At 41.3% G+C, this 144,179-nt stretch overlaps 2 protein-coding genes and 1 pseudogene across 3 annotated transcripts; 2 read left to right on the forward strand and 1 right to left on the reverse strand.

Annotated features, from left to right (window-relative positions):
* The first annotated feature begins 8,317 nt into the window (after positions 1–8,317).
* Positions 8,318–62,504, forward strand: LOC147886641 (uncharacterized; annotated as a pseudogene). The gene is made up of 6 exons (XR_015543335.1): positions 8,318–8,637; positions 8,728–8,797; positions 8,896–8,995; positions 26,089–26,141; positions 26,320–26,361; positions 61,863–62,504. The product of XR_015543335.1 is annotated as an uncharacterized LOC147886641 (transcript).
* A 35,074-nt stretch (positions 62,505–97,578) lies between these two features.
* On the reverse strand, positions 97,579–98,583 carry LOC147886642 (protein PHOSPHATE-INDUCED 1 homolog). Its single transcript, XM_087395977.1, has one exon. It carries the CDS (start codon positions 98,581–98,583, stop codon positions 97,579–97,581), a length of 1,005 nt encoding a protein of 334 aa, XP_087252103.1.
* Positions 98,584–116,832: 18,249 nt separating this feature from the next.
* On the forward strand, positions 116,833–118,316 carry LOC147886643 (BURP domain-containing protein 6-like). The gene is made up of 2 exons (XM_087395900.1): positions 116,833–117,041; positions 117,278–118,316. The coding sequence occupies exons 1-2, from the start codon at positions 116,976–116,978 to the stop codon at positions 118,268–118,270; spliced, it is 1,059 nt and encodes a 352-aa protein (XP_087252026.1). The 5' UTR covers positions 116,833–116,975; the 3' UTR covers positions 118,271–118,316.
* The last annotated feature ends 25,863 nt before the right edge of the window (positions 118,317–144,179 follow it).

The raw sequence follows: 144,179 nt of genomic DNA on the forward strand, positions 1-144,179 counted from the left end.
GATTTTTGTGAAGTTATGAAGATGTTTATGTAGACCACCTTTGTAAGAGATTTGGTTATGCATTGATGTTCTTAGTACTTAATCATCAAATCTTTTGTTTTGAGTTGGCAAATCTAGTTCAAAAAACAACATTACTAGTGTATTCAAAATTTTTGGACTATTTTTTAGTCCATTTCTCAAATTGGACTTTACACAAGTCCAAAAATTTTGAATAGTGTGTTATAAGAAAAGACCGCATTCACATATGTGCAAGGAAATGCAGAACAGATAAGGATTTATATTTGAAGCTTGAAGGGTTAGCAACTTAGCTGGGGGGATGGAGCTTGGAGGAAGGGTTAAACGAGTAAATTGAAAGAGGCGGCTTGACATGAACATTGATCAAGGACCGCAAGGAAGGAAGGTGAGGGTAATAATGCTCAATGGGAGAGATGGAAGCAACCGAAAGGAGACCATGAAAAGGAAGGGGTAACGGAATGCATTTTGGAATTGTTTTCTTTGGGGGCCCATTGAAGAAGCATAATAATGCTGCACAGCTTGGTTGCAAGAATTGAAGCAATTAGATTCTTTGGTAATTTATGATAGGAGTAGCATGACCCATCTACGACGTGCTAGAGACCCACTCCGCTGGGTCTCAAGTGGGATCAGAATTTTAAGCAAACAAAATTTCAAATTTCAAGACCTTGTTTTCAAGAAGAGTTCTGTGTGAATGCACGCATCCTCAAGTGTGTACACACACACACACACACATAAAATAAAAATACAATATAATATAATATTATAATATATAATATATAACATATAATTTATTCTCTCTTATACCTAATCTACCTACCCAATGCAAAAAAGAAGAAAGAAAAACAACATTTGGTTGCAAAATGAGAGATTTCTTGAAGATATGACTTTCAATACTCAAAACCACTTCGATTTTCAGCTTGATTCATCATTCTTGGTTGTTTTTTGTGAGTTTTGATACCATACACTCCTTAGCAATATTTCAAACTATCTTCCTACTAATTCAAAACACTAAAAAACATAAAAAACAAGCTTCAAATTATCAAAAAGACTTCACAACAGAAAATGACAGTTTTCCTCACTTTTTTGTCTAAACTCACTCTTCTTCACTCTTTCCTCTCTTACAATTCCACTATCAAAGCTCCAAGTTAAGCTTGAAACAATGAGCAATGGGTAGATGACGAGAGAAGGCAAATACAATGCAAAAGCATACCTTGAACTCCCCGGTAGCGGTGCTAAAAGTATTGTCTTGATGGTGACTCATGTGTCACGGGGATCTTGAAGGAATGCCGATGGAGCCTCCACTCCAAGCTACTCCTTGTGAGAGCAATGCAAGGCACAAGCCATTTGCATGTGTCACTCAAGCAACTCCTAGATTATTGTTGCAATGTGTTTCCACGAGAGAAAGAGGGAAGGGGGAGAAGGAAGAGGAGAGGAGAGAAGGGAGGGAGAAGGAGAAGGAAGGGGAGAGGGGAATAGAGTGGCAAACACTAAGGCACTACAAAGGAAACAAGAGACCATACCCTGAATTTTGGACGAGGGTAGTAACATATTACATATTGAGTTGGCACTCCGCAAGTGTAACCTAGAAGCATGTGCTAGGAATAGCACACTACTATAGGACATGAGCCATAGATAGCTAGGAGCCTTGGCCTATAAGTATAGGCTAAGTGACTCAGGGATAGCCGTCCTGAGAAATGTGTTCCTATAGACCAAGGGCCTGCTGGCTTGGGAGTAGCAACTAGAGTGAAGGGCTTGTGGTATGGGACGCAAGTCTAGATCTTGAGGTTGGTTGGATCTCTTTGATGGTTTAGACCTCTAGCTCAGGGGTGACTTGACATACTGAGCTTATGGGTGAGCTGTTAGCTTCAACACTTATGCTTGCGGGCTTGGCCCTTGGTTTCTTTATATGTTAACAATTTTGGAGGACAGTCTAGGATACCTCACTCAGGTCTAGGGTTAACTAGACCTAATTTTTCATTTGATATCATAGCCTCTCTAAACCTCAATGATCTCTAGCCTTGTGTCGAGAGAACATGGCTGAGCATTAGATCTGGGAAGACTCCCTGTTGGGTTGAGTTTCCTGATGTGTAAGCATAGGATTGGGGAGCACAATGGTGAGTTATGTCAATACCTCAATGGAATCCGAGACTGCTATTGAGACTTGCCTTGTGAAGGATGGATTTCCCAATAGGCAAGTGGTGCATGTCTTGACATGGAGCTCCCTGTGAGGAAGGGATTCCTAGTAGGCGAATTGATGGTGCCCTCACCTACTATCTCGTGCAAGGCTAACCAGTGAGAACTGTGGACTTCTACCTGAATACAAAGACTTTCAGTGTAGATTGTGTTAAACCTTCTTGCAAACATGTCTGCAAGAGGCCTCAGATCAATGGTGTTGCCCAATAGTAGAGCAACAAATACAACATCAAGGTTGAGACTTTGGCGTCCAATGACTAGCAAGCAAGAAGGTCTCCCACCCGTAACGCTTCCATGACTCGACCAACAAACGACACAAACTCCATGCACACCATTAGCATTCTTTTTGGTGGTGCTAGAAGGTAGCTCGACACAATTGAAAGCCCATGGCAACCTCTCCATCATCATCATCGCTGCATCGTCTCCATCATTTTTGCATTTCTCTGCATGCTCTTCTCTCACGAGTCAATCTCCACCTCTCTAGCACTACCTTCAACTCTCTTTGCATGGTAGATAAGGGCTAACTAAGGCTACATGCAATTCACCCTTGGTTAGTTTAATCACACATAGCCCTACAAGTAAGGTCTAGCTGACCCTGGGCTTAGTGTGTGGTTAGATTCTAGCCATGTGGCCATCTTATCCTCAGAGCACATCATCTAGACACGTGGTAGTGCCACATCATTTGTGCTTGTGGAGACAGGCACATTAACCACTTCACAAGCTCACAAGCACACTACATGATGTGACCACCCACCATTGCCACATCATCAGTGCCATCCATATCATCATTTTGGGACCTCTTATGCTCAAAAATTTGCCATCCTTCTGGAGGTCATATCTTTTTATCGAGGTGGAATTTGGAGATGCTCCAAAAAGGAAAATTTCTTGCCAACTCCGCTCTATGTAGTTGTCACATCATATTTGACATTTGGGATTCCCACTGTGTAGTATTTGCAAAAACCTCTTCATTGGCACCCCTTCTGATTAGATCACATCCTCTCTGAACCCAGCACAAACCAAATCAAGATAAAATCTATTTTGTTTCTTTTTTATCTTGATCGATGTGTAGACTAGCTATAGGACTAGCTACCATAGAGGAGAGAACTCCAAAACAAGCCAATTGAAGCCTTGTCTAAAAATTTTCGATTAGTCAACTGGTGGAAGCCCCTGTGGAACCTATCATTGGTGTTCATCTCACACATATCGATACCTATTCCATTCTTTGACAAGTGGTAGATTCACTCTTGTTGAGTCACTTGCTAGTCTGGTTTACTGATTTAGGACTGTTGCACCTTTGCACTCACATGCCACCTTGTAAACTCACTAGTTAACTATTTGGCATCCTGCACTACTTCCTCAAGCCTCGTTAAGCCTCTGGCTATCACTGGCACTTGGTTGCTATTTGCATAAAGGTTTTGATTCTTGGTGCACCATGGAGGAAAAATCACATGATGATGTCATATTTCTTGATCAGAGTAGCAAGCTCGATGATAACAACTATGGCAATTGGAATTTCAAAATGCTTAACATTTTTCAGCTGAAGAACTTGTGAGGAATTTAAGGAAGATGAAAAGAGACCCGAGCCTACTTTGACAACACCTCTTATTGCACATCAGCAACAACAACTAGAGCTCACAAAGCAACAAAAAGAGAATGATACCAAGGTATAGCTTGCGTTTTAACATCAATGTGAAGGATAAGATGATCCCTCTTCTTTGTGGGTAGACCTCAGCTGTACTTTCTTGAAAGACTTTGGTACAATGCTAACAACATGTCACGTATTCTCTTATTGGATGATCAACTAAACAACAATCCAAATGTTCCGAATGAATCAGGTTTTGACTTATTACTTAGATTGGAGGATCTTGGCGACCAGCCACATCACTTGGGAAAGAGGTTAAAGGAGAGAGACTAGTCCATCTTGCCATCAATGGACTTGGACCAAATTATGGGTAGTTTATGACTGCATTTGTCACTCGAGATGCCCCACTAACATTTCAACTCATGTCAGACATGTTCATGTAGGAGCAATTGAGATGTGATCTCAAAATAGATTCAAAGAATCACGACACCGCCTTCACAACAAGAGGAAGCGAAATAGGGTCATACAGAGAAAGAGGAAAATTTTCAAACGCCCTAGGGCTGACAATGTCCATCTTCATCGACTTAGAGTCATAGTCCTCCTGCACAGAGGGGGACATGGAATCCCATAGGTAGAGGTAACTCTGGAAGAGGAGAAAATCAAGGAAGTACTCCTACATGTGAGGGAAATTGTAACTTTTGTGGCATCCTAGACCATTGGGGCCCAGAATGCAGAAAGAAACAAAGGGATTTAGGCAATACGGGCTAGTCAAATAGGTCTTACATCCCTCACCAAGGCAATCATCATCAACAGCAATCCGTCCACTATGCCTATGACAAAGACAACTCTCAGGGCTATCAACGCAAAGTTTTCATATTGCAGTATGCTCAATCTAAGAATCCACAACTCAGATATAGAAGGATGAGGACACATGGTGGTTTGACTCTGGTGCAAGCAACCACATGATACCTAAGAAAGAATGGTTCTTTGATCTTCGTCCCAATTGGAACCCAATAGATCCCTTCATGATGGGGGATGACACACCCCAAAAAATCAAAGGGGTCAGTAGCACACCCTTGTACAATAATGCAGGCACCACACGCAGCATTGGAGATGCATTCTGTGTCCCCACAATGGTATGTAACCTTCTCTCTATTGGACAAATGAGACTTAGAGTGATATGGGAGTCATCTTCAACAAGTATGGATGCACTGTGAGAGAAATCAAGAGTCGAGTCCCATATCCATCATTGCTTAGGGTGTCAAGATTGGAGAAATGTCTAAGACTTCTTCTACCATTTTGATCTAGCTCATCATCAGAATCAGGATGCATTGTGGCACAAGAGGTATGGTCACCCCAACTTCATAAGCCTCATATCCCTAAAAAAGACAAACATGGTACATGGGCTTCCACAGTTGTACTTTTAAAAAGATGTATGTGGCACTTGTTGCATGGGTAAGCAACACAAACAGTCATTTCCAACATCTTTGACTCAAAGTACCAACATCTTTCAAATCATGCATTCAAAGCTATGGGGTCTGATTGCTTTACCATCTCTTGGCAAGGCTTTGAACTTCATGACCCTCATCCATGATTACTCATGGAAGACTTGGATCTACTTCTTGAAAAAGAATTTCGACGCATTTAACACTTTTAAAGACTTCAAAGCCTTGGCAAAAAAGTAGACTGGCAAGTACCTAAAGATCCTCCATTGTGATAGTGGAGGTGAATACAAGTCCACAAAGTTCAATGCCTTTTGCAAACATCATGGCATCACACATCAGGTCACATGTAGATACCACCCTCAATGAAATGGTGTTGGTGAACAAAAGAACACGGTGATTGAGAGTCATCTAGATGCATTCTTGATGAAAAGAATGTTCGAAGACAGTATTGGGATGAGGCATGTGACAGCTGTGTACTTGATGAAGAGGAGTCCCACTACATCATTGTTATTGCATAACCATGCGTGTTAGTAGCAGTGACTGCAAGGGGTGTGCACGAGTGGATTAGGCACAACGGTTGGTCATTCAAGCCTTCAAGGTGTTCGGGTCTTCAATAGTCTCTAACCGATAGTTGGTTCTTGTATGCATGCTATTACTAGCATTCTGTCTCTGTTATTTCCATGATATATGAGCTCTTGCTCTAAAATATACAGAGTTACGTAGTATTGTGTGATCATCTTATTGTGTTCTCTCTATTTTTTAGTAGATGCTGTGCTGTTTATTCATGTGTATTTCCCTGTAGCGTCTGCATTGTATTATGACACTACACATTGGCAATCACGGTGCACATTCTTACTATGCACGAAAGGAATTCGTGATCTGGCGAGTAACCTACTTCCAGTGGGGTGTTTTCAAGCTCATGTCATCCTCTCCCTACTGCAATTGCGGAGGCACGTCGCATGGAAGGTTGCGGGCATTGGCACACACTCATGCAAAGGTGCAGGAGGAGATTGTAGTGGTGAGATGTCACATTCGCAAATTTCAAAATGAGCTCCATCGGATGCAGATAGACCCACAAAACCCTACTTACAATACAACAAGTGCAAAAATTCCTATGAAGAACCTCATCCGGTGGTCTTGGGAGTGCATTTTGCACTTGCTATCTTCATAGTAGGCATGCATGCGAACACGTTTGCAGGGTCCTCCTGATCCTTTGACACCAACGACATGGTTATGATAAGGAGGAGTGACCTCGAGCATGGAGAAGATATATCTCAAGGTTCCCTAGGCAGATCTAACTGTCGTTCAAGAACACCTTCACATTCACACTCACCACCTAGGCTACACTTAGGAGTGGGTACGGGTTTCATTGGATGGACGCATGGTGCTGAGTGCATCCTAGTCTTCGACAGCGGTTTCGGCTGCTTCACAAAACCTCTTCGGTCAAGGAGGGCCATCAGGAGGAGGAGCACCGAACGTTCCACCCACTGGAGGAGGCAAAGCGATGGCGGGTCAAGTACGCCAAGTTTTCAGGGAAGCAAGCAAGCCTCACAAATCATTCTTGTTCTGTTTTCTTAAGAAATATCATTCTTGTTCTCAGGATACACGCTGAGAAAAGTATTTCATAGGTCATATGGTACAACCTGAAAATCTAGTATAGATGGTATTGCTCGTAAACTTCGAGAAGGAATTTGTGGCAAAGATTGAAAACAAACATGACATCGGACATAAATACATTGGACTTTGAAACACGAACTCGAAATACTATCCTCATATCAACTTTGATAACAAGATCTTTCCCCAGATATGAATCTTAGAAATCAAAAGCACCACTAGCTTGATGAATTCATATATTATTTGCTTACAAGAAACTAGTATTGTTCAATTGCACCTTTATGCTCCTCTTGGATTCAAGTCTTGGGCCTTGCACTTTCATAAGAGATACAATTTGCATACATGCCTCAATGGCTTAGATACATCAAATCTAGGATCACAAAAGTCTCAAATAATGCCCAAGGTTATAACATAGTCAACATACATTGTCTTCCAACATCAAATTGTAGAAGCTTTATTGATCATACCTGGGATTAAAAAAGATACTCAATTGATGACTACATCTTATTTCTTGGAGATATGAGGGCCAACTCATCTTTCCATAAGGAGAAATAGAGAATTTATCTATGACACCCCTTGGCAGCTCACCAGATGGAGAGCTTTATATTTTGCTTCTATGGATGATAGAGAAATAATTAGTTGCTTGTTTAATGCCCACAAAATTTCTCCTTGACCAAGAGGCACAAATGTTGACAGCTTGATCTCTCTTGTTCACCTTGAGGACCTAATGTAAGATGAAAACTCCAAAAGCGACTTATGGATTGTTTTCAAGGGTGTCGTTTCGATGATTGGGATTAAAATTTCCAAAGACCTAGGTAGTACAAAAATCGGTAAAGTGGGCGGTTGCACCAAAAGGTGGTACAATGAGGACGGCTATATACCACCACGTGCCTGCTCATGCAAGAGAGGGGGCATGCATTGTGTGGACAAAAAGACAAACATAATAAGCAACCATACATGGCACTCTTTCTATTGGATGGCAGGGGTTCAAATCCCTTCATTAGTGCATTTTTCGTATGGGCGGGGTTGAGGTTGCCTAGCTATATGGGTGCTCCCATTTTGTGTACCAAATCTACGAATGGCGAACACATCGACCCATGCCCTTGTTGCCCATGGATGGGTGCAAGGGCCCGAGATGAATAAGATAGGATCCACAAATGTGTGCCCATGGACTCGAAACAAGGGCATACTTTCACAAGCCATTCAAAAGGTTTTTCTTGTCTTGGCCTCCCATGCCCAACAAGGTGTGGACAATAGGATTCACAAACGTTCGCCCATGGACTCAGAAGAGGGGAACCATACTTCACACATGGAAGTCTTCCACATGCCATTTCCTTGTCTAGGAGAGAATTTGATGGGTGGTCTCCCCCCCAAGCTGTGCAAGGTGTAGGAAACTGCGAAAGTGGGCTCAGCTGCGTGACGTGGGTGGTGCTGGCAACTGGTTTTTTTTCGGTCCGCACAGGATTTTGTAGTGCATTGTGCCCCTAGAGACGTTTGTGAATGGTGATTAGAGTGAATTCAATCTAATAAATATGGCCACATTTTGATCCTTGGCTATGAAGTATGATAACCATGGAGGCAAAGTGTTTGGCAATGTCTTCGACTAGGCCTCCTCTTACTGTCCGATCCCTCTCTCTTGTACCCCAGAAAACCCCTGGCTCTTTGAAATGCCTTCAAATCCCAACCACCTTGCCTGATTGCGGGAAATTCTGTCTCGCTGCTTCGGCCGCAATCGCCTTTGGTTCAGCTTTGTTCTCCTCCCCACCGCCAGCTCTAGCTGACTTTCTCGTAAGTGTGGGTTCTTCGAAGAAGCATCTTTTTCCATTCGGCCCAGCAATGGCGTCTTTTTTCTTTTTGTGTAATGCCCATCGCTTGCAGAGTTATGATCACGCTGATATGCGGGCTGCGGATTTGTCTGGAAAAGATTTGAAAGGGGCAGTTTTTGCAGGTATGTTACCAGCCACTATTATTGGGAATGGTAGCAAGCACATAGAATTTCATAGAATGACAGTAATTTTAATACTTCGTGATGCAATTATGTGACAGCCTGTGACTGCAGGCGAATCAATCTGGAGGGTGCTAACTTGGATAGCAGCACGGTAACTTTCGCTGGTTTCCAGGGTGCAAATTTGCAAAATACGAGCTGGTAACCTCGACCTCTTCTACGTGTGGGAGCTTGGATATTTGGAAAATGTATTTAGTGATATTTTCTACAAATTCTTAAGTTAAATGTCGATGCCTTACACAAAATTGAAAAGATGAACGTCGCTATGCATTTTGAGGTATACAAGGTCACTTGAATCCACATGCGTTTGGAGATGTTTCCACAGCGCGCTTGCGCACACTCTATCAAGCATATATGTGTCTACCTACTTACAACATGAGAACATGCTTGACTTTTGGAACCGTTTCTTAAGACACGGAGGGGTGAAACTGGTAGGGCGTCGACATTTGTCTTAAAACCACCTCTTGGCACACAATGCATCATGTCTCTTTGCATGTTGGAATACTGTTACTTACAGCTTCAGAATATATAGTTTTGTAATTTTGATAGGAGTTTCACTTAGAAATTCTATCTATTCATGTGAAACACATAATATATCAAGTATGTGAAATATTGTATAAACAATTTCAATATATAAAGTCTATCAATTATAAAAAGACTTTTAGTCTGTCTGGCATGACCAGCTCCCATGACCTAGAGGTGGAAAGGGGTAGGTGGGCAAGACCCAGGATTCCAATAGACGCAAGAATCTGCAAAATATGACCTACAATGAGATAGAAAATGAGCAGCACGTGCTCCTAGAGTACTCTCTTCCTTTGGCCTTTGCTTAATCGAGATCTATACTTCTCAAGGAGACATAGATTGGCATTCCTATATGCCATCCTATTGAGCTGCTCCATGCTCAGCTTGACAGTAAGTGTGAAAAATCACTTGTCAAGACTATATGCTATATTTAATATTTGTAAAGGTTGGACTTTGAGGACACAACAAAACTTTTTTGTTTGTTTTGGTGTGTATGTTTGCGCAAATGCTCCATATCCTTTCAGTTGGACTTAAGGTGCAATCTTGTGAGAGGATGTGGAGAGCTAATTTCTGCAATGAGGGGTGGACCCATGTCATTATTTTAGACTTTGATAACTATGTGCAGGCTCCATCTTAGTCACTAGCAGGTGCTTAGCCACAAAAAGATTGTAATTTTCAGCCAGAATTCCCCCACAATTATCAGTCTACTACAGATCAAGCAGTGACCGAAGAGAGGGCTGTTATAAGGCAACACAAAATAGCCTCTAGATGGCTGTTAGATACATTAAAGGGCAGCAAACAAGCTGAGCCTTTGTCTGGCCTCACAAGAGCAGCTTCTCGTCACATGCAAGGACACTTAGTGGAGGTTGCTTTTATTGCTATAGCTTGCAATGAAGAGCCATTGTGTACGAGGATGCCTTTGATAGCAAGGATTGGATGGAAGCTATGAAATCTGAGTTAGACTCAATTCATCACAATGACATTTGGGAGTTGTGTGAATTTGCCTAAAGGCAACTTTGCTAGGGTATGTAAACTCAAGAGGAAGGCTGATGGCAGTGGTGACCACTACAAGTCTTGTTGTAAAAGGTTATGCTCAGCAGCAAGACATTGATTTTGAGGAGTTATTTGCACCTACTTCATGCATTACTACCATCAGGTGTGTCATTGCTATTGCAGCCCATCATCAGTGGCAAGTGCATTAACTAGATATGAAAACTGCTTTTTGTCACGATTTGTGATGTATTCCTTTCTCTATATCTTAGACTTATGGATGGTTTGATGAATGGACACTTGTGGAAGAGTATGCCCTTTCGACGGGACACTTCCTATGAGGCACAACCCTTCACAAGAAACATTCTATGGAAGACACACTCCTATTGTAATGTACCCTCTCATCAAGGGTCACATCCTTCACAAGGGGTACACACCTCTTCATGCACGTACACTTTGGAGTACACACCTTTTTACGTGTGACTCTTCACTCTCTATATAAGAGAGGCCCAACTGTATGGATGACACACTAGAGATAACTTGATTGCTATCATGTAGATGCAAGGAATCAATCCATATATTTGCAAAGAACTTAATTCCATGCACTAACACTCCACATAGATGTGTCTTTAGAAAGTGCTTTCCTTGTAAGCAATACAAATATTCGTTGTTCTCTGCTATTTCAGTCTCCTTTCTGTTCCTTAGCACATTTCTAAATATAGTAAATCTAGGATTTCTTACAGTGGTATACTCTGTTTCGGGAATTCACTGAAAAACTGCTGTGCTTTTCAATAATTCGGACATAGGAGCTGTGATTTCGGAAAACTTTGTATGGTAGAAGTTTGCCAATCCGAGAAAAGAGCGGACATCATGAACATTCTTAGGAGTAGGTCAGTTTCGGATTACCTCGACTACATTCTAGGACTACACAATGTAGTTGCAAATGCTCTGAGCAGGTTAACTCTAGCATCATGTTAGAAAATACCCAACAGAGGGTACACACAGCGGAAGACTTATAGTAATGCCCAGGAGCTCACACATTGTGTGGTGTGGGTGTGGAATCATAAACTTCTTTACGTAAGTGCATTCAATAGATGTGCAGACTCATCAATAGACAATGAACCAGCCGGATAGAGAAACCACCAAAATATATATTTCCGTCCAAAAACTATGGACACAATACAAGAGAGATAGATCCAGAGTCCCACCAATGGTGTGGTCCTCTGATCTTACCACAAGGTCCTTCTCCTATTTGCTGGATATTTCTAGACTCGAGCCCGCGTGCTCCACCTCGAGCGTAAGTAGACTTTCCGTCCAAAGATCTCAGCACCTTGCTGCCCTAGTTAGACAGCCTAGGCTCAGCCCCAAGTGAGCTCAGTCTGCAGTAACTCTGGCCCTGCTTTGCCTCCTGGATGTAAGCCCAAAGATCAGGCTTCTGCTGCTCCTTGTGCTCCTCTGTGTGCTGACTTGCTGGATGAGAAATGAGGCCACAAGCCTCTCCTTTTATAGGCCCCAAGGTCCCCTTGAACTAACCGACCAGCCAGCCCTAAATGGGCCGACTGGCTGGTCTGTTTGGGCCGACCAGTCTGCCCCAAAACAGCCCTTTAAGGGCTCACAAAACTAGGGCCCTTTGGCCCACACTTCTAGGGCTTTCGGCCCTCCAATCTAGGCAGGAGCCCAGCCTATATAAGGCATGCCACTGCCCACTAGCAGTCCAATTTGCTGCTCCACCAGGCCTGCTGGTTCTGCCCTCTGCCAGGCTCTTTCCAGCCACGTGTCCTGCGCCGTACTGCCCCATACATCCTGCTGAGTCATCGCACCTTTCATGGGGATCTGTTGCAGTCCGTACGCCTGCCATGAAGCTTTGTCTTGCCAGGCCAGATCCAGGGCTACATGCCCCTGCCATCTTTCCTGCACAAGGTTTTCTTTTCTTGTGAGGTGCTGCCCATGTGGCAGCCCCATCTCTCTCTCTTCTCTGGGCATCTTCTGCCCTAGGTTTCCCTCCCCCACGCTCTCCTCATTTGGGGGCTTACAGATGGGGAGGTGACCCTTCCAACACCCCCTCTCACCGACACATCTCGGCCCAATGCCAACACGTCGATGAAGATGCTCCAGTAACTACCTGGTCGTAGTCCTCTGGAACTCTTCGATGTCGAAATCTTTTCCTGGCTTTTCATCCAGTGGCATCTGCTCCACCAGGTCTGGTTCCGCTTCCGCACACCATCTTGATACACAAGTCCATCTCTGGTAGCACCACCTGGCACCACCTCCTTCAGTCACGTTCCCGCCTTCGAACTTGAGCAATCCAGCCATCACGATCTTCCAGTTGTCCCCCTCATAATGAGTGAACAACCTAGAGTCTTCCAGGCACCATGCTCTGAGGGTTTGTTTCAACCCATCCTTCCTTTGGCAAGGTCTGCAACGAATGAATATTTCCAGATAACCTGGACCATGAACTCTCGCTGAGTTCTCAAGCAGGTACTCTTTTGGCTTCAGTACTCTTTGTCCATCACCTTCAAGCAATCTGCGTCCGAGATTTGAAGAAGCACCAATATTTCCCCTTTTGCCTTCGAAGAAGGCCAATTCCTTCCAATCTCGTATGACCTGAGACAAATGAAGAGCAGAGTCTCTCCACAGCATGCTATAAAGGCTCAAATGCAAAATATCAAATACATACCAGACTGTTGTACTGCTTGAATGTTCGCCCTGAAAGCAAACTCTCATTGAGGCACCCACTAAGCGCCTGTGTAATCCTGTACTGTCCCCTTCTGAACTCCAGCATCCATCTGACCATGAGACCCCAGGGCCCTCCATGGAATCCACCCTCGTGTTAGTGTCCACAGCCACACACCTGGAAGGTACCAAGCGCTTCATGCTGTCCTTCACCTTCACAAAGGCATCTGACTCCTCGTCGACCCACATCTCTATGTCAGACATCCTCACTGTGATTTCTGGATCAACATATTTGACCTCGGTAATACTTGGTGATGTCACCAGGAACAACTCTTTGATTACCACATTTGCTTTGGCCTCTCCCTCTGAATCTGTGTCAGACTCCTTTTTGTTTTTCTGATCCGCCTTTTTCTTTCTGCAGTCCTTTGCAAAATCTCTTGGCGTATCACAGTAGAAGCACTTCTTCTTCTGCTTCCTCTTAGAAGTCCCCTCGTCGTCTTTCTTGGACTTGCCACCGTTAGGCTTGCCCTTTCCTTCGCCAGCGGAATCCTTCGCCAGCATCGCCTTGTCGTCTTTGTCCTTGTTGTAGAGCTTCTCCCGAGCTTCCTCCTGTAGCAGTAATGGACCCAACTCCTCAAACGTCAGCGGTGAAATCCCTCACGCTCTTTGAAAGACAGCAATTTCTCTTTGATTCACTACGAACCTCCTTCGTAAAAGACAGCAAGCACACTTCCCCTTTTGCTCTCCCTCTCTCTCTCTCTCAACAGAGACACTAGGGCCCAGGACAACATGTCGGGCTGGACCCCCCCGAAGGTATTTTATTACTTGAAGAGAATCTGTTACAAAAGTTCAGCGTAGAGCTGTCTGATACCCTCTAATTCAAAACGTGAAAATCCCTTCATTACAAGAGCTTCAAGCTCATTTCAAATTGGCAACATGCCACTTGTCTAAAATCTAGACTAAGTCTATTACATGCCACTAAGAGCCATTCTGGAGTCTTCAAAGCACTTGGTCACACGAACCGCCTCCTAGATGCTTGTTAGGCTCCCGTAGCGCTTAGGAAAAATAACTCTTCCTAGTACCTACAACAATTAATTAAAGCGCACCACCATGGCACCCATTAATTGTTAGCGCTTTGCATGCAAATAACACATTGTGGACTAATTCTAGTCTCGGTGGGCGTCCCCACTGAATACATGTGCACACCTAAACAAATATAAAAATATATATTTATTCTCTTGTTGACAGGAGTCAACACTCTTGATTATAATTAAGGAGCTTTGACCAAGGGTCGAGGCGCCTTAATTATAGCTAAGTCTCTCCAACCGAAGTTGGCACATCTTGGTTAACCGGGGTTAACCCTCTTGGCGCATGCCAAGTCTTGTTGACCGAAGTCAACACTCTCTGACCGTAGTCAGCTCTGTAGTTCTCTGGTTAACCGCAGTTAACCCTCTTGGTAATAAACCAAGTCTCCTTGACCGAAGTCAGGTTTACTTGACTAGAGTCAAGTATCTTTGACTGTAGTCAATCCTTTGACCATTAAAAGAACTCTTTGACCATAATTAACACATATAAAACTATTTAATTATGATCAAATAAATGGTCAATTGTACTTTGACTTAGGATATTTACATTGTGGTGACATCCCCTCGGCTTCTATTCAGTTGACCTCAACTGAAAAGCTTCCTTGTAAACATCCAAAAGCTGTGGATGGTCGGATAACATGTCTTCGTCCATCCACTTGACATCTAATGCCGTATAATTCTTGAATTTTACAAGATATCTGTAAAACTCCTTACCCTGAGGGCCTTTACGTACAGTATGGTACACAATTTGCTCTGGCTGAAGGACCTCCTCCAGCTCATCCACTTCTGGTGGATCCTCTGATACTGGTTCTGTAGGCTCTGGTCCCTGGAATTTCTTTAGAAGACTCACATGGAATGCATTGTGAATCCTCCAATGCTTTGGCAATGCTAACCTGTATGCAACCTCATTTATTCTTTCCGTAACCCTGAAAGGGCCATAGTATCTAGGAGATAACTTTGCATACACTTTCTGTTTGCCTTTAAACTTGCGGAGCCTAGCTTTTTCAAACTTCAAAAGTACCCAGTCCCCTTCCTTGAGATCGTCTCCTATGCTTATCTTCAGCTCTTTTATGTTTCTCTTGAGACCTTTCGATTGCTGTCCGGACTTTACTGTAAGCTGTCTGGAGGTCTCTCACAAACTGATCAGCTGCAAATATCTCATCTTTGGTCCTCAATATAGGTGGCAAAATCACCTTCCCATATATGACCTCAAAAGGGGCTTTCCCTGTAGAGCTATGTACTGTATTATTGTAAGCAAACTCTACCAACGGTAGGTACTTTTCCCAGTCTGAACTTTGGTCACCCACGTAGCATTTCAGCATATCCAAAACTGTAGAATTTGCTACTTCACTTTGAACATCTGTCTGGGGATGGAAAGAAGAAGAAAAATTCAGATTCGTCCCCATGTTATCAAATAAAGCTCTCCAGAATAGACTGGTCATTCTGGGATCTCGATCATTAACAATGGACTTAGGCATACCATGATGCTTAAAAATCTGTACCATGAAAAGCTTAGCCATATGATCTGCCTTTATGGTTTTGTGAACCGGAATGAAATGAGCTTGCTTGCTGAATCTATCAATGATAGTCCAAATCCCATCATTCCCTGACTTTGATCTTGGCAAATCAAAAATAAAGTCCATTGTAATACTTTCCCATGGTGCCTGAGGGACGGGAAGAGGCATAAGTAGGCCGGGTGCCTTCCGTCTATCATACTTCACTTTCTGACAGGTAAGGCATTCAGTAACAAACTGATGTATATCTTTCCGCATCCCTGGCCAAAAGAAATACCTCTCTAGTGCTAGAGTTGTTGCTGTAATTCCTCTATGTCCAGCATAGGGAGGTGCATGGCATTCCTCCAAAATCTTTTTCCTCATCTCCTAGGTGATGCATAGGCAATCATCTTTCATCAGATACCCATCTTTCAGGGAATAGTGACTGGTGGATTGCCCCTCTTGCGTTTGCTGTAAAATTTCACCAAAATCTGCATCACGAGCATATTGCTCCCTCATGCCTTCTAGGTCCTGATGATAAGCAATAGTCACATTATTGACCTGGGGTCTTTGGGACAAGGCATCTGCCACTCTGTTCCGAATTCCTGGGGTATGGACAATCTGAAAATGATACATTGACAGCATGTTTGCCCATTTCATATGCTTCTCGGAAAGCTTCGTCTGAGTCAAAAAGTACCTCAGACTTTGGTGATCTGTCTTAACAGTAAAATCTGCACCCAAAAGATAGTGCTTCCATGTATGGATGGCATGAATTACAGCCAATAACTCTTTCTCATAGATTCCTAGATATCTTTCTGCATCCCGAAGTCTCTTGCTACTGCATGACCATTCTGATGCAATGCAGCCCCAACACATTCTCCACAAGCATCGCAATCAACATCAAAAGATTGATAAAGATCCGGGACTACAAGAATAGGCTCTGTAGTCAACTTCTCCTTGAGTATATTGAATGCTTTCTTCTGTGATATTCCCCATGTGAAGGCTGCATTTTTCTTAGTAAGTTCATGTAATGGAGTTGCGATATCAGCAAAATGCCTGATGAACCTTCTGTAGTAAGAACACAGGCCTAGGAAACTTCGAACTGCATGCACAGTTTTCAGCTCTGGCCATTCCTGAATGGCACGGATCTTTGCTGGATCCATCTGTATCCCATTCTTGGATATTATATGCCCCAGATAATGGATTTCTTCCAAGAAGAATTCACTTTTCTTGCTGTTTGCATAGAGCTGATGATTTCTCAGTTCTTGAAACACTATAGCAAGATGTTCCCTGTGCTCTTCTTCTGTCTTTGAAAAGACTAAGATATCATCAAAGAAAGTACTAGTGAAATGCCTGTACTTTCGGAAGATGCTATCCATCATTCTATTGAATGTGGCTAGAGCATTTGTCAACCCAAAAGGCATCACTAAGTATTCATACAACCCGAATGTAGTGCGGAATGCTGTCTTGTGCACATCCTGAGGTTGTATCCTCACTTGGTGATAGCCACTCTTTAAGTCTATCCTGCTGAAAACTGAAGCTCCATTTAACTAATCCAGCACATCATCAATGTGCGGAATAGGGAATCTATTCTTGATGGTCATTTTGTTCAGTGCGCGATAATCGACGCACATACGGAATGAACCATCTTTCTTCTGTACTAGCAATACAGGGGAACAAAAAGGAGACGAGCTGGGCTGAATCAATCCTTTGGACAGCAAGTCCTGTACCTGAGCCATAATCTCCTCTCTCTGAGTCGCACTGACTCTATAAGGTGGTCTGTTTGGTGGCTCACTACCAGGCATTAACTCTATCTGATGATCTTCTGGTCTCTCTGGGGGTAACTCCCCTGGCAAAACATTGGAAAAGCAATTTTTAAAGTTTACAAGAAACTGAAACTTATCTTTGTCTGCATCATTCATTTCAGCATGCATATCATTCTCTTTTTCTTTTACAAAAACCATGTACGCAGAAATTGTAGACTTTATTGCTTTACCACATGTAACATCAGATACAATGGGGATAGTGTCCCCTTTATTCCTGGCAACTAAACGCTGATTTTTCCCCCTATGCACAAACTCCAACACTCTTTCAGGATTAGTCAACTTCACTGCCTTGCGATGAAACCAAGGCATTCCCAAGACTACATCATGATGTTTCAGTGGAGAAATGAAGAAGTCTTCCTGATCCACATAACTTTGTACATGAAGACGGAGCTTCCCTATCAAGGGAGTGACTGGCACAGGATTCCCATAGAACATCTGATCAGCATCCAAAGCCCTACCCAACTCCTCCGTCTTTATTCCCAGCCTCAGGGCTAGGTCCTCTGATATGAAATTATCAGTAGCCCCTGGATCAAATAAAATCAGCGCTTGCTGATCTCTGACTTTTCCCCAAGATAGCAACAATTCTCGTTCCTGTGGGTTTGAAACATGACCCAGTATGTCAGGAATTCCTCCTGCCATTGGCTTTTGCGGTCCTCGTGGCTTCTCTGCCTCTTTTCCCTTCGAAGTTGAAGGCTTTTCTGGGCACTGGGCAGCCACATGCCCCTCTTTGCCGCACTTGAAGCATTTCCCATCTCTATGGAATTCAGCTATCTGTTCAGGGGTGAATAGAGATTTGCTTTATAAACCTTTGAAAACTGAGTACCCCTCGGCTTCTGAGGCTGAAACCCTTTCTTTTCAACCTTGGGGTACTCTTTCTTTTCTGATTTTGAAAAATCAGTTTTCTTTCTATCAGCACGTCCTGCATGCAAGGATAGCACTGTAGATGGATCTTGTAACGGCACAAGACTAGCTACTGAAGATGAATGCATAAGGTCTTGAATGTTCTTTGCCCCCAAAGCATTCACTACTGCCTGAATTCTTGGAGTGAGACCTGCTCTGTACTTTCTCATTTGGGTCCCTTTGGAGATCTTTTTGAAAGGTGCAACCTGCAAATAAGCATCCCAAAACTTTTGGTTGTACACATCCACTGTATCTCCTGCATCCATATGCAAACTGTCCCAATCTTGAAGAACATGGTCTCTAAACTGTTTAGGCATAAACTGCTGGTAGAAGGCTTTCTTGAAGTCCTTCCACTTCCTTGGGGCTGACCCATCTGTGGTCTGTGCACTCCACCATGCACTAGCTGTCGCTGTCAAGTGCAAACTGACCATTCTTAACTTGGAGGATTCTGAAAACTTTTCTGTGCCGAATGCAGCATCAAACTGCCTGATGAATTGCAATGCTTTGTCTGTATGACCATATTGTCCATTGTAGGTCATAAACTTGACAGATTTACCTCCCTCTTTAAATTCCTTGGTTTCTCTGGAAGACTTTCTCTTCCTAGACTTCTTGTGTGTCCTTCTTTTCCTGGATGGTTTATCTGATAAGGAAGAAGAAGATACAGAAGTCGAACTCGAGGTAGACGGTGATGGACTAGGAGATCGGTGATGATGCCTTGATCTCTTCCTGCTCTATGAGATCTCTCTCTTTTTGGTTGTATGCGAGAGTGTGCCTCTGGCATTGGCACGTCATATGCTATATTAGGCATAGCTTCTGCTTGAAACAAATGCTGAGCCCTTGGATCTTTTCTGAGATTTTCCATCTCTTGCATACGAGCACGTACCATCTGTTCAAATTCTTGTTGAGTTTGCTGCACACTTCTCTGTCTTGGATGTACATCCCTATCTTGTGAATCCCATTGGATAGGTGATTGATCCATATTCTGAGATCTGCAAATTTTTCACACACCGGGTAGGTAACTGATGCACAACTACCTTTGCTTTTCCGACAGAAAAATACCTCAACAAGAGGTGTCTTGCATTCACAACTTGTGCTAGTAATTGGGCTATCAATTCAAAGCATAAACCCACAAAATTGCTAAAGCATCAACAATTGTATTGCCCTTTTTCTGGCTACTGCAAAAAGCACTCAGAAGCATCTGATTTATCTTCCCAGTGTACAAAGGCATGCATTTTATTTTTCTGCAAATCTCTGATTTCTCTGCTTTTCTCTGCTTTTCTGCTGCTTTTCTGACAGTAGAAGTCTGCTTTCTCTGTTTTCTCTGCTTTTCTGCTGCTTTTCTGACAGTAAAAGTCTGACAGGCAGGTGAAAGCTGCTAGCAGAAACAGTGTCTGCAACTGTCCCTTTTTTTTTTTTGGTGGGAAAGAACAGTAACCAGATGGAGTAACTGGCTAGTTACTCTAACCAGACTGACTGGTTCTGGTCTGGTTAGTCTGCAACTAGACTAACTGGACTGGTCACAGTCTAGTTACAGTGACCAGACTGGTCTGGTTGGGTCAACTTACTGGACCTCTAACCAGTCCACTAACCAAGGTTAGGCTAGATAAAACCCAGGGCCTGCCACATCAGCCACCTGTCTGCCATGTGTCAGTGCCACATCAGCATCTGATCTGGCTGCCACATGTACTGCCACGTCAGCACCCTTCAGGCCTGCATGCCACATCAGCAACTTGCCATGTCAATTTGTCTGATTGCCTGTGTGACACGTGTCAGATCTGCTGAGCTGTCTGCCACGTCGTTTGCTGCTTGGCTGCCACACCAGTGCCTGTGCAAGCCACGTGTACTCCTACCCTGGCCACGTCAGCAACAACCAAAGGTTTTAGACCTTGGCAGCGTCGCGCCGGCACCCTGCGCAACGAAATGGTTGACGGAGCCTACGAACCTCGTCGCTACTCGTCACGCGAACGCCATGCTACACTACGTCCTACGTGGGGACCATGTGTGCCCGTGTGACAGCATCAGTAATCCCCCCTAGCCCTCCGCCCTGAGCGTCAAGCAATCGTCTGCTCCTCGTCTGCATACGATGCCTATCGTATCAGTTATCGCCGGCGTATTCTCCTTCCTCACAATTAACAGCAGTGCTCTGTTTCTCTGTGGAAGAGATCAGCAACGAGACCCTTGTAGACTCGTCCTCTTCAAACAACGAAAACACCAGCTGTACCGTCGTAAAACTACAGCAGCGCCTCTTTCTTTTCCGTTAATTTTTCAGCAGAGTCACACATCAACTCCTTGGATCGTCACTGTCTAAGAAGACAGTATAGCTGTGCTCTGATACCAATGAAATCCCTCACGCTCTTTGAAAGACATCAATTTCTCTTTGATTCACTACGAACCTCCTTCGTAAAAGACAGCAAGCACACTTCCCCTTTTGCTCTCCCTCTCTCTCTCTCTCTCAACAGAGACACTAGGGCCCAGGACAACATGTCGCGCTGGACCCCCCCGAAGGTATTTTATTACTTGAAGAGAATCTGTTACAAAAGTTCAGCGTAGAGCTGTCTGATACCCTCAAATCCCTTCATTACAAGAGTTTCAAGCTCATTTCAAATTGGCAACATGCCACTTGTCTAAAATCTAGACTAAGTCTATTACATGCCACTAAGGGCCATTTTGGAGTCTTCAAAGCACTTGGTCACACGAACCGCCTCCTAGATGCTTGTTAGGCTCCCGTAGCGCTTAAGAGAAATAACTCTTCCTAGTACTTGCAACAATTAATTAAAGTGCACCACCATGGCACCCATTAATTGTTAGCGCTTTGCATGCAAATAACACACTGTGGACTAATTCTAGTCACGGTGGGCGTCCCCACTGAATACATGTGCACACCTAAACAAATATAAAAATATATATTTATTCTCTTGTTGACCGGAGTCAACACTCTTGATTATAATTAAGGAGCTTTGACCAAGGGTCGAGGCGCCCTAATTATAGCCAAGTCTCTCCAACCGAAGTTGGCACATCTTGGTTAACCGGGGTTAACCCTCTTGGCACATGCCAAGTCTTGTTGAAAAGTGTAGGGAAATGTTGAAGAAAGCATAGGTACCATGGGATCGTTAGCACTGTGTCTTCGAAACTTAGAAAGCATGAGTATGGTGATCTTATACATGGTGCCTTAAATACTTCATGACAGTTTCTCAGTTGTGATATAACATTGGGCATTGTGTTTATGTAAGAAGAATGCAACCGAGCCTCCAGGTGGAAGTATGCAAATTGTTGGGAGAAGTTCCTATGCATTGGGCATAGGAAGCAAGCTGACTCAAGAGTATGAGTTGGGCATTGACAGGAGGGAAGAAGCCCAAGAAGGCCAAAGTTCTGTTAGGATAATCGGGCTTTATCCTCATGATGTTAGAGAGTAGTTAGGGCTTGAGTGTCCATGTGGACCTCTTGCATGCAATCACCTACGTAGAAGGTGATTGCCTTGCTCTAGTACTCTCCAGGGCGGTCGCCTCCACTTCTATGATTTCCAGGGGGGCGATGAGAGTCGTTCGCTCTCCATGTTTTTTGCAGGGACGTCTGCCTCTTGGCTTCTTGACATAGCCAGGGTCAGCAAGGTTACATATTGAAGAGGCGGAACCAATAGTCGATGTGTAGAGGTCTATTAGTATTGATCAGGTCAAGTTTTCGTGGTTGTTGTAGAGGGAAGCCTTTGTGGCAGAGCCTTTGTGACAAGAGCCTTTGTGGCTAGCAATATTGTAGTGAGCAAGAAGCCCAGTAGGGATGCGCTCTTGCTGTTGATGAATAGAAGTATCTTGTGGTGTGATTTGTCGAAGTTGTGTGAATAATCAAAGTAATTGCACTACATGCATCACTGATTTGAGTCAATATCCATCAGTGGTATCAGAGCCATCGATTTGAGAGACCGGTGAGGTTGTTGAAGATCTAGATGTCAAAATATCCGAGCTTGAAAGTACTAACAGCTCCGAAGAACGTGAAGAGACCAAGTGGATGTGCACGGATTGGTATCTGACGTGTACAGGGTACACAAGACTAGCTTAGGTAGCTTGGTGAGGCTTAGAGCTAGGCAGGCTTGATTCTCGGGTTGAGTGGTGAGGGTACGTATCAGTTAGAGGTCTTTGCTATTTTTGGCGCTTGGGGTCCGAGTCTATATAAGGGGCCCAGAGGTCCAGTTCTAAGAGAGCCGATGGGAGCAAGTCTCGCTCCCAGGTGCTAGGTCTGATCCTGGATTGAGTCGCGTACGCACGCGTGCATCATAGGGTAGCCCAAGGCCTAGCAACAGATCCCAGGCTTCACAGCGCCACTTGGTGGTATGGGACACCAGGCTGGTTAGGATCTAGTTGGGAGTTCATGCCAGTAGCTCGGCTCGTGGCTCGGAGGGGACATCTCCTGATTCGGGATCGCATCCCGTAGATGTCATGGTTGGGTGGTGAGCAGCCTACTCAGTTTCCTCACGTTTGGTGTGTTCTTGTGTTTGCTTGTAGATCAGAGGTTTCAGGAGTGCTGGGGTCGTGTCACCAAGAACTAGAAGGGCTTTGAGGGTTCGGTCTTCACTAGATTTATTTGCAGAGGCATGTTTCCTGGCACATCTAAATCCATACCGGTTTTAGAGAGTTTGTGAACATGGAGTCATCCAAGAAAGATAAAGAAGGAGCTATCCTCGTCACCTTCAACGGCAGGAATTTTTGGTCCTGGCAGTTGGCCACTTGATTGTTGCTTATGCAAAAAGGATTGTGGAGTGTTGTCTTAGGCACAGAGAAGAAGCCGAAGGAGAGAGCTCATGATGCAAAGAATATACCAGTATGGGAGGCCAAAGATGAGAAGACTTTGGGCTATCTAGGCCGAGCTCTTGGTCCTAAATACTTCCATCATCTCAATGTGAAGACTACTGCTGCTAACAATTGGAAGATGCTAGAGACTCTTCGGTGTGCAGATGAAGCATTCAAAGTTCAATTTGAAACAGGATCTGTTCGATCTCCAGATGGATGAGTTAGAGACACTTGGGGTATTTTTAAATTGCATGCAAGCTCTTCTGAGGCAGTTGAGTGATGTTGAAGCGCGAGTTGAGGATGAAGAAAAGAAGGCTATCTTGCTTAGAAGCTTGCCTACGGAACAGTTTGGTGATATAGTTTGAATTTTGCGCCTTGATAATGATCTAGAGTTCCTCGACTGTGTGGGGATCCTCTTAAGTGAGGAAAAACGTCATTGTTCAACCATCTATGATTCTAGAGCTTATTTGGTCAATGACAAGAAGAAGCGAGCTACTTGTGACACTCGCAAATGCTCCTACTCTGGCAAAGATGATCATATAGAAAAGTTCTGCTATGCAAAGAAACGAGATGAGGTTCTAGAGACAGAGAATAGTAAAGACAAAGCACTGGTGGTCGATAGCAAGTAGGAAGCAACTATGTTGGTTGAAGATAATCTTTTCAAGGATCAAGATTGGGGGCCTTCTGATGAACACATGCTTTTCGTGAGCAGTCGGATTTTATGTTCTTTGTGAACAAGTCCTACATTTTTAGCTCTTTCTAAGCTACTAAGTTCTCTGTGAACGCTATTTTGAGGCACATTTGTTGTGAGTGTATGCTTTTTTATGAGCATGTTGTGAGTGTTCTCGTCATTGTTGTTGTAGCTCTTTGTGAGCAGTCAATATTTGATGCGGGTCTATTTGCAAGCGTTTGAAGGAAGAATGTTTGGTTGATGTTGTTCTCAGTATCAACTCTTCCCTCATTTCGGTTGAGGGGGGGATTGTTAGGATAATCGAGCTTCATCCTCATGGGGTTAGAGAATAGTTAGGGCTTGAGAGTCCACGTGGACCTCTTGCATGCAATCACCTACGTAGAAGGTGATTGCCTTGCTTTAGTACTCTCCAGGGCGGTCGCCTCCACTTCGGTGATCTTCAGGGGGGCGATGAGAGTCGTTCGCTCTCCACGTTTTCTGCAGGGACGTTTGCCTCTTGGCTTCTTGACATAGCCAAGGTCAGCAAGGTTACGTACTGAAGAGGCGGAATCAACAGTTGGTGTGTAGAGGTCTATTAGTATTGATCAGGCCAGTTTTTCGTGGTTGTTGTAGAGGGAAGCCTTTGTGGCAGAGTCTTCGTGACAAGAGCCTTTGTGGCTAGCAATATTGTAGTGAGCAACAAGCCCAGTAGGGATGCGCTCTTGTTGTTGATGAATAGAAGTATCTTGTGGTGTGATTTGTCGAATATCTCGGCTGTCTTTCTTCTTCAAGTTTGAATTTTGTTGTGTGAATAATCAAAGTAATGGCACTACATGCATCATTGATTTGAGTCAATATCCATCAAGTTCCACCTAATGTGCGTGAGAAAGCAGAAGAAAGCCTATGGGACGATGTAGTAGTCGTCAACAGTGTGGATTATACTATAATGACCTCAATGTGGTGTTGTGTTTGTTTTTGCCAAGAAGTTAAGCATATTGCCTTTCTTTTTCTAATGAGCTGGTGGCATTCCCAAATGAGACAAGATGTGGTATTTGGAAGTTGTGTTCTGATGAATGACAAAGGTATTGAATGGTCTTGAAATGGAATTGTCGGTGTTAAAAGTACAATAATATTTGTAGGATCATAATATTGCAACATTTGACATATAGCTCATTTTCAAAATTAACAAAACATTTGACACATTCTTTCATTAATATAGAAGTAATGAAATAAATAAGATAATATGCATCATTCCCAAAATTAACAAATCAATAGATCATTCTCTAAATTAACAAACCAAAGAGCCACTATCAAGGAAACGAGATTTCCCAAAATTTACGAAATTGATGTGCTTGAACAAAGATGAAGATGGGCAGCAAGGATGAGAAGAAAATGAGAAAGGGCGCCTAAATTGGGACAGCCTCTCTCCCCATTTCGTTTTCCCTAAGTCTTGGGATTTTCCCAAAATTACTAATACTCTTTCACTAGATGTTGACGAAGATCCCGCCCACTCAATGTCTCCAAGATGATGTTTGAGCAGAGAGCTTCTATAGCCTTCATAATTAAGTACCTTTGGGAGCTTGTCATCCATGAAGACCAGAGTTTCTACTGTAGAGTCTTTAGACTTTAACAACAAGATATCCCTATACTCCTTGGGAAGGCGTAAGGGTCGCAGGGTGACTAGAACAAGGACACATGATGCTTGGTGTCCATGTTGTCCACTATAGAACCATGGTACCTACGGCTTGAAAAGACCAACTTGAACCCATATACACTTGGGCTCCAAGCGATTCCCATTGTGAACTGGAGAAAAAATAATCCTTGGCCATATATGGAGAAAAAATACTCCTTGGCCTTATATGGTGACATCTTGGATACGATCTCCCTCCATTGTGAGGCTCCTCTAGAACCATTGTTAAGACCAAATATGTGGCCTACAATTTCTCTGTTCTGCAATGCCTAGACTGGTTGCTGAACCTGTTGTTTATCCTTGGGGGATAGGGTTTTCCAGATGGCTGAGCATATCAAGGATGTTTCCGCGAGACCTTCTTTGGACAGACAAAATGATCATTGTTTGGATAACTTCCCACTAACATATAGAGTCATCTAGAGACTCTTGATTTTGTTTTGAACCTTTAGATTTGTTATACCAAATATGTCAAGTCATTTATGTGCATTTGGGTGTGGTATCAAATGGTTTTGTGTTGTATCATATTCTTATAAAGTCGGAGAATTAATTTGACGTTGAAGTAATTCTAGCAAAATATGCATTCATACTTCTGTGTGTCTTGCAGGGTGCGATCTCTGGCAGACCGTGTTGTTTTCCGAGAGGCCAATCTGAAAAATGGTATATTACTTGTAGCTCTCTGTCTTGGTCGAATCACTTAGTCATTGACATTAGAGCTTAAGGAGAATATTGGGTTAAATATTGAATTTTGCTTTTACTAAGTTTTTAGTTTGTGTAGGCGCCTTTCTTCTTGTGTCTCAATATGACTGCAATTGTCTCTTTTGTGTTTTTTGGGCAGCAAATTTTACAAATGCTATCTTGTCTGGCTCTCAATTTGATGGTAAGTTGCCTCGTCTGTTTTTGACGTATGGGTCATTCTATGCTCATTTCTTGGGTGATTGATGTAGATTGTATTGTTCAGGATGCGAGCCACGTAACAATATGCCTAGTTTGTATTTGAACTTCCAATAAGCCTCACCACCACTCATCGCTCACTCAGTCCTATGTAGGGGCAGACTGCCTTGGACCAGTAGACCAGTAGGCACAGGGGCTGGCTGGCGATCGAATACACACACACACCACACTTACACACATGTTCAACCACTGCGCTAGACCCCTTGGATGTAAGGACTAATTTTCTTTGAACTAGTGCTTTGATGTCCACTTTAATTGGGGCAAAACAAATTGACATTATGCATCTTTGTTATACGACGGGGAAACATGAATGGATGTGGTGCGTAACTAAGAATCCCCTTTATCAATGTCAATTAAGTGCCCATGATGCACTAGCCTCTGCATAGGGACATGGTCAATGTACAATAAATAGATCCTTAATTCATACACGGTCCGACAAGATGAGCTAATGAAAGTATGAAGGAGAAATAAATATGACCGACACCATAGATGGAACTCATAATTTGTCAAACATAGACTATCATGTTGATTTAGGTCACACTTAACATTATGGTAGGTACTCCATGACTATGTGAAGTGATAGCTAGGAGCATTTCTCCAATTAAGCTCAACTTCTTGGATGTTGCATACTTCTTGCATACTTCCTCCTTTTTAGGAATTAGCCCCTTGATTGTGGGAGGTTTCATAGACCTATCCCAATTAGAGGCTACCAACTATAAAATCCTACAATCAAGTTTGCCTACTTCCTTCATATGAAAAGGAGCTTATCTTTCAGTCCATATACTCACTGATAGGATCTCCAAGATGCAGGGTGAATCTTCATCTATGCACCAACCCTAGTTGCTAGATTTTGAGGGGTTGGTGAGTTGGTGAGACAAATGTCGACAACTTGTGAATGAGGTTTTTTCTCACATGGAGAGCCTCTATCAATGATTCCTCACTCTAGCAAAAGGGGGTTTAGAAAGGAAGTCGAGATCCTATTGCAATAGATGCATCATTTGGGTGTATACACTCTTCTCCATGTAGCTAGCTTGCTACCCATTGTGGACTTCTAACTTTTATTAAGGGTTTCCTCCCTCTAGTTGCCTTTCTCGAGTAATACAGTTGCATTTCTGGTTCATTCTTGTGTTCTTTAGTTGATTTAGGTTCTAGGCGGAATGCACATAACCCCAATCAAAGTTGCTTCCAACCTCCTTTTGGCTTGTACTTGCTCGATTTATGCCTTTGAAAGTTTTGCTTGATTAGTCTCGAAGATAGCCTACACCAAATTGCTAGATAGGTGCTCGGCTTTCTTGTTCTTGGTTCTCCATTTGAGCTACATATCTTTGACACCTTTCGGCTCTCTCGATGCTTGTGCGGTAGTCATGTTCTTTGCAATGGTTTAATACTCCATCCACGTATAGGACAGCTTAATTGGTGAGAACATGCACATCGTGGATTGCAATTGGTGCAAATCTTTAGGAGTAGGTTATGAATTCTAGTAGCGAGTTCATGCCTAGAGAGCATGACATCACTCATTCACCTCATTTTGGTCCCATCTTGATGACTTTGGAAGCACTCTCAATCCAAAAACTGATCACTACTAAATGCCGCTCTAAAGGTTGTTGCGCGTATAATTATATACCCTTGTCCCCTTGGGCCTTTGCAAATCTCATGTTACTCCTCAATGTAAGCCACTAATAAAACCATGGTGTGAGGTTGCTTACTAATAGTATAGGTTTTCAATAAGATCCCTTGTGAAGATCTAGTTGGATCTCAAGAGTTTGGTATGGTTAAATGTCTACAACAAATTTTTCCTTCGCACCAATAATTTTGAGTAGTGGCTATTTGAGGTGATAGAAGCGTTGCCAACTCAAGTTCACATAGTGACCTAGTTACATGGGATTGTCCCGAAGTAACCAAGGATACAACTTTGTTATGAAAGAAATCAATTAGTAGGAGTAGATAGAAGCAACACCCCATTCAACCTACATTCCCTAGTAGAAATTGTAGTGAAGTTGCAGAAGGTGTTGAGAACTCTCTAGAGAGGACCTACACCAAGCAATGCATGTAGGATAGCGTGATTCCGAAACCGAGCAACTGTTATCAAACAAACTTCACACCAACTTCATTGTCGAGCGCGCAACAATAGCCAAAGGAGGGGCCAAACAAAAATGATAGCTCAAAGGCGTGGGCTTTTTTTAAGATCTCAAGATCATCATTAGCATAGAACAATTGCTTCAGTTGTCGTCAGCATAAAATAATTGCTTCAAACGGCACTTGTTGTTGCATGCTCTTTGCTAATGAATGTGCAAAAATGGAGACCTTGGCCACAATGCTTGTCATAGAGACATTAGTAGTCGACAAGGTGCTACCCATTATCATCATCAAAATCAAGAAGCACAACATTCAAGGAGTACTAGTAGATGGTGGATTAGAAGTAAATATCATGTTCCAGCACCAAGTGAAGAGGCTCAAGATGAAGAATCTAAAGCCCTTACCCTTTTGAGTTTGTTTGGAAGACTAAAGATTGGTAGCTCCCTAAGGTATGCTATCTGATGTGGTGATCACCATCAGAGGACTATATTACTTAGTAAGCTTTATTGCCATTGCCATGGAAGGAAATGCCTACTTGTTGTTGTTGGGCTGACCTTGGTTAAAAGTGCCAAAGTCCTACACGGTTGAGGTACAAAGATACTGACCATCCACACTAAAAAAAACGAGTTTTGGATTTTACACCAATTCCAACAAGTTCCCTAGAGGATATAAGTCCCAAGAATTAGAATCAATGATCGATTGTCATAGAAGGCGGAGACATGCATGATGGAAGTGAACACCTTCTTGATATGGAAAATTGACTTATTCCAAATTATATAGTTGACCTGAGCTAAGCAATTCTTGAGTAGGAGAACTTGTAATTCGAACATTTCATGGAGGACTGGGAAGGTGAACGGGAGATTGCAGAACCATTGACCTTCCTAAAAAAAGAATGGAAAACTTTGAGTTCGTGTGGTTTATTGGAAGTTGGATGCTCAAACCATACCGGATCCATTCCTTATCTCATTCACAAACATCTTGAACCAAGTAGTCGGATTTGCCAAGATCAAAGCCATCGAGTAGATGCTCAAGCTAAGTAACTTATGCGAGCTTCACTCGTTTATTAGTTTTGTCAGCTTCTACTACCAATTTATCAAAGATTTTGCCTAAGGAGGAGCTGCACCATCGCACGATCTCACTAAGAAAGAGAGGAAGTTCCAATTGACTTAAGTCTAATCTGTAGCCTATAAAAAATGCAAGAAGCAAGTTGCACCCATCTTTCGATAACATAGACATGTTCCATAAACCTATGAATGCATCTAGGTATCTTGCAACTAAATTTGCACCTAGACTACCCCGTTTATTATGCCAATAGAATGATGACGCATCTAGAATGCAATTGCAATAAAAGTTTCAATAAATTCCATAACTAGAAATGCAAGCACAAGAATCTCTTTGTGGGATGGAAGTTCTGGGCCTTCTCTAGCACAAAAAGCCACACAAGTAGAGAAGCATGCTTGAGGCTAAAACTATACACCTCTTGATGGGAAAGTGCCTTCTCTAGCACAAAAAGCCACACAAGTAGAGAAGGATGCTTGAGGCTAAAACTATACACATCTTTATAGCATGTTTGATGAATATAGTGTTTGCCCAAGCAAAAATTTTGATCAAGCATTTGATGTGTGGATCTGGTTAATTTCCTTCTATGAGGGCAAGATCACACATCTTAATCTAAAAACATAGTTGGCAAATCTCAAGATGACAGATGGTGATGTAAGGTGGACCATCTGAGCAAGATGAGATCCTCTAGAATAGATTGCCTAAGAATGGCTTTGAAATGGAAGACTCAGAGTTTGTGGAATGGATATTTTAGAGTCTTGCCACCATACTTTGAGAGCCTTGGGGTGGTTTATGATTATTGCATACTAGTAGGAAGACCTATTGGGGACCGATCGAGGAACCATGCATCAATATTCCATTCCAATACTCGTGACATCAAGGGTACTACCTTGAGAAGGATGCATTTTATTATGACGTGTGATGTACTCTAGAGAGGCATCCAAAATCTTGCTCATTTCATTCAACAATGGTGACAAGCCATGTTTATGTCATCAAATAAATTAAGTTCCCTACCAGGAGTTCCCTATCACGTGTTGATAGAAAGCTGGACCCCCTAAAATGGATAACTCTTAAGCTTATGCATGAACTCCATCCACGTATTGACTAAAATGGCATCTAATGTTTTGAACTACTCAACGTAGCTTCAGTGTACCTTTTTTGACTAAAAGCTACCGTCCTTAGTTTGTTGTACCTCAATGTCTAAAATGTAATGCAAAAGAAACCAAGTCCTGCATTTTAAAGTAGTTGTTTTATCTCTACCCATCACATATACTCTATGGACCTATTCATTTCTTATGTTTGTTGTTATCTAAAATGGCCACCAATTCACTTAAGGCTTTCTTAAGAATGTACAAAGCCTTTTGTATAGACCAAACTTCCCTTGTGTCTTTGCATAAGACCTTGATGTTCATGTACACCTCTTCTTGCAAGGACCAATTAGATGGTATCTTCATTCATGAGATTGTATAAAAGTCTCATTAAACTATATGCCTTCTTATTATGACAACATACCCTTTTGTAAACAACCTTTCTTTGTGTCTATTTTTCATGTTGTCAACTTTGTGCTTAAGCTTGTAGACCCATATGAAACCTATGATGTTAATTCCTTGGGGTGGTGGATCTACCAAAACCATGCATTACTTTTTAGAATGTCACCACATTCTTCTTCCATCTTGTAACAGGTTCTATGGTACATTGCTATTGTAGCTCCCTGTTGTAGACAAATACTTTATGAGTGGTATCATCCTCAAACACAAATCCATAAACATATTGATAATGGTGTGTTTGCATATATTGCATCATCACTATACATGAATCCCAATGGATTTCTATAATGTGTAGCCTTATAGGTCATATATCCACCATCTCGATGTGGCTTACCATATAGGCATCCTTCACGTATTTATTATTCCTTCATTTTTGGTAGATTATTCACCATGTTCTACATTTCATGGACCTAAAATGAAGGTAACCAATTTGATTGGTCCATGGAATGGGACCATTATGTGCAATCATGTATACATGCTAGCCTAGGAGCGCTTTAGCAAACTTCTAAAATGAATGCCTTCAATGATGATCCATTTATTGGGCACTAAGATAAATTTGTTGCTATAAAAGTGAACCTAAATCTTATGATGAACATACCAACAAACTACTGACATAGCACTAACTCAAAGATGCTCTCAAGAGCCCAAATCCATTCACCTACTTTCGTTTAATGTCTATTTTGACGGTGGCTGCTTAGCAATCTCGTAGAGATATCTAAAGCTATGGATTCTGACTCTTTGCATATTTGCAAATTATATTGGAATCTCATCAAATCCTTTGACAAGAAATGGTTTGTTTTCATGTAAATGATAATTCAATATAGCCTTGACTAGAGTAACATGGGAGTAGGATTCTAATAGAGAGATTTGGATAGAGGCTTCTAGTGGATCAAAGCATATTGTTAAGTGTGCTAAAATTGGAATGCTCAGTGGCTCAAGACTCCCTAGATCAAAGCATAAAGTTAGTGCTAAAATTGGAATGGTTAGTGGCTCGAGATTCCTTAGATATAAATAGAGAAATGTGTGGTCATAGATCGATGTGACCTATCACCTCTCATGGTTTTTTGCCTTTGCAAGCCCTTTTTCTATGGAACAATACATCTCATGCGATGTTTCTCATTAAAAAAAAAAAACTATAATCTATTAAAAGGAAAAAATAATACAAATGATATTTTAAAGAATAATTTGTATGAATCATATGAAATCAAAGTATTTCACTTCATAAGATTATTCATTAGTTGATGGATATTTTAAAAATACATTTTATTAATATAATAATTATATAAAAAATTATAAACAACTTATATGGAGAATTTTTATTTATGTCTTATTCAAATTTATATCCTATTTCAAGGGAAAAATTTTACAAAACAAAATGAGTAAGAAAGAGAGCCAAGGCACTCACAGAATGCTGTTCAAACATTGAAAAAATTAGTCCAATGTAGCATTTCCCAAATGAAAGGATAGCACATAAAAAGAAGACGAATCAAATAGTAATGCATATGAAGCAATAATTACAAAACATGAAGCAAGTAACTATATTTCACAAGTGTAACCTCTATAGAATAAGTATAGAGTATCACGCTCAAATATTAATATATACTAGAAAACAATCCTATAATATATGAGACTAAATGAATCACCTAATTGGCTAGGACTCCCCTCATGTGTCTTTGGAGATGATCTATGTGATGTACGTCACAAATTGGACTCTCACTAGCACTCCACCTAGCCACCTCAAAGATCCAACAATTTCATATAAAGATATAAGAATGGTTGTCGTTCCTATCTCATCATCCGGCTAGGAGATAGACTATGACTTGCACCCCTAGGTTGATGCTCTAATCCATCAAGATTGCCACCTTCTCCTAAAAAATCAACTACAAAAATCTAGAAGGTAAGACTAAATCCCATATAAATTTCTTCTTACAAAAAGACATGTTGAGTTGACCTTTTGTAATTGTGACTTCAGCTATACAACTTTGAAAGCAACCAATTAAGACCTTGAATGAGCATGATTGAGTTCCATTGCGCCTGCACCAATGACCCCATCAATAAAACAACAAGATCTAGTCATAATTATTCAAGCACCTTATACATAACCAAGAACCTTGGATGACTGTGATAGTTTACCTCAACATAGACCTACTACTCACATCATTACCACGTGTTCTTGCAATGCCTAGACCAATGACCATCCTCGGCACAATTGTAGCACCAACCTAGAGGGCCCACATACTCCCACCAACATCTCGAGCACCCCATCATACCAAATATGTTGTGATGAGAGCATCTTATATTGAACATGGAGAAACTTAACCATGTACATGACAATGTAGAGCTAGACAACTGATTCAAGGACTTCATTCATGTTGAAACATATTGTGAAGAGTATAGACCATTAAGTTAGGATATTGTGAAAGAGTATAGTCTATTAAGTTAGGACAACAACAATCTTGTTATAAGTTACACATCAATACTTAATCATAATTTCAAAACAAAATCCACCAATGGTAGGCTTTGAGCACAACCACTTTCCACAAAAACTACACAGTGCGATTACTATAAAAAATATGCCCATTCAGATAGTTCCAACCTTCATTAGCATCTCAAGGGTTTTTATAATGTTGCATAAGCCTAGTAGTAAAGAGACATTCATAAACGTATTTAGTATTGGATCATGCATTCTTAAGAATTATTAAAATAATAGGCTTTTCAATACTAATGTAAACCTTGCAGGAGGTCATTACATTATCAATGGCCTTAGTAAGCACCTATGTGGCTAGCAATGAACTAAAACTAGGGGAATATCTAAGACTAAGGGAGGGTTCATGCATGAGGTCCACATCCTGAACCCACATCAAGGCATGTCAAAAAACGAGCAATGCACCTTGTGAAGGAGGTCATCATACACTATGCATTAGATGAACCAAACACCATTTTCCACCCTTGCCAATCCATCTGTGTACGAATGGACATACATAAAGAAGCATGAATAGGTGCAACAAGATATCCCAATAAACCCTTGTAAGGTCATCAACAACATAACCCTCGAGGCCAAGGGAAACGTAATAAAACCTTCAATGCATTGATGTATGAATGGATGTATACATAAAGAAGCATGCCTAGATACAATAAGGTCTCCCCATAAATGCTTGTAAGGGAATCAGTTCCACCATGGACACCCTTTCAAGATAGACCTTGAGGTCGAGAGAAACTGTCACGAGGATGTTATTTTTTAACTAATAAATTGCAAACTTTACATGTGAATACATTTATCCTGCATGTGGGTAAGGCCTTGGATAGTTAGGTGGACAGAGTGTTAGAAAATAATAATTCCACCAGTGTCCCATAGAGTGGAAGACTAATAGATGAGCCCAAGAATTACACGTAGAAGTGTTTCACTATGGAATCAAACTTCTTAACTTGTGTGTACTTCACAACCATAGATGTGTGTGCAAGCTAGTAATTAGATAGTGCATCCAAGACAAATATAGAAGCAACAATGATATATTTCCGTTTGTCCACACAATACAAAAGAGATGTGGAGTCCCACCATCCAATCTTACCAAATGTCCTCCTTCTATCTTCCTTGCATCTCTAGATCTCTCAGCCCACATGCTCCTCTGAGCTGATGTAGACTCTATGTCCACTGATCCCTTCCACCTTGCTGCCCTAGTAGGCAGCCTAGGTGGGCAACACATTCTAAGCTAATTTTATAGCCTCTTGGTTCACCTCTTGGAAATAGTCCCAACTAGCGTTGGTCCTGCTGCTCCTTTCTGCTCTCCTGTGGTTGCTCCAAGTGAAGCCTTTGAAGGCCCCAAGAGAACCCTTTCATAGGGCATGAACCCCTTCAAAATGGCCTACCAACCAGCCCCTAAAAACTGACTGGAATGGCCCCCTACCAGCCGATTGATGGGAGGGCTCTATAAATGCCCTTCAAGGCTTCCATTGGAGGCCTTTGCTATCCTTCCTAGCCATGTGGTTTTAAGCCACCACTGGCCCAGGCTATTCCAACCTTGTTGTATGCCCCAAACTAGGCCCATATGGACCCAAAACATGCACGAAATGTTGTGCTTGCCTTTAACCTTTGTTCCACCTATTGCTAGGATCTTGTAGACCTTTAGAGCTCTTGAGATGCTCCAAAGAGTCCATACACCTGTGTACAACCATCCATACAAATCCCTTGCCCTATTGATGTCATCCTCCTAGCCACAAGGCCCTTGCTTGCTGCTTACCATGTGTAGTCATGTCCTTTCCAAGCATGGACAATCTCTAGAAACTTCTCTACTAGATATTCCCTCCATGGTGTCTCTCCTCTGCTAGGTACTACCTCTCTTCGTCTGCTGTCGATCTGGTAGCCCATGTTCTACTCATGTGGCAGCCCCATGAAGTCAGATGGTTTTTGCCAAAACAAAGAGTCTTCATGTTGCATGACTTTTGGCAAAACTTAGGAGCTTCACATCAGTGGTGCTTGGCAGGCTTTTGGTGGAGGAGGTGAGAGGGGGCTCGAGGGGTATCACATAGGTATTGTCCCTAGATCACACACCTTGGAGAGGTTCTTAGTGTGGCTCTTTGAAACATCCCTCAAGCCAGGTTTGGTTAACCCTAGACCTTGGTGAGGCATCCTGGACCACCGTCCTCCAAACCTGTCAACACATAAACAAACCATGGGCCAAGCCTGCAAGCAACCCATAAGGGTTGAAGCTAGTAGCTCACCTCCCAGCCATAGGCTTAGTACATTAACTTGGAGTCAAGGCTGCTATGCTAACAAGTCACCTTGCAGGAAAGGGTCAAAAGCTTGAGGATCAAAGGTGCCTCGAGGACCAAAAAACTAGTATTCTTTGGATAAAAATTTGCTAGGAGAGCCTTCGCTCTCATAGGAGACCTTACAACTCTGATAACCACCATTGAGAAATCACCAAACAAAGAAGCTCATTACGTAAATAAACTCAAGGAAAAATCTCAATGAAACTCTCTCCAAGGGAACCTTTGTCTCTCTCTCTCTCTCATCTCTCACAATCCCTCAAACTCACAAAGTGGAGATGAAGGATGCCTCACATGGGCTGATTGCATTGACAACATGCAAGGGCTTGTGAGTACCATTGGCTCTAATACCATGATAGCGAAAGAGAGAGAAGGAGAGAGAGGAGCGCACACAAGATTACTAGTTGGACACTAACTCGTATTCCATGGAAAATAAATATATATACATTAACCCCTTAGGGTTAGGGTTTTCCCCATAACCCTATGGTGCAATTTACACCATTCTTAGTAGGCTAGAACTATTACTAGTGGCCAACTCTTACCCACACAGTTCCTCACAGTTACCCTAGTGCCCACATAACCATCTAGCTGCTTGGAACAGAGAGAGGGTACAGATAAACACTTCCAGCATCAAGTAAACCTTGAAAAATAAATGGCCCTCCTCTCTGCATGCTCCATCAAACTATGCCATGCCAAGATAGAAGAAGCCTTTCACCACTAGCTCCAATTAGCATGTAAAAGACAAATACTTATTTCTCTTATGCTCTCTTATGTGGGTGCATCAAATATTATGCACGTTTTCATTCCTTTTTTTCATTATTTTTGTAATTTTGTTGTCCATCTTGCAAATATAAATGAAGTGTAAAATGTCATTGCAGCATATGAGTCCATGATAAACAACAAATCTATATTTAATTGTCAAAGAAAGCTTATCTTTCTCTTGAAGGAATTTTTTTCCGTGGCCTTTGACTCTCTTTTGATATTTGGGCTTGATTAACATCAGTATCCTTATAGGAGATGCTCAATCTTTTGCATTATTCTTGAAATTATTGTGCTTATCTTGTAGTAGTTCCTGCATTTTCTTGTTCCCTATTTATTTATCTTATAGTAGTTCTTGCATTCTCTTGTTCATTGCACTACTTAGTATTTCTTGTAATACGTGTTTTAATTACCTTCTTCCAATTGAGTCAAATCCATTATATCTAGAGGTCGTTTTGCATAATGAAACCAGTAAGCTAAGCAATAAGTTGTGCCATGGCATATCTTACGTGTATTTGTATGATGATGTGTTGGATATCTCTAAAACTATCATCTTAAACACTTTTTTTATACATGATGTAATCATTAATGAAAACTATGATTTCATCATCTGAGGTCAAATCATAGATTCGTGTATAGATCTTTTGTCAAAATTATCCCATGCTCATGTTGGCTCCCCCTATTTTGAGATTCATGGCAAAGAAGAAACAATCATAAGGCCAAGAATCGATGACCCTGAGGGATTTCATTGACATTTTCATGTTTGAATTAATATGTCATTCACGAACTTCATTTTTCAATCCCAAATAGCATGAGAATGACATGATATTGGAAATCATAAAAAATAATGGGTAGGTTTTGGATATATACGACCGGTAATGGACCTGCTATCAATGATGGTAATAGGCCTATTACTAGTTGATAAAGGCATATTATTGGTAGTAGTCATAGCCTATCACCAATGTGGTAAAGGGCCTATATGGTTTAAAAATTAAGGTCTGGTGTAAAGAGGAAAAAAAAAGGAAAGATATTGGATGGAAACGGTGATGGGAGGAGAATTCTAGAGGGTACTGCAGAATATGATCATCCATTAATGTAGTTTCTACCAAAGAAATTCAATGCATATGCTTAGCCTATGTCCCAACACTAGGACATGTACTTTTTAAAGGCCAAGTTGCATGAGGCATTTGATATGAAGGATTTGGGACTTGTAGGTCATTCTTGGTATGCGCATCACGCATAGCAGGTCTCTGAACTTACGCAGCTTCTCTGCGCCCAATGCCTTCGTGAATATGTCAGCTACCTGATCCTCTGTGGTGACATAAACTAGATTAATAAGACCTAGTAAAACCTTCTCCTGCACATAGTGATAATGTACCTCAATGTGCTTTGTTCTAGCATGATAGACTGGGTTATTTTCCAAGTGTATACTGCTCATGTTGTCACAATAAATGACAACTGGCCCATCTGTAGATTGATGCATATCATAAAGTAGCTTATGCAATTCGAAGATGACTTTAAGTATATTGGAATCCCTTAGGCTCAATAATGAACCTTTTCAAAAGAAGAAGAAGTCGACTCTTTCGGAGGTTCTTCTTAAAGCAAGAGATTTATGGATTGGGGGTGTGGTAAGCCACTAACCTCAAAGGGTAAGAGACCCACTATGGAGTTCATGGGAAAGCAGATGCAATTTTATAGGTGCTTGATAGCTGTTATAAATGATGTTCAGCCAAGTCTTCTAGATATTGTAAGAGCCGTCAATAAATACAGGGATTACATGTGCATCGTATTTTGTCTTGAAATAATCTTTCAATGTATTGTGGATGTATGCATTGCATTCGAATCTGGTATGATATCCTTTGAGTGACTTGAACACGAGGTACACAAGAAGCAAAAAGTTATCAAGATTATGTAATTATTTGGTGGAGTCCATTGAGATATAGTACTGACAAGATAGTAAAGGTGGTTTGCCAAAAGTTAATGAATGGAGAATGCTTTTTTGGTAAGAAGAACAAGCAGGAAATCCTTGAAGAAATAGTCAACCAGGTAGTAAAAGCTGAAGCTGCATACAGAGCATTAATGTTTTTGCTTCATTTAGATGAAGAGTTGGTGAATGAAGTGTATGAGTTGATAAGAGCTAGGCCTTGCAATGGATAAAAACATGGGATAAAGATGCAGCACCAACAAAGGATCTTCAAGCTAAGATGCCTATTTGCATGGAGATGATGTATGCACATATAAAGACAAATGCCATGAAAAATAAAATGCAACTTCAAGTCCTTAACAACTCTTTCATGTTCTCCTATGACATTGGTTTCTCAAAGGAAAAATCAAATTATGTTATTGTCAAGGGAGTTGATACTGAAAAATTTATGGCTGCAATGGGTACTGAACCTTGGGAGAACCCATATGCATTTTTTGGGGATTGTTCAGCTTATATGAACTGTGATATAGGGTCCTATGGCAAGACAACCAAGAGCAACATTTGTCATGTTTATCAGAGATGCACAATAGGATGCATTGTTTGCTAGTTTAAAGTCTACATTCAGGGGTGTGATTGGAAAGGCGTTGCATGGTATGGTATTGCAGCATGAGCATAGTTATCATAGTGACATTGGCATCCATATCTTACAACCCATGATGCTTGCATTTATGCATAGGGGTGATGGTACATCATTTGAAGTTCCCCAAAAGACTCTTCAGCTCTTTTTCCAAGAGAGACAAACACTAAAAACAACCTCCTCTTCTCTTGATTATCGACATCCAAAGCATCCTTCTCTGATAGAAAAGATATCCGCTAAAAGGTTGGAATGTGGCATTGTATGGAATGGGGTTAGCTACTGCAGAGACTGTATTACGAAAAGGAATTGATGTGGTTGTCATTGATGGCCTCATTGGATTGAGTACTTTGATACTTACTTCAGTTGCATGCCTACATTCTATGATAAAGAGGAAGGGAGCTCAGATGTAAAATCGAGCAAAAAAATGCAACATGACTCAAGTGAGAAAGTCCTAGAAAACATAGACTTTACTATTGAGGATGGTAGCTCGACATCTAGGGAATTTGAAATGGGTAGCTCTACATCAGAGATCTCACATCCAAAACTATGCAAAAAGAAGAGAATGGATGATAGATTCCAACGGACCATTGAGGTTCCATTGGTCATAAGAGAAGGTAGCAAGAAGGAAGAAAGACAAATTGTTGTAGCGAAAGGGAAAGGGAAAGTAGTGGAGGTCCAAATGCAGAGCATGAAACCTCAAAAAGAGGTTATTTTGAAGGGAGAGGGAAGTGGACTACTTAAGGATGTAGTACTAACAAGCAAAGTAGATGTACTACCAAGTAGTGAGGAGATTGTAGTTGACACCTTGTAGACTCATCCATGCTGTGATGTACTACTAGGAAGTGATGAGCCTATACTTGAAATCTCCCAGACTGCTCTAGAGCAGATGGAGCCTATACTTGAAAGCACCCAAACTAATCTAGAGCAGCCTATAAATCAAGATCTTGGTATTGAACCTCCCGAGATGGCTACCCAGGTCACTACTACACAATCCCAAGAAGTGAAATTTGACAAAATATATCAGGCCTTATTCAATGCAGGCTATAGTGCCACAAAATCAAAGGAGGAAGTTGAATGTCTAAGGAAAGAGGGGCTTGAGAATGTGAAGAAGGAAACAATGTAAACTAGAGTGCCTTTTCCTATATGTAAATCTTATTTTGAAATAAAGGAGTCTTTTTTGCTTTCTCAACTATGTGTATGAATATTCTTTAAACAATTTGTTTTAATGATGTGTATGAATATTTTTTATAATTTGTTTAACACTTTAATAATGAACAACAAGACCAATATGGTGTCCATGTTTAAATTTTATTTTGGTATTTTTCAATGTAATTTTATTTTAATTTTTCAATGGTGAATACTTTAACTTAAATACCTAAGTTTAATATTTTATTTAAAAAATAAAAAAATGATTATTTTATTTTAATATTTCAATGGGAAATATTTTAGCTTAATTATTTTAGTTTAATATTTTAATTCTCATGTGTCTAAGGATCAAAATTACTCTATGAAAGTGGGTGTGTAAAGTGTTGCCTTAATTGTTTTGTTTTAATTTTTTGATGGTGAATATCAATAGCAAGAAGGTGTATATGTACACTCTCAAAGAGAGATCTTATCTTCTCATGTGTCTAAGATCAAAATTACTCTATAAAAGAGATATTGCAATATTTGTTTTGAAATATATGAGGAAAAAACCATGGGACTATGCCATTCAAAAAATGTGGACTTTTATTTAGTCCAGTTCTAAACTTGGACTTTAGACAAGTCCAAAAATTATGAATACAATGTTGAAGCCTTTTTTTAGCTGCTTGAATTACACGTCAGTTTTTTGGAGTCTTCCTTACCTCCTCGTAGACAATAGTTTATTTCTTTGCTAAGGTTTTCATCTACTCAGACTCGACCTTGCTGTGGCCAACTAAACGCTCAGGGAGTGCACTAATGAGAAATTTTGGGTATCACATGCATCCAAGGGGTATTAAAAATCCCCCTCAAATCAAATTCCCCCCCTAGGAAAACCACCCCTCTTTACTTATGAACTAACGGATTTTTTCCTAAATTTGAATTGGAAACCCCCCTCTTGTTAATAATGTTGTAATCCTATTAAATACTACCTTCCCCCCATTGAAATGCTCCAATACTTTTGTAACATATTCCTTTAGTGAAAGCCAAAGGAGTTTCCTACTCCGGTCATGCATGATGTGCATACGAAGAATATAACCTACAGGTCCCAAATCCTTCATGTCAAAGGCCTTATGGAACTTGGCCTTTAATGCATCCATCTCATAAGTGCTCTTGCTAGCCAATAGCATATCATCCACATAAAGTGCCATGAGTATCATGGCTATTATCCTTATACCTTTTAGTGTGGAGACAGTGATCAATCTCACTTCCTCTAAAACCTTGGGATCGAATGAAACCATCAAATGTTTGATACCATTCTCTAGGCACTTGCTTAATGCCATAGAGACTCTTTTCAACTTGCAAACCAAATGTTCTTTGTCCTTTTCTTCAAATCCTTCCCGCTGTACCATGTAAATTTTCTCATGCAAATCCCCATGCAAGAAATTTATCTTAACATCCATTTGCATAAGCTCCATGTCTTCTGTTGCCACCACAAGTCCAAGTATGCATCTAAGTGTGGTCATCTTCACAACTAGAGAGAGTCTCTCATCAAAATCGACACCCCTTCTCTTGTGTGAACTCTGTAGCAACCAAATGGGCCTTATACTTAGGCACATCATCACTTGTGACCTTCATCTTGTAGACCTATTTACATGGTAATGCTTTCTTTCCATGTGGCAAAGAAACCAAGTCCCAAGTCTTATTTTTCATGCATGAATTGATCTCTAATTGCACAAAATACTCCCACTTGCACTGATCCTCGTGCATCATAGCCCCCCTATAGCAAGAAGACTTCCCGTAATCAGTAAGCATCACATAGTTTGCCTTTGGAACAAATCTCTCAGGTAGTCTAGACACTCTAACTGATCTTCTGAGGGGCATTTCATCTTGTTGTCCTACCTAAATATCAGCCAAATTTGGCTCATCATTTCCTCCAATAGATGGTCCATCATCTGTCCTCAATTGTGTACCGTGTGGGAGTACTAGTGGCACCATTTTCTGCACATTTAGTGCATGCACATTTCTTGCACATTTAGTGCATGGACAACTTGCCATCTATCAACATATGTAGGTGGATTCACATCCTAGAAAGTGATTCTCCTCATTTCCACATCCCTCATGGGTATCTTATGCATCTTCTTCTCATTGAAAACCACATCATGGATTTATATGATCTTCTTTGCTTCTAGATCCCAGAGAGGATAGCCCATCTCTCCACATTCACCATAACCTAGAAAGATGCATTTCCTAGACTTAGGATCTAGCTAATAACACACTATTCAAAATTTTTGGACTTTCTCTCCTGGTTTGGACTTTTTTTTGGAGCATATCTTCTCCACTCAACTTCACTTAGTGAGCTCAAAATTTGGGTTTTTTAGAGCACTAAATTGTCACTTATATACAAATATGGCCTTACTAAGCTAAAAAGTCAAGTGGTGACCTCTAATTTTAAAAAAAATGGCTCAATGAAGCTATAATTCCCAAACTCATGCATGGTGTCCCCATCCAATAACTATAATAATAATAATAGTAGTCTCCTAACTCTAGTTCAATTTTAACACTATGAAGTGAAAATATGACACCATATGAAAAGAGTTTGTTGAATTCAACATATAAGTGGTGTATAGATACACCATTTTTTTGAAAAAAAAGAGTTTGTTGAATTCAATATATAAGTAGTGTCTAGATACACCCTTTTTTTGAAAAACAAACCATACAATAAATTATCTTATTGGTGGTGTATAGATACACCATTTGTATGGAAAAAAGCATACAAAACATTATCTTATGCACCTGAATCTCGTTCAAAGTCATCAGATTCATGTAATGTATTTGTGCTTGATGGGTCAAGTCTTGCCAAATGATGTTTAATATGGACATGACTTGGATAAGGGATTGTGATACATTTTTCAACATTGTATCCATGCTTCTTTTTAAAACTTCGTGTCCACGATTTCCAGCAATGAATAATGCTACTGACTTCCACCTCTGTTAATCCCTCATTATTTGGAATCCATTCACGTTTCTTTTGCAAGCATCCCTCATAGAGTTGTTTTATTGTATATCTTCTCGGGAGATTTTTCAATGGCTTTGGTTCATACCATAAAGCTGTAAATGTTATAGGAGTTCCCTTGTCATCCCTTTCTATCTTAGCAACCTTTGCAACCCAAATTGGGCCACCTTGGTCATCCAACTCTGAAATTTGATTAGATGCCCAAACTGTAACAAATAGGCCCTCTTCAATCTCATTAGATGGTATAAACTCTGGTAAGGGTTTGTCTCCCTTCTTGCCACAATAATTTCGAGCTAAAGGGCATTCCTCTGCTTCCAACATTTCTACTAACATATTTATATCCAAAGGAAAACTTGGTGACCTAGCTTGTTCCAACCAAAAGGATTCACAGTATTCAATGCTCATTAAGTTTTCTTGTCTTTCTAAAGATTGGATAAGTGCTTCAGTTGATTTAATTGTCTCCAAATTCTTAGTTGATTGCTCAGGATATTTTTGCATCATACTTTGAAGATGTTTAATGAAGGCTTTCAAGCCTTTCATTTCATCTATGTCAAGTGATTTGTTTTTTGCAAGAACAAATCTAGTTTCCTCCAATGGAATTATTCATTGTAATAAAGCATATGACTCACTCAAATGATCTCCATCTACTGAGTAGTGCTTCCACTGCATCACTGGAATATTGTTATGCATGTGAAACCGAAAGTAGTGTGGATTGTGTGTCCTATTAGGGCATCATCTCTTCTTTGTAAATGTGGCTCTATGAATGCTCTCCAATCTACCATCCTCTCTAAGATAGCCACTTCTGATTCTTCCTTGCGAGAACCTCCAATTTTTTTCCCAATTCGAAATAGCATATCCTCCATTGTCAAAACATCCATTGCCTTCAACTCACCAGAGATAACACTGAAGATTTGATCTATGTCTTCATGTGTATGGCCGACAAGAAGAAAACCAACTTCCACTTCTTCAAATATTTTCAAACCAACTAGCATAGAGCATAAAGCAAATATATATTTATTCTTGTTCTCTCTCCAACAATTATCAGCTTGTATTCGCAATGTGTTAGGTAAACATCAGTGAGCATCTCTGACCTTTCTTATTGCTTTCATGATTGATGTAACAACCTGGTTACTATCATGGTCATGCAAACTATCAATCCATACATCACAAAAGATTCGGTATCCATGTACTAATACTCCACACAAGTGTGTTTTTAGTCCACATTTGCCCTCCAATGCCGATGGGATACGTCTATATCGTGGCAAAGTGGTTGTATTTTGGTCCATGCCATCAATGGTGATGCACATGGACTTTTCGACATGTGAAATAGCTTCCTCTCTCCAAGAAGCATACAACTTTCGAGCATCCTGCACATGACGTAAATGGATTGATCGCCATTTAATATATCTTCCTTGCTACTGCTCACATTTACTATGTTCAATGGCATTTTTTAATTCATCACATGTCTTACATTTTGACATCCTTTGCTTTGATGGTGTCTTGACATGGCAAAAATCTCTACGCCAAATTTTGTACAAGGTTGATTGTGAAATCATGCTCTCGTCTCTGTCTTGTAAAGTTTTATTGACAGTTTCTAGGACGACCTTCTTTGTCATTCCCAAAGGAAGATGTTGTTGGCATTTGACACGTCCATCTAGCATTGTTTGTTGAAGATGAGGCTGCAATAATGCATGGTCTTCAAGAACTTGCTTTAATGTTGCGGTTGCATTTATAGTGCTTCCATGGCATTTAAGCTTGTAGGTATTTCCATGAATTGTATGAACCACTTTTTCTTTCACCTCTGCCCAGATGGTCTAGTATGTGCCATGTGATAGTCCAGTTAACCATTGATATCCTCGATTACAAATGGGTCTCCCATTAACCATGGGTTTCAATCTAGGTTTATAGTGTCTTGTGCTCAAATCTTGGATAGTGCCTTGATGAACAAAGCATGAAAACTCTTGAAGAAGATAGTTATGTCTATTAGGCACTGTCTTACTCCAAATACCAAGGCGTATGGCTGCACAATCATCTTTCCCAACTTTTCTAATGCAAAGTCTCTTGCAACAAACTCGCATAAGCATCCTTTCCATATTCTCCTCGGATAGCATTACATGTCTCTTTGGTTCTGGAATTGATGCCATGATTCTTCGCCTCTTCACACTCACATACTTTCTTTTTGTAAATAGTGTCTTGTGTTTTCTAGTTGTAAGACCATCAAACCTCGAATCCATATCCCTTGAATCTTTATCTTTATAATCAAATGCTATGTGGGCTTGAGAATTATTTGATAACTTGTAATATCTTGGAAATGGCAATCTAGTAGACATGTTCATTGATGTCAATTTGTTGCCAATGAAGTGCCAATGCCTCTTGAATTTTGTGATTGAACTATTTCTCCTTCGTAACTCAAGATTCTCCCATCTATATTCTCTAGCATGCTAGCAACAATATTACGAACAACATGACAAGTCTCATATTCTCTGCCCCTTTTGCCTTGTGTTCGAATGGTAACATCATGATCATTGTCACTAATATCATCAATTCCTGTTATTGCATCACTTATCCCATCGATCTTTGCATGTATTTTTCTTTGTGGTCCCATCTTATTATTCTCAACACAAGACAAGTCTTCTATATCAGTAAGCATGTTTGAGTCACTTGCAATAGAAGACAAGTCTTCTATACTAGTGAGCATGTTCGAGTCACTTGCAACACAGGACAAGTCTTCTATATCAGTGAGCCTGTTCGAGTCACTTGCAACACATGACAAGTCTTCTATACCAGTGAGCCTGTTCGAGTCACTTGCAACACAAGACAAGTCTTCTATACTAGTGAGTATATTTGAGTCACTTGCAACACAAGAAACCTTTTCTACATCAACATATGTTACTATAATGTCCTCAATACCTGTGAGCATGCCACTATGATACTCTTGATTACTACTATAGCTTCTTATCAATTTGGATCCCATTTGTGTTATAGTCTTTTTCTTTTGATAATATTCTGTTGTGTCTTCCATGACATTGAAGGAAATTGTCTTGGGCAAACTTGATTTCAAGAAAGCTAACCCGCATTTACAAGTACTATGAACTTGTAGTTGAGACGTAGTATTATGGACATCTAAATGTGAAGTACTATCCATTGCATTTTGAATGACACCTGCACTAGTCAACTTAATTATCTCCACTATATAGAGAAAACTCTGAGCATAGCCCTTAAAGTTGCCAATTGCTAAAACTTCTCCTGAGCAAGATAACATCTCTACTTTTTCCCCCTAAAAATAAGTTTTCTTGATATCTTGAAAGTATGTCTTTGGAACAATTTCGTCTTGGTCCCAGAGTGTTCTATGTGCTTGCATATCAAATATGTCACATTGTAAGATATCTCCCAATGTTTCAAAGTCTCCATGTGGATATTTTAAATGTACTTCAGGATTTACAATGTTGGTGATTATCACTACACATCTTCTCTCACCACAACATTGGAAATGACACACATTCATAGGATCAAGACTATGAATTCATCCAAAAGCCACCACTTCATTCTTCTTATATAACACCACATCCATACCCTCTGTTAGGGTGAATACCTATTTTATGTACAAAAATAGATTAGCAACTCAAAATGAACATAATAAATAATCATTGAGCTTATTATTACTTAATAACTTCTATATCAAAACTAGCAGAGAAGGCATTAAACCTAAACCCTACATCCTAAACTTTAAATAATTAATACCAAAACATCTTAATCACCGTAAATCCTAAACTTTAAACATTTAATTCCTAAACCCTAAACCCTAAATCCTAAACTCCTAAACCTTAAACCCTAAACTCTAAATCCTAAACCCTAAATCTTAAATCCTAAACCCTAAATTCTAAACCCTAAATCCTAACCCTAGAATACAACCAAAATTTAATGAATTTTTTTAATTTGTGCAACAGGTTGGATATATCCCCCAACCTATTGCTTGAGCAACAGGTTGGGGGATATATCCAACCTATTGCACAAATCAAGAATTTTTCTTATTTGTGCAACAATTTGATATACAGTTGGGGAATATATCCAACCTGTTGCATAACTCAAGAATTTTCTTGACTTGTGCAAGGTTGGATATACCCCCAACCTATTGCTCAAGCAACAGGTTGGGGGCTATATCCAACCTGTTGCATAGAATTTTCTTGATTTGTGCAACAGGTTGGATATACCCCCAACCTGTTGCTTGAGCAATAGGTTGGATATACCCCCCAACCTGTTGGTTGAGCAACAAGTTGGGGTCACCCCAATCGAGGCCTGTTGATGGATATATCCCCCAACCTATTGCTTGAGCAACAAGTTGGGGGGTATATCCAATCTGTTGCACAAATGAAGAAAATTCTCGATTTGTGCAACAGGTTGGATATACCCCCAACCTGTTGCTTGAGCAATAGGTTGGGGAGGTATATCCAACCTGTTGCACAAATCAAGAAAATTTATTGATTTTTGCAATAGGTTGAGTGCAACATTAACCTATTCCACTTGCAACAGTTTGGGGGATATATCAAACCTATTGCACAAATTGAAAAAAATGATTAAATTTTGATTGTATTTTAGGGTTAGGGTTTAGGGTTTAGTATTTACGGTTAAGGATTTAGGGCTTAGGAATTAAATTTTGTTCTTGAAAATGTAAGAAGAAATGAAATTAAATATTTTCTTCTATTCAAATCATGTGACAGTCACATATATCATTGAGTGACACCCCCCCCCCTCAATATTTATGGATACCATATATCCATGTTCAACCAACCCAGAAAATGGAACCCAAAAAACACTAAACTAAGAGAAAAAATGGGTTTTTGAGGTCCATATTTGAAAAGAAAATATTAGATCTTGGACTTGAAATGTTTATTTTTTTGTCCTAATGATGAAAAACCACTTTTTGACTCCATATTTGAAAAAAAAAATATTTTTAATAATATTTTTTGTATTATTTTACAAATGTAAATCCTTGACTTGAAAGGGTTATTTATGTCGACCTTATTATCTTAGAATATATCCAAATCCTTAACCCTAATCTCTCATTTTTAACTATTCCCTAGAACCTGAAGCTTCCTCCTCCCAACTTTGATAGCCTCCAAAATCCATCATTGAAGCCAGGATGGCAACCAACCCCAAAAATCGAGTGGAATATTAAGATTATTTTTCAAGGCTTTTTCATTTCAACAAAACTTATAGTTTTAAAAAAATGCTCAAAAATTTTGTTTCTATACAAAATTTTTGAAAGCCTTCATGCTAATCCAAACCTTGAGATTGGATTAGCATGAAGTTGTATGTTAATACGATCCTTGGTGTTTTTCTCTCACCCCTGGGTTTACCAGTTTACCCAATGCTTGGATGCAAACAATGCTAATTCTTGGGTGGAAGTTGCATACTCTTGCACTCTAGGGTTGCTTGGTATGCCAGAGTTGGATGTTGAGAACTAACATGGGGGAAGGGGGGTTTGTGCCACATGAGGATGTATGTTAATCCAACCCTATTGGAACATGGGGGAGAATAGATGCATTGTGGCAAGAGCAGTGAGAACACAAAAGATGTAGCAATGGGTGTTCTATTCATTGTTGTGAGACAGAAGTCCCTCTTTTATAGAAATGGAGAGAGGGTGGCCTAAATCAATGGCACCTCTCCTACATCAATGGAGGTAGATCCTAAATCATAAGAACTCCACAATCATAGGCACCATCCCATGTGGGGGCCTTTGCATTACATCATCACCTTTGTCATGGCGTATGGCACTAAGTGTGCCTCTTCTACACACACACACACAACCATATGACTGCTAGTGGATGCACACATGCTCCTAGCAAGCCCTTGATCACACATATCCTAACATACCCCCCCTCAAGGGTTTGCCTCTTGCTATGTCAAGGATTCATCTAGTAACGTAGTTTCTCATGCCATCTTATGGTGGTCAAGGATAAATTGGCTTGCCATCGATGCTACGAATGTGTTGAAAAGTGTTTTTACTGAAGTTGAGCTAGTTGCCTTTGTTGTATCCTCCTCACCCTTATCTAGAATCTTTTCATTCATAATTTATGAGCTTGTGGTAGCACCTCGTATGATGATTGACGAAAATATTGAATCAGCAGATCGCACAACAATGCTCAATTGAAGGACAAATGAGATTTGGAACTGAATTTTCAATTTAGGTGCATGCAAATTTAAACGTCTTGCAAATTGTCAGTTCTTTGAATGTGGTGATACACCCCTATGTTTATCTTGGATATTGCTCCAACTAGGATTTTTGGCTACATTTCATTTGATTGATCCACTGGCTCCTAAAGATCTATAAAGGGCTTCATGAGGAACCCATTTATTGGCAAACTTCCATGTAAATCTACGATTCAAAACATCCCTTATTTCAGATCTTGCAGAATCCGATATGGTCCTTTATACCAAAGCTTGAGTTTTCTTGGAAACCTCCCCGACTCTGATTATAAACTAGCACCAAGTCACATTTCTTGGAAATCTTAAATTTGATGTTCTAGTTCACCCATGCTCTTCTGTATTCTTGGATCACCTACGTAATATACTAACTCCAGATTTGGTCTTCTTCTAAATGGAGTAATTTGATATTCCTAGAACTGAATATAATTCTCTAGACTCATCTTTTCTAATACAATATGTAAATTTGAATAGATGAAATCCATTGGTACAATAGCTTTCACCCCTTAAACCAATTGGAATGGAGTCATTCTGGTGGCGATCTTGAAACAGGTTCTATATGCCAAGGTGGTGACCTTGAAATCCATTTCTGTGTCCCAATGCCTTATGTTCATCGTCAACTTTATGATCCTAGTCATTTCTACCAACCAGTTTGCCTCAGATGATATATCGTAGACATTTTATGAATTAAAATATGCAAATCTGTAAGAATTCAATAGGGCATCCAAAATGTGTGATTATGTTCCTATACGAAAACTTTGCAGTACTCGATGCAAAATCATATCGTAATATATGGGCCTCAACCCACATCATGGAATAATCCAAAGCCATCATGACATACTTGTTGCCATTATGCTAGGTATCTAGTTTGATTGGAACCATTAAATCCAGGCCCCATTTTTGAAATGGCTCCAAGGGTAGAATCGGATTCAGTGGCATTCTGCTTGCATTTCCTGGCCGGCCATCACTTTGATAGTACCAGCAATATTTTGCAAATTCATGTGCATTTTTTATTACATTGGCTTAAAAGTGACCACCAGATACACCTTGATGAGATTCCATCAAAACGACATTTTGGTAATGATCCGATCTGCATCTGCACGCCACTTGATCCACACCACATTGGCACAACATCCCTACAATTTCCACGAAAGGTTTGCTTCTTAGTTCCATCCATTTTATTTTATACAAAGTCATATCCTTCAGAAACACACCATCCTTCAACAATTATACCATCCAATCATACTAATACATGCCACAGATTGAATAGGGATGCATCCACTAAATCATCAGGAATGCCTTCCAATGGGATCTCATCTAAGTCTACTCACCTTAAATAATCCATGACCAAATGTTGAATTCTAGGCATATTCCTACAGTAGTAGTATCCATCTACTGTTAGGTATGCTTTGTTCACAAAAATAAGCAAAGCTTGATTATCCACATGAAACACTACCTTTTTGTCAAATAGTAATGACAAAACTTACATAGTGAATAAATCATGTTGATGCACCTCTCTTTGTCATGGAGTAATTTAGTTCTACACTAGTCAACATATGGCTTGCATAGTACACCATCTAGTACTAACCTTTTTGCCTCTTTTGCAAAAAAAAAGGCCCAATAGCTATATCTATGACATCCATAAATATGTGAAATATAGAATCCAATTTGGTGGCTATAAAATCAAGCTACGACCAATATCTTCTTGAGCATCTGAAATGCTATTTCTTGCTTAGCCTCCTAGACAAATGAAACATCATGTTTGGCTAACCGAGTGAGTGGCTGGTAAATGTATGACATACCATTGGAATTGGTTGTGGCACTTCAATTGGCCCACAAAGTCAGTGAAAAATAAATTTTGAGACTTGCCATTGGAAGCCCATGATTTGATCTTTGAGTTTCAATTAGAGATTGATTCGAGTGGGTTATGGAATCATGAGGACATCGTTGCAGCAACACTGATGCAAAATTTTGGCCTCAAGTTACTCGGCAAACTCGAGTGAAGTCTAAGTCCCAAGCATGGGTGATCTGAGTGCCACCATTGAGAAGCCAAGAAACACAACTCTAAATCAGGACAAATGAGAATTGGCCATGCGAAGAGGCCAATATATGGTAGTAGTTTTAAAGGATTCCGAGACTAGTTTGGAAGGCAGTTCTCAAAACAATTAGTTTAGAGCTCTGGGTTATTTAAGTGTTAAGTATGATGTAGAGTGGGATTTTTTCTTGCCCTCTAGTTGGTTTGTAATTAAAGGATCTCTATTTCTTAGAGTGAGTGTAGTGCCTCAAGCTGAGCGAGCATTTGTGTCACCAATTGTGTGAGTGGACTGTAGATATGATTGTTTAACAGCCCGAGGCCTTTTGATAATACAAGTATTGTTTTGGTTCTTGCAATGACTTTTATTTCCTTACACATGCTCATACCCATCTTCGTACGGTTTTGCCCATGCACCGTAAACCTCCCTCCTCTCATATTAGTTCTCCACACTCAAGCATTGACTAAGCCCTACATATCAACTCTAGAAACCCTAAGAGTGTAAGAGTTTGCAATGGGCCACCTAAACATTAGCACTATTTTCATCCCAGGATTTGGTTAACAAGTCAATCGATGGAGTGAGAGAAAAACAACAAGGATTTGTTGGGATATGTGTGATCAAGGGCTTGCTAGGAGCATGTGTGCATTCACTAGCAGTCATATGGTTGTGTGTGTGTGTGTGTGTGTAGAAGAGGCACACTTAGTGCCATAGGCCATGACACATGTGATGATGTAATGCAAAGGCCCCCACATGGGGTGGTTCCTATGATTGTGGAGTTCCTATGATTTAGGAGCTATCTCCATTGATGTAGGAGAGGTGCCATTGATTTAGGCCACCCTCTCTCCATTCCTATAAAAGAGGGACTTCCCTCTCACAATGAATAGAACACCCATTGCTACATCTTTTGTGTTCTCACTCCTCTTGCCACAATGCATCTCTTCTCCCCCATGTTCCAACATTTGGTATCAAAGCCTCCTTGAGTCCCCAGCCCATTGAAGCTTCAGTATGCCACCTCATCATCTTCTTCTCCACCCTCCATCTTCTTCTTCATTTCTACCCTCTTTCTCTCCAAATTTTGCTTAGCTCCATTCTTCTCCATTAAGCGACCATTCCCAGAGCCCTCTGAGCTGAAGTTTCCTCTACTTGGGGCACACCTTTAACACCGAGCAATTAGAGAGAGAGACCCTCTACAACCTATGCCAACACAATCTCTGCTCGCCAAACTTTCAATCAATTCTACCTATTGATGCAATATTTTGCCAATTCCTATTAGCCATGGGTGGGCGACACTATGAGCTTGCTACTCATGAAATTTGAGCTCAAATGCTTGCTGGAATAAGGAGAAACAAGCAAAATACAAATCCGAGAAGGCGCTACTATCATGAGCAACGCTGTGCGTTTTTTTGGCAACCCTCTTTGCTAGAAGTATTCCACAGTAAGAGCTTTTATTTGCCTTTGAAAGCCCTCTTAATGCTTTTATCTTCAGCTTCAATTGCACCCTCCAATTTCAGACTACTCAATTTGGGGGTAACAGTGATATTTGCTTCTAAGATAAACCATTGAATATGATTAAGTGCTAAAAAGTTTCATTATTATCTCAGTTATCTTTGGTATTTTGGATGTTTGACCATTAGAAGTGATCTGAGGCATTTTTAAGTCTTATCTTTGGAGCACTTTCCTGCAGTTTGACAGTTTTGGTAAATGCTCATGATGTATTTATGGTATATTTTGAATTGAATTCTATTTTGTGAAGGAATAGACACTACCTTGTAAGAGGTAAGACCTTCATAATGGCTAACATGAGTAAGATAGATGGTCATTCTTTCCATACTTGGCAAACCAAGGTCAAGTTCATGAAGAAAGGTCTATAGAATATTGCTTGTGGAAAGAAGAAGAAACCTTCAACAAGAAAAGATGAAATAGCATGGACAGTGAAAGATGAAAAGGCTCTAGCAATTATTGCTTTGAGTCTTATTGATGAATATACTCATCACATTGATGGGAAGGACACTTCACATGATGCATGGAAGACACTTGACAAGATATTTGGTACCAAAGGTAAGCACTCAAAGATGAAGATACTTATTCACAAAATATTAGAATGCTTTTGTGGAAAGACCAGCCACATAGAGGAAGAGCTTGAAGACAAGAAGAAGATCAAGGAGAACAAGCAAAAGAACTACATCAACAAAGGTTTCAACAATGGCTCCTACTACAACTCCGAAGAGAATGAAGCATATCTTGCTAAAGGAAGGACTCCATCAACAAATGAAGAATCAAACTTTGTGGTAGAAGATAAAGACTATGCCTTTTGAGCACTTTGTCTTTTGAACTTTATTTATCATCACTTGGTCAAATTTTGATGTTCTCTACTTGGAATAGTACTCCAAAAAGAATTTTATGTGTTTTGTCTTTTGTAAATCACCTCTGGTCACCATATGATGTTGGCCATGTGATATGTGTTTACCCCCATGGTACCTCTTGCAGACATGAGAAACTAGGTCCACACAAAGGCCTAAGATTCATCCTTGTGCATGCAAGGGAGATAACCATTTTGGGGGGGTCTATCCCATTTTTGTAAACCTTAACCCTTGGACACCTTTGCTAGCATGAGATCCTAGCCATATATTTATCCTTGACCACCATAAGATGGCATGAGAAACTACGTGACTAGATGAATCCCACACATAGCAAGAGGCACACCCTTGAGGGGGGGTATGTTAGGATATGTGTGATCAAGGGCTTGCTAGGAGTATGTGTGCATCCACTAGCAGTCATATGGTTGTGTGTGTGTGTGTAGAAGAGGCACACTTTTAGTGCATACGCCATGACAAAGGTGATGATGTAATCAAAGGCCCCCACATGGGATGGTGCCTATGATTGTGGAGTTCTTATGATTTAGGATCTACCTCCATTGATGTAGGAGAGGTGCCATTGATTTAGGCCACCCTCTCTCCATTTCTATAAAAGAGGGACTTCCGTCTCACAACAATGAATAGAACACCCATTGCTACATCTTTTGTGTTCTCACTCCTCTTGCCACAATGCATCTATTCTCCCCCATGTTCCAATAGGGTTGGATTAACATTCATCCTCATGTGGCACAAACCCCCCTTCCCCCATGTTAGTTCTCAACATCCAACTCTGGACTCAAGAGTAAGCCTTACATACCAAGCAACCCTAGAGTGCAAGAATGTGCAACTTCCACCCAAGAATTAGCATTGTTTGCATCCAAGCATTGGGTAAACTGGTAAACCCAGGGGTGAGAGAAAAACACCAAGGATCGTATTAACATACAACTTCATGCTAATCCAATCTCAAGGTTTGGATTAGCATGAAGGCTTTCAAAAAGTTTGTATAGAAACAAAATTTTTGAGCATTTTTTTAAAACTATAAGTTTTGTTGAAATGAAAAAGCCTTGAAAAATAATCTTAATATTCCACTCGATTTTTGGGGTTGGTTGCCATCCTGGCTTCAATGATGGATTTTGGAGGCTATCAAAGTTGGGAGGAGGAAGCTTCAGGTTCTAGGGAATAGTTAAAAATGAGAGATTAGGGTTAAAGATTTGGATATATTCTAAGATAATAAGGTCGACATAAATAACCCTTTCAAGTCAAGGATTTACATTTGTAAAATAATACAAAAAATATTATTAAAAATATATTTTTTTTCAAATATGGAGTCAAAAAGCCGTTTTTCATCATTAGGACAAAAAAATAAACATTTCAAGTCCAAGGTCTAATATTTTCTTTTCAAATATGGACCTCAAAAACCCATTTTTTTCTCTTAGTTTAGTGTTTTTTAAGTTCCATTTTCTGGGTTGGCTAAGCATGGATATATGGTATCCATAAATATTGAGGAGGGGGGGGGGTGTCACTCAATGATATATGTGACTGTCACATGATTTGAATAGAAGAAAATATTCAATTTCATTTCTTCTTATATTTAGGGTTAAGGTTTATGCCTCGAAGTCTAGATAGGTCAATAGTTCTATCTCCTAAGGAGCACACCCCTCAGAGGAAATGAGGCATTACTTCATCATCATGCCCAAAGTAACTTTACTTCAGATCGAATCCTAGATCACACGTTAGCATGGCCTTGGATTTGGTTAAAGCCTAGGCCCTTGTTATGTAACACCTATTGCAGCCATTGTATGCCCTTCTCCCCTCTTCCAAGGCTTGTGCAATAATTTCGAATGCTGCCTACAAGGAAAACGTCTTCATGTGTACTCAGATTGCCCATGTGTGGCCTTTCTATGACCCACATGACCTCTCTTTGACCCCTAACATGTTGTTGCTACTAGTACACCTCCCGCATGTCCTCATTTGGGGGGTCACAATTGGGGAGGTGACGCTTAAAATAAACGTCCCCTCTCAGTGACCAAGCATGGGCCAACACCCATGCATTGCTACAGATGCTCCATCAACTTCCATAAAGAAGCCCTAACCATAGGCATCTCATTGCTTAGGTTGTTACTTGATTATGGATGGTGCTACCAAGAAAGAAAGAAAGTTTATTAAAATCTTGAGACTCGAAAAAAATCAATAAAATAAAAGTTGAGGGCGAGGCGAGCACCCATACCCAAGGTTGATGTCTGCGATGAGGAGAAAGCAAATACATCGCATTGTTGCTTCGCGCGAGAGGGACAACCCAAAAGAGGAAAAACATCAAAGGATCTACTAATCAGTTAGCCATCCATCCAAGTGACTGGGCCTATGTATGCTACCTGTTGGACCAACTCTACTGGATGATTGAGGAGAGACAAGAGGATCATGTTTGACCATGGCTCTTGATCTAGTGCTGAGGCTAATGTTGAGAAAGAAGATCAGTGATGGATTGTTTGCTGATGCTCGGCCTATCAAGATCATGTAAAGTTCAATCCACTCAAGCATTTAGGACTGATGGAGTTTCTTTCTAGAACGCCTGGACAATTTGGGGGGAAGTAATGTAGTTGCAACTTGCAGAAGGCAATCTGAAGGCATGGCCCATGTGGGATAAAGGCAAGAACACTATTGCAGGCATGGCAGAAAGGGATTTGGAACTTCTTGAAGAGGGCCTCATACCAATGTTATGAGAATCGGGATTATCCCATTATTTTTTTAATCTTTCAGTATTTAGTTGTGAGATCTAGTATTTTGTCACATAGTTGATGCAATGTGTGCTCGTTGTTCATATGATTGTGTAGCAATGTGTGCAACACTTATGTGATGAGTGTGTAGCAGTGTATGCACCAATTATGCGACGAGGGATGGTATGTGTAGCAGTGTGTGCACCATCCGTATGCATGGTTGGATATATGGCTATGGATGTACGTGTGTAGCAATGTGTACACCAATTATGCAATGACGGCGGTATGTGTAGCAGTGTGCACCATCTGTATGATTTTATGAATGTGTAGCAGTATATGCACCATGCGATGGTATGTGTCACATGTGTGCACTATCCATCTATAATTTGTCGATTTTGCATTGGTTAAATTGCAGAAATATTGAATAATATTGGTGATTGATTCCAAGGTTTCTTATTTATTTATGGATGCGTGAATTCAGGGGAAGAGTAACTAATCGGGAGATGGCTATTGGTGGCAAGCATGATTCCCTATATTTTTGTGTGCGTAAGGCGCAACTAGTGATGCGGGGAATAAACAAGGCTTACTTCAAAAAGCCTAGTTTTTAGAATTGTAAATGCTCATGTACATATTTTAATTTTTGGAACATTAGAGGCTTAGCCTAAGCATATTAATTAAAGTGGGAAAAGAAAAGTCTAAATTTCTAGAAAAGGCAAGGTATTTTGGAAGGTGTGTGTGGCTTATCATAGGAGGTGGAAGCCGAGCACCACTCTTATGGGGGTGGATTGCACCTAGTGCACTTGTTATATTTTTTGTTTGTGAGTTTTGGAAGATCGTGCATATTATTTTTGTGTACAATTTTTGTTGTGTTTTTTATGATCTGCAGGTTCCACGAGTGATTCCCATTGTAGTGGTATAAGATCAAGTCTTCGTTGATCCATAGTACAGGAAGTGCACGGGCCTACAAGCAAATCAGGCACATACTATGGACAGAGGGAAAGCGTAAAAGAAAGCAAGGCAAGCTGCAATCCAAAATAGGAGAAGATGCAGGGAAAGTCACACCTAGTTGCACTTTGATACAAGCTCAGGGGCCTACAAGCAAATCAGGCATAAACTGTAGACAGAGGGAAGCACACGAGCCTGCAAGCAAATCAGGCACAGACTGCAGAGGATAGAGGGAAAGGGAAAAAGAAAGCGGGGCAAGCCGTTATCCAAATAGGAGAAGACACATGGAAAGTCACACCTAGTCGTACTTTGATACAAGCGCAAGGATGCAAAATTAAAAAAAAGCAGATGAGGAACAAAAAAAAGAGAATTTTCGGTTCCAAGAGAAGGTAACATAGCGCGGATAACAGTTGCAACATCATCGATCAGCCGAAGCTCCACCAAAGCGGCCGACAATACCAAATAAGGAACAAAAATAAAGGAAAACAATTTCACCAAAAGAAGGTAGCACAGCATGGAGAACAGTTGCAATGTTGCCGATCAGCCAAAGCTCCACCAAAGAGGTCGACCAAGGCAACGACCAAGGCATAGTCTATGGCATACCTGGCACCATTGTGGCTACTTGGAAACTTGCTCTCAAAACTTCCCAGGTAGGTCACCCATCCCGATATTGTTCTAACCCAAGCACGCTTAACAATTATGACTATCCACTAGATCATGTTGTTCTATACTCCATAGTTTCTGGCCATAAAGATCTTATTCTTGGGATGCCCTAGCACATCGATCACAATGCCAAACTTGACCCCAGAAAGTGTTGCATACATGGCAGTCGGCCTCATTAGGGTGTCGAAAAGCCAGCCCTTTGTTGGTGGATTGTGAAAGTGCGCTTGAAAGAATTGCCTCTCTAGTTGGGCCAAATCTCCCTATCCACGTGTGAGTCGTGCTATGGATGCATGAACCATCTTGAAAATTGACCTATGAAGACTACCTCCAAGTAATGGATTGTATGAAAGGTTGTACGGAGGTGTTTGCATGAGACCTGGAGGCTAGAATAGGCCTATAATAGAGGCAGATTTGCAGGGCAAGGATGTGCACTATTGTGGATAGATTTGGAGGGCTAGAAGACCAAGAAATAGGTTGGTTGGACAGGCTTAGGCCATTCAATGGAAGCGTGTCACTGGACCAAGCAAGGCTAGCCAACCCTCAAAGAATATGCCTCCACCAAGGGGGGATCCATGGACTTCAAAGTTGAGTAGCAGGGACTGATCGGGTCGAACCAATTCCCCCTACCAGTCGGCTAATTTGGGGGGCATGCAGCCCCTATAAAAGGGAGGCCCTTGGGCCTCATTTGATATTCATCAGAGTAACACCTAAGGGAGTAGTAGAGCATCACCATTGGGGCCTATATCTAGGAGGTCAATTGGGGGTTGAGGAGCTATAGACTTAGCTCTAGGATATCTTCTAGGGCAGTAAGGTATGGGGATCATGGACAAAGAGTCTACAAAAGCTCAGAGTGGAGCACGCGGGCTCAAGGATCTAGACATGCCAAGGTGATACTAATACAATAGTTTGGTAAGGTGAGAGGACCACGGTTTGTTGAGCCTCTCTTTTGTATTGTGTCCATTGATGAAGGACTGAAATATATCATTCTGTTGGTGCTATATCTTTCTTGGTTCACAGTCTATTTAGTAGCTTGCACAGACACTCATGGTGGTGAGGTACACATAAGGAAAGAAGTTCTTGATTCCATAGTTGAACACTTCTGCGTGTAATCCATGGGACACTCTTAAGCGCTCTGAGATACCCTCTGTATAGGTTCATTTCTAACATGGTATCAGATCCTTGATCGGAAGTTCACGGTAAGTGGAGCCTGAAGGCAAGGACCTTGCTAAAGGATGACCTTGATTCATTGCTTAGGGGAATCTACTTCAACATTTGAAGGATTTTACCCTTGCAAGTAGAAGGGAGGCTCAAGTTTAGACAAGTGTACAACACTCCTGCTTTATCTCATTTCAGTTCATTGTAATCAACAATCAAATCTTTAATTTGGTGACATGGGCAAGTTTGATGGGACTAATGACCCATTGTGGAGGATGAATGTTAGGATCCATTTAGTGTTGAGGAAGTCGTGGTAGATTGTGATGGGCAAGGAGCTTATACCTCAGCCCATGGTAACTCCACAACGATTGCTATGGCAGCGGACTCTATTGATAGATCCCATGTTGTTGAAAGCATGACATATAAGAGATCCAGAGGCATTAGCTATCATTGTGGGCACCACGGCGGATGCGATACTTCCTCAACTATAGGCGGCAAACTCTTCCTTCGCCATTTCGAGAGACATAAGATGATGTATCTTGGGGGAAATAGCACACTGCAATCATGCATCTAGTAGTTGAATCATATCCACATATGTCGTGCATGCTTCTCTCTTCGTACCACAGAGTGGTCTGAGGTGTGATCTGAAAAGGACAGCTACACCTCTAGAGCCCTGTATCCCACTATCTCTCCTCGTCTCCTTTCTATGGGCTGACTCCCAATTGTATATTGTCACTGTGGGGAGCATGGATGAGTTTTTCAAGTTAGTTTCATTAAGAAGCTAAATTTTTATATTGGTGTCGAAGGTTTGTATGTCGTAAAATAATTGTTTGAAACATTCGCTAGGATTTGAAACTTTTATGAAAAAAAATTTAAAGTTTCACCAAGATTTACATTTTTTCCATCAAAATTCAAAAGAAAATATATAAAACAGTACTACATTCTAGTAATAGTGTGAAACTAAAAAATAGATCTTGAAAACTTTCGCCAAGATTTTATATTAATATATAAGCATAGCTTTGATTAAAACATCCCTGGTGGGGAGCCCTCTCTCTGGGATAAATCACTGCTGGTTGTAGAAATGTGCAGCAAGATTGTGACTTATATCCCTTCTTGATTAAAGTCATGAAAATATTGATGGAATTTGTTTGTGTTTTGCAAACTAGATGTTGACGAAGATCCCCCCCACTCAATGTCTCCAAGATCATGTTTGAGCAGAGAGCTTCGATAGTCTTCATAATTAAGTAGCTTTGGGACCTTGTCATCCATGAAGACCAAAGTTTCTATTGTAGAGTCTTTAGACTTTAACAACAAGATATCCCTATACTCTTTGGGAAGGCATAAGGGTTGTAGGGCGACTAGGAACTAGGGCACATGATGCTTGGTCTCCATGTTGTCCACCATAGAACCATGGTACCTATGGCTTACAATGGGCTCCAAGCGATTCCCATTGTGAATTAGAGAAAAAATAATACTTCGCCATATATGGAGAATCCTTGGCCATATATGGTGACATCTTGGATATGATCTCCCTCCATTGTGAGGCTCATCTAGAACTAGGACTAAGCTTGTTAAGACCAAATATGTGGCGTACATTTGCTCTATTCTACAATGCCTAGACTGGTTGTTGAAACTGTTGCTTATCCTTGGGGGATAGGGTTGATGGCTGAGTATATCAAGGATGTTTCCATGAGACCTTCTTTGGACATACAAAATGATCATTGTTTGGATAACTTCCCACTAGCATATAGAGTCATCTAGAGACTCTTGATTTTGTTATGAACCTTTAGATTTGTTATACCAAATATGTCAAGTCATCTATGTGCTTTTGGGTGTGGTATCAAATGGTAATTGGAGGAACTTGTTTTGTATTGTATGATGTTGGAGGATTACTTTGAAGTCATTCATACTTGTGTGTCTATTGCAGGGTGCGATCTTTGGCAGACCGTGTTGTTTTCCGAGATGCCAATGTGAAAAATGGTATATTACTTGTAGCTCTCTCTCTTGGTCAAATCACTTAGTCATTGACATTAGAGCTTAAGGAGGATATAGGGTGTAATGGTTAATTTTACTTTTACAAGTTCTTAGTTTGTGTAGGCGTCTTTCTTCTCTTTTGAATCCTGTGTCTCAATATGACAGCAATCGTTTCTTTTGTGTTTTTTTGGCAGCAAATTTTACAAATGTCTGGCTCTGAATTCGATTGGTAAGTTGCCTCTTCTGGTTTTGTCGTCTGCGTCATTCTATGCTCATTTCACGGGTGATTGGTGTAGATTGCATCGTCTAGGATGCGAGACACGTAACAATTTGCATAGTTTGTATTTGACCTTCCAATCCTCTAACTTGGCTCAATCATTGGTCTTTAATGTTCTCTTCTTACTCATATATAACGCTTGTCGAACTCTTCTTTTCATTTGTGTCAAGCTGTGGTTGCTTACCATTGTTCTTGAAAGAACAGGGGCAGACATCACGGGGGCTAACTTCACAGATGCAAAGCTCAGCGTTTGAAGATGTGCAAGAAAGCAAATGGCACAAACTCTGTCACAGATGTAGATACACGTGAGAGCTTATTTTGCTAGCTGTCTATTTGCAAGTAATTGATGTCAGAAGTCATTATAATTGCATTGAGGGTGCATCCAAAGTGGTGGTTCTCTTTAGAGAATGTGTTGCATTTTTTGACTAGTCCTTGTCTGCTATTTTTGAAGTTCCGGACTGACGACTTGTTTAATATATATTGTGGGTTGCTAAACAAAGAAGAAGGAAATACGCCTTCCCACTCTATTGTAAAATTGTAAATCTAACCAGTTCATCAATCATCAATCATCAATCAGGCTTCTCTCACGATATGAACAAGCGGCCACCTCTGCATAACTTTCCTACCCGATTGACCTGAGGTAGATTTGCGTTTTCTTAAACGGATTGATTTTTTCTGTCGATTGCTCCTGGCGGCCCTTCCCTCTGCAGTTTGATCATCAGGTGTCCTCTCTATTCCCTTCTGCTGTTTCGCATCTTGCTTTGCATTCCGAGTTGTGCATTTCCCTTTCTCTCACTGCTTCTCTTACTGTAGTTTTGTTCTGTGAGTTCTTTTGATTCCCATATGAGGATGTTCCTTATCCCTTCTCACCTTGAGACTACTCATCTAGCCCAGCATCGCAAAAATTTGGCAGGCCTTTCACCTATTTCACTTTGTCCCCTCTGTTTATTCTTACCTGAACTTTTTTGTACCTTCTGGTTGGGTGGGACAGTTAGGAATTCTGCAGCATCCTTCTGAGAAGGTCTCCCACCCCCAGAGGGAGCCACGTTCACTGAGGAGTTTTCTGGGCTAAAATGGAATTAGTCCAGCTTCAGGTCATTTAAGCCCTAGGAGAAGTTTATGTAGTGGATATTGTACTTCTCGAGGAGGGAGTATGTGGGTTCCTCTTGTCATCAAAAGAGCAGGCCAGGAGAACTATGAGGTCAGGAGAATCCCAAGGTTTAAGAAGGCTTGTATTCTTGATGGTCTAGATAATTGGAGTTTTGAACCAAATCAAAGTCTTACCAAGTCTAGTGACTCCTAATTTGTCAAATAGTAATGACAAAACTTACATAGTGAATAAATCATGTTGATGCACCTCTCTTTGTCATGGAGTAATTTAGTTCTACACTGGTCAACATATGGCTTGCATAGTACACCGTCTAGTACTAACCTTTTTGCCTCTTTTGCAAAAAAAAGGCCCAATAGCTATATCTATGGCATCCATAAATATGTGAAATATAGAATCCAATTTGGTGGCTATAAAATCAAGCTACGACCAATATCTTCTTGAGCATCTGAAATGCTATTTCTTGCTTAGCCTCCTAGACAAATGAAACATCATGTTTGGCTAACCGAGTGAGTGGTTGGTAAATGTATGATATACCACTGGAATTGGTTATGGCACTTCAATTGGCCCACAAAGTCAGTGCAAAATAAATTTTGAGACTTGCCATTGGAAGCCCATGATTTGATCTTTGAGTTTCAATTAGAGATTGATTCGAGTGGGTTATGGAATCATGAGGACATGGTCGCAGCAACACCGATGCAAAATTTTGGCCTCAAGTTACTCGGCAAACTCGAGTTAAGTCTAAGTCCCAAGCATGGGTGATCTGAGTGCCACCATTGAGAAGCCAAGAAACACAACTCTAAATCAGGACAAATAAGAATTGGCCATGCCAAGAGGCCAATATATGGTAGTAGTTTTGAAGGATCCCAAGACTGTTTAGAGCTCTGGGTTATTTAAGTATTAAGTATGATGTAGAGTGGGATTTTTGCTTACCCTCTAGTTGGTTTGTAATTAAAGGATCCCTATTTCTTAGAGTGAGTGTAGTGCCTCAAGCTGAGGGAGCATTTGTGTCACCAGTTGTGTGAGTGGACTGTAGATATGATTCTTTAACAGCCCGAGGCCTTTTGATAATACAAGTATTGGTTTGGTTCTTGCAATGACTTTTATTTCCTTACACATGCTCATACCCATCTTCGTACGGTTTTGCCCATGCACCGTAAACCTCCCTCCTCTCATATTAGTTCTCTACACTCAAGCATTGACTAAGCCCTACATATCAACTCAAGAAACCCTAGGAGTGTAAGAGTTTGCAATGGGCCACCTAAACATTCATAATGGCTAACATGAGTAAGAGAGATGGTCATTCTTTCCATACTTGGCAAACCAAGGTCAAGTTCATGAAGAAAGGTCTATAGAATATTGCTTGTGGAAAGAAGAAGAAACCTTCAACAAGAAAAGATGAAATAGCATGGACAGTGAAAGATGAAAAGGCTCTAGCAATTATTGCTTTGAGACTTATTGATGAATATACTCATCACATTGATGGGAAGGACACTTCACATGATGCATGGAAGACACTTGACAAGATATTTGGTACCAAAGGTAAGCACTCAAAGATGAAGATACTTATTCACAAAATATTAGAAGGCTTTTGTGGAAAGACCAGCCACATTGAGGAAGAGCTTGAAGACAAGAAGAAGATCAAGGAGAACAAGGAAAAGAACTACATCAACAAAGGTTTCAACAATGGCTCCTACTACAACTCCGAAGAGAATGAAGCATATCTTGCTGAAGGAAGGACTCCATCAACAACTGAAGAATCAAACTTTGTGGTAGAAGATAAAGACTATGCCTTTTGAGCACTTTGTCTTTTGAACTTTATTTATCATCACTTGGTCAAATTTTGACGTTCTCTACTTGGAATAGTACTCCAAAAAGAATGTTATGTGTTTTGTCTTTTGTAAATCACCTCTGGTCACCATATGATGTAGGCCATGTGATATGTGTTTATCCCCATGGTACCTCTTGCAGACATGAGAAACTAGGTCCACACAAAGGCCTAAGATTCATCCTTGTACATGCAAGGGAGATAACCATTTTTGGGGGGTCTATCCCATTTTTGTAAAACTTAACCCTTGGACACCTTTGCTAGCATGAGATCTTAGCCATATATTTATCCTTGACCACCATAAGATGGCATGAGAAACTACGTGACTAGATGAATCCTTGACATAGCAAGAGGCAAACCCTTGAGGGGGGGTATGTTAGGATATGTGTGATCAAGGGCTTGCTAGGAGCATGTGTGCATCCACTAGCAGTCATATGGTTGTGTGTGTGTGTGTATAGAAGAGGCACACTTAGTGCCATACGCCATGACAAAGGTGATGATGTAATGCAAAGGCCCCCACATGGGATGGTGCCTATGATTGTGGAGTTCTTATGATTTAGGATATACCTCCATTGATGTAGGAGAGGTGCCATTGATTTAGGCCACCCTCTCTCCATTTCTATAAAAGAGGGACTTCCGTCTCACAACAATGAATAGAACACCCATTGCTACATCTTTTGTGTTCTCACTCCTCTTGCCACAATGCATCTATTCTCCCCCATGTTCCAATAGGGTTGGATTAACATACATCCTCATGTGGCACAAACCCCCCTTCCCCCATGTTAGTTCTCAACATCCAACTCTGGACCCAAGAGTAAGCCCTACATACCAAGCAACACTAGAGTGCAAGAGTGTGCAACTTCCACCCAAGAATTAGCATTGTTTACATCCAAGCATTGGGTAAACTGGTAAACCCAGGGGTGAGAGAAAAACACCAAGGATCGTATTAACATACAACTTCATGCTAATCCAATCTCAAGGTTTGGATTAGCATGAAGGCTTTCAAAAATTTTGTATAGAAACAAAATTTTTGAGCATTTTTTTAAAACTATAAGTTTTGTTGAAATGAAAAAGCCTTGAAAAATAATCTTAATATTCCACTCGATTTTTGGGGTTGGTTGCCATCCTAGCTTCAATGATGGATTTTGGAGGCTATCAAAGTTGGGAGGAGGAAGCTTCAGGTTCTAGGGAATAGTTAAAAATGAGAGATTAGGGTTAAGGATTTGGATATATTCTAAGATAATAAGGTCGACATAAATAACCCTTTCAAGTCAAGGATTTACATTTGTAAAATAATACAAAAAATATTATTAAAAATATATATTTTTTCAAATATGGAGTGAAAAAGCCATTTTTCATCATTAGGACAAAAAAATAAACATTTCAAGTCCAAGGTCTAATATTTTCTTTTCAAATATGGACCTCAAAAACCCATTTTTTTCTCTTAGTTTAGTGTTTTTTGGGTTCCATTTTTTGGGTTGGCTGAGCATGGATAAATGGTATCCATAAATATTGAGGAGGGGGGGGGGGGTGTCACTCAATGATATATGTGACTGTCACATGATTTGAATAGAAGAAAATATTTAATTTCATTTCTTCAAGAAGCTCCAAATCCCTTTCTGCCATGCCTGCAATAGTGTTCTTGCTTTTATCCCACATGGGCCATGCTTTCAGATTGCCTTCTGCAAGTTGCAACTACATTACTTCCCCCCAAATTGTCCAGGCCTTCTAGAAAGAAACTCCATCAGTCCTAAATGCTTGAGTGGATCGAACTTTACATGATCTTGATAGGCCGAGCATCAGCAAACAATCCATCACTGATCTTCTTTCTCAACACTAGCCTCAGCACTAGATCAAGAGCCATGGTCAAACATGATCCTCTTGTCTCTCCTCAATCACCGGTAGAGTTGGTCCAACAAGTAGCATACATAGGCCTAGTCACTTGGATGGATGGCTAACCGATTAGTAGATCCATTGACGTTTTTCCTCTTTTGGGTTGTCCCTCTCGCGCGAAGCAACAATGCGATGTATTTGCTTTTTCCTCGTCACAGACATCAACCTTGGGTATGGGTGCTCGCCTCGCCCTCAACTTTTATTTTATTGATTTTTTTCGAGTCTCAAGATTTTAATAAACTTTCTTTCTTTCTTTGTAGCACCATTCATAATCAAGTAACAACCTAAGCAATGAGATGCCTATGGTTAGGGCTTCTTTATGGAAGTTGATGGAGCATCTGTATCAATGCATGGGTGTTGGCCCATGCTTGGTCACTGAGAGGGGACGTTTATTTTAAGAGTCGCCTCCCCAATTGTGACCCCCCAAATGAGGACATGCGGGAGGTGTACTAGTAGCAACAACATGTTAGGGGTCAAAGAGAGGTCATGTGGGTCATAGAAAGGCCACACATGGGCAATCTGAGTACACATGAAGAAGTTTTCCTTGTAGGCAGCATTCAAAATTACTGCACAGGCCTTGGAAGAGGGGAGAAGGGCATACAATGGCTGCAATAGGTGTTACATAACAAGGGACTAGGCTTAACCAAATCCAAGGCCAGGCTAACCTGTGATCTAGGATTCGATCTGAAGTAAAGTTACTTTGGGCATGATGATGAAGTAATGCCTCATTCCCTCTGAGGGGTGTGCTCCTTAGGAGATAGAACTATTGACCTATCTAGACTTCGAGGCTCTCTGTGGTGGTCTAAACCTTAGGCTTGGGAGTGGATTGACATACTGGGCCTACAACTAGGAGGTGAGCTACTAGATCCAACCGTTGTGGGTTGTTTGTGGGTGCATACCATGGTTTCTCTGGACTCTGGCTTGAAGTTGTATCCTGATAGGATCTAACATTACTAGACATGGTCAGGGGTTTTAACATTTGGTGTAAAAGCCAGCTTCAAGCCTTGTGAGGTCTTGATGTTGTAAGGGAAAGCGTAAATTCCCTTTGAGGTTTTTGTCCAGATAAGGATGCACTACAATAGTAGCCAGAAGAGGATTAAGTAAATCTTAATGGACTAGAACAATTGAGTAAAAATATCTGTGCATGGGGTAAATATGATTTCAAACTTTTTTGAGACAGCTTGGACTTGAGTAGTGAAGTAATCTACAACAAACCTTTCTACTTGTGCTATAATGCTTGGCTATGGAATTTTGCAGAAGGGCTTGTTAGCCAAAAGTGGTACCTCCAGCAAAATAATGGCTTGAGGAACGAGTGATGAATTGAGTTGGCAACTAGATGTGCTGCACAATTTGAGGCTATGAGCAACATGGGATACTTTTGTTGTTGTTCCTAGGAGCTGGCTTGAGCTGCAACATCTTGTAGTAACCTATTAGCATTAAAAGGTAATATTCTCAGTGATGTAGAAGGGCGGGCTATCTTGGGATGGAGAAGGGTGGGATAGCTTGGGATGGAGAATGGTGGGCTAGCTTGGGATGGAGTGAGTTTTCCAGGGCTTACTCTGCCTCTTCTAGGGGTGCAATGTATTATCTAAATTGGGTGGAAATGCAATAGTTGGGGTGTGTGTACCTATGTAGTTGTGAACTGTAGAGCTAGGCCTTAGTTTGTGGCCTTTCTTGTCAACGAACAAGGTGCATGTGTGAAGCCTAAAATGGGGCATGCAAAGCAGAGCATGTGAATCCAGGTAAAGCTTGCTTGAATTTTATTGGTCGCATGTTGTATTCATGGTAGGGCATGAAGAATTCGTGGACCTGCAGCTACAATTAGTAAAATGCATGGGCCCCTTGTAGCAAGCTTTCAACCAATACTTTAGCACAAAAGGCAAGAGATTGCAACTCCAAAGGATTGGATCTAATGAAGTGATTCACTTCACTCTAGATTCACTAATTTTTTCAAAATCTTTCGAAACGCTAAAAGATACTTTTAGCTTTTATCGAAAACTAAGAGTGATTAATCCAATCATTACTTCAAAGAAAAAGTTAGCCCTTGCTATAATTAGACGTGCACAGTCTATTTAAACCGTGGAACTGGATGAATCTTGGTCACTCTGTAGCTTGCAAATGCCAAGACTGAATGCCTTATGCTCCCCCAATGGGGTCCATCAGGCTTGCTCCATGCCTAACTATCTTTTGGGCTGAAAGAAGCCCCTTGTGCCCCTTCAACGAGGCCCTAACAGAGCTCTAGATCTGCCAGTAATTAGATCCCATGTGTGACCCAAACAATGACCAACATCATGGAGGTCTCTTCCAAATGTAACCTTTAAAAGGATATCGGTATTCTATCCCTATGATAGCCTGTGTGCTGCTCATATCATGCCAGTCTTGTTGGATTAGGATTGGTTACTTCCCCACCTATGAGCCCCCAAATGAAGAGTGCATGGGAGGGTGGACCATAAGACAATAGGATTAGTCATGGGGTTACCACGGGCACCACATGGATTGCCATGTGGGCAGCAGACAAAGAAGGAAGTGCTTGGCAAAGGAAAGCCACCATGGACGACATCAAAGGCATTGGAAGTGCCATGAGGTTGTTTGCAGATGGAAGGGACCTATTTGTGTAGGGATTCTAGCAAGGGAAAGAGCTTGGATCAGCACCACTAGATCACAGGATCTTGCAGCATGTGTATGGGTTGTCATTGCCTACGTACGGGCATGGTACGGAAAATGGACAAGTGTTTGTGAGGCTAGAAGAAGGCTTCATGGAGGCAAAACCAAAAGAATCTTGAGGTGCAACATATGGGTAGGTTTTGGGTAGCAAAAGAGGACCACAGCAGGTCGAGATGTAGGGCTGCATAGCCAAGGCTAGTGCTGGTTGAATGCCACATGGCCAGGTGGGGTCCACAAGGGCCCTAAAAAGAGTTGCCTACAACAAGAATTACCACAGACCAGCCTTCATCCCGAACAAACCCTGTAGTTGACCCTTCTAGTTGACTGATTTGAGGAGGGGTTTTCCCTATAAGTGGATGTCCTAGGGGCCTCCATTGGTATCACTTGGGGTAGCCGTAGAAGAGTAGGAAGGAGCAAGACCAGCAGCAATTGGGTCTATTTCTAGGCAGTGAGCCAAGCTGAAGAGGCTGTAGACTTCGCTCAGAAGGTGCTACGCACCTAAGCTGACTACCTGGGCAACAAGATGGAAGGGATCACTAGACAGAGAGTCTACATAAGCTCAAAGGAGCACATGGGCTTGGAGATCTAGAGGTGCCAAGTAGATAGTAGGAGGACTTTTGGTAAGATCGGAGGACCACTATTTGGTGGGACTCTGCATCTCTTTTGTGTTGTGACCAGATTTGGATGGATGGAAATATATAATTGTTGCTTCTTTATTTGTCTTGGATGCAATGTCTATGTACTGGCTTGCATACACATCTATGGTTGTGAAGTACACAGAAGTTAAGAAGTTTGACTCTAAAGTGAAACACTTCTGCATGTAATTCCTAGCCTCATCTATCAATCTTCCGCTGTGGATACCCTCTGGTCTTTCCATTTCTAATAGCATCTTCATCCCTCTTCCTTCCCCCTGTATCACTCCCCATTCTCTCCTCAAAAGGGGACTTACAAATGGTGAGTTTACCCTAATTTCCAGCCACTTGGGAGAGTAATTTACTATGAGCAAGTGAGCGATATATACATACATATATATATATATATATATATATATATATATATATATATATATATATATATGTATGCATGTATGTATGTAATATATGCATACATACATACATATATATATATATATATACATATAAATATACACATATATATATATATATATAGAGAGAGAGAGAGAGAAAGAGAGAGAGAAAGTTATCAAAGTCTTTGGAAGACCTATGAGTCTATGAGACCATGAAAATTGTGGTATTAACAAGCTGTGAGGGTGGAGCTATGAAACAAGCATCCCCACCAATGCATAATGTAGAAATGCAAAATGATAGTACTAAGTACAACATAGTCATGTCAGTGGTCTCGACTACATATCAATCTCATCATCATCATCATCAACATTAGGACATCAGGGTGGATGGGGCAATGGAGGCATGAAATCAGCGATAGAGTGATGTCGGCTACTCATGGGTGTGGCCTTAAATGATTTTCAACTAGTTCTTGATTGGATGTAACCATATGTCAGAAGCCTTCTTGAGGCGATTCTTACAAGAAATCATGGAGGATGATGTCTACACCAAAACTCAATGATCTAAAATAGAAGAATGGGAAAGCAATTTAGGATTCATGCTCTACATGAGGGCCCTGATCAACTAGTCGAGCATCGTACCAAGACCATATGCACTTGGCTGCTCAATGGTACCTACATGTACCTCCATTCACCAAAGATAGTGAACCCCACCAAGAACTACGAGAAACTCTCAAACTGAGCCATTACCGTGGAGAAAAGTAGGTTAGCCAAATTTAAACAAAAGATAAAGTGGAGGAGATTAAAGAGCAAGATATCTCAACATTAGTGAAAAGAGAAGCATTGTTAGTGTAGCTCAATAATACACTTGAAGAGTTGGACATGTTAGGAAGACTCGGTGCAAGTGAGAAGTGGTCCAACAAATGCTCGCACCATGGACAAACCAAGGAAGAATGATGCATCTGTGGGGTTAAAGGTCACTGTGCCTTAACCCCAGTTATGTACAATACTCAAACACATATATAAATGAATGAAAAAGAAGATTAGGGTGGTTCTGCACCCACCAAAACTTGTGTGGCTCTCTGTCTCTCTCTCTCGCTCTCTCTCCCTCTTCCGTTCTTGCTTCCGTTGAGAGCACTCTCAACTGGTATCAGAGCCCGGGTGATCTAGCTGAGCGTGCGTGAATGCTTGGAAGCTCAGCAGCTCTGTGGGAGGAAGGAGAAGCTCTGTGGGAAGCTTTGTGGGTGACTTTACTTGCATCCGAGTGTGCAGAGACCTTGGAGGAACCTTTGGAAAAGTCACTTTGGCTTTGCGAAGTGGTTTTGAGAGCCTGTTAAGAGCTTTCAAAGAAAAAGTCGTTTTTTGAGCTTTTCCCTGTTCCGTTCGATGACAGAGACTCCGTATTGACTTGTGGAGGCAACTATTGCTTGCTTTTGGTGTCCACATTACTTCAGGAGCTTGGAAACACCTTCATTCTTGAATCTGAGATCATTTCAGTGGATTTCTGACTCACTGTGTCAATTCCTGCGTTTTTTGCCCGGGTGTTGGAACTCAAGTTTGGAGCAACCATTTGCAGATCTGTCAGTTCCGGTGGACTGAGGAGGTCCTAAAACTTCTATGTTGCTCATCATTCGCACTCCGGTAGAGTTTACAGATAGCTCTGTTTCCAAAAACGTTTTTCAGTCCGTGTGTTGGACCCAGTGATTGAGGCCACGGTTTCCAAAACCGTCTGTCCCATTGCGTTCCGGATGCCCAAAAACCCCTACCTATCAGTTCTTGCGTGATTCGGTGGAGGATTTTCAGAGTTATAAATCTCTGTGTATTCGATTTCGTCTCTCTGTTATGCATTTTTCATACTAAGGTTTTGAAACCTTAGATTTATGCCACATGGCAGTGGATAAGTATTGACTCCCGTTTCTCACTCATCGGTTGGGATTTTGGAGTTCTGGCAGAAGAGAGATATTTGCAGATTTTCTTGCTGATTCCGATAATGCAATGGCGCCCATGTTTTGAGGCATCTCAGGTTCTATTTTCAGTAGCGCTCATTACCGTGGGACTATGATTTCTTGAGCATACCTTATGCAGATCACTTTGGTTGCAGTTTGAGCATTGTGCGCTCATTCGTGGTATGCATTGGGTTGCAGTGGATGATTTATAGGCCATTTGGATGCATTGCGGTCCTTGTTGGATGCGCTGATAGGCCCAAATTGCCTTGTGGGATGCTATTTTTATGGACGCTTTGCACATAGATGCTATTTTATGCTGAGGGACAGCTTTGACACATTGTTGGTGATGCACTGATAGTGCTATGCTCTCTTGGATGAGATATAATTGACGCATATGCCAGTGGACGGTGTTTATGCTTGAGTCATTTGGCACTTATTGGCATTTTCTTTTGGGCCAGATTTGCTCATATGGATGCATAGTATATGCACATGAGTCAGATGCTTTGAGCTTTGAGTTTTGGTGATATTTCACTCTATTGTGGCATACACATTTGGGTGCACTTGGTATTTGGTGTGATTCTCTCTTGCAGGTACTAGCATTTGGGATTTTGCTTTATTTGCATCATGGCATCCTCTTCCACGTCTGAAAAGGAGTTTTTCAGCATTAGAAAGTTTGATGGGACAAACTTTTCTTTGTGGAAAGAACAAATAAGGGATGTGCTTATTCAAAAGAAGCAGATTAAACCCTTGGCAGGGATTGAAGCTAAGCCTGCAAATATGTCTGAGGATGATTGGAATGAGTTGGATGCATTAGCAAAGTCTACTATTAGACTTCATCTTGCAGAGTCAGTTTATTTCACAGTAGTAAATGAGCAGACTACTGAAGATTTGTGGAAGAAACTGTGTGCCACTTATGAGAAGGAAACTGCCTCTAATAAAGTTTACCTCATGAAGAGGTTGTTTGAGCTGCAGATGAAGGAAGGGGTCTCCATTGCTTCTCATTTGAATGAATTCAATATTATTTTCAGCCAGCTTCAGGCTCAGAAAATGAATTTTGATGCGGAGACTAAGGCAATATTTCTCTTATGTTCATTGCCATCCTCATGGGATACCTTCCGTACAGCTGTCAGTAACTCTGCACCTGGTGGAGTACTGAAATTTGATGATGTTGTGGGTAGCTTGTTGGCCGAGGAGATTAGACGGAAGTCTATGGATGGCAACAAGCAGGATGCAGCCTTAAATGTGCAAAGGGGCAGATCACAGTTTAGGGGGAAGTCCCAAGAAAGAGGGAAGTCTCGTAGCAAATCCAAGGCACGAAACATTGAGTGTTACCACTGTGGTAAGAAGGGCCATATGAAAAAGGATTGCTACAAGCTGAAAAGAGAGCAAAAGGATAAGAAAAAGAATGCAAATTGGGGTGCAAATCAAAAGGAAGAGAGTCCAAGGGAGGACAAAGGAAAAGTGAAGATCGAGGAGATCAATGCAGTCACACCTGATAGTGACAATGATGTTCTCTTCATGTCTACTCTATCTGCAGAGTTGCTTACCACTTCAGATGATGCATATTCCCAGGATTGGATTTTGGATTCTGGTGCTTCATTCCATGTTACTCCCCATAGGGAATGGTTCTCCACTTATGATAGTGGAAAGACAGGTTGTGTGCATCTTGGAAATGACTATGCATGTGACATAGTGGGAGCAGGTGACATAAAGATTTCTTTTGCAAATGGGTCTGCATTTGTTTTGAAACATGTGAGACATGTGCCTAAGCTGACCAAGAGTCTTATTTCAGTGGGTCAGCTAGATGATGCTGGTTTTCACACCACTTTTGGCTTTCAGAGTTGGAAAATTCAGAAGGGCTCTATGCTTTTGGCCAGGGGTGCCAAGTGTGGGACTTTGTATCCCTTACATGTATCAGGGGTATTTGATCATGTTGTTGCAATAACCGAGCAGCCAAGCACTTCTTTGTGGCATTGCAGGTTGGGGCACATGAGCCAGAATGGAATGAAACTCTTATGCCGTTTGGGTTATGTACCGCATTTGAGTTTCTCTGATTTTGAATTTTGTGAGCACTGTCTCTATGGGAAGCAGACTAAATCAGCCCATAAAAGAAGGGGAAAGAAAGAGTTTGAAATGCTTGATTTGGTGCATTCAGACGTATGTGGTCCCATGCCTACACGGTCATTAGGCGGGGCTGAATACTATGTGACATTCATTGATGATGCATCTAGGAAAGTGTGGGCTTATGCTATAGCTCGGAAGAGTGATGTGTTCCAGGTATTTCAGAAATGGCTGGCCTTGGTTGAGAATCAGTCAGGTAGAACGCTTAGATGCTTACGGACTGACAATGGTGGAGAGTATCTCTCTCATGACTTTCAGCATTTCTGTGATACTCGTGGGATTAAGAGGGAGCTTACATCCCCTCGTACTCCAGAGCAAAATCCAGTTGCAGAAAAGATGAACCGTACCATTCAAGAAAGGTTGCAATGCATGCTTTCCAATGCAAGTCTTTCTGGTGGTTTTTGGGCTGAGGCAATGAAGACTACAGTGCATGTGATCAATAGATCACCTAACAAGAGTTTGGATGGTGGTATTCCTGAAGAGGCATGGAGTGGCAAGAAGCCCTCTTACTCTCATTTGCGTATATTTGGGTGTGAGGCATATGCACATGTGCCAAAAGAGCTTCGAAAGAAGCTAGATCCTAAGTCTAGGAAATGCATCTTTCTGGGTTATGGTGAAAGTGGAGAGATGGGCTATCGTCTCTGGGATCCAGAAGCAAAGAAGATCATACGCAGCCATGATGTGGTCTTCAATGAGAAGAAGATGCATAAGGCACCCATGAGGGATGTGGAAATGAGGAGAATCACTTTCCAGGATGTGAATCCACCTGCATATGTTGATAGACAGCAAGCTGTCCATGCACCAAATGTGCAAGAAATGGTGCCACCAAGTACTCCCACAGGTATACAATCAAGGGTAGATGATGGATCATCTATTGGTGGAAATGATGAGCCAAATGTGGCTGATATGCAGGTGGGACAGCAAGCTGAAATGCCATTGAGAAGATCATCTAGAGTGTCTAGACCGCCTGATAGGTTTGTTCCAGGGGTAGACTATGTGATGCTTACTGATTGCGGGGAGCCTTCTTGCTACAAAGAGGCTATGATGCGTGAGGATCAACGCAAGTGGGAGTATGCTATGCAATCAGAGATGAGTTCACTTATGAAGAATAAGACTTGGGACTTGGTTTCTTTGCCACATGGAAAGAAAGCATTGCCATGTAAATGGGTCTACAAAATGAAGGTCACAGGTGATGATGTGCCTAGGTACAAGGCCCGTTTGGTCACTAAAGGGTTCAAGCAAGAGAAGGGTGTGGACTTTGATGAGATATTCTCTCCGGTTGTGAAGATGACCACACTTAGATGCATGCTTGGACTAGTGGCATTAGAGGATATGGAGCTTATGCAGATGGATGTCAAGACAGCTTTCTTGCATGGGGATTTGCATGAGAAAATTTACATGGTGCAGCCGGAAGGCTTTGAAGAAAAGGGCAAAGAGCATTTAGTTTGCAAGCTGAAGAAGAGTCTCTATGGTCTTAAGCAAGCACCTAGAGAATGGTATCAGAAGTTTGATGCTTTCATTCGGTCCCAGGGTTTTAGAAGGAGTGAAATTGATCACTGCCTCTACACTAAAAGGGCTAAGGATAGTAGCCTGATAATCCTGGCACTATATGTGGATGATATGCTATTGGCTAGCAAGAATACTTATGAGCTAGATGCATTAAAGGCGAAGTTGCATGAGGCCTTTGATATGAAGGATTTGGGATTTGCAGGTCATATTCTTGGTATGCGCATCACGCGTGATCGGAGTAGAAAACTCCTTTGGCTTTCACAAAAAGAGTATGTTACAAAAGTATTGCAGCGTTTCAATATGGAGGGGGGGAAGGCAGTGAGTACTTCATTGCCTCCATATGTGAAACTGAGTCACACAGATAGTCCTAAATCAGATGAGGAGAGGGCCATGATGGCCAAGGTTCCTTATGCATCAACAGTTGGGAGTCTTATGTATGCTATGATAGCTACTAGACCAGACATTGCATTTGCAGTGGGAGTTGTTAGCCGCTATATGGCTAATCCAGGAAAGAGGCATTGGGAGGCAGTTAAGTGCATCATGAGGTACATGAAGGGTACCAAGGAGATGTGCATTTGCTTTGGTAAAGGAGACATGCGTGTACTTGGGTACACAGATTCAGACTATGCAGGGCATGTGGATAGTAGGAGATCCACTTCTGGTTATGTGTTCACCTTTGCAGGTGGTGCAGTGTCGTGGATGTCTCGCGCACAGAAGTGCGTTGCTTTTTCTACCATAGAGGCTGAGTATGTTGCAGCCACAGAGGGTTGCAAGGAGGCTATATGGCTTGATCGGCTAGTGGGAGATTTGGGGATTCATACAGGTGTACCGACATTGCATAGTGATTCCATGAGTGCTATTCAGCTAGCACGAAATCCGGTCTTTCATGCAAAGACCAAACACATTGAGGTCAGGTACCATTTCATCAGGGAGGTACTTGAGGACAAGCGCATAGAGCTTGTCAAGGTTCATACAGATGATAACCCTACAGATATGCTGACGAAGAGTCTACCTAGTCAGCGGTTTGAGTATTGTCGTGTATTGATGGGCATTGGATAGTATGCTCACTGGTTGTTCTCCCTTAAAGGCACATTGTCCTTTAAGTGGGAGGTTGTGGGGTTAAAGGTCACTGTGCCTTAACCCCAGTTATGTACAATACTCAAACACATATATAAATGAATGAAAAAGAAGATTAGGGTGGTTCTGCACCCACCAAAACTTGTGTGGCTCTCTGTCTCTCTCTCTCGCTCTCTCTCCCTCTTCCGTTCTTGCTTCCGTTGAGAGCACTCTCAGCATCAAGTATTATGATGCTTGCCCAAGCACAGTCATGATCGCTCCATATTGTGGTTTAGTAACAAGCAAAGAGTGAAGGTCAATAAAGTCACAGAAGAGGAAAAATCTAAAAGGTGGCAAACGAACTCAGCCTAATCGTGCCTAAGGATATGAGCCAAGTGGTCAAAGGAGATAGAGGAGTATGTTGAGACAAGATAAGGTGCTATTTTTGTGAAGAATTTGATGGCCATGTGAAGAACGAGTGAAAATTATGTTACGACCATACTTTTTAACAACTTCAAAAGAAGAGAAGTTGACCCTAACATAGAATGCCAGATGCTTTTGATAGAGGTTCCCAAGTCCACAAAGGTCAATGCAATAACATGATCCAAGGGACCACTGATAAGCACAAAATCAAGATCGAAGGGACCACTGATATCAATTGGAGTAATAAAATGAAGTCATCTTCCAAAATAGCAAGAGAACTAAAAGGGAAGGTACTAGTATTAGAACACTAGGTTAAACACAACCCCAAACAAAAGCAGCCCCAAGAAGCCTCATGGATATGAACATCTTGCCGATGGGAGAGAGGGGAATTTTTGAAGTACAATATATGATTGAGAATAAGTAGAAGAGAAACAATTGGTTGAGTTATAAAGGCACATCATCCCCAAGGTGGTCAACTGGAATAGGGTCATTGTTTGCTTGGGTGTAGCCATCTGTATATAGGTATATTGCATGAACCATAACTTATGCATTGCTCAACGAAAATCAAAAAACTTTGTCTTCAAGTTGTAGTACACATTCCAAACTTAAACATGAGACCAAAAAATTATGGAATAAGGCCAGTGGCCCCCCTAGTGGGGGTTCGGGGGTGAGAGCCCCCAAGGCGACGGTATAGGAAATATTTCTTGAATATTCCATGGACGACTAGTCGATTCCACTAACTAGGTTGATTGGTCGGCTCCACCGACTAGGTTGACTGGTCGGCTCCACTAACTAGGTTGACTGGTTGGTTCCACCGATTAGGTTGACTAGTTGACTCCATTGACTACATTGATCCAACTACCGCCCTCATAGGTATAAAGAGGCGACCTCCCCAGTCCATTGTATCAGATCAGATCTTCCAGCTAGTAGCTCTTCACATAGTATTTTTCTAGATCGCCATCTAAGCTCCACTGTGGGATCACACGGGTGGATGGAGTCATCATCTATACTACATCAGCATTGAAGGAAAAGTTTGTTCGGCCCCAGTTTACTGTGTACTCTCTAGTCTTTGTTCAGTTTTTGTTCCACTGCACCGTATAATTTAACAAGGGTTATAGGTGGACTAAAACATGGGTTTCTTTATCACCTTCATCTATGGCCATAAAGGAAACCTCATTGCAAGCTTGGAGCACACTTATGTGTACTTAGACACAAACTCAACACTAGGCAGAAAAATAGCAAGACAAATGGTCCAAGGTGTGACATACATTACCCTCCAAAGGATAAAAAGTGACAAAGTTTCCCTCTCTACCAACTTCCTCTTTTGGGCCTAATGGATTGATCACCCCTTTTGATGGATATGGACCATTTGCCCATGAAGACAACATGAGGGGATATGTGTTTTTTTCCATGGAAATGACAATGAGGATGATAATATATTGGACTCCTACAATGGTAATCACTACATTAGAAAACATTCCCCTTGGATCCATAGGCATTTGATCTACCATTTGCATCTAGAAACACCTATAAGTTGCAAATGTTGCACTAGAGTCTTCAAAGATGATGTTGACTCCTAGCTTGCCATCCACAATGATTCTCAGGATATTGTTCTTATTGATTGGATATGATTAATAGCACTGACTCATAAACCAGGGGAGTATATACCACCAGTGTCATGACTCATGCATTAACAGTCGATGCAATTCCCTTTGAATCCATGTTGCCAATTATTTTACAAGAATTCTCTACAATACAAATCCTTAGGGGGGTCACTATGTATAAACCCTATATATCACGTGCGTTCAAGGCCTATTTGTAAAACCCATTATCTATAAATTTATCATGAATAATTTAACACACTCTTTTCCTATTCAATATGTACATTACCCCTTTATATGATACCCTTTTATATGTGAAAAATGTGTAGAAAGTTAATTTAAAAAACTCCTTCTATTGAACCCACATGCTATGCTTACATATTTATGAGTGACCCCCCCCAACTAAAAATTCATCTACAATATCTCATCCATGGTTAGGCTTACCTTCACTTCTCAAAATATTTCACAAGATCTCATTACCTCATAGCTTGGTTCTCTTCCTTGTTGTCTTCCGGTCAATTGTCTAGCATGCTAAATCTTCTCCCTAATCATGGGGGCTATCATTGAATTTAAGTTGGTTTGATATCACATGGGATCTCAAGTATTAGAGGATTTTCTTGTATCTTTTCAATTCTCTTGCCACTTTAAATAGAACTTGGATCTACTCCTTCTAATTGAATGCTAGCCTTGTGGAAATGCCTTTTCTAAGTTAATCACTGGTCCCTTGAGTGGGTTATTCATCTATATCTACCATTTCAAAGATTTTAATAAGGATTACACAACATTCTAGATCCATATCCCTTTGTTCAAAGTTTTTCTTAAGAAGCTTGATGTGTTCCCGCCATAACTTGAATTCTATCTTTACATGCCCATCTTCTGCATAGAAGTAGCACCTGAACTTGGATTAGCCCCTATTCTGATCTCGACGAGGACCTTGAGCCCATATCCTGATCTTGATGAGGATCTTGAGTAGCTTCCTTGGCCTTGGACTCTTCCTCATCATTACTCTAGCCATGGTGGTATCTCATCTCTTGCCTTGTCTTATTGAGTGACTTGATTGACATTTGGAGTTATTTTGTTAGCATACAAACATTTTGGGATCATGCCCAAACTTGGTACAAGCCTCACAACATTTGGTGTGACACTCTTCCTTTGTTATGCTCATGGCACGAGCACTTGTCACACCACTTTTAATTGGATTTGAGCCTTCCACAACAGATATCCATTTATTGTAGTGCCTTCTTGATTTGTGTTGTGTGTATCTTTTTTATAGATGAGTTATATTCTCCCTCACTCTCCTCACTATTATTCTTTTTCTTGAGCTTGGCTACCCCACTCCTCTTCAATATAATGGATCGTCTTCATATTTCTTGTTGGGTTTCAATATTTCCAGTGAATGGAGGTCCATGTGTGAGCCAATGAGCAACCAATTATGCATTGACTTATCATCTAATAGTTTACTCAATGGATTTATTAGAGCTTACTTCAAATATTTTAGCTTGGTGCATACATCCTCCTCATTGATCTCTTGACAAAATCACATGAGAAAAGCTTCAGAAATATGTTGCCAATTTGAGAAGTACCCAATGGCTGAACCATCTCTGTCCAGTATTTCTAGAGCACACGGAAGTAGTTCATATACTCCTCATTTGTTTCTCCATTGATGGTGCAGAACCGTAAAAAGCTTTGCAAAATGATTGTAGGGGTCTTCATCCTCCATCCCCTTGAAATCTTGAAATTTAAACCTTGCTAAGTTGGGAAGCTTTCTATTGTATCTTGGTCACCTTGAGGCTTCTCAAGCACAATAATTCCATATCCTCATTTTTTAGGAACCTGATCATTTCCCTCCACTTTCTTGGCGGGTTCTTAGAATAAGGGCTCTCTTGGCCTAGGCTCTCTTGGAATAAGGGCTCACTTGCTTGATGGGTTCTTGGAATAAGTGCTCTCTTGGCCTAGGCTTGGCCTAGGCTTCTTGCATCTCTAGATTTTTTATTAGTGGTTGGCCTCTACTTTAGGCTCTACTTGGCCTTGGATCAAGAATGCCTACACTCACCATTGTGTACATGCCTTGACCCTAGGATTTGTCTTCCTACCTGGATTGGTGGTTGGCCTCTACTCTTGATTGGTGGTTGGCCTATGCTCTTTATTGGTGGTTTGCCTCTTTGTTGGGCTCTACCCTACATCACGTGCATTCAAGAAAGGAGTTTTAAGTGTCATGATTTTGACATGTGGCAATATCCAAGAATGGGGAAATGTATAGAGGGTGGCCCAATCCTCATCCACCTGGCCACTTCAAGAGACTTCTTTCCATTAAAAGTATCTGAGATATTTAAGGTCTCTTTTCTCCAAGGATTATATACCTTAGTATTGAACTACCCACTTCATATGTGGGACTTATTTATTGCAAATTTTCCACTTGTTACTTCTAGATGAGGTTCAAATAGTCCTCTCCCTTCTCCTTGCACCTTCGTGCACTCACTCATGATTGAGCACATCCTAATATCCCCCCACTTGTCACTTCTAGATGAGATTCTATTTCCCTCTCCTTATCCTTGCACCTTCATGCACTAGCTCATGATTGAGCACATCCTAACAGTTCCCCTCAATCATGAGTCTAGTTTTTCTTGTGCAAATCTTCATTCTATCGCATATTGATTAAACGGTTCATGCTAGGTATGAAGGTCCACAAAGCCACAGAAAGATATGAGATCTAATGAATTGTTAGAGTCTTTTATTCTAGATCTTTAGATGCATCTCATGGATTTATAAAAAGGAACTTAGGGGATTGATTAACCTACTTGGCTCAAGAAGAGATTCCCTCAAGAAACCTCCTCATATAATTTCTTGGATAATTTTATGGATTTATCTAGCATCTAGAAATTAATGTTCTGAATTGGTTCTGCTACAATTTAGGCCATGCATGCCATTTGTTTTTCTAAATTATAGCAGTTAATTCATTGAAGTCAAAACCTATGCTTGTTCATCTTCACATCTTTGAAACAATTAATAAATAATAGAATCTCTATAATTTCTATAATCCAAAATGCAGGGATTTAAAAAGTACGTTTTTTAAAATAAAAATACATACTTTTCGACTAAAGATCACGTCCTAACACCCTAAACACAAAAAAATTTGGTACTTTACCCCAGTTGTCGATTAGAAGACCATCGTGTGGTATACACTCTTACTGCATGGTCCATTATTATGCAAACACCGCGTGGTATCTAGCTATACCAAGCGGTATCAGTTGCCCCGCCCGGTCCGTGGTCTTAGGGCACCAATAAACATTGTCGGTAACCTTCTTGTACTGCTTAGATCATCTGATTGGGAAGGATATGAAATCTTGTACATTGAGATACCGTGTGGTACAAGAAGCTTACCGGTGGTGGACCTGTGACAAATCCTATAAAAGGACCCCACCCCCGCCACTACTGCCCCACCAAACCTGTCGCTTTCTTGCCGCAACTCCCGCTTTCTGCTTTTGGTGAGTTCCTAGAGCTTTAAGAGTCGGTCAGTCAGGCCAGCCTACCTCAGCCGGTTGGATTCACCTTGCCTGGCTATCAGTAGGCTGTTTGAGAGAGGGAAAGAGAGTGATTATAAGAAAAAGACACTAAAGAGAGGGAGGGAGAGTAAAAGAGAGAGAGGAAAGAGAGGGAGAGTAAAAGGGAGAGAGGAAAATAGAGAGAGGGAGATTAAAAGAGAGAGAGGGAGAGTAAAACAGAGAGAGGGAGAAATGTTTGTTTATGTCTCAGTCAGGCCAAGAGATGATCCACTTTCGACCAATCGTACTCTCCTTGCTGGGTGATGGCTCGCATCTGCCAGCCGGTTCCCCCTGCTTCAATATTCTTATATATCATATCTATTTATGTACATAGGTGTCAGTAGAGCCGAGTTTTATCCAGATGATGGCCCGCTTTAGCCGACCGACTAGTTCCTCCCGATAAAGCTCTTCCCAACCGGATGTGTGATTGGCAAAGCTGATCTAGATCATATTGATTACGTGATGCTATTATATGTTTTCTGTTCTTACATCCACTAGTTGATAGATTGACACTCGATAGTGACTTTACGGAATTCGCTCATAGTGATTGCTATAGTAGTAGATTATGCCGCAAGAAATGTTCATGATGTTGCATGTTGCTTTTGAGTGAAATTTAGTTTACACCTGCATTGTGTATTTTTGAATGTTCTATATTTTGAAAGCTCTTTATTTTGCATGTGTATTTTGAATGCTCTTTATTTTTAAGTTTGAGCGCTTACAAAACAATTGTTGCATGGACTAGATCACTAGACTGTCTACACACTCATCTCTGATGGTAACGCAAGAGCAGTTAAAGACTAAGATTCAGATGATGGCCCATAAGACAACGATCGAGCACTTGATAGGATTGAGTGACGAAGAAATCCAAGCCCATGCAAGCTCAAAATTTCTATGCGATCAAATGATATCCCGAATACTTGACCTTCTTTATGCAAGCTGGCCCGATCATGTAATCGAATGACACGGTTGGAGGTGAAAGTGATACTTGAACAATGTATCCCTTGAGTATTTGGAGATCCAATAGGATAATGGGGATTATACAAGAAGGTGAGCAAGCAAGCCTTACCTGACAATGGAGAGGTGAAGCTTGCACTATGGACAACTGAATGGAAGTCATCACAAATATCTAAATTTAGAAAAAACCAGAAGGAGAAAGGGTCCATCGAAAATGCAACAGCCAGTGCCCTGGTCCATATGGCTAAGATGGCTAGTGGTCCTAAAGAAAATGCCGACCCAGGCCAAGTTGAAGGGAGAGCACAGATAGAACTATGTACTGCATTTGCCAATATGTGCTCCCACACAATACACTTTCCATTACAAGTGTTGACCTTGCACAAGCCGGTGGGCAAGGGAGGAGAAGGGAAGGTATTCAGGATATAGGTGTAGGGTGTCCCAGGTCTTAGGCCAACAGAGTGGTATGCTAGCAAGAGGGCAATAGAGACGATGCCCATGCTCATTTGGCACTAAAGAATGAGCTAGCGGGCGATGAGAGTTGTCCATAGAGCTGTCTGTCGAGTATTGGGTACTCACACACCCAAGAGTTATGGATCGTCACTCCCTTTTTTAATGGTGGAAGTGTTCACGATATGCTGAGGTGTCTCCCACAGCGATGTGGGACATTTGTGCAATGGGTTGAGACCACACATCCTAGAGAAGAACCTTGCTTTGACTGGAAATCTCCACTCAGCAGGTTGTGAGAAAGGTTATTTTGTCATCATGCATTGTCCATTTGTGCTGCTATTGCCAGTGGTTTGAAAGCAGTTCATGAACAAAGATATGCGCACATTGATTTGCAAGCAACCAACTACATGTTAGACTTCATGACGGATGACAGGTCTATCTGAGTGGGGATTATTGATTGGTAAGAAGCCTCCACTGGACCGAAAGTCGATATCCACAAGACTCGGCTTTTGCTCCTCCCAAGGCATTTCCATGGTTAGCACCGAAATTATATGCAATTACTACTACCCGGGCGAATTCGAAGGGCGCATGGGCATCAGAGTCAGATTGCTTTGCCGTTGGATGGCTATTTCGGTAAATTGCCAACTTTCTCATAGATGTTGCAGACTCTCTCAATGATATCTCCATGGGCGATGTTGCAATCAAGCTCTTGGTTGATTGTGGGAACACGCTTTGCAATATTGATCCAAAGGAACGACCTTCCATGGGACAAATTTTAACAAAACTGCATAGTTTCAATGTAAACGAGGATGTGGCAATGCGACCCATTGAGGAAATGAAGACATGTTGTTGAATAAAAGCACTATGATTGCCTTAATGTCTTTGAAAATTGTTAATGTGGGTTTAAAATGTGACAATTTGTCAGAGTTTGCCATTTTTATTCGTATAATTTCATCGATCATGGTCAAATCCTTAATTTTGAAAGTTGGCGTAAGCATGTTATAATTAAATGTTTCAATAACAAGTCGCTCACTCAATCTCACATGGTTGTTAAATCTTCTCTCGCTCCCTCGCTCACGACTCACCATCACATCTGCATCACAATGTTCAATGCAAACTGCATACGCATCTCAAGATCTAAGCGTGAGGGAAAAGCAAGCCATGAAGCATATGATGGACATGGCTGATGCTACCTTCCTACCGACATGAAGAGATGAGACACATGCAATTGCCAATGCAAGCGTATTTCATGATTCGAATGGTTGGAAATACAATCGCATCAACACACTGGTGTCCAACGAGGACATTGCAGCGGTATGGGATTATGCGATGATGCCTCACATGGATGGTGGCCCATCAAGAATTGCCACCACCCCACTATGAGGGATAATGCATACTATCTATACTGCATGATCAAGTCTAAGTCTGACAAGCCTCATAGCAAGGTTGTGCCACTTTACTTTGCAAAGATGTTATATGCAAAGTTTGTGTTGGACGTGCCTGTAGATTATGCTGCCAAACCCAGGACACGGGGCAAAACGCCAGTGCAACCACAAGCCATCATTGTTCCCATCGTTGCAACACTGCCTGCTAACATGGGAAGCCCGACTTCAAGTAAGTGAAGTACATGCCATTTTGTTACACATCCATTGTTGTAGTTGTTATATCATATAGAGTGTCCTCATTAGCCATATTATCACTTGTGTAGTTTCTGTGATGAGTTTTGAGTTATTTATGAATGTGCGTGAAGTCGCGAAAGATGATGTTGTAGAAGGCCCACATGCTGAGGGTTCACAAGCTACAACGCAAAGTGCTGCATGAGAAGATTTCACCTTTTCGAGCATCATAGTGTGTTACACATGATTGAGCATTGGCGGGTGATGAGCGAGAACGAGCGCCTTCAAGCTAAAGTTAGCAGTCGCCTAATTGCCATTCTCCAACAAGCCGGCCAAAGGAAAGACCTTGAAAATGCTTACGAGGAGCAATGCTGCATCGCCGCTACATATTCCCAGTAAGCACGAGGTGCACAGGCTGCTCTCCAACACATTGCAACAAATGGTGGCTGTGTTCACAACTTGGACCCAAATTTTGTGGGCTTGGTAGTCTAAAAACCATCCACCCTTCTGTCGCATATCACTTTCGTGGATGATGGGCCTTTATGTTCAATATGCCAAGATCGTTTTGATACCACAACTGGATATTATGCCCTATTGTGTCATCATCGATTTCACATGGTTTGCCTAGCAAATACATTGAAAGTCAGGAGTGCCTGCCCAACTTGTAATGCTTCCCAAGCCAAGCAATTGTATGATGTTCTTGGCATTGGAGCAACATTTTTGGATAGCGGATCCTCGGTTGAGAAGATTATGATCTCATATATTGTACTGCCTTGTAAAGACATATACCAATTTTGTTAATGGAGCTAATGCGATGGCTTTTCAATTATTTTGAAATATCGAAGTAAATGTTGCACGAGTGCTATGTTTTTTCAAATCCATTATCCTTAAGGGTGTATTTTGATTGCCTTGAAATACTTAAGTAAATGGCGTGCGAATTCTTTGTGGGGTTCATTTAAATCAATTTTCTTTAGAGGTGTATTTTAATTGTTTTGAAATACTTAATTTATATGCATGCGATTTTAATGCTTGTTTTTCTTCAGACCTTCGCAATTAATACTTAATTGTTTTTCTTCAGACCTCTGTAAATCCACTTGCCATGATGATCATACTGCTCTCCATCCTGTCCACCTTGGTGTTGGTGGTGTTGTGCCAAGTACTTCGTTTTGCCATCCTGCATAGCCAATGGCACTTTACCAACCTGCGTAATTGGGTGCGCAGTATCATCACCTGTTTCAACATAACCTGGCTTATCCAAATTTCTAACATCATGAAACCACTCACCATGACTGGTCATGTGGTTAGAGGCACCTGAATCAACATACCAAACATCATTGCAAGCTGCAGCATCTCCTGACATGGAGTTAACCATATGCTGCATCACAAAAAGGTGCTCATTTCTGTCGTCACCATGCCCACTTGATGATGCATAGTTGCTTTGCTGCAACTTCCCACTTTTGATGTCATTCTGCTTTTTATAGCATGTATTCTCCTTGTGTCCAGGCTTTCCACAATAATAGCATTCTGTGCTGCTATTTACTTACTGGTTCCTTTGCCATGAACCACGGCCTCTTTGGCTCCCCCTGCCTCTAGAACTACCACGTCCTCCTCCATAGGACTGGTTTTCCTGTTGTTGCTGTTGGTTCTGATTTCCTGCACGACCACCAAAACGGCCTCTTCCTCTACCTCTGCCTCTACCTGTATTCGAGTAGAAAGCAGTCTCTTGAGAAGTTGAGGTGGCTGAACCACCATTCCTTTGCTCTTCACTCAGCAAGAGAGCAATAAGTTCCTGAAAATCAGGAAATGTTTCACGAACTCCAATGGATGTCCGAAACTGTGCATAATCTTTCCCAAGACCATTCAAGGTCATGGACACTAAGTCCTCATCATCAACAGGTGCTCCAATGGAGGCAAGAGAATCTGCAAGGCCTTTCACCTTCAAGGAATACTCATTTATATTCATATTTTTCCTTTGCACATTGTGCAACTCCTGCTTTAGCTGCATCTTTCGTGCTTTGGTATTTGTGCTATACAGCTTCACCAATGTATCCCATGCCTCCTTAGGCGTCTCTACATCCTGTATATGCACAATCATAGAATCTGAAATGCTAACAGATAGCCAATACAAGCATTTTCTAGCTTTTTCATGCCATTCCTTAAAGGCCTTCAATTCAGCAGGAGTGGGAGCAGTACCCAAAACTGGTTCTGCAGTTTCACCACTGATGTAATCCCAAACTCCCTTTCCCATAAGGAAGTTTGTCATCTTGAACTTCCATGCTTGGAAGTTGTTCTTGTCAAGCTTCTCACTGACAATGGTAGACAGATTCTCAGACATTTTACAAATCACGAATTGCAACAGCAACCTGTAAACACAGCAAATGCCTCACAAGGGCAAATAGCAAAACTTCTGCGAAAAGCCTCACAGGGGCAGATCTGCAACACTGACGAAAGTGGTATTTCACCACACAGTCACTTCCTCGTGACGATTTTGCATCAACAGGCAACAGGCAACAGGCATGAATCTGCAACTCCCAATATCTCTGCACATAGGCATATGATGCAATTTCTGTGGCACCTTTCCACCGACTAGCCGCGCGGTGGTCGCACAACAAAAACAGGGCCTTTTTCTGAGTGCCTGCGAAGAACTTCTGCCTCCAAAACGGGCTTCGAAACGGCCACAAATCAAAAAAATAAAGTCACCCGGGGCTTCGCCCTTTCCCGCAGCATATACTGTGCTCTCGCCACACCGCGAAGGGCCTCTCAATCTGAAACAGTGCACTCCTGCACTTCTGGCTGTGCTACCTGCAGAGATTTGCTCCCAAACTCGAAATAGGAAAGCAACACTGGTCCTCTTACCAGGACACCACAAACTTGGCTTGCTTTCTTGAGCTCCTTACCACGAACAAGGCTCTGATACCATGTAAAGAATAAGGGAGAGAGATAGGAGACTCAAGTTCAGCTTTCTTCACAACACACAAAAGAGAGAGGACACAAGGTTGGAGGGTGAAGCCTTTCACTTTTGCACACAACAACAATACAATAGAAGAGGGAAATACCCTATATGTCGAAACCTAGAATATGTGGTTCATATGTGAACCCAAACTAAAAACATACGTGGTAGTCTAACTACACCACGAGTACAATAACATAGGCGGTGACATAAATGATAGTCATCCAGGAGATATATCGGGGGTAGAGCTTGATATCTCAACACCATCATCCTCGAAAGACATCACCACACCAATCACAGCAAAATCACGTCCACCGTCATAGCAATCTAACTCCAACATCACTGCAAAATCAAGAGCAAGAAAAGAGAACCAATGCAAACATACGCCAAAATGAAAGCAAGGAAGGTCAATCTCTCCTCCATCATCCCTACAAGACATCATTACAATAATCACAGTAGAATCGCATATACAATCATAGCAACCTAACTCAACATCATTGCAGATGATGGAGAGAAGACATGCATACCGCCATTAAGAATCGCAAAAATGGATACCACCACCAAAACACCATAAAAATTGCCATGCAAATGGGTGGCATGGGAACACGACAGCCAACCACAAAAATTAAAAATACATAGTTTGCAATTAAAATTATAACTAATTTTCCCTTTCCCAAATGCCCCAAAATGATAGTATAGCCTACCCCAGGGCAGTATAGCCAAAAAGGCATGAACACATGGCAAAATATATAAAGCACCGTTGTGTTGCTTCATTTCTCTTCTTCTTCCATCCTTTTGATTTTGTTTCTTATGTTCATGTTTTTATTGGCTTGCCACCACAGGCAAAGGACTAAGCATCTGTTGGTTTGTTTTGCCAATCTATGGGGATTGTGCAATGAATTTAATGTAAGGAGTTTGACACATAGCCACCAGGGGACTGTTGGCTTGGTGGTAGAACATGTGTGTGAGTGTGGTGTGGGTGTGTGTTCAACCACTAGCCAAGGCTCCTTGTGTCCACTGGTCTGAGCAGTCTACCCTTAGGGACTAGGTGAGGTTAGAGTGATGGTGAGGTGGGGGGAAGGCCTGAGCGTCTGTTGGTTTGTTTTGACAATCATGGGGATTGTGTAAGGAGTTTAATGCTCGCTACCTTTTTTGCATATGCTTAGCTTTCATTTTAGGGTATGGTTAGACCTTAGGATACCTTTGTATGTAGGATTGTTTCAATGCGGTAGCAGTGGTGGTGAGGCTCATCTATGAGCCTACCCATCGCTTTCATTGCTTGCACTATCTCTAATTTTTCTCGGCGTTTGGCACTCTTTGGAAGAAGACTACAGGAGATAAAGGGGAGGGAGAGAGAGAGAGAGAGAGAGAGAGAGAGAGAGAGAGAGAGAGAGAGAGAGAGAGAGAGGGAGGGAGGGAGGGAGGGAGGGAGGGAGGGAGGGAGGGAGGGAGAGAGAGAGAGAGAGAGAGAGAGAGAGAGAGAGAGAGAGAGACGGGGGGTCGGGTGGGGGTGGGGGGGGAGGGAGAAAAGGTGGAGATGGTGTGTAGGAAGACTTGAGGAGATAAAGAAGGGGGGAGAGAGAGAGAGAACCAACCACTTTAAATTCTGCATTCAAGTCCAATGAAGAAGAGAAGCCACATATCAACATATTGTCCAATAGGAAAAATGCACTTCCAAAAATTCCAAAAATTCCTAATTTCTATTTGCCGAAATTACATCATTGCCAAGGCTACCTGCAGGGTGCAGGCCAAAAAGGGGTGTACACTATGGGTATTTGTTTTTTTCAATTGTTTCTCAAGAAAGATAGGATGCAAATGCAAGTTTTCTTCTAATCTCATGTGCCTTCTTTTGTAGGGAGATTTAATGATGGTTTCATTTGCAAAAGAAAGTGTGAATGGCGCTACTTGAGAGTTGCAGTTCACGTATTTGAAGCTATCTATGATCTATCTGAGTTTTGTTTCTTTAGATTTTGAATTTTTGTTTAAGTTTTTCTATTCTCTAACTTCTCTCTCTTTCTTGTTTCTCAAATAGAACAGACCTCTAATCACCTTTTGTGATGATATTTGGGAGTTTTCTACTTTAACGAATCATGTGACCAACACAGTTGTTGCTCCTCCTGACCTCCTTGCTCCCCCTACACCTGTTGCCCCTCCCCCTCCCTCAGCCCCCCCCCCCCCCCCTTCCCTCATCCCCTCCCCTTCCCTCTCCTCCCCAACCTCCTTGCTTCCCTTAGACCTATTTCCCCTCCACCTCCCTTAGCCACTCTCCTTCCCTCATCCCCTTCCCTTCCCTCTCCCTTAGCCCCTTCTCCTGCCTCTCTCAGCCTAACCCCTTGCCCCGCCATCTCTCCTCTCAGCACGGCCCCTTCCCTAGCCTCTCCCTCCTCTTAGCCCGCCCTCTTCCCCCTCCTCTCCCACCCTTGCCCCATCTCTTCTGTCTCCCTCTACCTCCCCTCCTACTCCTCCTCTCCCTCTCCTCGCCTCCTCTACCCCGCCCCCTCCAACTCCTCTCCCCTCTGGCTCTCTACCACTACTCCTCTCCTCTACCTCTACCTCCACTCACCCTCTACCTCTACTCCTCTTCCCTCTCTATCCCCCTACCCTCTCTCCCCCCCTCTCTTCAGCCCATAACTCTTCTCCTCTTCCCTCCCCTGCCTCTTTCCTCTCTACCTTGTCTAGCCTCTGCTGTAGTACTAGCTTTTGTTGGTCGGATGGAGCTTCATTGTGTTCAAATTGGCCTTTTCACCTCAATTTACGAATGCATTCCCATTAAATCAATCCTCTACCACTTCCAGCGGCTGCGAGACTAGGAGTAATGTTTGCAGCAAAGCAAAAAACATGTAGAGCTTGAAAGCGGTGCTTCTCTCCATACATCTTTGGGTCCCATTTTCCCAAGCTACAAGCTAGGGACTAGATGCTTGCATTGAACTACCTAAAGACCTTGTACCCCACCTCAACGACATTCACTTATTGGGATGAGGTTTCTTCCACGTGGTCTTTGATACTCCGGAGTCTGTGGCCACTGTGCTTCAGGCTGACCCTTTGGTGCTCGGCGGTTCCAAGAGGATCTTCCTTTCAGCCTTCTCCTTGGGTTATGACCTTATTCAAGAGGGTAGTCAGATATTTTCCCTCTTCATCGAATTTCCTGGCCTCCCTCAGTTTTACCATCGACTCCTTTCAGCTATTCATTCTAGTCACTCACCTTAGGCTTCTTCTCAACCTCATTTGCATTCCCGTATGGGCTCTGCATATCCTGCACTAGGCCTGCTTACCTGAGATCTCCACTCTCTAGCAAAACAAGGAGCCATTTGGATGCTGAAGCATAATATGGTCATTTGCGATGTTAGGTCGAAGACTATGACCCTAACTTTGGACACCCCATCCAATCTGACTGCCTACCTTTGTTGCTACTAAAGAGGGCATGCTGCGGGGAGGGGCCGGGGATCTCTCTGACCAAACCAAAGGTGGCTCTCCTAGGTGTGTGATTCGAACAAGTACTTATCGGATGGGGGAACCTCTTTGCAAAAAAGTTAATACCACCTAGGTTGAGGTGGAGGCAAAGTATTGTTCCCATCGGATACACTTTGCATGGTCAGTCACGCATTCTATACCATTTTTTCCCTAATGTTATGCACTACCATCCAAAAATGCACTCCGAGGTGTGTTATCTGAACAAGTACTTATGGTATGGGCGTGTCACTTTGCATGCAACTCAATACCACATAGGTTGAGGCATATGAAAAGTATTGTGCCCATTGGATATGCTTTGCATAGTCAATCACACATTATACACTATTTTTTCCATAGTGTTATGCACAACCATCAAAAAATGCACTCCCAGGTGTATTATCCGAACAAGTACTTATGGGATGGGCGCGCCACTTTGCATGCAAGTCAAAAACACCTATGTTGATATGCGTGCAAAATATTGTGCCTATCCGATATGATTTGCATTGTTGATAAGTTCCGTTTTTGCCTAAGTGTGATGCACAGCTGTAAAAAAACACACTCATAGGTGTGTTATTCGATCCAGTTCTTATCGTATGGGCATGCCACTTTGCATGAAACTCAATACAACCTAGGTTGTGGTGAGTGGACAGTATTGTGCCCATGGGATATGATTTGCATGGTCTATCAAGCATTACACAACGTTTGTGCCTCACTATCATGCACAACCGTCAAAGAACAAGGTCCTAGATGTGTTATTCGAACAAGTACTTATGGGATGCTTTCTTAGGGATTGGACAAGGAAGAAGAAAAGACCCAAGCGCTCTTTTTTTGCGGCCCTCCTCATATTTCTCCCTTGGCAGCATTGCCTCACCTTGCACATTCGACGTGCACTATCAGGCCATGTCCAGTGTCATTTTTAGCTTCAACAGTGTGCCTAGGATCCTTAGCAATAGTAGCGCATCCTAGACCCTCAGTTACTACCACTTGTTGTTCTATCTCTATCACTCTATTCTTTCATCTACCCTTCCATCGCTTTAGAACCTCCTTGCTCTTCCATCTTCCCCTCCCTCTTTCACCCAAGCCTCCCACTCTTGATCCTCCCCTGATCCTCCTCTCTCCACTTCCCTTTCTACTACCATAGCCATATCTGCACTTCCCCTTCCACTTATTGGATCTGATCCAGTTGGCCAAATCTACCATCAAAACCTTGATCCTACCTGTCTTGTCTACGCGATATGGGTTCACTTCCGCAAGCCTTTTGATTCCATCCAAGAAATTCTCAACTAGATGCATTTCTATGAAACTTATGTTGAATAATTTGTAGTTTTTATACAATCAAAATTTTGAATCATTTCTTTAAAATTGCTCAACTGTTGTTGCTTAAATGGAATTCTTGAATGCATCGGAATTAATACACAAAATTACATACCTGTTGCAACAAATTCCACAAAAATCCGATTTGATATAGATTTTTTGGCCTACATGAAATTGGCCTACTTGAAAGGTAGCCTTAGTGATGAAACTACTTTCTGAAGTGAATTTTGATTTTCAAAAATTCTTTCTCCACTACTTAAGTCCAAATTTGGAGATATTCCAATGCAGTCACATGCAACTAGACACTAACATCTAGATAGTGCCCCCTCTAACCCCCCCCCTCTCTCTCTCTCTCTCTCTCTCTCTCTCTCTCTCTCTCTCTCTGTGTGTTTTCCCCCCTCTTTTCCATGCTGCAAATCTCAGGGAGGCCTTATGAATGATTTATGAGCATTAAAATTAAGGAGGCCTCTAATCTACTTTAAATAATCCTATTTTCAAACCGAGCATTTCGTAATTTGCACATTTCATCCAAAAGCTTATGTAAACCTTGATGTAGGTAATTCAATTCTGTGCACATAATTTGGGTCTACGATATGTAGTTGTTGCTTCTTGGAAATTCCTCTCTTATATTTTGCAAAGATTTACCATGCTTCTAGCTTTTGATATTCAATGCCTTGTCTTGTAGTTGGGATTGCAGATTTTGCAGTTGGGATTGCAAACTTGCTTCAGGAATGATAGCTTCTCCCAATCCACATGTTTACTCATCGTCAATATTCATCAGTCTCATTTAGAGTCCAGAACAAATGCTCTTTCGTATGTTGTTACTCTACTTTCTTGGAACACTAGTAACAACTTTCTTGGAACACTGTCTTCACTCCTTTTTTTACTTATCTACATGGTACATTAATTCTACCATTATTCTCCATACACTCCTTACAATCCCTCCTCTGAGTGTGTGTCTAGATGCTATTACTTGGAAATCGCAGTGTCTTTGGACATGGTCTTTGTCGTATTGTTGCTATGAACTAATTCGAATGTTCTTTGTACGTCTGCATACTCATATTTTAGTGCACTAGTTTGTCAATAATATCCTCATCATCTTCATTTGTATAACTTTCCTTCTGATACTCAGCATCAAGATCTTTGCATTGTTCCTAGTGTGCCTCTTTACACACTACATCTTTAAAGTGTTTTTCTCTTAGCGTTTCTGTGAAGCCAATTGATGGTGTCTGTAGCTCTCCAACATGCATGAAATTAACAAACACACATAGCTCCTGGCAAGTGTTTAAAACTTTTCATTGGATGTTCATAGCATATCAAAGGAAATTTTTCGGTTAGCAAATTCTATTATGCTATTACTATGTGATCAATAGTTAATGGATGTCACTTTTAAACCAAGTTGGAAAAGCCATAGATCTTTGCAAAGCCAGATCATTTCTTTCATGACTTTACATGATGATGTTCCTCTCTGATTAGTATATGTTGATTTCCATGAATGTGATCTTGGATGAGGCTTTTAGGACGATGCATGGTTAATGCTATATGTGTCTTTTAAAAAATGAATAGACAGTCTTGTTGGCACATATGAATTGGATTAAGTGGTAGCTTATGTTCCAACTGCAATTTGTTTCTTTTGAAACATAGATGATTGATTTTCTTTAATGCTATATGTGTCTTTAAAAAAAAGAATAGACAGTTTTGTTGGCGCATATGAATTGGATTAAGTGGCAGCTTATGCTTCCAACTGCAATTTGTTTCTTTTAAAACGTAGATGATTGCTTTTCTTTTTTCCAGAAAATGATTTTTTTCCCCAAAAAAAGATGATTGCTTTTCTGAGTCTTTGGACAGCCATTATGTGTTTCAATGTGAATTTCATGCTGCCTATTTCTACATCCCATGAAATTAGAAAGTGTTTATGGTTGCAAATGTATTACGCTGTCAATGAGATTAACAAGAACATATATCCATTTGAATAAGCTATTTTTCCTTTATCTAAGGTTAGGGTTTTTAGGAAGAATATCTTTCTTTACTTTTCTTCATGAGAGGTAATAAGATAAGTTCAAAACTAAGTTTCTTGGTGTGCAAATTTGTGTAACTCTCTTCTATGCAATTGTCTTCTTATGGAGCAGCAAATGCATGAAGATTTTGATGCACATAAAGGCCTTGAGAACTTTTATGGAGTCCAACCCATGGAAATAGCTTATGGTAACTCTCTCTCTCTCTCTCTCTCTCTCTCTCTCTCTCTTAGACACACACACACACAAACACAGCTCTTGTTTCTCCCTATTCCATGTTATATCAAATGGTTAAGTACAAACCCACAAAGGGTGTGCAACACTGAAGTGGGCTATTCAACAGGTTAAAACTTTGAGCTACCAATCAATAAATTGTGAGTGCTCTTACACCTCATTTTAAATGAGACAATATTTAAAAAGTAACTTTAGATTTAGATCTAAGAATAAACACACCCTACTTGTTAATTTTAAAGCAGTGTATAAAATTAGCCCTGCTATGAATATATTTCTATAAGATTTAAGAATAGAAATACCCCTCATTTTAAACTCTCATATTACACTTAAATTTCCCAGGTGGACCCCCAAGGAAGCTACTACTCCAAGAGGGGAGATTGTGAAAGTTAAAGAGGAGAAATTTACACAAGGTTGTAATCTAAAGGTATGTTTGTGCTATCCACCCACTGCGAGCAAGTAAGTATTTCTTGTATGGACATCATTTGCTGTTCAACTTCATCAAAGATTGTATGAACATATCATGGATTTTTGTTTTAGGTGGTCTTTCAACTCGATGGACAAGTAGTGGTGGTTTGCGATTCAAGTTGCACCTAGAAACCAACATGTATTTCAAGATGTGGAAGTGAGAATGAAATGGAAGAGCAAGAAATAGATGTGTTGGAATCTAGCACTTCCAGTACCCCTTCTACTAGAGTTTTAGAAAGTGAAGATAGTTTGAGCTCCGCAGAGGGTTTCTCAGGTACTAATTTGGGAGACCTCAATCTACATGATGAAGATGTGCGAGACTTGGCCATGGATGATCGAGAGGATAAGCAATGAGCATTAATCTCACATTGAAAATTCCAGTGACGCTTCAATTGATTAAGAGATGGAGAGCAACATTGATCTAATATATGTTGCAATGTGAAAACATTTCAATTTGATTTGAATTTTGGAAGGTTTACCAAGGATTACTATCGATGCTTTTTTCGATGCTGTGTGTTTTCTAGCGGCCTTTCCGACTGAAATAGTGACACTAATATTGACGCTAATCTAGTAGATGATGCTAATATAGACACTAATACAAAGGCTAATATCAATGAAAATATGGACGTTACAACTTTTTGGTTGTAATATCGATGAAAGGATTCTTGGGCAAAAAACTAAGTAATATGTGCCGAAAAAAAGCGAAAGGAGGTAATGGTAGTAGTGTTTGGCATGATGGACCCTAGGTGATGATGCATCAATGATGTAAATGGTATTTCTTAAATAACTTTCATCTTTTTCCCCTTCAATTATATTGCATTGTGATAATTCATTTGTTGATTTGGTCATTAAACATATCAAGATATTTTAAGCCTTAACTTCACATAGATGTACATAATATTTTTGTTTTTTATGGCTTCATGTAGATATCTCTACATAATATTTCTATCTTTCAAATGATTACAATTTAGTGCATTATAATTTTGGGAGGTCTTGTCAAATGCTTTCTCTAATTTCACCTGGAATACCAATGTTAGAATAGTATTTAGTCTAGATATTAGTAAAGGCAACAAAATAAATGATGTTATACATGTTGGTATTAAAGGGGTATTAAATGTAAATCACTACCTAGTATTCTAATGTAAATGTTATCGTGTGCCAATGTAAATAGTGATACATATATCGATGGAACATCAAGAAAAATATTCAGCAATATGGCCAAACCCAGGCAAGAAGCGATGGCAATGGGTGCTTGGGTAGTAGTGCTTTTTTAGAGGGCTTTTAACTGAGTATTCATGGTGTCTAATTCTACATTAAGTATGAACTCTCAAAATTCCTTTAGAATAGTTACATAAAGTAGCATTCTGAGTGTCAAAAGTAAAGTTGAAATCTTATTTTCTATCTTCTATGATCAATTTTAAGGTTGCTTTTTGGCAGCGTTTGATCGGGCTTTGCCGTTTCTTTTTGTTCTGCTGTATGGGATCCGCCCTTTTTAGCAAATTAAGAAAACTCTGTAATGGCTAGGATTACTGCTCCAAGAGCTTGCAAAATGCGACAGCTATAAACTTAGGCTCATCTTAGTACCACTCAATACGTCACTTTGCTCGCCAACTCATTACAAGCTTATAAGAGATAACTTTGGTAAGAACAAGTACCACTCGACACGCTACTTATCTCGCCAATTCCTCGGCTGCATTTCAGATTTTGAGGGTTGTAGTTGCTGCTTCAAGCGCTGTCAAAATACCAAATTGATCACATATCTATGGCTGCCCAGCACAGGAAAGGGTGGCAGGATTCCAGATCCACGGCACCAAAAACTTCTTCTGATCTTGCCCTTCCATGTTGTAGCTTGCTGCAGTGTCAGGGTCCACCATAAGCTCTCCTGGGAAACCTGGATAAGCACCTCTTCCAAAAATCCCTGCGCATGCTTCGCCTGCTTCAAATGCATTAGACGCATCCCCTTGAAAGTACCCATTCCCAAAAGGATCTGTAGCTGCTGCTACAAGAACTTTGGCCAAAGTGATGATCATCCCGTCAACTCCGACTGCATTAGGAGCCTTCAAAGGATTGGTTTGGGGACCAAACTCAGGCTCGGCAAACGGCCAAGCGCAGAAGCCTGGGCATTGTGATTTCGAGTTGCCCACCCAAGCATACGGCACCATTGTGTCAGATGGCACTAGATAGGAATGCCCTCCACATGAGTGCATACAAAAGCCTTCAACCAAAACGTCTGCAGCGGTGAATACAAGGTATATGGGCGTGGTCTCCACGGGGGAAGTTTTACGAGAGCGTTCAACGAGTGCTGCTATGTCAGAGGTACTGAGATTTTTGCCACGAGAATAGTCGTCGATTGTCTCCGCCTGGACGACGACATTGGCAGAGATACGATTCCCTTGCAAATCGGTATAGGCCTGAGTGAGATACCACCATTCAGCCACGGTGGAAGGGGAGGCGGGCAGGGAAGCTACACTGGCATCGGATGCGAGGACGGACTTCAGCAAGCCTCTGACAGGCTGAAGCTGGGCAGCTAGCAAAGTAGAGCTGAGGGACGCTAGAAAAGACGTAAGGGTATTGCGTTCAGAAGGGAAGAAGTGGCCATAGAATGTGAGGTGAAGGTTGATGGGGTGGTGACCAGCGAGAAGGGGGCCATTGTGGTAAGGAAGGGTGAGAGGGGAGGGAGGAATGGGGTGTGAGAGGGAGGAGGGGGAGAGGGAGAGGGCGAAGAGAAGAGCAACGGAGAGGAGGGGTGGGGAGCTGCAGGCCATCGCAAAATTTGGAGCAGGTGAATATGAGGCGAAAGCTTCGAAGTGACAAGAGCAGAGAGATGGGACGCGTTATAACGTGTTCGCTCGCGCGTGTGCTTGTGTGGGTGGTGGTTTCTACGTACTACTTACCACCCTTAACAAATTCGCTAGTCTCCATGCTTATCCCATGCCACACTTCACGAAAAAGCTAGGTTTCCCCACAGGAATTTCGATTTTGACCCCCCAAGAGCGGATTCCCACGTCCGTCAAGGGCCGCGGTCGACTGAAGAAGCCTGAAATTGGCTTTTCCCCAAAATGAAAGTAAAAGCCTCCTTCAGGCTTTTCCCTTATACATCTCAACTAGTGTCCACCTCAACTACAGGGGTTTTACGGCGAAAATCTTTCATGGCAACACCGGAACACTGTATTACTTTTGCTCCTTCTTGCTGCTACCACGCTACATTGCACCAAGATGAAACATCCATCCATACCTTCCATTCGTTGAGGGCTGCCAAAATTCATGTATTGCCAAACTCACGCTTAATGTCAAGCATATTGATGATTTTGGGGGGAGCTCCTTCAGGCCCGTAGAACATTGCAACTTTTGTGGATGGACTGCTATTTTCTGGCTTTAAATTAAGGCCATGGAAATGACCTGCGTGGGAATGCTCTCTCATTGTGTGAAAACCGGAATTTTATCTCTAATTTTATGAGCTTGGAAGTTTTTTGATTTTGCCAAAAAATATTTTCTATGAATAGAGCGAGTCAATGCTCAATTCTTGAAAGCATATGCCTCATTAATGATATATTCATGTGAGTTTGATGGGTAATGACTTTGTAACTACTGATATCCTCCTCCAAGGGACACCCCTGTCCTCGTTCACCGCATCAGTTTTCATCACAATAGGCAAGGTAGTGAGGAGACAATTAACTATTGAAGCATGAAGAAACTGATTAATGATCTTCCTTGATTGCAATGCATGTAGGATGGGATCACTATCCCACCAGTGGCAAAGCACATATACCCACCCTCCCTAATCATGCATTAAGGGTTAGGTCTAGTGCTTAACCATCCTCCCAAGTGGGTTGTCCACTTTATCATATAAGATAATCTTCATTTGTATCATTCAAATGATATGGCTAACAAAGAATCAAATCAGTAACCCACCATAAATGCAACTATGGTGCAAGGACCCTGGGGGGTCCACTAGGGTTTATCATATAGTACCACGTGAGTGTAAGGGGGGGGGGGGTTATATAAGGGAAGGAAGGTACATTTATAAGGTAAGGTCCCGTAAATAGGGGGTAGATAAGAAGAATTTTCATATATTTATTGCACATAGGTGATGTCTCTTTATTACTACTAGTGAATCCCCCGTGGCAAGGACTAAGTGAATGAATACAATTTAGATGGTTGCTATTGTGAGCCACCCAACACATGCATGTGTTTAAGGTCAAGCTAGATATGTTGTAAGAGTTTCTTTTCCTAACAGCAAAAGAAGGTGAGCACACACAATAAACTATACCTTACCCTACCCCAATTATAGGGCCATAGTGGGGTTTTCCACCCTGTGACTTGCGGATGTGGTTGAGTTTGTAATCTAAATTTTGATCACAACTCACATTTGTAACTATGCTAATTGGCACAACTTGCACACGAGAGCATCTAGAAATTGGAACCTTAGAAAGCAATGCTTTATATATTATGCCATGCTCTATTGCCAAGTTCTTGACAATATTGCAATTAGTGCAGTGTAACCCATTTAATGTTGATCCCAAGGTAGCTTCTTTGGTACATGCTTCTTGTGGAATTGCTTGTTTATGGCACTTAAACCATACAAGTATGCAATCCTTTCAATCTACAATTATTTGCATCTAAGTACTTCTTGAACTTGATTTCAAATTTACTCTCATGCAACATACGACAATAAAATTCTCATGTTTAGAATCATACCTCATATTATCCTCTTGAATCTTGCTGACACTTTTGATTTCACTTGAACACGTATGTGCTCTCTTATGTATTATGTACGTCTCCTTTTTTATCCCAAAAATTCTAACACAAACATCCATTTATTCTCTTCATCGGAAATTTGCACCCACCATTGTTTATTATGAAGTCTCTTGAAATTTGAGTCAATTTCTAATAGACTCCCAAGATCACTATGGTTGTCAACCAATGTGTTATGAAACATTGTACAGGTTCAGCCAATACAATATAGCAAATCATCATGTTTCTTTGATTGTTTTTCAATTGTCTAAGACAAGCACTTTTTTGAAACTTGGAAAGCTTCACGTATTTTAAATCGTTTGTACATGAATGAATAATGTTTTTGGATTTCATGTCTAATGTCTATATTATACACAAAGAGGTGCTAGAAAAGAACGTTGCAATTCTATTCCAAGTTGAACTCTTTTAGAGTCAATGGGGAATATGTTGACCACATTATAAAAATTTTGGGCATCACCTCAACTTGGGCTTTTGAGACATGTGAAATTCCACGTAACAAGATTTAGCTCTATAGTGTATATTTGGATGTCCTATGTACTATGAGGTCGGTGGAACACATTCTAAAATGAACTACTTACTTTCATTTTACCCTTTTACCCCTCATGAATGTTCTACATCTGATTCATGATTTTCAAGATAAAAGCAAAGAACAAAAATTTAAAGAATGGAAAAAATATCCAATGGTGCCCCATGAGATGGCATGAAAAGGTCACGAAAGGAGTGTGAGGTCCTTATGTGCAAGCAATTGTGAGCTATGTTAAGAAGGAGACCCGAAGGAGAACAAAAGAAAATCTAGAAAAGGGGATCCAATATTTGAATAGGGAGTTGCTCATGTAACTCCCATGTAACTTAAGGGGGAGATGTATGAAAATAATAGGTCCATAAGAACTTTTGCCCAAAATGCCCAACATATGAACATATTATCAAAGTTTATTCTACAGACATTGAAAAACAATTACCTAGATTATATTTGCACGTCACTATATACAAATGGAAATAGAATTTGAACGTAAACTTGCTTGTCTCTATATCGTGGCCTCTGGCCCATTTTGATTTAGCAATCTTTGTATCTTCAACTTTACCTCTTTAGCTTGTACTCCAAGCATATCATGGAAGAAAACTAGATTTGTAAAGTCCCCACATGTCACTCTAGGGTTACTAGAATTACTTTATTAAAGAAGTCACATAATCTAGGGTTACTAAATCAAATATCTTGGGAGAAAGGTATTGTATCTGAAAGTTAAATATGTATTATTTCCAAAATGTATAAATTGCTAGATTTTAATTGGATTAAACATTTTGGCAGGGATTTGTGGGGGAATTAAAACGGGCATTTTAATTTGCTGAATTAAAATGTTTTAAACGTTTTTTGACCCCCCAAAAGCGTTTTAAACTACCCCCGCCATGATTTTAAACCGAGACTGGCTCCAGCCTATTACCGCATGATAAAACCACCTACCGTGTGGTATCATGGTAGTTATACCACTCAGTGTTAACATATACCGCACAGGGATTGTCTACACCACACGGTCTCAAACTATACCACGTGGGGTTGTGGTATATACCGTGCGGTAATAAAAACATACCGCACGGTGCATTTTCTTATATATGATGTGCACCGACCTCATACTATTCACATTCCCAAGAATCTAGCTTTGCTGGGGTCTCGAAAAAAACAAAGAAGGACAACGAAGAAAGGATTAAGAAAGCTTCCAAAATACTTTGTGAGTTTTCATATCCTTTTAAAAAGTGTCCAGTGTCGGTGGTGGGCTCGCTTAGGCCAGCTGATATCCACCCACACTTGGATGCAAAATGGATAAATGTGTAGCAGCTTAAATTTGATAGGTTATCGGTTGTTGATTTGAAAGTTTATTTTTCTAAGAATGTTTTCATGTAAATATATTTAAAATTTTTTCACAAAAAGAAAAGGAGAAAAGTTTCTTTTTCGTACACATTAGCTTTTAAAATGTAGTGTAATATCACATTTTTAATAGTTGACTAGCTATATTGCCTATATATAGATATCAAAAAACTAGCAAAAAATATATGACAATAATTGCAAGTATCTATGTGCCAGTGGGGAGTCCGCTTATGCTGACTTGTAACTACTCGCATATAGGTATAAAACGCCTTTGAACCATGTGCCAGTGGGTGATTTGCATATGCAGATTGGTAACTACTCGCACATGGAAAATGTTATATTATAGTTTATATGTACTTATTAGTAATAAGAAAATACATGGCTTTCGTCAATTGTGGCTCGCATTTGCTAGCTACTGATAACAACTTGCAGATAGTCTAGCCAATTGTGTAGCTCGCAATTGCCAGGTTGTACCAACCACACATTATATGTTAGAGATCATTGCAGACTAAGTTTTCTTGTAAGAGGAAATTAGTAGTATTATACATTGCACATTTATGTGCAAAGAAAAGTCCTATCTTATCTCAGAACAATTAGTTGATATTATACTAGACTTATGTTAAATATTTTCCAACCTAGGTAGTATCCTTGACTTCGTAGTTTCAAACAAAAAATTTTGATAAGTGCAAATGTAGATATTGCTAGCTACTACACTAGTGTGTGAAAATATACATATTGCTAGCTACAGAGCATGATGATGCGAATGATCATAGTGCAAATAGATGCTTACTTGAGAAAGAGCGGGACATGGGAAAAGGCAACTTGCCATCCCACGCCTATTTCTACAAGCAGATTACCATGTCTATAACCATCCATGTATGTCAAGAGGGGGCAAGAAGATTGGATCGTTGCTCTCTCCAAAGGTCTAGCAAACATACATTTGTTATTGATGACATGTTAGTGACATTGTCTTGAGTTGCAGAAAACATATTAATAATTGAGATGTTTTTTCTCTTTTACACGTACAGCAACCATGACGAACAGAGAAGTTAGGGTAGGCCAACGTCAACCACCAAACCAATCTCAAGGAGAAGGCTAAAGTGTTTCAAAACTGCAAGATTTTGTTACAATGCTAGGGCGGCAAAAGTGGAAGTGCAACTTTTGCAACCAATCTTTACAGGATCGGCCATGAGGATAAGAAAACATCTGATTGGAGATGAAAATAAATTAATAAAGAAATGCGATGGACCAAATGTCGAATCAGTTGTTGGCATCCTGCAAGGCATTAACAATGCTTCAAGTTGAATCACTTGTGTACCATTTGAATATGTAAATGAGTGAACATTTACTGTGTGCAACTATTGTAATGAAATTTGAGAATAATTTTCATCATGGATGTTCTCAATTGATCAATTGCTTGTTCCTTGCATATTTATTTGAGTCTTGATGTTGTAGATTGCTTGTAGCATGAACTAATGCATTTAGATCCTTAGAATAATTGTGTTGAAGAATTAAGATTGAAAAGTAGAAGGCGAGAGAGAGAAACCTACAAGCCGCAGCATGCATGTGAGAAATGCTAGCTACTGCACTAGTGTGTGTGAAAAACTGACTTTCATATACAAAGCATGATGTTACGAATGATCATAGTGCAGATAGATGCTTACTCGAGAAGGAGTGAGAAGTGGGAAAAGGCAATATGCCATCCCACGCTTAGGTCCCTACGTAGATTACCATGTCTATAACCATCCAATTATGTCGGGAGGGGGCAAGACGATTGGATGGTTGCTCTGTCTCGAGGTCTGGCGCACTTATTGAACGTTGTTGAAATTTAAATGAGGGAAATGATTTCTCCATGCAACACATAGTCGAGAAATAAGAGTTTAAGATTAGAGAAATGTTTTTATACATGACAATTGACAATTTCACATTATTGATCCATTGAAACGTGCATACAGAGTCCATGAGCATGGCTCCAAAGAAACGAGGCTGAAACCCTACAAAATCCTGAGACTATGTTATGCTCATAACTACCACATAGTGGAGATGTAACATCTTCCATGAAGAGTACACAAGTTTAGGAACTCGTATGCGCAAACATTTCTTAGGTGACCCTCAAAGACAAATTGGAAAGTGTAAGGGTCCGGGAGTGGAAAGGGTGATTGCCATCTTGGGTGGTCAGACAGTCGGCACTATAGACACGATTGTGGATGAAATAGTTGCACGTCACTAGTCTCAACTTATAATTGAAGAAAGAACCATGAGTCTTCTACATGCCTCATAGAAGTGTGGCCCATCAATGGGCTCAAACCTGCACCTTTCAAGGAATCTGTTTCTAAATAGCATATACTTCTTTTCATCATCACCCTTGTATCTTCTCTCATAAAGTGCCCCTTCATGAACAATATCAGTCCGTATAAATTTCTCAAATGCTATAGAGAAGTCTGCACGCTTTTGGAAATTCACATCATATAACTCTAGATCATCACTTGCAATATTCTTGAATGACATTGCATGTAGTGTGATATTATTAGGAGCTGGTGTTTTGGCCCACCGTGCATCCTCATATAGCTTTCTTGAAAACTTCTCATCAAGATTTCTTTGATTGGTAAACAAAGTAGCTCGCTTGATGTGTATTATCTACAGGGAATACTATGAGAATCCCCATATATACGCTTCATCACCATTAGAGTGTAGATCAGCATTTATAAAAGTATCTACAAGTAGTAGTGATTCTCAAAGTTTGGCTTCTTGAGCCAAGATGTGCCGAAGAAGACAATGCACTTCTTTCCTAATACGAGAGGAACCTTGAAGTTTTGGGAGGTTCAAGCAACAGTAGAGCAGCTGAAAGGATGTGATGTCTCTTTCTCAAGAATGATCTCCAAGAGTGTGATAACCAACTTGAAGAATTGTGTGGATGGCAAATCCAAATTGTTATCTCAGTCTGCTAGTTATTAACAGACATAGCTCCGAGCATCCACACTTATCTCCAAGCACCCACACTCATCTCCAAGCTTACACAATCATCCCCAAGCACACAAGAGAAGAGGGTGAACAAGGAGAAGAAGAAAGAGAAGCAGAGGGTGAACAAGGAAGAGAAGAAAGAGAAGCAACTTTGAAGAAGGACAAGAAGCTTCCATAACTCTATCCAAGGTAAGTCTCTTAACGGTTGATCTTCTTTGGAAGTTGCTCTCTTCGGATTCGTCCTTTGTCATATGTAGGACAAACGGATGTTTTTTGTACTAGTGTGGTCGGACGCATGTCCTTTTCAAGTTCTTAGAAAAAGGTGTGTCTCGGAGCGCATCTATAGACGTGCCTATAGACACGTCTGCTTGGGAAAATAAACAGCTGCACCTACAGATGCATTGATAGATGCACCTATAGATGTGCTCTGACAATCTTTCTTGTGTTTTCCTTCTCTTTCGCCTTTCTTTTCCTTCTCTTTTTCTTCCCCTTCCCCTTCCCCTTGCACTTTCACTTCCAAGAAAAGGATTGCATATTGACTGATGGAAATAAGTGATTGCATGAATGAAGAAAGGGATTGCATGAATGATGGAAAGGGATTGCATGTTTGAAGAAAGTTGCAATGCACTTGATGACATATACCCTCAAACGGATTTTTGAACAATATGATAAGAAGATGTCTTACAAGAGAAATCCATTGATGTAGCAAAGGCAATGCAACTTGGGAAAAATCTCAAGGAGGGTGCTGAAGCCAAGATAAAGGAGATAGAAGCGAGGGCCTTGTAGGCATGAGAGCAAGCTGAGGCTGCTACATAAATGATTAACATGGAAAGGCATAGAAGAGAAGAAGAAGAGAAGTGCATCAAGGAGCTCTAGGATAGGCTTGAAGATGCTAGAATGGATGGGGACATCACGAAGAAGGAGCTAGCAATGATGCAAAAGCATCTTGAAGATTAGAGATCCAAAAAGGAGGCACTTTACAAATGGCTTTGCAACATGCAGAATGCATTGAACATAGACAAAGATCAGATGATGGAGGAAATGAAAGAAGGAGAACAATGAATTGAAGGAAAATTTTCAAGATCTAGAGGAGAGAGTGAAAGTGAATGAGCTAAAGCTAAACAAACCAATATCCATTTCAGTTTTAGATGATGAATTAGTATCTAAACAAATTGAAGAGATGCATAAGAAGCTCAAGGGAGAGATCAAAGGAGAAGTAAAGAGCTCCTTTGACTTTGCATGACTATAGAAGGAAGTAAAGGAGCAAGCTGAAAGGTTTCTCAACTCAAAGAAGCTCAAGATTGGAGGATTACCAGACAATTGGAACGTAGCAAAGGATTCTTAGGAAGAGACCTGTGAAAAACTCAGCAAATCTTTACTAGGCATTGAATTGGGTGATCTCAACTTTGAGATAGCTCAAGAAGGAGCATAAGGAATTATCATCTTCGAGTCAAGGGATGAAAGAATGCAAGTTCTTAGATAATCCAACAAGTTGAAAGGTCTATAGGTGTGAATTGTAGAGGAACTCACAAAGAATCAGCTAAGGAACAAAAGCTCAGAACCCACCTTAGCCGCGAATGATGAGAGGTGGACATGTCAGGTCATATGAAAGAAAAAGGAGTAGGTTGGGCTCAATGAACTCTCTCTCTATTTAAGTGCCGAATGATGAGAGGTGGACATGTCAGGTCATATGAAAGAAGAATGAGAAGGTCGAGCTCAATGAACTCTCTTGCACACTAGGATATTAACTATCATTAATGTGGTGGTTTTCATCTATTATTACAATATGAATATGAATGTCATACAATTCATTCATTGAGGATTTAGGATTCGTTTACACTTCATTGGTTTGGAGTTCATATAGATTCTTGCAACATCATCCCATGTGTTTGTGATTCTTTATGTAACTTTCATGTATGGAAGTCATTGCTTGTACATTATCTTTGCATATCTTTGCAAGAGTTCCAACATGGTGATAGATAAGACTACCCACCTCATTTGAATGATGAGAGGTGGACATGTCAAGTCATATGAAAGAAGAATGAGAAGACCGAGCTCAATGAGCTCTCTCCCTATTTAAGTACAGTGCAGACATAGCTAAGAGCCTATTCTGAGATCCACCCCCGAAACTCTATAGAATGATCCACAAACTACAAATCTATGGCATACCCAAAAGTATTTGGAATGATCATGTACTATATCTGATAACACTATTGGATGACCTCCATGTAGAACCAGACTCAAAGAAGGGGAGGAATAATAGCTACAAGGAGGACATGCCTTGCAATTGGCTGTATGACTTGGAGTCGGCACATGCAGTAAATATTAATTTCTGTGGATCATTTTTCCTGCTCCTTTTAGTTACTTGTCAAGATCATGATGTAGGTTTCTTTTGGCAAGGCATTATGGCAGTATGAAGTTGTATAGAGCAACAAGACCAAGATGAAGAGGACCTCGAGCAAAAGGAGGAGTTACTAAGGGCATACAAGTCAGTAGAGGCAAGCAAGCAGTCGGTGGTCCGTGTGTAATGAGGTCTGCAATAGTGCATCAGACTGGCCTAAAGAGCTAGGAGATGCTTGCCACATAGAGCTTGATAAGATTGCTCGAGCCATAAAATATCATCGTATTTTTGTTTTAGTAAAAATATTGCTGGCATTTCTTGGACTTGTGGACTTTCTTGGATTGCCATCATCCATGATCTATCGTGCTAGTAATATCTGATTTTGTGTCGACCTACTTCCATGTTAATACTTAAATGTCTGTGGAAAGACAATTGGCTTATTCTTATTAGTGTCAATAATATGTGAGCATAATATTTTGTGAGCATATACAAATTATCTCAGGTCTGCATGTGTAAACTATTAACCGATCTTATTGTAGTCGACCAAAGTAAACTTGGATGGATCTCGATTTAATACATGACTGCTTAATACACGAGGTGGATGAACCATTAAAATAGGACTACTCTAATGTCTTAAGTAGACTGGTGGCTAAAATCTGACCGTTAAAGATAACCAGCCTAAAGGGGGCTGTTTTAGTATAGCACTTTGCAACAAAGTTTAGGATAGCATGACAATAGTTTAGGATAAGTGGTCGCGAATGTGGTGGTTGGTTGCATACTAAGACTACCACCAGCGTGGTGGTTTGCTTCTATTATTACAAGACAAGATAAATTTCATACAATTCATTCGTTTAAGATTTGTGGATTAGTTATAGGATTTAATAAAACTAGCATGCTGGTTGTTTGGCATGTACTAAAAACAAGCATGGGATTTGTTACTTGGGATTTACAAGAACAATTACAAAAACAAGTGGGGTGGTTAGTTTGGGATTTATTAAAAGAAGGGTAGTCTCAAAGACATTTTTCATTTTCCAAGATAAGTGAAATATTGTTTCCTTGCAATGAGACTACATTTTCTTAGTACTATATTAGTCGTGCTTGTCCACTACTCTAAGACACCCCAAGATGTGCTCATGCGTGTCTAAATCCAATTTGAAGATACTCTTGCCCTTCTTTTGTTGTGGCACAAGTTGCATCTAGAACTTAATAGCTCTTACTAGATGAGAGTACATAAAAGTGTAAGGACTCTTATGTGATAGTTCCTCGATAGTTCGTAATTGTGGCCTCTCTTGGATGTTTTTTGGTACCAAAAGCCTCGAACTACTACATTCCACTTCTCATAACTTGTTGTTCCCCAATCATCATTAAATGCTTCCTCAGCCTTGTTCTTAGGTTTTGTGTGCTAAAACACAAAGTATGGGTCATCTTCCTCATTCTCCCCAGAGACAGCGACAACTGCAAAGTTATCCCCCTCTTTTAGACAGTCAGTGAGGTCATTGAAATCTCCCCACACTATGGTAAGTTGTTGTTTGTCTCTTTATTATTTGTCACTCCATTTGAACGTAGAGGGAAAACTTGAACTTGCTCCCATGTCTTCATAGCTACAATGTTCTCACAACAATTATCATGATCCCCTATGATGCACGCATTGCAGAAACAAGAAAGTTTTCTTATTTTAATCAGGTGATTGTTTGAAAAGCCCCATAATATGCTGTGCAAACCATGGACTCCTTTAATTTTCTTGCAATTGTGCTAGATTCTCCTTTGCACTTCATTCACTTTCACTTCATGCAACACTCTGTACTACACTATTCTTAAGGCTTTGTTTACAGTATATTGAATGCGCGCCTGTGGAGAGCTTGTTTGTAAGCCATGTTAAAGCATCATGGGAATCATTGAGCTTTTATTGAGGGCATGTTAATTAGTGTTTAAATAGATCTTGCTTAATACAACACCAGCATCCATCATGTTCACACTTGCCATGGCTAGACCCAAAGAAATTCCACATCATGTCTAGACTGGTCAGCGATTTGAATCTTGAGAAAAAGTAGAATCCACGTGATGATTTAAATTAGAAGGTAGCACCATCTGACCACACCCAATGTTGTTTTATATTTTTTGCATGGGGATTCTGATTTTTCAGCCATTCCTAATGTAGTAGAAAAGCATGCTGCACAAATAAGGTGCCATTTTCCCTATCATCTAAAATAAGGTGCATGCCATGCTGCACAAATAAGGTGCCATGTTCCCTATCATCTAAAATGTAGCAATGGTATGTGTGTTGCACTAACGTGGACTCCTTTAAGTCAGCAAGCAGATTGGCATCAGTCATAGAAGAATCAAGCTAATGGATGTACATGATATGCACAAGAATTGTTATCTGCTTGTTGTACCAGTGAGCACTTTGTATCTCATCTTATTCTTGAAATGAATAATTTTCAGTGAAATCTATGTCAGAGACAATAGTGTCATGGGGAAAATTGGCAAGGCACGTCCTAAATTTTATATTGCCAGCTAGTCGCCATAAAATTATGAAGCACATATTTTGGGATGGATTGAACCACGTGACCTATAAGCTCCTTTGGCTGAGTGCTCATATACAATAGTAGCCATCTCTTTTTATTAGATCTTTCAACATTGACATTTTCAAATCTCGTCCATTTTAGAGCAACATGGTTGTCTTCCCTCATTTCATTTGGAGCTTGCATGTGCCAGGAATGCATTCAATGCGGTGCCACTCATGGTCTCCATTTGGTCAAACCACTGGCTCCCACAGAGACCTTGGTCTCCCTTGCAACACATGATGAGGATCCAGGTGGCTTGTAGATTTTGCATTCATCAGGAAGACATGGGCATCGATCCCCATGGAGAAATGCTCCAACACAACGAGATCTCAAGTCATTCATAGTTTGCCTGACATTAAGAATAAAAATATTAAAGTCTAAAATCAACTTCATAGATGTCACATATGGTCCCACAATAATCTAATTACTGCTACGAGAAGAGAAGATTGGTATCAGAAGCACTTGCTCAGCTATCTTGTACAAAGTTAGCCCCCATGATTCCACAATTATCACGAACCGGATGGAGGATGCACATGTGTGAAAGAATGATGCATAAATTGAGAAGCATTGGCCCTCCAAATGGGGTGGAAGGAGTGCCCATGTGTGTATAATTTTGCTATTGACAACTACTAGAATGCTCCTACAATCCACATATCACATATGAATGCATAATGCCTCATGCACACACTTCATGCATACGAGAGGTCACAACCCCTCATGCCTCTTGGGATCCATCCCTTGGGCATACCACATTATTCTACCCTTAGCCTATGACACTTTATGCCTACCATTTATTAATGCATACCCATGCATTCCTACCCATTCCTATCCTAGGACCTACATGTGTGAGTGCTCCATTTATATTAATCAATTAACATATCCAATACCTTAGTCATTTAAGCCTACCTAGCCTACCTTCTAATTAGTACATTTCAATCAACCTAGCCTAATACATTCTAGGCTATAAAATCAAGTCATGACATGCCCTCTTGCTTGGGACATAGATGTTCTCATCTACTAGGTACTCTTCTTTGCCTTCATGGTCTTTAACACTCATTAGTTTCTTGCATAAACTTCTATACAACATCTTTAATGTTTCATCTTCATGTCTAGTAATCCTGCCAAACAAGTCCAACATTAGTATGTTCCTTTAAATCAAATTCCCAAATAAATCAATAAGAAAGACATAGTACTTATCTTTCATGTTGTGTTGTCCATGTGCTCCTTTGCTTTGGACATTCCTACAAAGATTAATTAATTCGACTTTATCCATTAGGGTTAGTAGGAATCCATTTCCATTCTACTTTTCCTTTCCAATAAGATACTATTTCCTAATCTATCTCTCTCATATGCATGCATTGGTCCAAGTTCCAAGTGACCAGTTTGGAACCATTAGTTTTAGGTTGATCAGACCCAAAATTTAGAAGATAAGCCTAACTTACAAGATCAAGATCACCAAATCTTGCTTGAGTACTCATTCTAGACCACAAGGTCTAATTATGGATCCACCCATAGTCATGTGTCCCTGACGACTCACCAATTACTTGAGATCTCTCTAAGGTCACCAGAGCTAGGGTCACTAGAGCTTACTAAGCGCTTACATGTCCACCACCTAGTCCAACACCTAGGTAGGACTATGGACCCTTTCAGTGATCATTCCAAATGAATCACTATTTTCGATATCCTAGATACTACTCAACTACCCTAGTCTAAATTAAGGTCGCAAGACCTATGGCCATGTATAGGTTTCCACTTTCTATACTTAGCTTTTCCCCTCTCTTTTCTCCTCTCTTTTCCCTCCCTCTTTTCCCCTATGTTTTCCCTCTTTCTCAACTCTCTTTTCTCCTTTGTGTTCTCTCTTTTCTCTCTTTTCCCTCTTTTCTCTTCTCTTTTTCCTCCCTCTTTTCCCCTCTTTCCCTCCCTCTTCCTCCCCTCTCTTTTCCTCTCTCTCTTTTATTTTCCCTCTTTTCTCCTCTCTTTTCTCTCTTTTCTCCTCTCTTTTTCTGCCCCCTTTTCCACTCTTTCCCTCCCTCTTCCTCCCCTCTCTTTTCCTGTCTTTCCGTCTCTTCTCTTATTTCATATCTTCTCCCCTCTCTTCTCCTCTCTCGTCTTATTTCTGCTCTCCTCTTATTTGATCTCTTCTCTTATTTCCTCTCGTTTCCCTCCCTCTTTTCTCTCTCTTTTCCCTCCCTCTTTTCTCCTCTCTTTTCCCTCTTTCTCCCCTCTTTTTTCTCCTCTCTTTCCTCTCTTTCCTCCTCTGTTTTTACTCCCTCTTTTCCCCTCTTTCCCTCCCTCTTCCTCCCCCCTCTTTCCCTCTCTTTCCCTCTCTTCTCTTATATGCTCTCTTCTTCTCTCTCCTCTTATTTCCTCTCTTCTCTTATTTCCTCTCTTTTCCCTCTGGACCCTATTTTCCCCTCTCGTTTCTCGTCTCTTTTCCCTCCCTCTTTCCCCCTCTCTTTTCCCTCTTTCTCCCCTCTCTTTTCTCCTCTCTTTTCTCTCTTTTGTCCTCTATTTGTCCTCCCTTTTTTCCCGTCTTTCCCTCCCTATTCCTCCTTGCTCTTTCCCTCTCTTTCCCTCTCTTTTCCTCTCTTTTCCCCTTGCTTCTCATCTCTCCTCTTATTTCCTCTCTTTTCCCCTAGCTTCTCATCTCTTCACTTATTTCCTCTCTTCTCTTATTTCATCTCTTCTCTTTTCCCCTCTGTTTTCTCCTCTCTGTTCCCTCCCTCTTTTCCCTCTTTCTCCCCTCGGTTTTCCTCTTCCATCCTCTCTTTTCATTCACACATCTCCTTTTCCCTTTCTATTATTTTCACATTCTGTTTATCCCCTCTCTCTTTCTCTTTAATTTCCTCTCTTTTCTATCTTATTTCCTCTCTTTCTTCCTTATTTCCCCTCTTTTCTTCTCTCTTTTTTCTTTTTTCTCTCTTTTCTCCTCTTTTTTCCCTCTTTTCTCTCTTTCCCTCTCTTTTCCTCTCTACCCCTCTTCTCCTCTCTTTTCCCTCTATCTTTTCTCTATTTTCAAAACATATAGCATAACAAATAACAAAGAGAGGGATAAAACATAATCGCATCATAGAGCATAACAAATATCCAAGAGAGGGCTTCCTCTCATATACTAGAACTATAATTACATTCTCCAAATTAGAGTACTCTATAATACTTTGGTATTCTCATCATTTAGTCTTCGATGGAGTGCTACCCTCTCCTTTGTCATCTCTCTTCTTCTTCTTATCCTTCACTTATTTTTTCTTTTGCTCCTTACTCTAAGGAGCTTCCTTGGGTGCATGGCCTTCCTCTTGGATATAGTTCAGCATACACTCAATAGAATCCTCCAAGATTTTGTGATTTGTGTTGTTCTGGTCGAAATAATCATTGCCCATGTTGTGTGTGTGGAGGGACATAGACGCATCCCAGGGAGCGATGGTACATCTACCTCCTTATTGTTTATATCATAATATTGATGGTACAGCTCCTCCAAGTATGCTATCAGAGATTCTTCAATAGGGGCCATTAGGAGTAGTAGTCGCTAAGGGCCATTGGGAGTAGCACAGAGAGAGAGAGGGACGAGAAGGGAGAGATGAGAAGGAAGTGATGCTCAAGAGAGCGATGAGGAGTAGCAGAGTGGAAGGAGTGGAAGGAGGAAAACGACAAGAAGGGAACAACAAGAGAGTGATGGGAAGGGAACAAGTAATAGACTAGAAGGGAATGGTGAGAGATAGAGAAGGGGAGTGGTTTGAGACAAAGAAGAAAGGAGGGGAGACTTTAAAGATTGAGGAATGATGAAGTAGAGAAGGGAAAAGCAAAGAATCAAATGTACAAAAGTTGAGGTAGATAAAGCAGATTGGGTGATAGGGAATGTGATTGGAGCAGATTGTGGAATAAAGGACAATGGATGCAATAAAGTTTCCTAGAATTATCTTTTCGGAATATGTTGGCTTGTGTGATGTATATAATTTTTTGAATAGAAGTGAACGTGAATGAAAATTATTTGTACCTTGAATTCTTTTACGTATCTTGAATGAGTGCCCTGATATGATTTATAATGTGTTTTATATGCTCGTATTTGGTTGTGTTTTTCAAACATATTAAAAATGGAACACCCTTCAGGCTCGACATTCTTCCGTAAACCCCAACTTGGTTCCCCATGTTGCTGTCATTCAAGACATCAATACTCCATTATCACACGTAGCAGAGAAAATTATGCATGATGTAGATTGGATAAAGTTTAACGTCGAAGTGCATGCGCATGAGTGGGGTCCAGACCGATCGCGTCGAGAGCGGCATTTTTTGAGAGTCGCACGAAACAGCCTACAGGATCTCCACAAGCATTGGAGAGACCACTTTGAGCCACTCATTAACAAGGAGGAGACTATCAAAGATATAATGGTTTGTGTAGATATCTTCTTGGACCGTGAGTACATACATAGTCCAAGAAGAGTATCGAGTGACCTCTCTAGCCATGAGGAGGAGGAAAGTACGAGTGATAGTAATTCAGAGCAGTAGACCTCCTCCTCTCTTTTTTAATTTTTGGAGAATGTCTTTGTTCATGCCCTGCTGCCACACGATTTTTCCCATGTCAAACGCTCGCATACACATACAATACATACCAACGCCAATTCTTCTTTTTTGTCCTTCTCCTGTTTTTGTGATTACCGAAACAGGATTTGGGGGTCTTATGGTAGGAACCGCACTAGTCTCACGCTTTGCAGTTGACACCTCCAGTGTTCTTTCGTCACCTTCCTTGTGGGTAATGCGGCTTGGCCAGTCCCGTTTGTGAGTCCTCAGGCAATGCATGAGTGGAAGCTTTGTCCTGCACCTCCTGTTTGCCTTGTTGTCCAATGCATGAACTGAAGCTTTGTCATACACCTCCTGTTTGTCTTGTTGACCAGTAAGCAAGATCGATTGGGATCATCTTGAGACACTCCAAGAGCATCCCCAGGCATCTACGTCATTGTTGGCACAGGGTGATGGGTAATCACGCTCCTCATTGCATCCATTCTCCAAATCGTACTCGTCTATAACAGTGGCCTTGATGTTGTTGCCGTTGCCATAGATAGTTACCTGCCTAGAGCATTGGCTGCTATGTGTGAACCAACGGGTGGAGAGAGCCTCGACGAGTTCAGTACCATTATGGTTAGTTACATTGTCCGACAAGGAAGAGTGATAGCTTTGACAGAGGCTTAGGACAACAACGAAGGTATATGCAAGCTATTCCAGCTCCATGCAACATGCTCAACCACATTGGGGTCGATCGTGACCTTGAGGATAAAATCAACAAACATGTCATTGGAGGTTGGCAAATTGGCCGAAGGACCTCCACCGCAACCTCCCTTTTGGAACGAATTCACCATTCGTAGTTCTGCACTGGAAGAGGTAGTTTCAAGCAATAGGCAATTGTTGGAAAGCCGTCATGGTGCAAGTGGAGCATTCCATTGATGGCAATACTAAGGTGTGCTTCCCAACTCAGCTCAAACATGCGTCTCTTATGCAACTGGTTCTCCAAACTTCCTTTCCTTTTGGTGTGTACTAGAGCGCTCATGTCCACAATTGGAATAGGAGCTGAGATAGCCTCGGGATACATAAGAGATTGCGATGGTGCCAAAACCTTTGTTTCGAACTGTTTTGGACTCCTTCTGTAGGCATTTACTTTGTGTGTTTCTTATGTGGATCCCAAATGCACTTGGAGCGCTATTAGGCGCTTGACAACTTGTGCTTTATGCGTTAAAAGGCGCTTGCCAGCTTGTACATTATGGATTATAACCATGGTAGTGATTAATCAAAGCAAAACAATTTCTATTAGACTCTCTGTCAACAAAGATTATATCAAATATATTTTTTTATTTACATAATTGTAATCTTTAAACTTTTTTTTTAAAATTTCGAAGAAAGTATTTCTGACAGCATACAATCTGACTCAAAATATTTATAAACTTTGTCTACAAACTTTAATAGAAGAATGGGCGCCGTACTTTATAGAACATAGACAATGGGCAGTGCTGTCGGGCACACAAAGTGTGTCCCCTTGTTTCTGTAGCAATGTTTGAATTTGCTTGTTAAACGTTTTTTGGGAGATTGAAGGGTTTAGTTCCGTATTGTGTTTTCAGAATTCTTGGAAGTATGGATATCTAGTTATATTTCTTGTAAAAAATGTTGGTTGGAGCTAACTGCAGGCGACTAGTCTAAAGGAAGACTGAAACTTCGAAGGGCTTTTTCTTCGGGTGCTAACTTCCAGGGACCCTGTGCCTCGAAACAAGCACGGGACTGCGCTTTGAATGACACAAGATTCTTGTCTACAGGATACGTGGATGATCGGGCATAACTTCTAATAAGCTGCCAGGCACATCTAGGTAGTAGCAGCCTTGTCTAGACTCTAGGTTGAACCGTGAACGTTCTGCCTTGACTGTTGGACAGATACGTGGTAGCGGCCGGCGTGCAGCTTACCTTTGCGTTCACGGAAGTATAGAAGGCTAGTGCGCGCACGCTTTTTAAACTCGTTCAGTTCGCTTTATCCTCTATCTCTTTCCCTCATCCACGCTTTTCAGTACATCTGGCAGTTCCTCGGTAATTCCTGTTTGCGGATGTGTAGAAAGCTACTGCGAGCCCATTTAGTTTCCATGCTCATTCATCGATCCTGTAGTAGCATTTGACGTTCGCATTATAACGAGTGGCATTTTCCTCATGGATCGGAGTCATCGGACGGGAATCATTAGCTTCATGCAGATCAGCTCAAGCTTCACCATCCTGGTTATTTCTGTTTGATTTCGGTTCTGTTCGATTTTCCCTGGCTAAAGATATCGCGTTTTCATTGCGTCCATCATTGGAAAAATCTGGCTGTTTTGTTGAAAATGAACTCTATTGCAGTCGTTAATCTCCACCCGTTACGTGCAAGCGTGCTTATATCCCCTTCAAATTTCAAGAACCTATTTGAAGTTTTAAGGCATTATACTGACAGTCTTCTTGTCGACCGTGTTTACCAACAGATAGTGTCCATATTGGTCTGGGAGAACGATTTTGCAGGCCGGGCCTTTGCATGGGGTAGCGCATTGCAAGACTTCACGCTTGGTGTGGGAGTACCGCCGATATTGGCAACCCGTATTTCACCAATTGATGACTTTGCTGCCGCGAAACTAGTTGCACAGTTGAAATCTGGGACGATGCCCGGCGATTTCTCGGCGTTGTGTGATGAAGCAGGCTTCTTATGCGACCAGAGCATTGACGTGGTTCCTGTACTGTTATATTCGTTTGGCAGCTATTTCCTCTCCTCTAGCAGAAACCAAAATAAGTCGCTTAAAGGCATGAAGCTCAGAATGTTTTTCGGAGAAAGGCAACTCAGTTTAGGGAACAGAATCCGGCTAACCGAACAACACAAACCCGTTCCCGGAAGGGCATTTTTGCCTCGTGCTCTGGCAAGCGAACTGCCACTCCGCAGCCAGGGGCTACCAGAGCTCTTACGATTGTTTGGCTTCTCCAACAGTTCTCACATGGCAACCAGCATGGCGGAGACACTAACCATTTGCGAAGCTGATCCGAGAGAGGACGAACTGAAGGCTTGTGTGGCGTGCCTCGAAGAGATGGTAGATTTTGCGGTATCAGTAATTGGATCAAGAGATCTAGAATTTATGGTGGGCGACCTCATGCCAGCGGGGGAAGCGCCAACAGTGAGAAGCGTGGTTGAGATGAAGTCTGCCTCGAGGGGAACAGTAGCATGTCACAATGCGATGTTCCCATACCAGGTTTTTTACTGCCATTATCTTCGGGGCAGCAAGGTATTCAAAGTCGAGCTAGAAACGGATGAAGGCAAACTGATATCAGCTGTGGCGTCTTGTCATCACGAAGCTAAGCTTAGGAGCCTACAGAATGAGGTGTGGGCGGAGCTGAAGGTGCAGCGTGGTGAGCTGATTTGCCATTGGAACTATGGCGACAATGTAGTGTGGATCCCAACCTTGAGTGTAGCCTTGCCATCAGCTACGTAATGGCCTTTTGTATCGTCTCTAAGTTCGACACATTAAACTTGAATTATTTCAATGGTAAGTGAAAGAGTCGATGGTAGCTAGTATAGTATGTTCCCGTACTCAGCTAAGAATGCAACTTAAATTTGCTCGGTTGAAGTGAGAGGGGAAGGGGATTCATGGAAAAGCACAAGTGACACTCGAATGAAAATGTCAAGTTACCTGTCACCGTGCCATTGGAGGAGGGCTTTTGCCACCACTTCCTACTTTATAATACTATCTCCAACTACACCCCCATTTAAAATAGTATGCTAGATTCTCAAATTTTTAGCTATGCCAAAAACTTGGCCACACTTGTCACATGCTCTGAGGTTAGGTTGAGGAATACACGAGCTTTGGCTAACACGAATGGTAGAGAGATAGAGAAAGATGGGGAAGATAACCACCATGAGGACAACATTTTAAATGCTTGTTAAACATTTCCTCATTAATTGCTATGTCAAGGTTTTGGTGTGAGTTAAAAATAGTTTTAATTGATGGACTTGGCACGTTGGTCACTATCATACATGTAGAAGTGCATCCCATCACTTTCATTCTAGCTTGCCACCCTTCATGTCCAAAATGGGTCCATGCAAATGAAAAATTGTTAAAGACACCAATTCAGAACTTTGGTGAAGACACCATTTCAAAACACGAGAGAGACTCATGGGTGATTGCCCTATGCAAATGTAAACAAGATGGTACTCATGATCTAGAACCAAAATGCAAAATTTCGAAAGGCAAGAAACAATAGGCAGAGAGAGAGTGGCATAATGATGTGCCATTCTTATTTTATATTAGATTCAAAGGACTAACAATCCTCTCAAAAACTACTTTTATTCAGTAGAAGACTTTGATTAAAAGAACCCTAAAATAATGCATCCTCTCCAACCTCCCCTTGTTGATCATATATATTCTATTTTATTTTCCAACAAGTTTGAAAAGCTGTATGGCTATAATTTAAGAAGCTATCTAGCCCTCCCCTCCCTTTATTCCTACTTTCCATCTATCTTAGGTCTTAATAAATTTCAAGATTTTTATTCTTTGCTCCCCTAAGCATATAGTTTGAGTATATTAAAAAAGAGTGGAACTAGTGTCATGAAGTTGTGATAGCAAATATAATCTCTACTCTAGTCTCCCAATGATAAGGGGGAGGAGGGGACAAAGAATTGCCACTCTTATTTTATATTATATTTAAAAGACCAATAATCCTCTTAATAAATATTCTATTAGATAGGAGAACTTGATTAAAAGAACACCCTAAAATAAGGCATTCTCTCCAACCACCCGCTCCCACATAACATATAATCAATTCCAACAAGTTTCAAAAGTCATGTCGCTATAAAGCAAGAAGTTATTTAGCCTTCCCCTCCCTTCATCCCTACTTTTTGCTAGTCTCTCTTTAATGAATTCATGTTTCTCATTGCGTGCTCCCTTAGGTTGCACATGGTTTTGAGTATATTAAAAAAGAGTGGATCCAGGTAGACTAGGTCTCATGAAGTTGATACTAAATACAGCTTTTACTCTTGAATAAAACATGGTCCTAAGAATAATGGGTGGGAGAAGACAACCGAATGCCACTCTTATTTTATATCATATTTAAAAGACCATTAGTCCTTTTTGAATTAAATAGAAGAATTTGATTAATAGTGCCCCTTTAAAGTAAGGCATCCTCTCCAACCTCCCCCTCCAGAACACAAATAATTAATTCAATGTTATTATGCAAAGAGTTTGAAAACTTGTAATTAGGGGCATAGAAAACACATTGCTAATGTTGGCTCTTTCCCACAACTTTCACCGAGGAGGAGTTGGGAGGAGGAGAGGGAGAGGAGGGTTGCAAGGTTGGAGGAGAGGGGAGGAGGAGTTGCAAGGTTTGGACATGCTTTTGGATGTGAGGTGAAAGGAAGCATGGAGACTTGGAGAAAATTACTTGAAATATCAAAGTAGAACTCAACACAATGTCCCAAAGAGTGCGGGCTTCATTCCATTATGAGGTATTTATACAAGTTTAAGAGCTTCTCTCTCTACATGTAGGAATTGTAAGACATTCTCTCTCTACATGTAGAACTTGCATATAGAAGTTGCATGTAGGAGTTGCAAGTTGCATGTAGGAGTTGTATGTTGCATGTAGGAGTTGCATGTAGGACTTGCATGTAGAACATGCATGTAGGAGTTGCATGTAGGAATTGCATGTAGAACTTGCATGTAGAACATGCATGTAGGAGTTGCATGTAGGACTTGCATGTAGAACATGCATGTAAAAGTTGCATGTAGGACTTGCATGTAGAACCTGCATGTAGGATTCCTAACGGAGATTATTCCTAGGCTTATGCAAGTACAAGCAGACCTTCACCGCTGCCACTCTAGACACACATTTTGTGCTACCTAAGTCCATGTTGGCACAGAGACAACATACCCCTGGATTCATTTTATTACCCATCCTCGGGCTATGGCTTATTCTGATTTGGGAGTTGGGATGTCATGTGTATAACCCAGTGGCTGTTGAACTTGTGGCATGCCAGTTGCTCCTGCTATAAGCTTATGTAATTTCTGGTTTGTAGCTAGGAACCTTATATCCACTTGAGGAGAGGTATATGGCTATGAGCTATTGTTCCTTCCCTTGTTTGCGCTCTTTGCTTCCCTACTGCTGTGGAAGCTTGTGGGCGAGCTTCTACTCACTCATCGCTTTGAAATGGAGGAACAAATCTCATTTTTTCCTTATTGCAGTAGTGATTTTCAGCCCGTTGCCTACTTCCTAGAGCTTGTTTCCAGCTTAGGAAGGGTTATCTTCGCCCTTAGTTGTTGCATGGAGTCTCCTACTAATCGTGGGTTGCCCATGGGAGCTATATTTTGACATATTCTAGGTTGTTTTTACTATTTGGTGTGTATACAATAGGCTACGTCCCTATCTTTTTGGATAGTTTATTGCTTGTTTTAAGAGGGGGAAGTCATATATTCATCCTCTAGGAGCAAAAACGACCCGCTATACATCGATTTCAGCTTGTGCTACACTAGTTTTCAGCCAGAAGCAAAAACAATCTGTTTTCTGAGGAAACTTTGCTACTAGGAGTGCTGGATGTTCTCACTTCATGGTTTCATGCCCAGGAGGTCGCCAGTGATGCGTTTATGCATTAGGAGCTTCGCATTCTCTGATTTGTAGGACATTTTGCAAGATTTGTGCTTGTGCACTGTGCATATTTTCTCGGGTGTAGGAGAACATTGGTTGCTCATGTTTTGGTGCATCGGTTACTAATGCACTATGGCCATGATTGGCTGAGGCAGAGGGAGATTGCAAAGTGAACTGTAAGGAATTTTATGTTGCAAACTATGCGAACAATCACTTTTAGGAGAGAATATCTCTCAAACCTTGAGTATTCAGAATCTGAGTTAAACAAAGAAGTGTAGAATGTTTTAAGGTCTACAATTTTGCTTTTGGAAGTTTTCTCAAAGTTTCCTAATCTGGATTATTTGTCAAAATTATTAGACTTGCAAAATAGTAAAAAGTTGCGCTCTGTAGCCTATGAACCCTATTTCTGACGAGAATATCTTTCCAACTGTGAGGAATTCAGTCTGGGTGTAAATTGGACAGTTTGCGACCATTGGATAAGCTATAACCTTGCTTTGGGAAGCATTTCAATCCAAGATTTTCAGGAAAAGTTATGATACCTTGCATGCCCATGATTTACAGTTTCGATAATTCATTACAACAATATCTGGAAAAAGTGAGCAGAAGGCTATTTTCAACAGTCAATATTAGAGAATCCATAAGGAATTTGGATCTGTACTAAACTGAAAGTTTTTAGAGCTATTAGCTGACTACAATTTTGTTGTTTATAGTTTTGGCATCTGAGTTATCATTTAAAATATATTGGCTGTTCAAAATAGGAAAAAGTTGCTGTAGATTGTCGTAATTTTAGCACTTTGACTGGCATTTGGATTGCCCTTGCAGTTGGCATTTTCTTTTGGGCCAGATTTTCTCATGTGGATGCATAGTATATGTACATGAGTCAGTTGCATTTTGATGCTTCTATCTTTGAGTTTTTGGTGACATTACCCTCTATTGTGGTATACATATTTGGGTGCACCTGGTGTTTGGTGTGATTCTTTCTTGCAGGCACTAGCACTTGGGATTTTGCTTTATATTTGCATTATGGCATCCTCATCCATGTCTGAAAAGAAGATTTTCTTAAAAAGTTTGATAGGGCAAACTTTTCTTTGTGGAAATAACATATAAGGAATGTGCTTATTCAAAAGAAGCAGATTAAACCCTTGGCAGGGATTGCAGCTAAGCCTGCACATATGTTTGAGGATGATTGGAATGAGTTGGATGCATTAGCAAAGTCTACTGTTAGACTTCATCTTGCAGAGCTAGTTTATTTCATAGTAGTAAATGTGCAGACTACGGAAGATTTGTGGAGGAAATTATGTGCCACTTATGAGAAGGAAACTGCATCTAATAAAGTTTACCTTATGAAGAGGTTGTTTGAGCTACAGATGAAAGAAGGCCGGGTCTCCATTTCTTTTCGACATTAGTCAAATTTAAGTCCGACCCTAGCATTCCCATTGCCAGTAATGGATATGTGTAGGTGTTTTTTAGTCTTTTGGAGACACCACTAACACTATTGGTGATCCTCTACACTGCGTTCAAGCTTTGACTATCGGTTGCTGCTACATCCCAATTCTGCAAAAGAGTGAAAATCATCTGATCTACAACGACTACAGGAAAAATAGACTAACAGAGGCAACAACCCCCAAGAACATTAAATCAACAACAACATATTGTCGGAGAGACGACTTTTAGCAAAGAAGAAATGGCATACAACCAGATTCAATGAGCAAAGTCATTCAAAAATTGCTTGAAGCCAGACCACTTTCAAAAATCCTTCACGACTTTTGTAAACAACTTTTTCATGACAAAAACTAGCTGGATAGCCACCACAACACTCCGGACAAGTGAACACACTGTGATGAGTGAGGTATCTATGAAGCTGTGTCTTGGATTGAGCATTGAGCAAGAAGCAGATTGTACTCCAACTCCATTCCAACCATACAAGTGTGCAACAATTGATAAGACAAGCCCGTACGTAATCATTGGATTACCAGCAGACAGTCATCCGACTGTGCAACAACATAATCAAATATTCAAGGTTACAAACTCCAGCAAAGTGCAAGCAGATTCCTTATCAAACTGCACTACAGGCAACACAATAGTAGCCAGTGACTATAGTTCTCTATTTCTCTCTTACACGGCAAGTACCTTGGTCCATGTCAAATAACTTTGAGAAAACATCACCGCGCCGAATTGGCTATGCTTATTTTACAAGAAACTGTGCTAGACTCGAAGGGGGCACACAAATAGATGATCAAGATGACATTTTCCATGATCCAAATTACACACCGAGTGGAACAAGTTCTTCTGATAATTCTATGCATGGCACATAAATAAGTGAAGTTCAAATAGAACTTAGCAAATTGATGGTGCAATCACCTACTAAAGAATTACTCAAAAGGAGTATTGCAATGAATTTCGCAGCACACCTATTTGTTTAGGCTCAAAGAAAACTCGACTTCAATCCATTACCTCCACCTCCAAAAAAGAAAGTACAAGCTCCAGCTCATAGACAACAATGCCATCCAAGAATGCACAATACTTTGGTAAAGTCAACCAAATTCACCAGCAAGAAAGGACAAGATCCAGATAGTCATGTCAGACAATTTGAAACAAGGTGGGCAGCAAACGGGTTCAGACAACTTCCGGACCTCACAAAAAAAGAGCAATTTGCAACAACTTTTAATGGTAAGCCAATGATTTGGCTTATGCAATATGGAGTACCTCATTTTGCCTCTTATGATGAATTGAAAACTGAAGAGCCTCCAGAAGACATACTCAAGAAGCTTTGGAATATGAAGCAAAAACATCTGTTAGTTGAAGACTATGCACAAATGTTTGGAAATCTGAATAGAAGGTTGACAAACAATCAACAACCCCCACTGATGAGCAGCTGGAAGATTATTTTTATAAGGGACTCAACAAAGAATTACGGACAGCAGTAGCTGATAGAGATCAACTTGGAGGAGTAAATGATTTTAACAACATGGTTGATGTGGCAAAAAGAGCAGAAAGAAGACTAGACATGAATTCAAGGAAGAAAAGGCATTCCGAATATGACACTAATTCTGAAACAAAGACAGATACTGATGCAAAAGATGAGGAGAGTGATGATACAGAAGATGATACATCAGATGATGAGAGAAGAGGAGAGACCTCAAAGAAAAAGAAAAGACAGAGCAAGAATAAGGAGAAATCAAAAGGCAAGAAGAAAACAAACAAGCTCTCTAAGTTAGAGCAAATGATTAAGGAGCAATTGGAAACTTTAAAAACACCCCCACCCCCACCTAAAGTTGCTTGTGCATTTTGTGTAGGAAGGACAATCATGAGAAAGAGAGATGCTAGTATAAGCCAAATTATAGGAGGAGAGTCCCTCCTCATGTGCAAAATTCAAACAATCAAGCCCCACCCCTGGCAGCTAACCAGATTGTAGTAGGCAGGCAAGGACAACAAAGATTCAATAATGCACCACCAAGAAGACCCAATCGGTAGAATTGGGAAAATCAACAAGGACAAAACTAGGATCAAGCATGCACATACTATGGCATGGAAGGCCATAGACAAGGTCCTGAATGTGAGCTTTGGTGCAAGCACAGAGGAGAAAGAGGAATCCCAATAATCAATTATAATGCAAGAGGTAACCAAAATCAGCAGCATCAGCCCCACCACTAGTTCATATGGTGTACTTGGATCCTATAAATGAGGATTACAATCAACAAAATCAAAGAAATTAGGGTAACATACATGCCCTAGTAATGACAAGATCCAGAGGTATAAAGCCCATGCTTGGCCTTGGAGATGCACCAAGAATGATATCGATGGCAAAGCCAATGAACTGGCCTAATCAAGAACAGGTCCGAAATAAAGCTCTATAGCAAGTACTTGAGAGTAATGCAGCAACATAAGCAAGATCATCACAGCTCCAAAACAAGGGTAAGGCTAAGCTCAATCCAAACATAGCTCGATAGTCTTCCGACGGAAAACATTCGACATCAACCTACAAATAATAAACTTCAGCAAAGCAACATCCAACAACTTAACAGGGTTCCAAATACACACACAATGGAACAAGCTTCTTCCAACGCGAGATATACTCCCAAAAAAAGAAGTGATTTGCTGGACGAAACTAGCTTGGACTCTGTAGAGTAGAAAAACAAAGGTGACAAGGTCAAACTGACAGAAATCAAAGAGGAGCAAGCCGTTCCAATTGCAAGTAAAAGATTTTACAAGTTGGTTTATGGTGGCCTATAGTTTTAAAAGATGCTCATAATTGGGCCAAAGCATGTTTAGCAAAGTTTCCAGGTAATCAATACATTTTGGGTGCCACTGACTATTGTAGATAATGGGTTAAAGCTGTAGCACTCAGAACATGCAAGTCTAGGACTTTGACACATTTCCTTTATCACAATATTGTCACCAGGTTTGGTGTTCCTATTGAAATAGTGTTGGACAGAGGGACCCATTTCCTCAACAAAACAATTAGGAAGATGACTAAAATGCACATGATACATGAGGATGACCCTTTGGATGCAGTGATTTGTGCATGTGCCTTGAAAGGGTTGGAGATGTAGAGAGAAAGATAGAAGAATAGAGTGATGGAAGCAGTGAGGAAAGGAGAGAGACAAACAATGATGGAGGGATCTCTAGAGACCATGGCCATGCTGGTTGTTACAGCCAGTGCACATTGCCATGCAAGCAACCACATTAGTTGCCACATGGGCAACCAAGTCAGATGCCACATAGGTAGTCACGATAGTAGACAATTATATAGACAACATCACATTAGTGCACAGTAGCCACATCAGCCAACAACAATGTGGTAGTCAGTGATTAGAGCAGCCCGACTAACTTGGTTGGGACAAATCTGGCCAAGGGGTCGATCCATAGGCTTCCATGATCGATCATTTCTAGGGCCCAAGGAAACCTATAAAAGGTAGCCTCCTTGGCCTCATTCATCGTTCACTTCTAGGGTTGAAGAGTGCAGCCAATAATAGTATTTCATAGTTGAGGTCAGGCTAGGATTAGGAGCAATGAATCTAGTTCATCCTTGGTGCCTATAGGACATCTTCCAGGCCCCTTCATTGTGGACAACAATAGAAGAGTCTGCATCAAAGCAACCCTCTTCTGCCAATCTATAGTGAGGGTTCATCCCTCCATACAGTACTTATTCTTTCTATCATATTCAACCCTATTGGGAATACATTTATGTTGGAAATGGTAGGTCACCTCCCCATCTGTAAGTCCCCAAATGAGGAGAGCCCAGGGGAAGGTGGACCTAGGGCTAGGGATGCCACATGAGGTTCTAATTGGATGCCATTGTGGGCAACATGTCCACAGAGAAAAAGAAAAAGTGGGGGTTACCACATGGGCAAGCACCTCACAGTAGCAAGGGGACTACCATATGGGCAGCACATGGGTTGCCATGTGTGGAGCAGAAGAAATGAGTACCTGGCACCAAGGTGGACAACACCATGCTATGCAAAGGGACTAAGAAAGACCATGATGATGTTAGCATGGGCACAACTTGGTGTGGATGCTTGGAGTAGACTATACAAAGGCCCACGTGGCTTGACAAATCTATAGGTGTAGATGTAGTGCAAATTTATAGGTGTCTGGCAAAGCCTTAAGGCTTGCATTGGACCAAGGTTTGGGGCAAGAAAGGCCCTAAACAAATGGCAGGGAACATGGAGCATATAGGCAAGGGCTATGGGTAGGTGGCAAGCCTACAATAGGTCCTCAGATAGGGCAGATATGTTGGGCAATGACATGGTCAAGAGCAGTAGTAAAAGGGTTGGACATGGGGCCCTATTCATGAACAAGGACAAGAGGCACAAGGTGAGAATATGTTGAAGGAAGCAGAGAAGGAATTCCTCCTTAATTGTAGATTCCAGCCCATTGATGGTCACCATTGTGCTTATCTTGTCATTAGATCGCCAAAGAAGCAAAGGAGGTCAAAAAACTCAATTTAGAACAATTTGCAAAGATATCTTCATTCCATTGTTATCCTACAACCATCTGTATATTCAAGCATGAGATCAAGTATTTGATTGAGTCTACAAGACTTAATCATTATGTCCATGGAAAAGCATAAAATATCCTCAATCTAGCATCTATTATCCGGCATCCATGGGTCAAACAGAGCGGACCAATGGCCTCCTTTGTAAAACCCTGGGAAAAACTGTCTCCACTCCACTTACTCCCCTCACTCCTCTCTCACCTCCCCTACCCGCCTCCCTACCTCTCCTACTTGCTGCCTCCCCTCCCTACCCATGCACCTACCCTCCCTAGCCGTAGCACCTACCCTCCCTACCTGCACCCCTCCCCTCCCTACCCGCAGCGCCTACCCTCCCTACCCATAATGCCTACCTCTCCTCCCTGCCACCTCTCCTATCCCTTATGCCTCCCCTACCCTCCCTACCCCTGCAGCGCCTCCCCTACCTGCCCCCTTTGCCCTCCCATGCTGCCCTCTCTATGCCTCCCCTACCCTCCCCCCCATGCCTTTACCCTGCGGCTCGCTACCCCTACCCTCTCTACGCCCTCTCGATGCCTCCCCTACCCTCCCCCCTGTGCCTCTACCCTGCCCTCTCTATGCCTCCCCTACCATATGCCTCTACCCTAGCCCTCTCTATGCCTCCCCTACCCTCCCCCCGTGCCTCCCTAACCTCGTGCAGTGCCTCCCCTACCCACCCCCTCTACCCTCCCCGCGTCGCCCCCCTCTGCCCACCCCTCCTCCCCTCCTCGCAGCCTCCTCCCTCCCACCGCTGCCACATCTCCTCCCCCCGCCTCCTCGCCCCCTCCCACTACCTCCCTCTCTGCTCTCCCCCCCCTCTGCCGCCGCCTCCCCCCTCTCGCCCCAGTCGCTTCCTCAACTTCATTCCCCCACCTCCCTCTCGGACCTCTCTCTCTCTCATACCCCTCTCTCTCTCTCCTCCCTCCCTCCTTTCCTCCCTCTCTCTCCCCCATGCCACTTCCCTCTTCCTCCTAAAGGCCGCGGGCCCCAAGGCTCCTCTCCTTCTCTCCAAACTTTCTCTCTCTACTTCCTCTCTCTCCTTCTTTCCTTCTCTCTCTTCAAATTTAAAAAAAAACAAATCTACAAAACTTAGATTAAAAATTAATCAAAAAAAATTAACAAGTACTTGGAAAAAGTTTATAATTTTGCTCTTTCTTGCTTTCTTGCTCTTCCTTCCTTGCTTTCTTGCTCGTCCTTGCTTTCTTGCTTCAATGAAATGAGGGGAGAATGAATGAAGACAAGGAAGACTATATATAAGAAAAACTAAGTTTTCCTCCTCCTCTCCTATTGGCTTTCCATTCCTCCCCTCTCCCATTGGCTTCCATTACTCCCCCTCTCCCATTGGACCCCCATCCCTCTCCCAATCGTGGTCATACAACAACTGTGCTTTTATTCAAGGGCATATTTATCCTCATCAATAAGATTATTTCAACATTTATTTCGATACAATACTCAAGGTATGAAGTGCATGATTTGTGCACGAGGTGTTTAATTTGTTGTATCAAAATTGTTTCCCACACACACACACACACACATACCGGGAATTTGCTAATATTATCACATCTACATTTCTCCGATGGGCATAAAACTTTGTACACTCCTCAACCTAGGTGGTATTAACTTGCATACAAAGTGGCGCACTATGATGCCAAAAATTGATGTTTTTTATTTGGCGTCTGATAAGAGTTTGAGTATCAAGTGATAGCCTAGCAGCTCTCACTTATTTCTATTTTGTAAAATATTGAATGGGATTGAGAGGATGAGTGGAATGGATCATTGTAGATACCATGTGTATGAATGATAAATACCTTGGTATGGGGTGAGAGATATTTGTATATGGGATATTATGGGGTTTTTAGAAAATAAGAAGAGTGAGTCATATAAAGAGGTGGGCTCATGTCCATGTGTTCCAATAATATAAAAGAGGCCACATGCTAAGCATGTGGAAGGCATGTGGAGAAGTGTGGAGTCAAGAGGAATCCTTCTACAATGTTTATGTGGAATAAGGAGGATGTGGACATATGGAAAAGAGAGGGTCCCTATGGGCTCCATGGACTCTTGACTTTCTAAATATTTTAAGAGTATTGAGCATCTTTCTATGGGAAACATGGCAAGAGTAGCCAAAAAGGACATGTATGGTGACAAACGGGCTTATGTGATTGATGGGGAAAAGAATCTACAAGCAGCAATTGTAAATGGGTGAAGGAGGGTCACAAAATCTCTATAAAAGGAGCCCTCCTCTCCCTTGTTCATCATCTCTTCCACCATTAGGCCTCATGTTACTGTAGCTCTAGTCTCCTCAAGCCTCTTCCATGAGCCTTCTCTCCCTCTTGTAGATATTCTCTTATGTAGACTCTTGAGTCCATCTCTCTCTAGTTCATTCTCTCTCTATGAGTAGTCTTGGAGCTTTCGCTCCCACTTGTACGTATGAAACCTCTTCTTTTCCCTTTTTTTTATAGTATTTTGAGTTGCATTGGAGTCAAGTCTTACTCTATTGGTAATGAAGGTCACTCCAGGTTCTCTCTCTTGAGTGTCTCTTCCCTTTTTCCATTGCTTTCTCTTCCAAAGTGCCCAGAAGTGTTGTCTATTAAGCCGCTCATTGCGCATACATAGTTTATCTATTTCCCAAGCCACAAAGGGAGCTCCTCCTTTGCTCCTAGGTAACCTCTATGGGACTTGGATCGTTGATGAAGTCTAAGCATGGAGGTAGTATTCTCCCAAGTCGGCACCAGTAGAAGGAGTAGGTGTTTTTCATGATAGTTTGACCCCCAATTAGTAGTTTGCTCATAATGTTTTGTTTAATGGTCCGATTTGGATGAAACTTATATTAACGCAAAGCTCTCTTCAAGGAGCATCATTCTATGTCTTTAGTTATTGTATTAGATGTCAAACCAAAAATCTATTACTCTCTGTGTGTGACTATTTCTTTTTCAGGCAGGTTTTACACCCATCCAGCAAACTGCCCATATCTTTCCGACTGCTTCTCTACTTCTCTGTTTCTTATGAAACTTATATCAAATCGAAGCCCATTTCAAGGCACATCTTAATATGCATTTGAATATTTGATATCATGTCTCTGCTGAAAGTTATGGGTCTCTATGTCTTATGATATTTTGGAGAGTGTCTATGAAGGAGGTGCAATGTTTTCCCAAAACCTACCCATCTGACCCAATCAGCCCCTTCAAACTCCTCTATATATATCAATTCATGTCATGTTGAACTGCAAGATCTTCTTTCAACAACATATCACTCTTCTCTTTGGCATAGACCGGCTTGCTGAGATTATGGCCTCCGTTGATCCTTTCCTTATCCCTATGCTTGAGTACAACATCACTTGGGATGTTACCATCTTCATTCTCATCTAAGGGAGGAAAGTATGGTGTGGTCTCTTGGTATAAAAGCTTCTTTTAAATTTCCCTTTCCCAGTGATAAATATCTCTATCACTCAATTCGAAAGCAATAGAAAGTGAAGAGGTGCATGAAGTTTATTACCCCCAACTTCATGTCACATCTTTTGGTGGAGACACCGGGTACATTTGGTATTGGATTCATCCCACCTTCCTAAACAGTCTCGAGTGTACTTGATTGCATGTTATGCCTAGTATAGGCATGTGTTTCTGACGTGATAAAGAAGATGTCTGGAAGAACTTCGTTAGAAGAGATTGCAGCCCATTTAAGAGAACTAGAAGATTGCGAAGGTGATGCTCAAGCTATTCGCACGGTCATCATGATCATATCCTTTATGTTTGCACTCTTGAATATGTTGGTGAATTGAGAATGCCAGCAGTAGGCACAATGATAGATTGGGGATTGTTTCATGCACTGGTAGCTTGGTGAAGAGTTGAGTCTTTGGGTAGTTTTTAACTATAACAATGGAGTGGTGATTGTCAATGCTTTCAACTTCTTTTGCTATGCAAATGATGAAGAGTATAATATCTTGACGCTATTATGTGCACTTCTAATTGTGACAAGAGTGAGTCTTGAATACATGTATACACAATGTTTTCATGGTGCTAGTTGGTCACTTATTTTTGAAAATTTTGTTGAGGATCACATTGTGGAGGGTGTTCAACAAGTGGTTATGCATAATAAGTTGGTCTTGGTATACTAAGGCAATGTGGGATCTTGTTTGGGATATATTATTTAGATCTTGGTGTTTCCTTTTTGTGATTCATCATGGTGAAGATTCCACTATTTCGAGGGACCCAAGGGGAAGACCCAGAGTCTTATCTTTGGGATTTTGTTCAAGGATGCTGGCTTTCTGGATGGTCCATGAAGGATCGAGCAGAGATTTTGCCTGATTTTCTTGAAGGTGTAGCCTTGAGTTGGCATGAGGCCTTGCCAACCAAGGAGGACTGGGACCAAGTGGTGGCTGCAATGAAGTAGAGATTTAGGACATTGGAGTCACCAAATGCTTTGATGTTGTAGTTGGACCGGTTCTATCAAGGAGAGGGTGAGATGGTCTCTACGTTGGCAATCCAATATGAAACTTTATGCACAAACTAATGAAAGGGCAGCTTTGCGAGATGTGGCATATGCATCATCGACCCCTCAAAGTCTCGTAGGGATGGAGCACTTAAGGATTAGAAAATTTGTTATGGCTTTGGATCCTCGTCTTCGCTCAAAAGTAATGAGTAAAGATTCAACAACATACGTGGAGGCACTTCACATTGCAACCAAGAAAGAAGCTTCTCTAAAGATAGAATCCTCTTTTGTGTCTTCAACAGCTTCAACTCCTAAGGCGGAGGTAATGTGCACTCCTCAGGTACCAAAGTCCTCTGAGTTAGATCATAATATCTCTCAATTGATGGCAAATTTTGCTGATTTCAAATTGCATTTGGTTAATGCACAACAACCTAGAGCACCAAAGAGTGAGGATAGGCCTCGAGATAAGAGTGGGGTCACTTGCTTATGAATGTAATGAAAAAGGTCACTATCACCCCGAATGTCCTAGATTGAGAAAGAAAGAAGAAAAACAAGTATCCTTGTTAGAAGCTTCTTCAGGGGATGAGGAAAGAGAGGTAATGATGGCTAAACAGGGGCATGGTAAAGCAAAAGAAGAAGAAGAAAGCAAGGAAGAAGTAGATGAGGAACATTAGGAAGAGGAATGCCATAGTAAGAAAAAGAAGGCATCTAGAAGGAGAATTAGCGAGTCAAACTTTCCTTTAGGACAAGGCATTGGAAGCTATGACTTGTTGTTCGACCTTAAAGAAAAGGAAGCTCATATTATCTTTGGTCAATTACTTGCTTTGTCTCCAAAACTATGGAAAGAATGGGAAAAGCTAGCAAGCACAAGAGTGTCAAAGAACAAAAAGAAGAAAAGTGCCATTCCTATTGTTAAAAAGGTAGATATAGATGTTGGTGATGATGTACCTATGGTTGATGTGATCATTGATGGTCAAGTGATTTCTAATGTTTACATTGATGGAGGTGCATTTATTAATGTCATGAGTGAGAAGACCATGATAGATGCTGATTTAGAATACTCTAGTACTACCCCTCCTTATCGCATCAAATTGGCTGACAACACTAGGGTAAAGACCTTGGGAGTTGTGAAGAATCTAGAAGTGGATGTATGTGGAATTCTTGTGCCAACTACTCTTCAGGTGATCCCTACCAAGCCAAATGCATGTGCCTATCCATTGATTTTGGGAAGGCCTTGGCTACACAAGGTGAAGGTTGTTCGAAAGTGGAGAATTGATTTTGTAGGGAAATGATAAGAAGGTGCGCAACAACATTGGAAGTTGCAAAAAGTAAGTTTTCAAGGACGAGTCTTCAACATTAGAGAGTTCGAGTTTTGACTTAACCGATGAAGAAGAAGAGACAGGGTGTAGCTCAGAGGGTGAGGTGGAAGGAGTGGTCTTTGGTCTTTGTCTTGGTGTTGATCGGGATGAGTCAGGAGGAAACAAGGTGGTGGTACAAGAAGATCCTGTAGAGACACTTCATGTGGAGAATGTGGAACACACTAAACGATGCCAACGCAATGAAGAGCTTCCTGGTGATTCTCTATCAGGTAGTGAGAAGCTCCAGTACTTGGATATGTTAGATGATTTTCCATGTCTCTTTGCAACAAGCTATTCACAGGTTTGACCAGTCTCTTGTGGAGCACAAGATTGAGTTGAAGCCATAAAGCAAGCCAGTTGTGCAACACTTAAGGCGATTGGGGGTGATCCAAGCTGAGGCACTAAAGAAAGAGGTAACACAACTACTTGAGGCAGGATTCATCTTTCCTATTGATGATTCAAAATGGATATCTCCTGTAGTTGTCACACCAAAGAAAGGAAATAAGTGGCGGGTTTGTGTGGACTTTCATCCTTTGAATGCATGCACTAAGAGGGATCATTTTCCTTTGCCATTCCAAGATGAAATACTAGACCAAGTAGCAAGGCATGAGATGTATTCTGTATGTGATGGGTATTTTGGGTACTTTCAAATTTGTATTCAGGAGGAAGATCAAAAGAAAACATCATTTGTCACACCTTGGGGAGTTTTTGCTTACAGAGTGATGCCTTTTGGGTTGACCAATGCATCAACTACATTTCAAAGGTTCATGAGTCAAGTCCTTGAGCCTTACTTGGGAAAGCTCATAAGGGTGTTTTTGGATGATTTTTGCATTTATTCTTGGCATAGATCACATGGAGAAGTTAAAGATGGCCTTAGCTAGGATTGATGAAGCAAAAGGGTGTCTAAATCCTAGCAAGTGTCATTTGACTCAAACAGAAGTAGCCTTGTTGGGGCATATTGTGTCTGAAGAAGGCCTGCAAACGGATCCTGACAAGGTTCAAGCAATCATGGCATTGCCAAGTCCTGAAAGTGTCATTGGTGTTCGCAGAATTCTAGGAAAAACCAAGTATTATCAACGCTTTTGTGATGATTTTACATCTGAGATAGTGCATCCCATGAACTTATTGAAAAGAAATGGAGTTTCTTTCCAATGGGGTGTGGAGCAACAGTGTCTTTTCAGCAACTTAAGGAGGCCATGAGTAAGGGACCAATATTGAAGCCCCTTATTGGTCTCAAGACTTTTATGTAAATCCAAGTGTATCTTTGCATTCAGTTGGTGCTGTATTGCTACAAAAAGGAGAGGCAGGTAGAATGCAGCCCATGTATTATGCCAGCTGATAGCTTACAGAGGTGGAAACAAGGTATGAAGAAATGGAGTAGCAAGCCCTCTCTTAGCCTATTTATTACCTCAGCCATTTTTCTTCCTTACCTCTCAATCTGTATTAGCATATCTAGTTTGCAAGCCTAATCCTGGGGGGAGATTTGCAAAATGGTTGGTCAGAGCTTCAAGAGTTCTCTTCTCTTTTGTCAGTGAAAATACCACTAGGTCCACCATGGCAAATTTGCTCACAGGACGGTAGGATCTAAGAGAAGAAAAGAAATATAAGGAGGACATTAATGATGAAAGGGAGACACCACCAACAGCTTTTCTCTTGTATTTTGATGGGGCTTTTAGTCCTTCACACCAACAAGGAGCCAAGGGGGTGGTCTTGATGAATTCTAAAGATCAAGAAGTATGGGCTAGAAGACAAGAGCTTCCAGGTATCACAACTAACAATGCAGCTGAGTATAATGCTTTGATTCTTGGTTTTGAGGGTTGTCTTCAAAGTCAAGTTAAAGAATTGGAAGTAAGAGGAGATTCTTAGCTTATTATAAAGCAAATGTAAGGGCATTACAAGACAAGAAGTCCTCATTTGAAGGAGCTTAATCAAAAGGCTATGGCACTATGTAGTCAATTTGATTTTTGCAAGTTTGTTCATATAAACAGAAAAGAAAATCAAAGGGCAGATGAGTAAGCTACTCAAGCCATTGTAGTACAAGACCGGGGGGTGGTTTCTTTGGTAGACATTGGATGGCCAGAATTGCAAGATGTTCAGCAATATGTGGAAGAAGGCATGTTTCCTTGACGGTTAACTCCACAACAAAAGCAAAGATTGGTAAGGAAGGCTTGTCCCTAGAATATTGTTGACGACATTCTTTATAAACTGGGAAAAGATAAGGTGCTCCGTTGGGTGGTATTAACTAGAAAAGAATTCAATGCATGAGGCTAGACGCTAGGCATGGCGACGCTCGAGGGCCATGGAGGAAAAGGGAACGTGAGGGAAGAAGCATTAACATAGGTGGGGAAAAAAAGATTAAGAGGGGTGGAAACGAAGAGGGTGACTATGGCACAAGGGGGAAGGAAGAGGGGGAAGAGGAGCATGTACATGATGGGAGGTGGAATGTAGAGATGGAGACATCAAGGGAAGAGAGTCATGCTTTATTGGAAAGATGGGGGGGAACCTAGCTAGGTGGCTTTACCAGAATGAGCGTGTTCCATCAAGGAATAGCCCCCTCCTTTTATGGCCAAGAGAGGGGGTCTCACCCAATAAATGCATCCTCCCACATGCATGGTGTGTGTGGAAGAGTATCCCATGTGGACTAGGCACTTACACACTCTCAATTGTGTGCGACAACCCTTTGCCTCATTTTTCCACATACATCAACCCCCATATCCCAAGTCTAAGATACTCCCTTGGCCTCTTCCCAATTTTATAATACGTTCAAACATCTAGGCGGACAAGTGGAGGGTTGGCACAAGAAATCTTGCCACCTCATCCTACTTTCCCATTATTTAACTTGCATTCTTGGACTTTCTACACCCCCCCCACATGGGCCTATCCTACATGGAGGGAATAATCCAATATAATATCCATCTCCACCTATTTTATATTACATCTCCCATGGTCCTTAGGCCATATCTCACTAAATGTAGGCATGGGACCGCCTAGGTGGAGGGGTGGCGCATAAAGGACCCATGCCACCTTATCATTTTATATAATTACTACCATGGATTATGTACAAAACACCTTATGGGTCCTCTTACATGGAAGGGTGGCACATGGTCATGCCATGGTCATGCCCTGCCACCTCAACCCTGGGCCTTATGCACACCATATTTTATTATAGTATTGCCACACATACAAGCACACACACATATTTATGCCTTTTACTTTGGTCAAATTTATCCATAACAGTTCCCCCCCCAGGCAAGGAATGCACAACATTAATATGCCTAGGGCCATCACGCACAAAGAAGGGCTTGAGATAATGCTTGTTGATCACCTTCTTGCCATATGGCTCATGCAGCTCCTGAACTTGTACAGACCCATTGCTACGTTCCTTGATGACTTTGTATGGACCAGTCCACAGTGGCAGGGACTTCTTATCCATTTGCTTCCATTTGGTGGTCCAATCTGTTATCAAAGCATAGCACAACATCCCCCTCAGCAAAGTGTCTTTCCCATCCCTTGCGAATTTTAGCATCCAAGCGGGCCTTTTGTCGATTCTTTTGAAAATCTGTTTGATGTAGTGCAAGGTGTCAGGTTTCATCTAACTTCTCAAGTTGTACCAACCTGGCCTCTACATGTTCATCTTTTGTGATCCTCTGTTCTTATGCCAAACCGGAATCTCTATCTCTAGGGGTAAAACTGCCTTAGTACCGTACACCAACTCAAAAGGAGTGTGACTTGTAGACGTTTTATGAGTGATGTTGTAAGCCAACATAGCTTCAGTGACCTTATGATCCCACTGGCTCTTGTTCCGTGTGGCCATTTTTCCCATGGATTTACAAAGGAGGCCACTCCGTTTGTCCCATGGACGCTGGATGATAGATGCTAGAAGTGCGGTGATCAATACCCATGCGATCCATGAGCAACTCCACTGCTGCTTCACTTAAGAATGGACTCCCATGGTCAAATACTATTTCCATGGGTGTCCCAAACCTTGTGCAGATACGTTCAAATATGAAATTTGAAACTGCCTTACCATTTGCAGCAGGGAGGGCGATAGCTTTAGCCCACTTACTGACATACTGAGTGGCTACCAAAAGATACTTCTTTTTGCAGGTAGCCATGGGTAGGGGCCTAACAAAATCTATTCCCCACTTTTGAAATAGATGGATGGACATCATTGGGTGATGTTGCCCAGGACGCAAATCCTTCCTACCAAAAAATTGGCATGGTTCACAAGTTTTGCAATGCATAGTGACATCCTTGAACAAGGTCAGCCAACAGTACCCAGCATGTAAAATCTTCTTAGTTGTATAGTCACTAGCATAATGGCCTCCACAAAATCCATCATGATAATGCTTCAATACCTCAGGTACTTCATCTGCATCAATGGCTCATCTTAGTACCCCATCCAGGCCTTGACGGTATAACATCCCATAAAAGAGAGTGTAGCACCTACTATCTCTGCGGATCTTCTTTCTCTCATAGCTAGTACTTTCTGGAGGAAAGGAGAAAGCGGTCAGAAACCTATAGATTCCACCATACCATGGATCCCCAACTTCTATGGCTGCTATAAGGGTTACATCGAGGCACTCCTCTAAATCAATCAAAGCATTCTTCAAGTTGGAACAACCCCCTTTTACAATTTTGGAAGAAAAATCATATTCTTGTAAAACTGCCAACCATTTGACCAACCGCGACCCATGGGATTTGGTGATTGAAGAACCTGCTTTGCAAGACCATTGCTACAGATTATAATGAAGGACTTTCCAGTAACATAATGCTTAAATTTCTCAAATGCAGAACACCAAAGACAAAGCATGCTTGTCAGCCTCAAAGTAGCATCGTTCAGTTTTGAGCAATTATCGAGAAGCAAATCGAATGGGATACATGAACCGATCCTCCCCTTTCTGGAGAATAATACCCGCCAGAGTGTGCTCACCAAACCCAGGATTGATATAGAAAGTCTTTGACCAATCAGGATTGCGTAGAATGGGTTCTGAAGCTAGTAGAGCACTCTTGATTTGTATAAACCCATGATCACAATCCTCATCCCAAGAGAAATCAACTCCATCTTTTAATAACATAGTCATGGGTCACATCAAAGCAACATATTGATCAATGAAGCGGTGATAGTATCCTGCTAGATTGACAAATGAGCGTACCTGACATTTGGTTGTTGGTGGGGAGAGCTTGAGGATAGCTTCTACTTCTTAGGGTCAAGCTTGACGGCCTCAGATGAGACAATATGTCCCAGTAACCTCCCTTGAGTGGCTCCAATGGTGTATTTATCAGGGTTGAGGCTGCCATTCATATCATTGACCCTTTGGAAGGCCAACCTAACCTTCATGATGTGCTCCTTATGTGTCGAGAATATACATAATTCATCTAAAAACACCTCCAAGAAAACCCCCAAATAAGGAGCAAACACCATCTGCATAAATCTTTGAAAGGTAGCAGGAGCATTGGTGAGGCCAAATGGCATTACTTTGAATGCAAATATCCCCCAAGGTGTGGCAAATGTGGTTTTAAGCACATCCTCCTCAGCAATTCTGATTTGATAAAGCCCGGAGTAACCATCACAAAAATTATACATCTCATGACCACTTACCTTCTCAAGAATGAGGTGTTGAAAGGGAAGATGATGATGGTCCCTCTTGGTGGCTGCATTGAGTTTCTTATAGTCGATGCAGACCCGCCACTTGTTGTTTTTCTTTGGGGTGACTATCACTGGTGAAACCCATTCAATATTGTGAATTGGAACAATAAACCCAGCTTCTACAAGTTTTTTCAACTCTGAGCATATAGCATCAGTCTGTAGGGGCCCTAATCTCCGATACTTTTGAGCCACAGGCTTAGCATCAGGCTTCAGCTCTATCTTGTGTTCTATGGTAGTCACATGGCAAATGTGGTGGTAGCTAGTTGCGAAGAGGTCAGGGAAATCTTTGAACATTTCTAGGAACTCATCTTTCTCACTCAGAGTGAGGTCAGGGGAAAGCATAGATTCAAGATGTTGCCTTTTTTGTAGGTGGCGGGGTTGGAGACACCCCCATCATGTAAACTTCCTCCTCTAAGAGCTCCTCCCCCCATCTGATTCTTCCATTGATTCAAACACTGAGGATGAGAGAGTATCATTGTCTTGCTCCTCTTCTTCTTCTAGTTTCGTGGCACCTAGTTGCATCGGGATCTTCTCCTTAGAAGCACCAAAAGACATGTGTCCTGTCCTTGAATAGCCGACTGTATCACTCTTTCTCAACCATGGTCTCCCGAGTATGGTTGGGTAACTCCTGCCTATATCTTCGATGTCCACTACATAGAAATTGATAGTGGTGGTCAACCCATTAACAGTGATGGGCAAATCCTCAATGACTCCCAGGGTGGCGAGTCGTCGACCATCTGCTACCTTGATTTGAGTGGAGGAACACCTTGTGCATTTCAAATTCAATTTCTTCATGATTCAGGGCACCATGATATTACATGCAGATCCCCCATCAACACACACACTTTTGACACGGCAATTATGTATGATGACATCTACTGTATGTGGGTGCCGATCAATTTCTTCAGAGATAGAAGAGACCTCTCGTACCTTTCCCTTTTTCTTGCTGCTCCTTGTTGAGAGCCCTTGCTATAGCTCACGTCTCACCTTAGGGCTTAATGCTATTAGTTGAGGGAGCGTGATGCTCAAAGACTAATGAGCAAGGTCTTGAACGACCGAATAGTCCTCTTGCCCTAAGCCGATAAGAAAATCCAAGGGTGACCACTTACTCCTAAGAGATCTTTTAGTCTTCTCTATTGGTGGGTTTGCCATCTCAGCATCTAAGGGCTTTGAGAAGGACACCTTCTTCCTGGGGCGGCCCAGTCCATGGCTTGGAGAGGGGTCCCAGGTGGTACGACTTCTTTTCCCGAGGTCAAGGATCTCTATGTCAGAATCCTCGGTGCCTAATTCACTTACAAGATTCACCCTTGGAATATTGGGACATTCCATGCGATAATAACCCTTCTGGTGGCACTCGTAGCACACAACATTGACATGTTCTCTTGGAGGGCGATTGGCTTGATTTCTGATGCCCACCATCTCAAGCCGAAGATCCATTCAGGGCCTTGGCTAGGTCATTGTCTCTGGGTTCTTTAGCAGGAGGGGCCGGGGGAGTAGGAAGGACGGGGGCTCGTGGGCGAGGCTGGGGAAATCTTCCAAGCGGAGGTTGAGGATATACTCCTTGTTGAGGGTAAGCATCTAAGGGAGGACCATACATTTGAGGTGGAGGCGGTGGATACATCCCTGATGAGGGGTGGGGGTATGCCCCTGAGTTAGACCCCCCAGGTTGTTGTTGCAAGAATTGAGGGGGTTGCGGATGACAATCATCTTCTTTGAAGCGGGGCCAGACTGAACTTTATCAAACTTTTGAGCAATCTCATGTGCTAGCACCATAGTTTCTAGATTCTCCCACTTAAGCTTGAGGCAAAATTTGTCACTTCCTCCTGCTACAAGGTAGCCTAGCACATGCTGAGTCATTCCAGCTCAAAATCTGGCATTGTCCTCTTGTGTGGCAATTAAATGGTCCAGGAGCACGGCCACTCGATCCACATATCGATGTGTTGTCTCACCTTCTAACTGCTTCAAGTTTGCCAGCTGCAGGTACACATTCTTCGGCTCCTCTTCTTTATCGAAATACTCAATCATCACTGCTATTAACCTTGGCCAGCTTTGGCGAACATCGTCGGCCTACTTCGCATACCACACTTGAGCCAAACCCTCTAGAAATGTGGAAAGAACCAACATCCATCTATCTTCAGTAAGAAAGTTGAAACACAACGGCACTTGAAGGCCACAAGATACTCATTTGGATTTTCTTCAACCCATCCACAGAACACGGGAATGTCAGCCATGCTTGAAAAATGGAAAAGAGAGAGTCGAAATGAGGCTTATCTATTGGCAAACAATGGAAAGAGGTAGCTTGAACTGAAAATCAAGTGAAGATACATCCACAAAGCACACATAGGTAGGGTAGGGTGTGACTAGTGTATTGTGAAATACTACACGAGAAGAATCTTCAGCATAGAATAGACAATTTTAAAAGGACCAACCCTCATGATATCACATCCATCTTTAAAAGCGACGGTTAGAGACACGGCGCTGCATGAGGTTAATCATCAAGGCAAACAAGAATGCCATGACAAATGCCAATAGTTGGAGGGCTTGCACATCACCTTCAGCTTCTTCCAGTTCTTGTAATTGCCATGCTATTTCTTCAAGGGGTGTGTAGTCCGGCATCCTTCTTTTGAGCAATGTCCTTGAGGACCTTTCTGATGATCTTCCAAAGTCGGTAAACTCGTATCAAATATGCCCAACACTTAGTCTCATGATGACCACAACCTTTGCATTCCTTACAAATGATCACCCTCCTTTGTGGCTTGCGGCTTTGTTGGGGTGGTGCTTCCACTCGCTTCATGCGTAATTGAAGTACAAGCTTCACGTGCCAAGAAATCAGCAACTATATTTTGAGCTCGAGGGCTATGCTGAATTTTTACCTCTTCAAATTGTTGGCAAAGTTCCAATGCTTGTTGATGTCATGGAATCAAGCCTTTGCTCCACACCTTCCACTTTCCACTAACTTCTTACCACACGAGTTGAGAATCTCCTTGCACCTCAAGTTGCTTGATGCGATGTTCTTGCGCCTTTTATAGCCCAAAAATGAGTGCTGAGTACTTAGCTTGGTTGCAAGTACTTACTAGTGCAAACTTGCTATAACAATACACGTCACCCCCTGGTGAAGTGAGCTTCACACCCACACCAGCAGCCTTGGTCGAAGGTTTGTATGCGCCGTCAAATTGGAGGAGCCAAGATGTCATCACACCAAGACTAAAATCCGGACATCCCAAGTTTCTCAGTAGTCCAAGATAGGTAGAAGGAGAGGGTGGGGAGAATTCAATACTTGAGCAAGACGTTCAACACCAAATAAACTTGCAATCCTTTGTTGATAGTTTATCTTTAGACCAAAAAGAATTACAACTTGAAGCTCAAAATGAGGCACAAAAGGTTGATTAGGTACAAAGGGATTCCTTGGTCGAAACATTACCTAGCCAAGCCCTAGAAACCTTTGTAGTGAGATCGAGAAGAAATCATTCTAGACGAGCTTATCCACATGAATTAATAAGCAAATGCGCCAAATCTCCTCCCAAGCTTGGGGAGCATCCGACCCTTTGAAGAATGTCCCCCTTTTAATTACCTCCGATGCAACAAGTAGCTCGATCACCGCACAAAGAGTAGAATTGAAATCAAAGTCCTCCCAGTGTATCACTAATTCTTCACCTTGCATCATCCATGGTGTATCATCCCACCCGTCGTCTCCTTGAACAATGCATTGTACAATCAATTGTTGAAGATCGACATGAAGATCAAGAAAGAGAACTCTCCAAATGGTAGCCATAATGAGCGGAGGACCACCAAGCACCAAATCCTTGAACTCGTCGAGAAGTGACATAAATATCCACCCTCCTCGTGTGGCGTGCATCCAAGGAGTGAACTTGAAAAAGTTCAAAATCTACAATCTAGTATCAGATATGAATAGAGCACATGAAATGAAGTACTTTTGCTTTTTACAACAAGAGGAAACTCCCTACAGTTAGAGAGTTACAGTTCATGAGATTTCACCATATAAGCAATATCTTTACACTTTCATCACTTCCTATTTGCTAGCCCATTGGTAAGTCTTCCTTTTGTGAATGGGGAGGTCTTGGGTTCCATTCCCACTCCTTAATAAAAAGAGAGGAGAGGAGAGGAGAAGAGAAGAGAAAGAGGATAGGGGTGCGAGATCTTTTGCAGGGGCCCCAAAAGTCTATCCGTGACACACAGGTGCGCCAGAAGATGCAGGAACCCAAGAAAATAGTCACGATCTGTCCACGACATGCAAATGCACTAGAAGATGTAGGAACTCAAAAAATAGTCATGATTTGTGATTTGTTCACGATGCGCAGATGTGCTAGCTGCAACCAGGGAGCTTGCGAGTGTTGCAGATGCGCATGAGCGGTTTTGCAGACGCGGTCGACCAGAAAATACATGGCACTGCGCAAGAACCCAAAAGATGCGCAAGAAGTGCAGGCTAAAGGCACAAAAACTAAGAAGTTCTACAGCTGCAGAGATGGAGAGCTACAAGCAAAAGATAACACAGATTGGAGGTGCAGAAGCAAAGAACTGCACACGGAAGGTGCTGCAGAACTACACCTAGCCATAGGAGTAATGAATTTTACACCACTAGCCGTGGAGATTTCGATCCCAGCAACCACACCAATTCTATTCACTAGAAAAGAATTCAATGCATGAGGCTAGAAGCTAGGCATGGCGACGCTCGAGGGCCATGGAGGAAAAGGGAACGTGAGGGAAGAAGCATTAACATATGTGGGGAAAAAAAGATTAAGACGGGTGGGAATGAAAAGGGGGACTATGGCACAAGGGGGAAGGAAGAGGGGGAAGAGGTGTACATGATGGGAGGTGGAATGTAGACATGGAGACATCAAGGGAAGAGAGTCATGCTTTATTGGAAAGATGGGGGGGAAATCAAAGTACTAGCTAAGTGGCTTTACCAGAATGAGCGTGTTCCATCAAGGAATAGCCCCCTCCTTTTATAGCCAAGAAAGGGGGTCTCTCCTAATAAATGCATCCTCCCACATGCATGGTGTGTGTGGAAGAGTGTCCCATGTGGGCTAGGTGGTTACGAGGTGGTTACGCACTCTCAATTGTGTGCGACAACCCTTTGCCTCATTTTTTCACATACATCAACCCCCATATCCCAAGTCTAAGATACTCCCTTGGCCTCTTCCCAATTTTATAATATGTTCAAACATCTAGGAGGATAAGTGGAGGGTTGGCACAAGGAATCTTGCCACCTCATCCTACTTTCCTATTATTTAACTTGCATTTTTAGACTTTCTACACCCCCCCACATGGGCCTATCCTACATGGAGGGAATAATCCAATATAATATCCATCTCCACCTATTT

This window comes from Dipteris shenzhenensis, chromosome 24 (genome assembly GCF_047967505.1).
Source record: "Dipteris shenzhenensis isolate YYH24624 ecotype China chromosome 24, Dip_SZ_1.0, whole genome shotgun sequence".
NCBI classification, from domain to species: Eukaryota; Viridiplantae; Streptophyta; class Polypodiopsida; order Gleicheniales; family Dipteridaceae; genus Dipteris; species Dipteris shenzhenensis.

Excerpts from the sequence above, each read along its gene's own strand:
- LOC147886642 (XM_087395977.1), bottom strand. The coding sequence starts at position 98,583 with ATGGCCTGCAGCTCCCCACCCCTCCTCTCCGTTGCTCTTCTCTTCGCC.
- LOC147886643 (XM_087395900.1), top strand. The coding sequence starts at position 116,976 with ATGGATCGGAGTCATCGGACGGGAATCATTAGCTTCATGCAGATCAGC. Across the intron at positions 117,042-117,277 it reads GCTCAAGCTTCACCATCCTG|ATAGTGTCCATATTGGTCTG; the intron begins GTTATTTCTGTT and ends GTTTACCAACAG.